The sequence below is a fragment of the Solanum lycopersicum genome, chromosome 3, assembly GCF_036512215.1.
Source record: "Solanum lycopersicum chromosome 3, SLM_r2.1".
Classification (NCBI taxonomy): domain Eukaryota; kingdom Viridiplantae; phylum Streptophyta; class Magnoliopsida; order Solanales; family Solanaceae; genus Solanum; species Solanum lycopersicum.
In genome coordinates this window covers 2,931,602-3,043,262 of record NC_090802.1, presented here as the reverse complement: position 1 = coordinate 3,043,262, position 111,661 = coordinate 2,931,602, and the positions used below count along the sequence as shown (strand labels likewise).

General features: G+C 33.2%; 13 protein-coding genes and 1 non-coding gene across 27 annotated transcripts; 6 read left to right on the top strand and 8 right to left on the bottom strand.

The window, feature by feature from the left end:
- Nucleotides 1–9,293: 9,293 nt before the first annotated feature.
- LOC101258037 (uncharacterized) lies at nucleotides 9,294–18,119 on the bottom strand. 2 transcript variants are annotated; one of them, XM_010319192.4, is made up of 9 exons: nucleotides 17,774–18,119; nucleotides 15,844–15,938; nucleotides 15,356–15,435; nucleotides 13,633–13,674; nucleotides 13,424–13,551; nucleotides 10,994–11,174; nucleotides 10,451–10,629; nucleotides 9,972–10,199; nucleotides 9,294–9,858 (listed from the first exon to the last, which is right to left on the bottom strand). In XM_010319192.4, the coding sequence occupies exons 1-9, from the start codon at nucleotides 17,944–17,946 to the stop codon at nucleotides 9,585–9,587; spliced, it is 1,380 nt and encodes a 459-aa protein (XP_010317494.1). In that variant the 5' UTR covers nucleotides 17,947–18,119; the 3' UTR covers nucleotides 9,294–9,584. The 2 variants fall into 2 exon arrangements, with proteins under 2 accessions (XP_010317494.1, XP_004234197.1); XM_004234149.5 differs by having other exon boundaries at nucleotides 9,294–9,867; nucleotides 17,774–18,110.
- Nucleotides 18,120–23,002: 4,883 nt separating this feature from the next.
- LOC101257737 (dnaJ protein ERDJ2A) lies at nucleotides 23,003–31,270 on the top strand. The gene is made up of 11 exons (XM_004234148.5): nucleotides 23,003–23,283; nucleotides 23,949–24,171; nucleotides 24,289–24,384; nucleotides 24,853–24,973; nucleotides 25,184–25,290; nucleotides 25,410–25,627; nucleotides 27,142–27,319; nucleotides 27,420–27,539; nucleotides 28,416–28,502; nucleotides 29,729–29,839; nucleotides 30,051–31,270. Exons 2-11 carry the CDS (start codon nucleotides 23,986–23,988, stop codon nucleotides 30,885–30,887), a joined length of 2,061 nt encoding a protein of 686 aa, XP_004234196.1. The 5' UTR covers nucleotides 23,003–23,283; nucleotides 23,949–23,985; the 3' UTR covers nucleotides 30,888–31,270.
- Nucleotides 31,271–31,659: 389 nt separating this feature from the next.
- LOC101257440 (pentatricopeptide repeat-containing protein At4g21190) lies at nucleotides 31,660–35,004 on the bottom strand. Its single transcript, XM_026030377.2, has 5 exons — nucleotides 34,880–35,004; nucleotides 34,380–34,478; nucleotides 33,985–34,128; nucleotides 33,679–33,891; nucleotides 31,660–32,072 (listed from the first exon to the last, which is right to left on the bottom strand). Exons 1-5 carry the CDS (start codon nucleotides 34,967–34,969, stop codon nucleotides 31,701–31,703), a joined length of 918 nt encoding a protein of 305 aa, XP_025886162.1. The 5' UTR covers nucleotides 34,970–35,004; the 3' UTR covers nucleotides 31,660–31,700.
- A 641-nt stretch (nucleotides 35,005–35,645) lies between these two features.
- On the top strand, nucleotides 35,646–44,414 carry LOC101257144 (uncharacterized protein At3g49140-like). Its single transcript, XM_069296167.1, has 10 exons — nucleotides 35,646–35,786; nucleotides 35,920–36,154; nucleotides 36,662–36,764; nucleotides 36,858–36,925; nucleotides 37,559–37,723; nucleotides 37,812–37,937; nucleotides 38,136–38,474; nucleotides 39,116–39,268; nucleotides 39,657–39,752; nucleotides 44,100–44,414. The coding sequence occupies exons 1-10, from the start codon at nucleotides 35,683–35,685 to the stop codon at nucleotides 44,202–44,204; spliced, it is 1,494 nt and encodes a 497-aa protein (XP_069152268.1). The 5' UTR covers nucleotides 35,646–35,682; the 3' UTR covers nucleotides 44,205–44,414.
- Nucleotides 44,415–49,878: 5,464 nt separating this feature from the next.
- Nucleotides 49,879–53,197, top strand: LOC101256559 (DUF21 domain-containing protein At5g52790). Of its 2 annotated transcripts, none has more exons than XM_004234144.4 (13): nucleotides 49,879–50,110; nucleotides 50,287–50,363; nucleotides 50,478–50,561; nucleotides 50,655–50,768; nucleotides 50,967–51,053; nucleotides 51,239–51,378; nucleotides 51,479–51,566; nucleotides 51,682–51,755; nucleotides 52,006–52,196; nucleotides 52,323–52,378; nucleotides 52,487–52,533; nucleotides 52,619–52,889; nucleotides 53,014–53,197. In XM_004234144.4, exons 1-13 carry the CDS (start codon nucleotides 49,930–49,932, stop codon nucleotides 53,056–53,058), a joined length of 1,455 nt encoding a protein of 484 aa, XP_004234192.1. In that variant the 5' UTR covers nucleotides 49,879–49,929; the 3' UTR covers nucleotides 53,059–53,197. The 2 variants fall into 2 exon arrangements, with proteins under 2 accessions (XP_004234192.1, XP_069152267.1); XM_069296166.1 differs by having other exon boundaries at nucleotides 50,967–51,057; nucleotides 51,243–51,378.
- A 481-nt stretch (nucleotides 53,198–53,678) lies between these two features.
- LOC101257538 (uncharacterized) lies at nucleotides 53,679–56,436 on the bottom strand. The gene is given in 4 exon segments (XM_010319191.4): nucleotides 53,679–53,791; nucleotides 54,110–54,152; nucleotides 54,155–55,052; nucleotides 55,126–56,436. Coding segments are annotated over 4 exon segments (2,028 nt in total). The 5' UTR covers nucleotides 56,100–56,436.
- A 1,422-nt stretch (nucleotides 56,437–57,858) lies between these two features.
- LOC101257240 (uncharacterized) lies at nucleotides 57,859–62,127 on the bottom strand. The gene is made up of 3 exons (XM_004234231.5): nucleotides 59,746–62,127; nucleotides 59,434–59,625; nucleotides 57,859–58,654 (listed from the first exon to the last, which is right to left on the bottom strand). Exons 1-3 carry the CDS (start codon nucleotides 61,812–61,814, stop codon nucleotides 58,111–58,113), a joined length of 2,805 nt encoding a protein of 934 aa, XP_004234279.1. The 5' UTR covers nucleotides 61,815–62,127; the 3' UTR covers nucleotides 57,859–58,110.
- A 768-nt stretch (nucleotides 62,128–62,895) lies between these two features.
- LOC101256845 (uncharacterized) lies at nucleotides 62,896–66,130 on the top strand. Its single transcript, NM_001366416.1, has 2 exons — nucleotides 62,896–63,329; nucleotides 65,807–66,130. The coding sequence occupies exons 1-2, from the start codon at nucleotides 62,944–62,946 to the stop codon at nucleotides 65,910–65,912; spliced, it is 492 nt and encodes a 163-aa protein (NP_001353345.1). The 5' UTR covers nucleotides 62,896–62,943; the 3' UTR covers nucleotides 65,913–66,130.
- Nucleotides 66,131–66,791: 661 nt separating this feature from the next.
- ABCC2 (ABC transporter C family member 2) lies at nucleotides 66,792–72,952 on the bottom strand. 2 transcript variants are annotated; one of them, XM_069296165.1, is made up of 11 exons: nucleotides 72,825–72,952; nucleotides 70,397–72,430; nucleotides 69,913–70,233; nucleotides 69,745–69,831; nucleotides 68,986–69,573; nucleotides 68,729–68,893; nucleotides 68,336–68,630; nucleotides 68,039–68,253; nucleotides 67,592–67,961; nucleotides 67,278–67,517; nucleotides 66,792–67,187 (listed from the first exon to the last, which is right to left on the bottom strand). In XM_069296165.1, the coding sequence occupies exons 2-11, from the start codon at nucleotides 72,404–72,406 to the stop codon at nucleotides 67,075–67,077; spliced, it is 4,404 nt and encodes a 1,467-aa protein (XP_069152266.1). In that variant the 5' UTR covers nucleotides 72,407–72,430; nucleotides 72,825–72,952; the 3' UTR covers nucleotides 66,792–67,074. The 2 variants fall into 2 exon arrangements, with proteins under 2 accessions (XP_069152266.1, XP_004234191.1); XM_004234143.4 differs by having other exon boundaries at nucleotides 72,585–72,841.
- A 9,585-nt stretch (nucleotides 72,953–82,537) lies between these two features.
- Nucleotides 82,538–88,343, top strand: LOC101255960 (uncharacterized). Its single transcript, XM_004234142.5, has 5 exons — nucleotides 82,538–82,995; nucleotides 83,110–83,162; nucleotides 83,337–83,498; nucleotides 87,479–87,580; nucleotides 88,063–88,343. Exons 1-5 carry the CDS (start codon nucleotides 82,803–82,805, stop codon nucleotides 88,195–88,197), a joined length of 645 nt encoding a protein of 214 aa, XP_004234190.1. The 5' UTR covers nucleotides 82,538–82,802; the 3' UTR covers nucleotides 88,198–88,343.
- Nucleotides 88,344–88,467: 124 nt separating this feature from the next.
- On the bottom strand, nucleotides 88,468–93,800 carry LOC101256946 (uncharacterized). Of its 9 annotated transcripts, XR_011220326.1 has the most exons (6): nucleotides 93,598–93,731; nucleotides 93,390–93,476; nucleotides 93,260–93,310; nucleotides 90,699–92,318; nucleotides 90,427–90,605; nucleotides 88,468–89,033 (listed from the first exon to the last, which is right to left on the bottom strand). XR_011220326.1 is itself a non-coding variant. In XM_010319188.4 (5 exons), coding segments are annotated over exons 2-4 (1,659 nt in total). In that variant the 5' UTR covers nucleotides 93,261–93,310; nucleotides 93,598–93,734; the 3' UTR covers nucleotides 88,468–89,033; nucleotides 90,427–90,429. The 9 variants fall into 9 exon arrangements, 7 of the variants coding, with proteins under 7 accessions (XP_010317490.1, XP_019068334.1, XP_019068333.1 ...); XR_011220325.1 differs by lacking the exon at nucleotides 93,390–93,476 and having other exon boundaries at nucleotides 93,598–93,734; XM_010319188.4 differs by lacking the exon at nucleotides 93,390–93,476 and having other exon boundaries at nucleotides 90,427–90,467; nucleotides 93,598–93,734.
- Nucleotides 93,801–97,210: 3,410 nt separating this feature from the next.
- On the top strand, nucleotides 97,211–104,907 carry LOC101255663 (plastid division protein PDV1-like). Its single transcript, XM_004234141.5, has 2 exons — nucleotides 97,211–97,715; nucleotides 104,007–104,907. Exons 1-2 carry the CDS (start codon nucleotides 97,392–97,394, stop codon nucleotides 104,520–104,522), a joined length of 840 nt encoding a protein of 279 aa, XP_004234189.1. The 5' UTR covers nucleotides 97,211–97,391; the 3' UTR covers nucleotides 104,523–104,907.
- A 115-nt stretch (nucleotides 104,908–105,022) lies between these two features.
- Nucleotides 105,023–109,598, bottom strand: LOC101255366 (uncharacterized). 3 transcript variants are annotated; one of them, XM_004234140.5, is made up of 5 exons: nucleotides 109,439–109,598; nucleotides 109,100–109,150; nucleotides 106,873–107,097; nucleotides 105,687–105,813; nucleotides 105,023–105,607 (listed from the first exon to the last, which is right to left on the bottom strand). In XM_004234140.5, exons 3-5 carry the CDS (start codon nucleotides 107,067–107,069, stop codon nucleotides 105,536–105,538), a joined length of 396 nt encoding a protein of 131 aa, XP_004234188.1. In that variant the 5' UTR covers nucleotides 107,070–107,097; nucleotides 109,100–109,150; nucleotides 109,439–109,598; the 3' UTR covers nucleotides 105,023–105,535. The 3 variants fall into 3 exon arrangements, with proteins under 3 accessions (XP_004234188.1, XP_069152262.1, XP_069152261.1); XM_069296161.1 differs by having other exon boundaries at nucleotides 106,873–107,054; nucleotides 109,439–109,577; XM_069296160.1 differs by lacking the exon at nucleotides 109,439–109,598 and adding an exon at nucleotides 109,249–109,327.
- Nucleotides 109,599–109,656: 58 nt separating this feature from the next.
- TRNAM-CAU (transfer RNA methionine (anticodon CAU)) lies at nucleotides 109,657–109,728 on the bottom strand. Its single transcript has one exon. It is a non-coding gene; the product is annotated as a tRNA-Met (tRNA).
- Nucleotides 109,729–111,661: the final 1,933 nt, after the last annotated feature.

Here is a 111,661-nt window from a genome sequence, read left to right as displayed (position 1 = left end):
GCTGTAATGGATGAGACGGGGATGAATTTATAATATTTTTGAAAATTTTCAAGACGAGCACACCGTTTCAAAAAGTGTCGCTGCAGCGACGCTACTACAGCGGGATGAGTGCCACTATAGCAGGATGACATGATTTAATTCGTAAATAAAAACCCTTAAACGATATTATTTGACACTTTGCGACTTTTAGAGCTAAAGAACAGCCACTGGGAGATTTCAATTCGCTTTCAACCATTCTTAAGGCTAAAGTAACCTTTTCAGTCCCTGTTATTTTCTTTTCGATGCGTAAAACGTTTTAGAAATGGATCATAGTCGATGAGGAAGTGTTTCTTGATAGAATTCATGGTTGGAACAACTTTAATTTGTCTATTCAGGGTCATGAGTTTGACCTAAGGTTCATGCATTTGTTAGGGTTTCAGTAAATTAATGATTAATTATTAATTCTCATATATTATTGATTGTTTGTAGACCAAGAACAAGTGGAACGAATCCAAAAAGGGAAGGATCAAGTTTCTTAGGGTTCCAAGCTTGTTTCAAGGTAGGTGATGGTTGTGATTTTATGACCGTGTTATATATACTTGTGCTTGTTTCATTGTGATACTCATATATGTGTGCATGTTGCAATATTGATCATAGATGTTGAAAAATAAAATCATGACTTAAATGTGTGATCTTGACGTGTTCTTGTGATGTGTGATTGGGATGGAATTTTCACGTTCCGGCATGCTAACAGTTGGATCGGATTGTCATGTTTCGCATGCTAACAGTTGCATTGTCAAATGCTGGCATGCTAAATTTTGGATTGATTGCCACATTTCGGCATGTTAATAGTTAGAATTTAGGTTTCGTGAGAGGACCAACTGTGTGATTATCATGTGAAGAATTTTGTTGACTTTTTATGATGATATTGAATATGTTGGTATATATTCATGTTATTATAATGTTGTTTGACTTGTTTATGTTATGCTAGTGGGATAGTCACGTGATCCTACTAGTACACTATGGTTGTGTACGGATTCTGTAATTGCTATTATTTGTTGAGTACAGGACATCTTCAAGCAACAATTAATAGACCTCGCTTAGAAATCAGTGATCACTTCGAGTTCAAGGGTAAGCCACTTTGTTCGGGCTGCCACGTAATTCTCCTTGTCTATGTCCAAACTTTCTGGATATAGACTATTGTGTTAGTTAGTTCAATATAATTCTTGTTAGACTTGATTATCGTTTCTAGTTTCGGTGCATTGACTTTCAGATTTTAGGTTTATCTTCTGCATTGTTAGTTAGTCATTAGATCTTGATTTAGAAATGGAACTTAACTTAGTTATTTAACTTGCTTTCGTAACTTAAATGTCTTAGTTTTAAATTTCTTGCTTTGGTTAGATGGTATAACGGATCTCCCACTGAGTAGTTAGTATGAGTGTCAATCAAGACAGTTTAGGTCGTGATACATAATTAGAAACAATGTCACTGTCTAAAAGGTGTGATGTAAAGAGTCTATTTTGATACAAGCATTAATGGTTGCTTGCATCTTAGATAGACTAGATTCTCATAATTAGAATAAAATAAAATTACTGACATTGTATAAGGTGATATTCAAATTTGGCACGCGGACTGATTGAAAATTGATCGAGGTGCATGAAAATTGATTTATCTCTCGGTCCCAATATAATATACATAAGTTGCTTTGACATTTGATCACAATTATAAACTTGAGTACCTAAGTTACACAATTATATATAATTTAACAAAGTCATACAGTATCTAATGCACCCTTACTTTGGTCATAATTGCAAAATTAAGAGTTCATGAATTACATAGTTCCATAGTTTAACGCAAAACACTAAATTATCGTCTGAAATCTCCACTCCATATAAATTGAAAAGAGATGGATCGAATTGAAGCAGTTACCAGAATATCATTGTTATGCCACTCCTCCAACACTTTGGTCATCTTGAATTTCACCAAGCGCATTATTTTTTCTTTATGCTATGCCTTGTCAAAATCATCAAGAACAAAAGATCCCAACCAATAAGCTCGGATTTACGTGAAGTTCCAGTAAAAAGAACGTTATTTGTTCTCCTAAGCAATAAAAAATGAGATTAAATGTGATCTAAAGAAGCTACTTCTTGCCTAAGAATACCTTAAGTTTCTCCTTTTGATGAGAACATATTAAATACACAAGAATTGACAAAATTGTTTACTACCAAATTAAATATTTCAAATATAGTGTAGAAGCTGAATGTAGAAATACATACGACAGACCTCTTACAACTAATAATTTCACTGCCTTTTCATTTGCTGCACTCACAAACTTCATTCATGGTCTCTCCAATATAATCCAAGCCTACAATTATAATTAGAATTACTTATACTAAGTTGAAAGGAAATTTTATAGCATTATTAATATTTGAAAGTACATAAATGAAGTTGTAAGCAAATATTCGTTTATAGTAATCTTAGAGGAATAAACAAATAAAATGCATTCACAAAAGAAGAATGTTTTTTTTACTTGCTAAGACCAACATAAGGTTAAGTAACCTCTGAAAATTGAAAAATATAAAGAACTGGTAAAAGCATATCGTGTCATCCCAAAATCCTATATATTATAGAAGAAATATAAATTTTAAAGGCCATAAATATTAGCGTAATTATTCAGAAATGATAATGTTGTCAACAAAGTTGAACTGTAATATGAAATTCAAAGGCCATAAATATTAGCACACTTAATGAGAAATGACAATGTTGTCAACAAAGCTGAATTGTGAAGTAAAGAACTTAGAATGTACAACTCTCATAGACTCGATAGACAAAATTTCTTCAAGGGAAAAGAACGATTACAAATCAAAAGAGGAGATTTAATTGAATTGTAAGGAATAACATAGAGAAATTTGATACCACGAGGACAAGGAGAATTGTTATGGAAACAACTAGAATCATATCTAGGAAATATCACTAAGCAGACTTGCAGCTTTCACATATGCGCATTAGATTAACCAAGGAAATTTCACTTTACTGCATTGTATTTAAAATTAAGAATTTTATTTTTGATTACTAATTCTAAACACGTTTAATCATAGAAAAGTAATTATGTATCCATCCAACCATTCTTCAAATGCTTGATCTTCAAAATATTAAAACTAAATTTTTAAGATTTTTAACTATGAAAATGAAAGCTAGTCTCTGTCCAAATACAATAATAGCCTTAGAGAAGTTTATTAACTTCCTTGAGCTATAATTTAAGAATCTAAAAACTAAATGTACTTCAAAATCCAAATCCAACATAATGACATGTTCATTCATTCGATAACATCACTTAGTACAATTTTTGAAACGTTGTTCGATAACCTAAGAGGTAACTTTGAGCTTATTCATATTCAAATGGTATCATTAGAGGCGATGGTTTTTTGGAAATAACCTCCTGACCTTCACAAGGTAGGGATCAAATCTTCCTACACTCAACCCTCCTTATACCCCGCATGTAAGATTGTACTGGTATGTTATTGATATTGAACTATCTAACTTTTGTTTCATGTGTCGTTGAATTATCTGACTTTTGTTCCATTTATCTTGTTACAAGATTAGTGTATACTCTAAAATACTATGTGTATTTTGTATAACAACATCCACAGTAAGACTTAAAGATGAAGAAATACCTAAAATGAGATGTCGATCTTGTTACCTATAAAAGGAGATCACATGAAAACAAAAGGATAAATAAGAACACACTAAGAATGTCTTATAACAAAAGTCGTCAAAAGCATGATCATAAAATTCATAAAGAATGTTCTGAAACAAAAAGTCCTCTGATTTCTCATTTGCACACGTCCTTCATTTTGTCTTTAAAAGTGCTACATTTTTTTCTAGAACATAAATAACAAATCTACTAAGTTGATGGCATAACAGGAATATATGTCAAATACATATTATTGCAACTAGTGACTACATAAAGAGAAAGTCATTTGATGAAGAAAGAGGTCTTTTTCTACATTATTGACTTTGAACATAATTTTTTTTTCACCATAAATATGAGAAAATGTGTTGAAAAATAAAATGAAAACTAACAATTGCAATGACTTGTTAACTGATTAAGTCATTCCCCTAAAGTAGAAATATAGAAACTTTTGACAAATTTCAAATACAATTCTTGAGATTCACACAGTGAAGAGTGGAAAATAACAATTAAGAGAACTTACCAATGAATATGTAATATTCAAAATTACATAGTTGACCTAAAGAAAGCTAAAAAAGGATATCAATAAGAAAATAATTAATACTAATACCTTGCGCGATTTGTGAAAGACGATAATTGATAACATAGTAACCTATATCTTGAACGGTAAAAACAAAAACCATCAAGATATCTCCCAAATGTGCCTTCAATCCTAATACAAATAATTTTGGTGCAGCCTAAAAATGAAAATGGCAACAAAAAACTTTAATCAAATAAATTAAGGCACATCACCAAACAATTTGGATGCACAATTCACTTAAAATTAAGGAATTCTTGATACCTTTAGATTTTTGTAAGACTATTCAAGTTTTTGCACTAATAAATGGCTATAAACATTAAATTCATCAAAGAAACATAATGCATGGACAAATCAAGTAGTCAATAACATGCATGTAGAAATCTTAGGAAGAAACTATATCCAAAAGAGTAGGAAACTAAGGTACAAATATAAAATTGTGCTTACTTTTAATTATTGAATCTCAAAGAGTTGAAAATAACTCTTTGTTATGGAACAATTGATCACTAAATTATCCTCTGGTGATACATTGAGGGTGCACATTAGTACAAATTATTCAATGTTAATAATACTTTTGAATGACATTTCTCCCTCTGCACTTAAAATCCTAAATTGTATGATATATACATAAGCTCTAATATCTACCTGGAGTTTGAACACGCAGCTACATGAACACAAACACCTTTAACACTCAAGAGCAAGAATAAAAGCTTGGATAAATTCATTGAAAGTACAAAGAAAGAAAAGGAAAGAGCACAATCACTCTTGATAGCTTAAATTTTGCCACAACGAATTAATCATGCACTAATTTTACGATAACAAAGAGAATTAATCAAAGAAATCTAATGAATATGTAAATCAGGTAAAATTACTAACATGTTACTTAAAATTTAACCAAAGAATTATAATCATAAGAAAAGGCTTCACCGACTGCTTTATCCACAAGAATATCATAAAGGTTCTCTCCGGTCTTCCTCAAAAAGACAGTTTTAGAGTGCAAGTCAAACTCATGATAAGCGAGCAAAATCACGCGCACCAAGATCTCGTCGCTTCGGTGAATCACTTGAGCACTGATACATTTATTGATAGTACAACTCACGTTACTTGTTTACTATATTGAATAATAATTTTACTCTTCTTATAAATCAAAATGATATAAAATATCTACTTAAATATTAAACATAGATATTTAAAATAATATTCAAATAACACATAGTTATACTTCCAATAATGTAATAGAAAACTTTTTATATACCACCGTAAATATTACAATAATAATCATGAAGATCATTTCTGAGTAATAATTAGGGCATATATGAAAAAGATAGAATTAATATCAATATGTAATTGGGGAGCATAATTAGAAGGTAGAGTTCACATAAAACACATTAATTGATACAATATTTATCGTATTTAAAAATAATATTCAACATGAGATTAAACCTATGTAGGGGAAAATACACTCTTCGCTCAAAAAAAAAAAACTATTTAGATTTTATATAATAATAGGGGAAAATGCATAAGTATTTTCTCAACCTATGTTCGAAATCTCAGAGACACATTTATACTATACTATACTAAGGTCTTATTACCCCTGAACTTATTTTATAAGTAATTTTTTATCACTTTTCGGCCTACGTGGCACTAGCTTGAAAACAAAATCAACCAATGTTGAGCCCACAAAATAGTGTCACATAGGCCGAAAAGGGGTAGTAAATTATTAATAAAATAAGTTCAGGGGAATAATAGGACCTTCGTATAGTATAAGTGTGTCTCTGAGATTTCGGACATAGATTGAGAGGATACTTGTACATTATCCCTAATAATAGAGGTCGAACATGCAACTACAATACACGTTCTCAAAACTAATATTATTTAAAATACTCAAATATCCTTTTATCTCCACTTCATATTTTTTCTAACTAGAACTAGAATACTGAAACTTACAAGTTATATCTTCTTGATCATGTGTTAGGAGAGTTTTGTATTTTGTAAAAAAACAAATTTTTATCTTTTTCCAACCATAGATTGAAGTCCTATGTATACTAAAGACAGAAACAAGGAAAATAAGTAACAATATAAGATCTCTATCAGATTGAAAAAGTAATGTTCTTGAATTGATTTTTATAATTTTTCAGTCGTTAAATTTAGAATTATAATAAGATTATGCCAGAATTTGTTAGTGGACATTTCATAAATAGTTAACAACAGAGAAATGATCAAGCTCCTTAGTTAATGTTCTTCTAATTACAAATTGTAGCTATAGTTTATACGAATATGTGAAACAAATCCGATTTTACAATATCAATACTTATATATAATATAAATAGATAAGTCTTGCTAAATACTATTACATATGATAAGACACGATAATTGAAATTACAAGAAACAACGACTTAGGGAAATAGACTTGAAATTTAAAATTAAAAGTTTGGAAGGGGTTCAGAAGACAGAAAAAGGAGATGAGGTTATTCAGAATCACAAATAACTTTCTTTTTCCTTCGTATCTGACATATGTTGATAGTGAAATATAACACATATATGATGAAATTGATCGATGTGCATAAAAATTGATCTCTCTCTTTATATATTTGTTAGAATTGAATTACAATTTTTTACTTGTGGTAAATCAAAAAGAAACAAAATATCTACTTAATTAATAAACATTGAACGGATATACATATTTAAGCAACATTCATATAACATATGGTTAAACTTCCAAAAATGTAACAGATTTCTATATACTTACACGTAAATATTACAATAACAATCACGACGATCATTACTGAGTAATAATTTCCTTATTATCATGATCTAGGTTCTAATTTTTTTTCTTAATTGAAAAATTAAGAACACTTTGCAAATTGCATTAGTTAGCTCTTCAAATGCAAAGAATTTAGAGCATGCGAAGAGAAAGACATAATATCAATATTTATTGGAGTTCGGAGCGGGTATAAAATATTAATAAAAATTTCAAAACGATATATAAAATTTTATATTAATCAAAACGATAAAATTGCTGAAACAACAACAATTTCCTCCGCCGGAAAAAGTAAAATCACTACTACCGCAGCGATTTTGCAAAATATAAATTTTTTTACAAATTGCAGCTATAATTTCATTAGCATCGAGATTAGTAATTGTGTATTTCATATTTTTTTGTAGTTTACGTGAATATGCCTTACAATTAATTACTTGACTAACATGATATAATAATTTTTTAAATGAACAATATCCCACAAATTATACTAATATAATTTCCTTAGAATATCTTATCCAAATAGACTCTTCCGTGAGAGTTTTTCTTTTTTATTTTACATGAAATTTAACTCCCTAAAAATATGACAATTAATTTCTTCATTGGTGCAATAAAATAAATTTTAAAACGGAAAATATTTTATAAATCATGCTTAGTATATTTTACCGAAATGCACTCTTTCTTGTGAGTTTCTTTGACATGAAATTTAGCTCCCTTACGAAAAAAATTTACATAAATATACTATAATTAAAAAATATTTATCATTATAGCAATAATATTTTTTTTCAATTGATCACTTTTAATTCATTCATAACACAAATTTAATACATTTTACAAAGAACAATTTATTATTCACATATAATACAAGTTTTAATGATGGATAATACATATACATTTTAGTACACTTATAATACAATGTGTCAAATTTTTACCAAACAAACATAATATATTTCAAAAAATAATTATAATACATATATATATGTTATATACATAATTCACTTTTGATATTTATTGTAGATTTAACATAGTATTGTTATAAATGATAATAAATAAAAAATATCTCTAAAATCCGTAATTATTTATTAAAATGTATCAATCACGTAATTTTTTCAAAATGAATTATATGCTTATCTAATGAATAATTTTTGCAACGCTTGTTAGGAAAAATTAGTTGAAAAGACAAACATTTATACTATAAATATATTACGCGCCACAGTTACGGTTTCAAATATTTATGATTAGTGGTTATAGTTTCTTAAAATTTTTGCTATTCAAATTTCTAATTTTGTATAATTGGAATTATTATCGTAAAATTCAGATTTTGTATATACCTACCTTATTTATTCGTATGGAATTTGTTGATACATTTTATTTGTGTAAGTTATGAAAAAATCATAATAAATTACCATGTTTGTATATTGGCAAATGAAATATACAACTGGAGTTCTGAAAAATTCTTATAACAACCGAAATATACAAACAAAGTTCTGAAAAATTCTATATAAGTATAGAATTTGTATATATTTACCTTGTTTGTATATTTAAAGCTAAATATACAAACAAAAACACTTTTGACAAGCGAAATTATTGCTATAAAGCGTAATTAAGCAAATCGTAGCTATAGAGCGTGGTTAAGTTTAATCTATATGATATTTATGCACCATATTTCGAATTGAACAAAATAGTTGACAACTTAATGACTTTATTACCCTTGGTTTAGAAAATATTCAAAGCAGCCACCTAATTTTAGAAAAATATAATAAGAAGAAAACCATATGCAAATATAAATTTTGTTTTGGTCTCTAATAACGGACGAGATTCTGGATGAGGATTTTATTTACTTTGAAGAAAAGGTGTTATACAAGCCTTGGAGCCTATTTTAAAATAGACAAATGAAAGTTATTTATTTCACTTGCTAAATAAAGATAGTTAAAAAATAATAATTAAAAAAAAAAGAGTGGCTAAAACAATTGGTAGTTGAAAATATACAAGGTATATTTGTAAAGTACATATAAAGAGGGGGCAGAATATGTACATGGAATAGAAGTGTGTGTGATTAAAAATGATTTATTAGTATTTACAAGTAAAATATAGTACGTAGCATGTTAATATGTTAAACTAATATATGTTTGGGAAACTAGTACATAGTAAAATAAGGTATAACATAATAGTATATCAAGTATATTGTAATGTATAACTCATACTTGAGCCTAATTGGACTGATTTTCCACACATTATTCAGATACATGTATCTATGGTATATGATAGATCAAAGTATCACTAGTATCTTTACATCTTTGAGGCTTGAAGGATCATAAAGAAACTCAGTAGTTTACAAGATGCAACTGCTAAATCTCAAAAGTATACATTGTTACAATAATCTATATGCTACAACAGATGCTGATATTGATCTATTCTAACCAAATTTTGCCTCATCCAATCAGCTAAAACCTGAGAAAACTATCTCCCAGCTACAATATAAAGCCAGCAACAGCAGACTAATATACATTTAATTATTTCCTAGAATTACATTGTAAGCAGCTAATTTGACAAGGAACAAAAACCTGGTCAGAGGTTGTTTAAAAGGTTCCTCCTCGAACCCATCGAGTTGAACCTCCCTTTGCTGCACTAGAATGATAGTCACCAACGTTAGCTACGAATAAAGGATCCCTCTCCTCAAATGTTATTTCATCAACATTATTCCCAGATGAGCTTTTCTGATCTGTATATTCCAGTTCTTTCGTCAAATCCTCCATTGTCTTCTTCAAAGTGGTTTTGCTCACCTGTCCACCCTCACCCATTGAGATACCAACCATAGTAATCTTCGGAAGAAGAGGTGATGGATGTACCTCTCTGTATTCCCTGACAGTATTAAATCCATTAAAAATCTTAGATTTTTTTCCAAAAACAGAATTAATTTTTTAATGGCCCACGTTATTTTCATGGAAAAGTAAACTGAATAGGACCTTTTATCTTCCATCATCTGCTGCTTCTGTCCTTTACTCCATGCAGGACTCAACCAGCCCCCAAAAGGGAGTCGGATATCCAGCCCTAATCGTTTCTTATTGGAGACATTATCAGCTCCCTCGACTGCTGAGGTGCCAATGCACTGTAGTTGGTTATTATTAGCCTCCAACGGAGAATTGTTAACAAACCCCGAAATCCTACATGCTCTCTGGAAAGACGCTGCGCTCCTGCAAAATCAAACAATTTTGGGGATTGAGTTATTGCAATCAAATGTTTATACCATCCAAATCTTTGCTCAGAGTTTGGAGAATTCTGAGACACCCAAATCTAGCCACTGACAATGTGACATAGTATGATAAAATAACGTCACTATTAAAAGATTTCAAAAATAACGTCACTATTAAAAGATTTCAAGGCATGAACCATGTGAAAAGATCACTTCTCCCTACGAAGGAACTCTTGAAAATGAATGAGCTACCTCTTTTCAAACGAGTCAACCATGTAAGGGAACTTGGGTTGAATTCCTGTTGCTTTCCGCAACCACCTGTTCCCTAGAAGAACCTTATCGACAGCATGTAAAAGCTGAATTTCAGCAGCCTTTGATATGACACTCAAAGGTATCGCTGGTGGACCCACTTCATCGAGTGCATCTTGCACCTGTCAATCATTAAACCAATGGGTTGGTGATATTTTTATTTTACACAGCACAACAAAATAAACAGATTGCTAAAACAAATAAAATATTAAAAAGAACCAAGGTAATTGCTGATGGGTACACTTCGATCAAGATTATAGCCACTCATAAGATCACCACATTTGTGGTTGGTGAACTTTCCCTGCCCTTCAAATCCATGTAAAAAATTCAACAGATTCTACAGTGCATCCGTCTCTACCCCACCCCCAAAGCAAACTACAGGGGAAACCACCTAAGAAAATTTATCACCATCCTCCTTTTTAAAGTAAAATTCATCACTATTTGTGTTCCTCCTCACACATTTTCAATCTCTGACCAGTTTAGTACCTCAGGAGGCTCCCACATACTATCTCCCATCTCTTCAATTACATCGGCAGCCAAGTTGTCATCAAAAACATCCCTTCGACGTTGCATGTGTCTTGTTTGAATCAGTGAATGGAAATGTTGGTCAACAGATTCTTCAAGAATGTTATCTAACATGTTTTTGTTAAAGAAATAAGGAGTATACCTGATAAGAAGATGAAGAAATTCATATAAGATGACAAGGAAAAAAAAGAAAGAAAACTAGAGATTGAAGCTGCCAAAGAAAACAGTTAATAGGAAATCCTTATTTAGGATTCTTCTTTAACAATTCAGTTTTTCAGAAGAGTTGGTTGATAAAGTGGTTTCGACAAAAGGTGAACTGGACACTCCACCATTAAAATTAAAAAACAAATAAAATAAAATAATATAAGTGGACTGGACAGTCTAAATTTCATCCACAGATTATGTTGTATACTTCAAAAGTTTGTATTCTTAAAACTGCTTCACCCACATTTCAATCAGTCTCACAAATTTACAGAATAATTGATGAAGCAGGTGGTTAATTTGAGAGCCTTTGCACCAAAAGATCATTCAATCACCTCATCCTTGAGAGTGATCCGAATTGATATTTTGTCCACTATTTTTATAGAACACCTTAGATAAAACATGGTTACAAGAGGATAGTCATTATAGGTAATTGTTCAATGTTAATTTGGGCTATAACTCATGATCCTCTGTTTCTCAACATTGATCATTTCCCGATGGATCACGAAAGGCTATACATTTGGATCCCCCTGTTTTACTGTACCCAGAATTTTTCTTCCATTTCAAACCTCTCCTCACTGAAGGGACAAGGAAAGCACTACCAAAATGAACACATTTACTGACTTGTTCATGAATTTTATGATGAACAAATTACAAATTACGAGACTGAGTTCGTAGACACACTACATCAGCTTTCCATAATTCCATGTATGTAGAATGTTTCTGATTAGCCTCCTCCTTCTGCCAAAATTTAGCCCCCTAAAATTCCAAGGCATTCTTTCCAACTTCATTGATCTTTTATTGCTAGGTATCCCCCCACCCCCTCCTTCTTGAGCCACAACTCCAGAATTGGCATCAAGCTCTAACCCTTTCAGTTCATTCACCCCCCTTCTTTTTTACAATAGCTTGCTCCCTCTTGTTCATCCGGTTGTTGCTGTCTATCTTCATAAATAATTCTTTGGCCTTCTTATCACACCCTTTAAGATCTACACCCAATTCTGCACTTAGTTTGATGGTATGTTGTTAAATCCATTCTGAAGTGTTGGTGTCTTGAACAACCTCCTCAACTAGTAATTAGATTTTCAAAGGAATTACATCTTCTTCGATGCAACTTGCTACTTCATCCTGTTCCTCTTTGTCTACTTGCCCAGGTGGAGGATTATTCCTACCTTCATTCAGTGGACTATATGGAGAGAGGAATGACAGATGTTCCAAAAACATAAGCAGCAATGTGCAGGAGTTAAACTTAAATGTATTTTGTTATTCTGTTTTTGGTGAACAAATGTTTATTCTAATGAGACTAAGTCGAATTCTAGATGTTTTAGGGTCTATCTAGAGTTGGGAACAGCTTTTTGGAAGTTTTTTTTTTACCTTCCTCCATCGTCAATATGGTTTTTGTCCAGTACCTAAATACTAATATCAATATGAATATTAGGTTAAACATGTTTAGCTAATTGGTCATGTAAAAGATGACCTTGGACCCAACTCAACCCTAAAAGCTAGCTCATGAGATGGATTGTCCAAAAGACCATATAAGGAGGCAAACAATACACCGATGTGGGACTCCAAGAAATGCTTGACTTATATTTTATTCCATTCATTGGCGTCAAGTTCCATACATAAGCTCTTTGGTTCAATCTCACTCATGTAAGTGATACACTCCTTGAAGTGGATCAACATTTGTCTGATCTTGCATTGCACTGTGCTGAGTCAGTCAGTGTTAGGAGGCTATTCAATTAATGTTTATTCATTTGTTGATTAATATACAAACCCAGATACGAAAATCAAAGGTATCACCCTCTTTGCAGATTTTATTGAATGTTGCAGATTCTTTCACTGTTCTGAATTAAATTAGCAAATAACTCTCATCCCCTTGTTAATCGTAATTCTCAAGATCACAACAAATTTCATCCTGTTGACAATTTATTTCAATTTTTTTTTAAAAAAATGATGGGTTCCTTTGGCCAACAAATTTAAAGGGATTAAGGGACCAATCAGCTATCTTACCATGACCATGAATCCAAAGATGTTTGTACCGTGCAGTAAACTAGTATAGACTTATTGAGACACTGTTATATATCAACAACCCAAAGTGGCCTTTAGTTAACAAGGCTAGTCTGATAATATAGTGAAGCTCCGGATGTCACAAATCAGAAATACAAGTGATCGAGCATAAGAAGATAAAAATACCATTTTATACCATCTGTAGTTGCTATAGCAATATCTAAGTTCTGAGCACTGAAAACAGGAACACCGTCCACCTTTTTCCTTCCATCAGACTGCTGCATAGCCTTAAGCAGTTTGTTGGCTTCCTTGACCTGAACGTGCAGTAAATATTTGCAGAAATTTTAAGCTGATGAATAAGTAGCTTTAACAGTTGATTCAAAACAGCATCAAACCTGTTTCTCATTCGGAACAAATTGGAACAGGTGTGGTTTTTCCTGCACAAGAAAATAATAAGGTGGTAAAATTGTTTATGGAAGATGATAGCATCCTGAAGTTCAGTAAATAGTGGCAATGACAGAACATAGTACATGTACAAATAGTTTTCAGGTGGAAGGGTATCTTTAGACTCCAGCAGGTATCTCTTAGACTATTCAGAACTAGCAAATTTACATCTCTTATTAATCAACCACAAACTAGAGAGTCATGCTGAAAGTTTCATATCTAGATAGCACACAAGGTAAGTTGGTCTTATTTCTGTGACAATGCAGTCCACTAGTAATATTATTTATTATACGATTTAGGCCTAGCACTGCACGTCTTTAAAGTATGTAACCCAGGTCTAAGATTTGCTTCCATATATACCTAGAAGAGATACTAGAAGGCATATGGCAAACTAGCTTGCACACACCTCGAGTAATTCCACGAGGTACCTGCTACCTCACACTAGCGCAGGTAACATGTCAAGCATAATTGATATCTTATAGCTTAACATGCATGTTTTGACCTATAGTAAGCAAATTCAAATTCCTCATCTTTAACCACTTGCGTTTTTAAATGATGTGGTTCACACTGTTCAACTTGGTATTAGAACGGCAAATATCCAACATTTTTGTTCGCGTATCAACAAAATATTTCTACATGCCAGTATTGCTTGCCCAAGAAGAATCAACCCACACACGAGGGGACATCTTACAAATTAGAAGAGTTATATGTGCCCCTCCACTATTGCAAAAGGTTTAATATTGTCTTCCATTATACTGTCGTCCCGATATACTCTTACTTACTTTTGTAAAATTACAGGCATATATGGACCGATAGTATAACGTAGAGCAATACCAAACCTGTTTCAATAGAAGAGGGGCAAATATGACCCCTTTTTTCACACAAACAAATTGTTCCCTTCTTAATAGTTTAACAGGGAAAAAACAATTCAAGGTAAAAGTAAAACCAAAAGATATATGTTTACCTACGCATAAATCACTACAATGTGTTTGATATTTCAAGCCTATATAATATGTTGTCATGCAATTATTTATTTTTTGCTTCTTTTTTTTTTTTTTTTTTTTGGGGGGGGGGGGGGGGGGATTAGTACAAAGAGATGAGTATGTCCTAAACAACATTCAATTAGTTTGTGTTTGTCAGTCTGAAACTAGACCGTAAAGCAGTACTAGATTCAATATGATTCTAATCCCAGATCTCCCACGCAAATTGTGGTGCTTCTCTCCAATTGCTTGATGTTCAAGATTAGTTTATTTGTTTTTTCTACAAGTTCTTGTTGTTGGATCTTAACCTCTTCACCTAACAATGAACTTGTCTTAAGAACTCCCGAGTCCTTAATTCCTACATTGACCCCCCACCCCAAACAAACCAAAAACTCCTTTCTCTTTGTTTTTGTTCTTTTCATTTTTCTTTACGTTTCCATTTAAATGCACTATGGTGATAATGATCTGCTTTTGACATTTGCTTGACTATACTGTAAATTATTCACCAGCAGATATTCTGATCAGAAATATAAAAATTGAAATATTCCTATTAGAATACGATAGTGAAGTAAGCATACTATCTGTTGAACCAATCAGTACCCTTTTAGTACAAATGGAGGTGATTAAGCTCCACAAAATAACTGCTCCAATTTCAAAACAAAATGCATATTCACAATTTTGACCAAGAACGTACCTTAAAATGTTCATATGCTAAATCAAGACGGCATGCACCCACCACTCCACTAGGAATATTCAGCTTTTTAACATAAGAAACTGAAAAAACAAAAAGGCAGCATGTAAGAGACCTCAACAGACAAACCACTATTAAACAGGATATGAGGGACTTCCCCATCATGGAATTATTCAGTAAGCAAAAGAAAGAGTTTTGAGTTGCACGATTTTTTAAATAAAAAAAGATAAAAAGAGTTTGAATTACATGACCTAAGATTTAAAGGGATATTTTCAAGCAATCTAACCAACAACCAGAAAAGGGAAAGGGAGGAAGAGAGATGGAGGGTGTAAGCTAAGGACCTAAAGAGCTCATTGGTTATACAGTTACGGGCATCTTATCACTTTATAAAAAAAAAATGAGTATCCATCCATGAGATTAATATGTTCCCTGGGAGAGTGGTGGCAGCATATAGAAAACAGAAATAAATATCTAACTGGTTCAGATAAGACCTGCATCACCGAGATCCATAAAAAAACGAAATACTGGACCATTTCTTTCGCTCTTAGTAACTGCTGCAAACATTTTCTTCAGCCATTCTGGAGTCCTGGAAATCACAAAATTAATCTTATGAGTGACACTATATACTCAACATACAATCTTTTCGAAACTACAATCTAGTATGAGAAGATATGGTGAAGATAAGATACTGATATAAAAGATCACTATACTCTGTGCAAATATTATATACACACTGGCCAACTAAGAATTTACTTGTTAACGACAAACAATTCCATCAAAACTTCAGCAGATATCACAAAAGATATGATTTCCAGCTGCATGCTCAGGTCATGAATCATATTAAGCACAAGTAGTTTACTCGACCCAAAAATAAAAGACCCAAAACAAAGATAAGACACCTCTTGCTTCATGGACCCACCGAAAAGGTTTTTAATATGCAGCTGCAGATCAAATGGAATTCACATACAAGATTATCAACAAAATGTCGTTACATAATACTAAAGACCCCATCTATCACTATGACTCATATTTTTATGCAAGATACTTGCAGAAGTGAAAGAGACGACTGTTTCACATTTTTTGTGACAAGGCTATTTAACATGTGATTTAAGAAAAACTACTACATGTAATTTTTATTCACCATAGTTGTATTTCATTGCAATACTTGTCCACGAAACAGGTCTTGAATTAAGATGGTAAACATTTCTCCTCACTCGATGGTGAATCTTGATAATCAGATATTAGGAATCTATTAGGAGAAAAGCTAGTTGGAGGATGGTAAGAGTTTTTCGAGTCGCAAAGCAACAACCAACAATGGCTTCTCGTTTTTACCCATAATCAACAATAGCTTTTCAGCAGTATAAATTTTTCTCATAACTTCTATTTTAATTGAGTAAGGATCAGTTGTTACCCTCTTCACAACCACTATTAAATGCAATAATTGTGTTGCCTTTTAGTGCTAGGAAAGATGCCCCATTCATTCCTCTATATTCGATTATGATAGGAGTAGTTTCAAGTTTATTGAGCAAGCAAACTAAACTTTGCTCTAAGCACAAAATCTGACTAGCTTTCTTAAGACATTAGGAGTCTTAATGAATTAATGACTAGCAACAACTAATGCCCCCATTCTCCAGTCACTACCTCAATAAAAAGTCAGAAAGTTGAAACTTATTTAAGCAATCTTCCAAGCCATTGAAGAAGTCAGAACAACCTTATGACTTCTTATGCAAGAAGTGATTATTGACACTTCCAAAGGGTACAACTTTGAAGTCATGAACTCATATTAGAGCTTCTTAAAGCTTCATTCTTATTTCAATGCTTTATGACCTTAACTTCAAAAAAAAATCAATTCATTTTTTGTAACTGTGGTGTTTGGACAGCTTGGGCACACCTAGATTAATTTTACGGGATACCTATCACCTCCCACAAGCAACAAGTACCCGATAACTCAATCCACCAAAGCTAGAACAAATGGAAAGAAACCACCTAGAACACACCATGGAGTGCACCATAACTTAGATAATTGTTTATTGAATCCAGAGTAATTAGAACATCTTCTTCATTTGCTTTCCCTGTGTCTCTCTTTCTGATTGCTAGCATTCAAGAAGTCACATTTATGATTTTTTTACTACACATTTTTTTTTCTAAATATCCATTTAGCTGCTTCTCATTCTGGCCATCCCAGAGTACAATAAAAAACTGTGTTCATTCTTCAAGTGTTTGTACTCCCGTGAATATAGACAACTAATCACTCCCCCTTACACTAATGTTCTATCTCTCAATTCCTACTGATGCCAAAAACATTGCAAAGGAAGAAAAAAGATAACAACTTGACTGTATCTATATCAATTTCAAACATAATCTGACATGACAGTACGAGAGAAACTCAAAGGTAATAGGAAAAACACATACAAGGATTACCTTTTGGAGAGAAAGGGTATGTCAAAATGGGTAGATACAGCCATAAGACCGGTTCCGGAAAGGTCACACATGCTAAAAACCTGACCAACAAACGCTGGTCCACCTTTTCCGGTGGTGTTGAGCCCAGAAATCCTTACCGACGATGGAAAACCCGACCCGGAATCCGAACGCATGTTTACGATGAGCTTATCAGGGCAATTGAAGAGAAGAATCAGAGAAGGGCAAAGAGGAGAAGATTCTTGAAATTGGGCAGCAGATAAAAGGGAATAGGAAGGAAAAAAATTGGATGAAGATTGAAGGGGGGTAGGGATGAGGTTTTTAATTTTGGTTCACTCTCACTAGTAGCCATGGAGGGTCCAAGGATAAACTGGACTTTTTGAGGAATCTTAGGGATACTTTTGTCATTTTGATAATTAATCTTCATAGTATTATTTTATTGTTTGGTACCGATAACTTATCGGTTATCACACTACTAATTACTAATCCCGATATAACATAATTCATATTACATTTTATTTAGATGGTTATTACTAGGGGCGTACACTATTCGCATTAAATTGAATAATCAAATTAAATTTTTATTCGGACTGATTTTTTGTTTTCTCGAATTAATTTGGAGTAATAAATTGTTTTGTTTAATAGATATACTTATCAGTATTGTGTTTTAAGTATCACTTATGATTTGGTTTAGAAAATATATTTAAGAGATTCAATGTTGTTACTTTAGTTATGTTACTAATTATTGACATAACCAAATCAAAAAAATTGAATCAAATAGAGGAAAATCAAACCAAATCAAATTTATTTTGGATCGGATTGGATTGCACTTTTACAAAATTGAATAGTGAAAAATCAAATGCACACCCCTTGTTATTACGTATTATTTCATAATGTATTATATTGTATTATACCATATTTTATTGTTTGGTAAAGCTAATATGAATGAGTAGGGTAAGAGATTAAACATAATTATTAAATTAATAAATAAAGATAAAATGAGTAGAAAATATTAAGTATCGATGTGCTCTGGGGTGGGTTTATGGGTACCAGTGAGGTGTCACGGCACCCAATGATCTCAAAAAAAATTTATGTGTGTGTGTGGAGGGGTGTGGGTGTGCGTGTGCGTATGTGTGTGCGCGTGCGCGTGCGCATGCGTGTGTGAAGAGAATATATACTTTCTTTTTCACCTATAAAATTATATGGTGAACAGTTCAATTGGCAAACCAGACAATTTGTTCACCAGTAGCACAGGATCGAACCGTTTATGCAACATTTATTTTTGAAAGTTTTTTCAATCTTTCTTTCTTTTGGTCATTCTTATTAATGTGCAAAAGTTTTGTTTTTTTCCCTTCCATAGTTCCATCTATTCTTATTTATTTAAGTAGTATTCTTTATTAATTAAAATGGAATCTTATTCACTATAATTAATTCTTAAGTTTTTTTATTTTATTTTTCATTAATTAATCTCTTCATATGTTCATTTTTGGAAGCTTTTTCTTTCTTTCTTTCTTTCTTTTATCATTTTATTAATGAGCGAAATGGTGTGGTAAATCCTTGTACTTTTATCTTTATCTGTTTGTATTCTAGACCCTTCTATTTATCTTTTTGTCATTTGGGCCCCTAAACCCATCCAAATACAACATTTAAAACACAATTTTTGATATGACATCACATGTAAAAAAACTTCACATGAAGCGTGTAATACACACAAAACAAGAGCGTGAGACGCCTTAAAAAGTCAGATTTTTACCTTTAAAGACAATCTCTTCTTCTTTATTTTCACTCATCACCATGGTAGGACAAGTTTGAGCTTTTCTCTTGTATTTTTCTCGATCTTGTCTCTTCTAATTTCTTCTCTTTTATTTTTTCCTTCGATCTACTCATATCTTTTTTTGAATTGATTGTATTGTATCTTTGTTGGTTTAATTTTGTTGGTCTTCACAATGACGTTCAACGTAGTCAATCTAATCTCAACAAAAGTATTTAGCTAACAATTTCAGTTTGTATATCTCAATTCCAATAATTTCCTTCGCAAAATCCTTAAGCCCACAACTCTGAAGATTCTCTTACTCAAGTTCCTTCATTGCCAACTCCCTCAAATCAATCGTATTCGACACTCTAATTCCTCAATTATTCAACAATTTCTTCATATCATTCTCGATCCCAACAAATCTGTAACCGTCGTCATTCAAAAAGTGATAAGTTTCCTAGGGATATTGGGGGCGTGAATGACTTGGTAAATCAAACAGGATTTTCGACCCAGAGTTGGTGTGTTGCATCTGAGTTTTGATCTGCTCCCGGATTGAAAATAGGGCATTATTCAATATCGATACCGACGATTAAACGAAGTCGTTTTGATATAAGATTTTATCTTGTTTCCATTTTATTTATTATTCCTGATCCGGAAGTAACCTTTTCTTTTGTCGATCCATGAACATACCATGCCTGGATCACACCATTTCGCCTTGTTAATGTGTAAAGTTTTTTTTTTCCTTTTATTCCTTCTTATTTATAATATTCTTTATTAATTCAAATTGAATTCTATTCACTATAATTAATTCTTTTTTTTTACTTTCTCTTTCACTAATTACTAATCTCTTGATATGAGTATTACAGACAATTAGTGAGCGATAAATTATGACATGGCATAAATATTATTAAGAATATATTTAAATAGTATTTTAAAAAAAATATATAAGTTTTAAAATAGAAAAGGGCCTAAAATACCCTTGAAGTATTGAAAATAGTACAAAATTACCCTTCATCCACCTATTAGCTCCAAAATGCCCTTCTCATCTATCTATTGACTCCAAAATAGCGTTGTCATCTACCTTTGGGTTCAAAATTGACCACTTATTTAATTATTTTAAAATTAAACTCTTTAAATATTTTTTAAAATACTTGGCATTCAACTATGGTTATAATTTAATTTATTAATATAATTCAACCAATTCACTACCCACTCATTACTAACTAAACCCCATCCAAATATTAATTTGAAGGGGTTTAATTTGACGAGTTTAGTAATTTGAAGGGGTTTTATTAGTAATTGGGGGGAGGGGGTAGTGGATTGATTTATAAATTATACTAATAAGTTAAATTATAACATATAGTTTAGCGCCACGTATTTAAAAAAAAATATTTAAATAGCTTAAATTTAAAATCGTTAAATCAGTGGTCAGTTTTGAACCAAAAGGTGGATGACAAGGGTATTTGGAGCCAATAGGTGGATGAATGATAATTTTGTACCATTTCCAATACTTTGAGGGCATTTGAATTACTTGTTTAATTCATTAATATTATAAGTTTAATTTACTCTGTAGATCATTGTATGTAATACATTTTTTATTCAACTTTGATATGTGTATAATACATTTTTAATTCAAGTTTGATTTATTTTACAATTTGTTGTGTCTCTTCATTTGTTGTGATTAAATTATTTAATTAATTAATTAACTATTGATAAAAAATTTATTCGAAAGAAAGTAGAGAGAGAAACAAAACAAGAAAAAGAAAACAAAAAGAAAGAGAGAGCGCACAAAAAAAGAAAGCAAAAAATAAAAAACAAAGCAAAAAAAGGTAATAGAGAAAAAGCAACAAAAACAAAGGAGCGATAGAAAGAGAAAAATTTAAAAGCTGAGAAGAAAAAAAAGAGAGAAAGAGGCGGAAAAATTTAATAAAATATTTAGTGTTGCTGTATATTGCTATAAATGGTTATAATTAAAGAGTATATTTAAAATAAGTAAATATCTTTTAAAAGAGATCCACTCAAGTATTTAATTCATTAAATAGTGAGAAACTACATAATTAGACATACTTCACTATCATATATACTATCATTTCTATGCTACAAAATACTATGTATCTTACCACTAACTAAGAATTTTCTGTAATATATTTAGAAAAATACACTTTTATATATGTATTTTTGCGACCAGATACATCAGAAAAGAGAGAGAAGCGAATGAGATATGTTATACATCCTATACATGTGAATCACACTAAATATGCGTGTATGTATTTGGTGTGATTCACATCATGTATTTGAGATACAAAATACATAGGAGAGTGGCGTACGATATGGGAGAGAGGCAAGGAAGGCGGGTTATATTTGGTATGTATCCTAAATATATACGAATTCACTTGGATTCAAATGTATCTAGAATAAAATACGCCTAAATTCGATTCCATGTATCCCAAGTTACATGTATTTAAATTTATATAATCGAACAAAAATCTGATAAGATACGTAATATTGTATACTTAAGTGCATTTAAGTAATTATCTTATAAACTAGTGAAATTTAAATTAATTTTCATAAAATAATATAACTAATATCTTCAATTAACTGCAAACCTGGAAAAAAGAAAAAGAGGAACTAAACAAATATCCCCATGAAGCAAAATAATGACTAACACACACTCCTTTACATTTATATGCAACTAAACAATTACACTATATATTCTTTTAATTAATTTTGCTTAACTGATACTAAATAAGTATCATATATTATATTGATATCATATCATATATTGTATTAATATCATTAATGTCAATAATTTCTCTTAATTGATACTGTATTAGTATCATTGAAGTTTCTTGTTCAGAAATTACTTATTTGTCAGTGATACTATAATCGTATATATATACACACACACACACACACTCATTATGATATATTCTTATAGTATAATTGACTAATGAATAATTTTTGATCAAGAAATATTAATGATATGATATATGCATATACATACAGTCTTATAGTATCATCGACTAATAAATAATTTTTAAAGAAGAAACCTTAATGATACCACAACAATATACATATCCTCTTATAGTATCATTAACTAATGAGTAATTTATAATAAAAACCTCCATGATACCACAGTAACTAAGCTCCCTCCATTTCATAAAGAGTAATCTGATTTGACTTCACACAGAGTTTAAGAGTACAAAGAAGACTGTTGTATCTCGTGGTTCTAAATTAAAGTTTAAGTTAAATGTACAATACTGTCCTTTGATCTTGTGACCTTAAACATGTCACGTGGAAAATTGATTTTAAAATGTAACTAAAAAATAAAAAGATCATTATTTTTGAAAAAGACTAAAAAATAAAGGATTCATTTTTTTGAAACGGAGAGAATAGAAAAAAAAAAAGGAGCTTGGGCCCGAAAATCTAGAAAATCACGCATGTTCCTTATGTTAAAATAGACGAAAAATATAAGTTTTTGGGTACAATTTTGCCCTCAACTTCATGGCTCAGTCCCAATGAAAAAGATTATAAAAATCTGTTAAGTAGTACTCTATATATTACTTTATATTTTCCCCAATGTCAAATCCTTACAAAACTCACAATTTTCAATTGCAAGCTACACAAAGTAAACGGCTGCGAGAAAAATAAAATCTTTGGGGGCTTACGTTTCGGGTTACCAGTCGTAGTCCCTCAATCCAATTTCAACATTCTTCATAGCTGATTTTGCTAAGTTGAAGAATCCATCACTTATACAGAGGCAAGTTTTCCCCTCATTATCCTGTTTCGTTTTTATGCAAATCTTGGAATTTCTTGATTTTTACTTTAAGAGGGGAAGATTTTGTTTGAATTCAAATGGGGTTTCATCTTTTGACCTAATCCTGCTATTTGATTTCTTGGGGGTCCGCCAAATGAGAGTCTTTCTATGGGTTTTGCTGTTGTCTGAGAAAATGAATCACTTTGATTTGTCCTTTTTTGTTTATCGGACTTAGGCTTGCCAATCTGAAGCTCCCATTTTTGATGATTTGCCCTAATGTTTTTGAGTTTACTCATTTCAGAGATTATTGTTAGGAATTAGTTTACTTATGTTTCTGTGATATTGAGGTTCATACATTGGTTTCACAGGTTATATGTATTAAGGGATCAGTTGATCGAGCGGAATTTTGCTGATAAATTTCAGTTGTTTTCCTTAGAATTTGCCTGTTTGTGGTTAGGAGCTGGTACACTGTAGAATCAATCACATGTTCAATATGAAACTATCCATGTCCATTCCGCTTTCGTTCCAATACTAAATGACTTGTCTTTAGAAGCCCATTAGGTTCTTTAAATAGTGCAGTATAGTTAGCTGTCATTATTGGAATTAAGGCTGCTATCCCCGTTTGGTGCAGTCCTAATCAACTTGCTTACTATCACTTCTGTTTGCAGGCTATAGCATCTGCGGAATATCTGTGGAGAAGTTCTCATGGCTGACACTGGAGAGAATAGTGCCTTGTTCCCAATTTTTATATTGTCAATAATTGCCCTGCCTTTAGTACCCTATACAATACTTAAATTACTCCGTGTTGCTTCAAAGAAGGAAAAGAGTATTCACTGTGCGTGTTCAGTTTGCTCTCGATCAGGAAAATATCGCAAATCCATTTTTGGAAGGGTGAGATATCAACCAAGCATCTGTATACAATTTTATGTTGGGGTGTATGCATGGAGTTACATTATTGGTCTTGCGACCCAATATCCTGTTTTCTAATCTTTGAATTTCCTCGTGCAGATCTCTAAGTTTTCAACATGTAGCAACTTTACCTTGCTGTTGCTTTGGGTCATTGTGATTTTCCTTGTTTATAGCATCAAGCAAAGTAGTCGTGAGGTGAGATTCAACCATGCTACAATTACTTCAGTTCTCTAAAGACATTGATAGGTTGTCCTAGATTTTTCTCCTTGCATATCGATGTTAGGAACGGTTGCAGAACATGGAACTTAGATAAGGAGATACAATAAAATGCTAGATTCCCACTCATGGGGTTTGAATTTGTGACTAAAAAGTAAATTTTAAACCTCCTTTTCCACTATACTAGAAGCCTCCTTTTATTTCAAGGTGATTCGAAAACATATATATATATATATACAAAAAAAACAATTTTAACTCTATTTGCACAGTATAATGTGTTGCCGAAAGGAATTAAAGTGAACCCCCTTCACTATGCCTTGGTTAGGAAAACATGTTTTGCAATTCCCCCTCCCCTCACCCAGCCAAAAGAATTGGGAAAAAAAAAGGAGCCAATATATGTTGCAAGTGAAAGTCTGGCTGACATTGAATATTTTTCTTTCAAATCAGATTGAAGCTTTTGATCCGTTCAGTATTCTTGGGCTAGCACCAGGAGTTACCGAATCTGCAATAAAGAAAGCATATAGGAGACTTTCAATACAATACCACCCAGACAAAAACCCTGACCCAGGTGAGAGGTGTTATTGAGATGCAGTTTATGTGTCACTTTACCTCTAAATGATGAAAATCTCTCGTTCTCTCTCTCAAAAAGAGACAAACACAGAGAGATTAAAAAAGAAGAAAGAAAGGGGAAAAAGAAACTGAAATTGATGAAGAATCGGGCATTCTGTATTTTGATGTCTGCTTACCAGTTATATTAATCTTTCTTCTTGATTTTCAGCTGCTCATAAGTATTTTGTGGAGTATATTTCCAAAGCTTACCAGGCCCTGACAGATCCGGTCTCAAGGGAGAATTTTGAGAAATATGGACATCCAGATGGCAGACAGGTGCTGATTGTTATCCAGTAATAAAATTATACAAGTCACCTTATCTATGGAATGAGAGAAATATGTTCAGTGCGTTGAAATCCATACACACATACTAACAATATTACGTCCTGCTGTAGGGTTTTCAAATGGGGATAGCACTTCCTCAGTTTTTGCTTGATTTTAATGGCTCGTCTGGTGGTATATTATTACTTTGGATTCTTGGAGGTTTTATACTATTGCCAATGGCTTTTGGTGTTGTTTATCTATCAAGAGCATCAAAGTATGGGGGAAATAATGTCAGGCGTGAAACTCTTGTCACTTATTTTGAATTAGTGAAGCCCTCCTTGGCTCCAAGGTAAAAATATTTTGCTACACATATACACTGTAATTGTTCAGTACATAAATATACATTTGACACGTTTTGTTGTGAAGTCTCCTGTAAAAATATGATGGTGCATTAGCGAAGAATTAATACTAACTTGATCAAATTAACTCTCTTAGAATTTGTCTTAAACAAAAACTTCCTTTTGAATTTATACATCCTCAGCCGAAAAAAAAATAGTAACTCTTTGTTGGAGAAAACCATTGGTTGAGAGCTCCTAGTTATCCCTTGGCAAATTAAACACCAGAATAGAACTAATCCTATGGTGGGAGGACTGCTCTTTTTCAGTTCTGTAAGTATTAGATGTCATCTGGTTTCATTTTTCCTCTCTAGCTTCTGGTGAATCCAGAAATCAGTATAAATCCTTAACTAACTGCCTGGTGTTTAGATTTTGTCCATGAATTAAATATCTATTTCTTTACTTCCCTCCATGCTACATATGCTTAATCAGATCAGCTATTTGTAATTGCTATATAGCTTCTATGGTTCCTCTAGATAAGATTATGTGAGCATCCAGTCAGAAATTTAATTATTTATTTTGTAAATTGTGTCAAAATTGTATATAGTTACCAAGTACATGTATTGGTGGGAGGTAGCAGGTACTCTGTGAAATTAGTTGAAGTACATGGAAGGCCCCAACACCATATAAAAAGGGATAAATAAACTAATAATTACAACATTGAGTTCTGGAGGTATATCTTTTGGTATCTTGAAGGGCATGTTTGGGCTGCTATAGTTCCTTTCAGAAAAATGTTAATATTATCTCCTATGTACACAAGCAATTGTCTGTTAGCCTAACAACATTGTTCAAGGCAAATGTCTATGCAATTCATATTCATTTGTTCTTTGATTGATGTATCTGTCCATAGGACTTCCTAGGATTGAATTTTCGTCTTGTGAAGCAATGCTATAGTCATGTTACTTGAAAGCAAAGAATTTTGTTAGTGTGCAACTCCCATCTTCCTAATCAATCTAAACAGCACTGTGTTATGATCCCTGCCCCATGTGTGACTTTATTAGTAAAGGGCTCTTTTTTCTTTACTTAAAGATCAAGTATAGGTCCTGACGTTTGGTTTAATTTTCATTTAAATATTTCCTTTATTGTTTTTCTTGGGAATGACACATTGTCAAATTATATTATATAGAAGTCACCATCATCATCAGATAAAAAGTTATTTTCATTCACAATGACAACTAGTTGTGTCCAAAGAAAATATTTCCTTATTGTTCTTGATCAAAATATTTTCTTGGTTGTCCTTAATCTTGTTCCAATTATCTTGTTTCCTTTTTGTTAAACAATCTTGATCTTTACACATTAAAATCACATCCTACAGAAAGGTGTGGAAGGTGAGAGGCTGTTTGACATGTTTTAATTATGTACTCCTTCCTCAATATTTGAAAATTAAGCATTTTGCCTTGGTTGATATTGAGTGTGTTCAGTATGTATGTGATTGTTTTTAAATGACTCGTGATGTTTGAAATGACAGCAAAGTTATGGATGTATTCGTTAAGGCAGCTGAGTTCATGGATATTCCAGTTCGAAGAGCTGATGATGAACCTCTTCAGGAACTCTTCAAACTTGTGAAAAGTGAACTGAACCTGGATGGTAAGAATGCCAGACAGGAACAAGCAAAATTTTGGAAACAACATCCTGCTATTGTCAAGGTGAAGTTCAAAAGAGATATAGCCATGAGTCATGATACTTGAAGCATTTTGTATTTACCATAAATCTCTTGTAGTAAGCTTGTTTTCCTTTCTTTTTCAGGCCGAATTGTTGATTCAAGCCCATTTACTTCGTAAAGCAGACACTTTCTCTAGTAACTTGCAGCAGGATTACAAACATGTGCTGCAGTTTACACCTCGCCTTCTCGAAGGGCTAATCAAGGTAAATTTGTGTGTTACTTTTAGTATCTTGCAGTTTTACATCTGAGAGTTTGTTTCATGCTATTATTATTCATCAGATGGTACATATGCTGACTTTTGGTACTTTGAGTTGAATTTGATAGATTGAATTTGTTACGGTCTTACGGAAGTACTAGGTTACTGGTGGGAAAGCTAATAGGCGGTCCAAATGGAAGTAATTCTCTTGTTTTTCTTGCTAAAAAACACACCACCGTTTATTTTCCAAATAGAACAACCACAACAAACACTCCAAAGTAAATAAAAAGATAACTATAAAATTGCCTGGAAAGAGAGTAAGACATTAAAAGGCAAGCTCAAACTGTAACATTCTTGGGAAACTGACCTGGGTTTGACATACATAAGCCAGTCTAGGTTGACAAGCTTTTTAGCAATTAAGTTTTGAAGAATTGTCTTAACCAAGTTTCCATTCTTTAAATTCTCCTTTCTGATCTTCAGCAATCCAGACTCCTACTTCTCGTTTGCATCATAGTAAAATGTAAATTTTGAGGGCAGAACGAAGATATTAGAACAGTATTTCACATTAATTGGCATATTTATGGCGGTTAGGTGGAAACTTTGGAAGATTTTTTTTATCAGTATTATGTGTTTAAGATAGTTTAGTTGATATCTTATAGATGTAGTTTTGAACTTATTTTGTCAAACAACTTTTCTTTTAGGTTGAGATGGTCTGATGTTATGCAGCCAGCCATCCATTTTTTTTTTGTACATGAATATGTTTTGCTGCTGTTCAGTATGTGTTGGCTAATTTAAGTTGACTTTAAACTTTAACTTTTGGTTTCTTATCTACCCTCTTTTTCAACTGACTTGGAGTTGGTCATCTTGTTTATTGTTCATGCAGATGGCAACTGTGCCACGCACTGCTAAGGGACATGGTTGGCTAAGGCCTGCAATTGGAATCGTCGAGCTCTCCCAGTGCATTATTCAGGTCTTTCATCTAGTGCTGTTTAAGCAATACTTCTGTGATCGTGTCAAATGACTTATTTACTACTACTAAAGTGTCTGTAAGCATAGTTTTGTCATTCAACTGCTAAAGTTTAGGTTGATTTAGCAAAGTCTTTACATCCATGAGGAGGTACTTTGATTATGTTTTGGTTAAAGGGAGGTAACCTACTATCTCTACATATACATGAGAGCAAATTAGATTTTACATGTTGACTAGACCTGGAAACTGAGTCTGGTTGGCCCAGGAGACCGACCTAACAGGCACAGAAAATGGGTTCCAAAACTGTCCCAGACAGGCTGGGCTGGTCCCAATTGTCTCCCAAAATCAATGCAGACCGGGCTAGGCTAGCTATTGGAATGGACCAGGACCGGGTGGGCTTGTAATAAAAAGTAACTTACCTTTTGATAATATTTGAGGTTTCAATTTGAAGACTTCTTTGAATAATCATCAGCTTCTCTGAAATCTTCTGCCGTTAATCCGAGTTGGCAAATGGGCGGAATGGGCTGAATTTTGGCAGGTCAAGACGGGTTGAGTTATTAAATGGGTGGGTTATTGATCCATTCAAAAGTTACTTTGGCTGAAATAGGTTGAAATGCGAGTCAAAACCCAACCTGCCTTTACTAATTTTTAATGCTTTTTTTGTTCTTTCATAAATTTCTTAGTGCCTAATAAAATTATTATTTTACTTTACGAGTATATATGACAAACCAAATAAAAAAAATGTCTTTTTAAAAAATATTTTGACAAAATTCTCATGGATTAATGTGGGTTACATATCAGCCCCAACTTTGATGGCCTGAAATTGACGGGTCAATAATCCGCCCAAACTTGGTCGGGTTGGTCGGTTTATGATTTCATGGGCTGATTTTGCCACATCTACCTTTAGTATTTTTTGAAGTTTCAATTTAAGATTTGTAAATAATTACATTTTACAATGTAAAGTCTTAAATTCTTCAAAATTATGAACAATAAGTTACAAACAAACAAACCCGGGGCTCTCCTAGTAAAAGCTAGTAATTTTGGGCTTTGAACCGGTTCCATCCTCCCTGGAGTTTTAACTGGACCAAACTATCCTAGTTGGTAGGTCACTGTCAACATGCCTCCTTTTCATTGTACCTTAAGGTGTGTGCGACCTCTTATTATCCGCATTAAGGTAAAAGCTTCAGATTTTCAGAATATTGAATCTTGTTCGTTTGTTGTGGATGCAGGCCGTTCCCCTTAGTGCTAGGAAGGCAGGTTCAGGATCCTCTGATGGTGTTGCTTCGCTTTTACAGCTTCCAAATTTTAATGATGCAGTCATCACAAAGATAGGGAAGAAGGTAAGCATCTTTTCCTATTCAGACATATCAGAGACGTTCCTTGAGAAGTTGGCTATAGACAGTTATTAGAAAAGTGTGGTTGTTTGCTTGCGAGTACATGCAGCATTCTTTCTTCTGTTCATATTTACCACACTATAATTGTTTAATCATTATTCAAGACATGGTTCTTGTCATAGTCATAATAACCTTTACTCTTTTTGGTCCATGGAAGGTGCGTACACTACAGAACCTCCTGGACATGACCCTTCAAGAACGTGCTGAGCTGCTTTCTGATGTTGCTGGCCTATCCGCTGCTGAAGTGCAAGACGTAGAGAAGGTGCTAGAATTGATGCCTCGTGCAACAATTGAAGTTACATGCGAGACTGAGGGTGAGGAAGGCATCCAAGAGGGGGACATTGTCACTGTGCAGGCATGGGTGACAGTCAGACGTGCTAATGGTTTGATCGCTGCTCTTCCACATGCTCCATACTATCCATTCCCCAAGGGAGAGAATTTCTGGTTTTTACTTGCAGATGCCAATTCAAATGATGTCTGGTTTTCTGAAAGTATCAACTTTATGGATGAAGCAGCAGCCATAACAACTGCTTCAACAATAACCGAAGCGAAAATGGAAGCATCGGGGGCAAATATGGAGGAGATTGCTGCTGCTGTTAAAGATGCTGTTGCGAAAGTTAAGAGAGGGTGCCGACTGATCTTGGGCAAGATCCAAGCTCCACAGGCAGGAAGTTACAGTCTAAACAGTCATTTGATGTGTGACACATGGATTGGCTGCGACACAAAGACAAACTTAAAACTAAAAGTATTGAAAAGGAGCAGAGCTGGAAGTCGAGGTGGTCATGTGGCTGGGGGAGTGCAGGATGAGAATGACGTTGAAGATGAAGACGAAGATGACATTGAAGAGGACGAAGAAGGTGATCAGAGCGAGTATAGCGAGGATGAGGATGAGGACAAGAATGAAGACGAGGATGATGAGGTTGACAAACCAAACAATAATTCTAATAGAAAGGGCTTTGCTAATGGCTCCGCTCGAAGAAAGGGTAGAAAGTAAGTTCCAAAGGCAAATCCGATTTGCATAATGGGGTCTGTATTTTAGTATATCTGTTGAAATAACGCTATTCATTTTCTAGAGTTGGCTTCTTGGCACTGAATGGATCACAATTTGTGAAGCTAGTTTAAGAGTTTTACCTAACATTTAACATGGTTTGGGCCAATTTTTATTCCCATTCTCATTTCTTGGATAATCTTCTTCTTGGCATAGGGATGAGGTTATAGATTCAAAGCTATTTGCTCCTTTACGGCCATACACCCATTTCTGCTGCAAAGGGTGTCTACTGGGCACGTTGGGTTGAATTGGGCGATTAGATTGGTCTGAACTCATAAATGTTGGATTACAGTTACTTGGGTTAAATTGAGTTAACAAATTATTTCTTACTGTTGATCTCTTTTTGTTTTCTTATAATTTGTTTAAGTACCTAATAATTTCATCTGTTTATTGTTGTACTCATCAAACTAAAACTGTTCTTTTACAAAATATTTTGGCAAGGTTAATATAGATCAATTTTGACAATATACCAACTCAAGCTTTTAAATGGGCAGATCAAAAGTTAATAAATGAACAAACCAGGGACCAGCCTGAACTTGGGGCAGGTTTTATCATCCTTGCTTACGACACTCATCTCTTGATATATTTGTAGGATAAAAATCCTTTCACTTGGTTCTTGCTCTCCTATTTCACTTGAATACGTTGCAGTTATGGGTTTTCCTCTTGGTTCATTTGACAATGAGCAGTTAAATTCATCACACGAGAAGAATCACAACAATAAATGTCGAACGAATGATAACTTTATAGGAATTCAAATCATTAAGTTGACATAGAGGATTCCCTTGTTTCACTAGATACAACTGATACTTCAGCAGGTTCACACTCTTCAGCGTCTTCGATTTGCTCTACATAATCTTCATTTTCTTGATCTTGTGAGTTCTCGTCGAACTCAGACTCATCTACCTCTTCAGAGTTACTTTCAACATCATGATCGTGAGATTTATCAAGATCTTTTGTTCTTATTTTAACCCTCTTCCCTTTTATGTATCGATATTCCCACTTTGGAGGTGGATATTTCTTATTTAATTTCTGGTACTTGTCCAACATTCCCAGTTTCTGAAAAACATTTCCCACCATTTTGACAACTGGCACAGTTGGCCTAATACCAAGCTCTTCCATGTCTGCGAATATCTGCAGATGAATAAAAATCTACATATCAGCAATGAAACAGACATGGAACACTAATTCAATTAAGAATACTATACATTGATGGTTCATGTAGAGGAAAAAGCTTCCTACCAATATGTAGTGTCAAATTGAAAGAAGAGTAAGAGAATCCCAAACAATTCCAACTGCTGTCAATACCTTCTGAAACCAACACAGTCGAAGCAAAAGTATGTAAAAACATTCAGTGGTATGGTGGTTTTCTCCACCTACACTCGCACTCTCACAAAGAAGCTTGCCCACAAGTCTTACTTATGGTTGTTGAGGCCCGTGAGCATGCCCTGCGCTAGTTTTGGCATTGACCTAATGCCAGAGCTCACTCTAGGAGAATAATTTCCCCGTGATGGAAGGTACCAAGCCTATTTTGTTGTTGGTGCAACACTCGTACCAATAACCCCATACTAGCTTGGTGTTGCCATAGAATAGCACTTACTTTCGCAAGCCAAATCTTAACTTATTTTGAAGGCACCAACCCACTTATCCAACATGGTTGTGAAGTATTCACTTTCCATCCATAGCAACCTCAAGATGGCTAGGCATACAGGGAATTCCCTCATGATATACAGTTATCGTCTGGAAGTGATAGGTAATCCACAATTGAAGAGTACAATAATTGTGAACACCATCACTATGTGAACACAAACATCAAAAGCTTAATCTATTTTACACATACAGGTTCTACTGAAATCATTCACTGAAGCCGTATTTATTATATGAAATACTCTTTTCGGCTTAGTTCTATTTTCCTTCCTGTATTTCTGTGCTTAGTCTGTAACTTCAATATATCAGATTTGAGCTAGTCTAGTTGTTGCAATATAAACAGTTCTTTTGGCAGTTACCATCCTCAAATTGCTTTCTTCAGTCTTAACTACCCATTCCCTAAGCACCCTAAACTCCCTCACATATAGCAAACTTGCTGCTATCTCTTATATATGTCATAGCAACCTCAAGGTATTTGTATGTGAAGAAGGCTGTGACGGTATTGAGAAATTAGGTTAAAAGAAGGGATAACACGAGGCACATTTAAGTTTCTATATGATATTGTTGACTCCTCTATCAAAAAACTAAACCAGGGTTTCATTCAAATGGAAAAACAAGTGTTTCTCGTTGTGGGAAGACAGACCAAGACCAAAATAAGAATACACAATGGTTCAAGTGATGAAATGTGAACTTCCTTTCATTTATTTGTTTTCTGAGAGCCACTTCTCTGAAATTTTATGTTTGCAATGCTTCCTTTGTACATTAGGTTTTACCACAATCCTTCTTAGACTACTATATTAATTTATTGCTAGCTTCTTAAGTTTTTTTTTAAAAAAAAAAAAAAGAGAAGAGGAAAAGCACACACACAATGCTTCTTAGTTGCCAAAGTCCTGTAGCATATAGTTTGAACAGTGCTGTAGCATATAGTTTGACTGTTCCATTACCATTGAACAAAATCACTTATCAAAAGGCACTATTCCAGGGAAATAAAAGAGAAGTACCAAGGTATAATTTTCACTGGAAAGAAACCAATTAATTGAAGAGAATGAGTACAGAAGCAAGAAAAAGGGAAGGGATAAAAAGTATAGGATACCTCAAACATCTTCTCATTCATCTCCTTGTGATAATATATGGCTATCATTTTCTGAAAGAAAATACGAGGCATGCTTTCCAGATTCTGAGAGAATAGTTTCAGCCAAAGCTCTTCAGCTTCCTCAAGTCTTCCATCCTCAGCCAAGGCGTTTAACAATGCAAAATAGCTTCCCATTGTTCTCCCTTGACCTTTACTCAACATCCACTTTGTCACCTATAATTAGATACCCTCGATTGATACAATTTAAACTAGAACCTAATAAGCCTTTTGAGGGATGAAAACTTAGGGCACCAGATAGGATGATACCTGAATTATCCTTTTCCACTCTTTTTCATTCTCAAGAATTTTTAATGCTTTCTTCACTGTAATCAAAGGGAACTCCAGTTCCCATGCAATGAATGAATCAAGCGCTCCGTAGACTTCTTCCTTGACATTTGATAATCCCTTTATCTACAAAGAGAAAATCCAAAAGTAAGCTAAAATTCTGTTAAACCAGACTTATATATTATATCATTATTCAGGATGCAGGTGCCTGTTCATGTTGGGGGTGATCAATAGTACAATTTCTTGATTATGTATGTACAGAAGGGAAACAAAGACAAGAACCTGAGGCAAACACTCATGTTAATGCAGAAGAAATTGAAACCTTTTTATCTTGAAATCATACCAAAAAAAAGAATTAATGTTAAAGAGAATCTTACACACTCAACAAGCTTCAGTGACTTGGAAATGGTCCCTATTTTCTTTTTTGTTTTCCACACTCGAGGATACCTTGGTCGTGGACCTTTAGCTTCGCACACCTGAGAAACATCAGAATATGACAGAGAGGTGACTTCAAGAGCAAGAAGAGAGGAAATAGAAAAGAGCAGTGTGTACCTAAAAGAGAAAAAGGAAGACAAGCAAACAACATTGAAACATAGAAACCCAAATTGAGCATATTTCTTTTAAACGTCTAAGTCAGGCAACCTCTGATTCCTCCTGAAGGAAAATTGAAGTCCTTTACAATAACAATAGAGTTTCTCTAAACTTCTACAAGTTTTTTCATTTCCAAAATATTAAATCCTTTTCTCTTATTACTTTCTAATAACTTTCAAACGTATTGACATTAGCACTGCAGCTAGCAGCTTAGCCTTTATAGAACTTACATAGCAGTGGGGAACAACGAATTTGTTAGGCTTCAAAAATATCTGCAGAATCTTACCACAACGTTACGATTATAGTTCTTGGGGAGCTGAACTGTTTCCTGTCTTCTAGTAGGAAAAATTACCGGAGAATACCTCAGACAAAGCATTCTCGGTGGGAAAGAAAAAGCATCAGTTGAAACTCCTGCAACACACCATTCAAGAATTAGATAAAATAACACTCTTTCCTCATTTTAAAACCTTATCCATACACTCCACACAGAAAAGAAAAATTATATTTTGACGAAAGGGTTGCTCGAATGGTAAGCATCCTCCATCTCCACCTCCACCTCCAACCCCGTGGCCGTGGTTTCGAATCACCGAAAGCAAAAAGGGTGGGAGGTTAAAAAGACAAATCTTTTTTTCTCTTTTTGGTCAATAACTGTAACCAACATGGTCCAAAAATCAAGAAGACTGTAAGATTTACCAGAAAATGCTCACAACTAATTGAGAGCTGAAAGTGAAACTGTATTTTAATGGCTTCCCAAGAACCAAGTCCGTTCGCACACATGGAGAACTGAGATATTTTCTCAGTTGGAGGGTTTATCCTAAGTGAACCATCAAATGAACCCCAAGGGCATTACAGTAATTACACACCGTTATTTTGGAAGGTGGACTCAGCTGTAGGGACGGTATGGGAGCAGACATGGAATCTTTTATCGCATATTGCTAATGAATAAAGAAGAAGAAACAAGCGAGCGCTTTCAAATGGATAAAAGATTGATGGACGAAGAAGATCTTTGAAAATCCCCTCTACTTTTTGCTTCTATTTCATTGATCTCTCCCCGTTAATTCAATTCCTCAGTTACTGAAAACTTGAAAAATGCTTATGGTAGAACCTGCCGCCGTCGCCGTTCGTTTCCCCGCCGGTAACTTCAACCGCACCTCCCGCCGGTTTTCTCACGCCGCCAGTTTCTTCATCCCTCGGTACTAGTTTTCCTTTTACTGTCTCTATTACTGATCCAGCTGATTATTATTATATACTAACAGTAAAAAGCACACAGTGCAAGCTCAAATGATGTTGTAAACTCGTTGCGGTATATGTACTGTTTGCTTGTAGGAATAAGATAAGGAGGTTGACAACGGAGTATTGTGGTGGTAGAATAAGAACGGGTAAGGGAAAATGTGGAATTAAAGCAAGTGCGAGAGATCAGCCTAATGCGAGTTCTGGACCAGTGAAACAGAATGCGAAGCCATCCAGGTATCATCCGTTTGAAGACATTTCGGATTCGGAAAATGGGGAGAATGAGGAAGCTCAACTGTCGCCAGCTGAAACTGCTAGAACAATCATTGAGGTACCTGTAAATACTATTGTATCATGCTTGCTTTATTTGATCGTATGTTGGAAGCATATGCTGTTTTTGAATGCAAATGTATAGAGATTTAGTCATTAGCTGTTGGAAATATTATAAAGAAAGAAGAAGAGAAAGTTTTGGATGACTTGAAGATTTTATTTCCTTACTGAATTATTGTTTCACAGTGGCCCTTGGAAAGCTGGATAGCATCCAGGGTCATCCATGATGGTGAGTGAGTAGTCATACAAACATCCAGTGTCAGGACATTACTCCCAGGCTCTCAATATCTTTCTGCTTCCCTCTACCCTGTCATGAGCAAATATAATACTATTTCCGTTACCACATGATCTTTAGTTATACACCAGAGCAACACTAACGGTTTCAGGTTTGGTAAATCGTGCATGAGAACTTCTCCTGGCCAGATAACTGATGAACTCGGATAGCTATTTATCACTGTAGCTAGTTGTCTTCAGAAAGCTAATATTTGTTTTCCTACTTGATCTGTAGGTAAACAGCAAAGCAACACTCATGTTTTCAGGTGTGGTCAACAATGAAGTGCAGGAGAACATTTTCTGGCCAGACTTGCCTTATATAACTGATGAACTTGGAAGTAAGCTGCTCAATTCTTGTCATTTAGCATGTTTTCCTACCACTAGTACATTTTGGTAGTTATGAAGGTTTATGTGCTTTGCCTTTTGGTCAGACATCTACTTTCAAGTGAAGAATGATGAAGACATCCTGCAAACTCTGACAGCTGAAGAAAACGTTGTGGTATGGACATTGAAGTTAAAAAGTTCTGTTTGTTTCATGTTTGCAGAATGGTCAATTGATGCATTGTTCATTTACATATTTTTGTGATTGGATCAGACCGAGCATACTGCCTTCTGTGAGTACTTCCAAATGATTCTGCCATGTTGCATACATGTTTCTTGATTAGTCAATGGTCTTCCAGGATGATATATACTAACCTTTAGCAGAAGCTCATGTCATCAATGTATAATGGTGCAAGTTGTATTATTCTAGTTTATCTACCATGCAGGATAACTTTGTCTGAGTAAAGAAACTTCTTGATTGTTGTTTCTATAATCATCTTCCCATGGAAAGACTGTTCTATCATGTAATTACTTGCCTGTCTTCAAATATCAGTTATTTTTAGACAAACTGGAAGTTTGCTTTTAAACATGTTTGATGGTTCCAACCATCTTGGAGCTCTTTTAGCATTTCAGGAAAGGAAAAAAAGAAGCTATGTGTATGCATAATGTTAGTACCTATAATTAAGCTGACATAAGTCAGTTTTATTAAATTTATCAAAAAAGATCTTTTTTGTTACCTTGCTAGGTTGTAAATGACCAAAAGTTGATAAGAAAAGAGTTCTGAATGCTTGCTTAAATTTCAAATACGCAGCAAGTAATTATTGGCCTAGATACTGCTGAAATGCTAAGTGAACTAGAGTCATTTGGTCAATCTGAAGTTGATTATGGCATAGATGATTTTGACGATGAGGACAGTGATATTGATGACGAAGATGACCTCGATGAAGATGACAATGATGATGGTGACAGTGACGAGGTATTTATTTATTTCAAATGCTGTACTTTTTAGAATGCGAGTACCTGCACTTTCCATTTAATAAATCAGTTTAAATGCTTGTTGACAGGATTGGGTTGCCATTGTTGATGATGAAGATCAGGATGGGGATTCTGATGGGTCATTGGGGGATTGGGCTAAATTAGAAACCATGCGCTCTTCTCATCCAATGTATTTTGCCAAAAAGATTGCTGAGGTGATCCTCTACATCATTGATTTCACGCCATGAAAAGTCAAAGTTAAATTTAAGAGAAACATTAAATTGATTTCCTATTGAGGGAAATCAGCACTGTTAAACATTTATTTTTCTGCACATGCTGGCATTAAACCTTCTGCATCTGCTATCTAATTGGTAATTTAACCCACTTCATTTGTCGTCTTTTTTGCTTCTCAGGTTGTGACTGATGACCCCATAGATTTCATGGACCAGCCTCCTGCAGGTCTTGCTATACAAGGCCTTCTAAGGCCATCCTTCCTGGAAGAGCATACTACGATTCAAAAGCAGATATCTGAAGATACATTGAGTGACGCGGACTTAAACCGGATAGAAAAAGATGATGAACACAAAGAAAATGGTGGTGTTCAAATAAATGGCCACAAACATGAGAGTGGATCATCACTAGAGAACCCAAGTTGGGAAGAATTGGAAAAGGATGAGATCTTAGGAAATGGAACTTCATTTTACAAGCTAGAGATGATCAGAATTCAGTTAATTTCTTCCAATGGGAATCAGGTAACTGTGTGTAGGTTTTATGTGGTTCAACCCTTGATTGTTGTTGGTTAGCATTCCCTTCTTCCCTCTCCACGTGTCTCAGTTTAGGTAGTGCAATTTCTGTATTTACATTAATTATTTTGGTCATCTCGAAACTTATTGTCATATGGAGAATCATTGTGGACTTCAATAAGTTCTGATGGCACAGAGAGCAACAATAAATGAATATTTAATTTAACAAGTCAGGAATATGAAGGAATAACTATCATTAGAACAGAAAAAGGAAAAGAGGGTACTCTTTTTCATTCGATTTCTGAACAGAAAAAATGTCTATCCTGAATTATACAAGTTTGTATGCCAAGTTGATATCTAGTTTCAGAAAATTGACTCCATAAGCAGGATTCTGAAACTGTTTTGTGTCATGGAGGATGATAAATGATGTGATAATTTCACTGTGGATTTTCCCTACCAAGTGAATCTCGTACACAAGATCCATGGGATGTTCTTTTTTTTTTTTTCTCTTTCAATTGTTTTAAATGAAATTTGACCAGTTCTATATCGGCATTCTTTGACCATTTTCTGCTTGTGGGAGATTCATGTTTACATAATCACCATTATTCAGGGATTACCAAGTTGATGTTTTCTTATTTTGGTGCTTACAGATCTTTGTTGAGTTAGATGATTTTAGGAGAGCTAGGTCTGATGCAATTGTACATTCAGCTGCCAAAATAATATCTCGGCTTAAAGCTGCTGGAGAGAAGACTATGCAGGCGCTTAGATCTCTCTGTTGGAGATGCAAGGGAATTCAAGTGGAGGTAATGGTCCTTCAGCCTGTATTTCAGATTCAAATATTGTTCTGAGATCAGTAGATTTACTTCTTTTTCTATCCTCAGAAGTTCATTGCTGTACAATCCGGGGATTGGTCTACAGGGAATTTTTTTAAAAGAAAACCATGCAACTCAACCTCCCTTTGCTCATGCGCTGGAGAATATTTTAAAAATATAAGATAAGAAGAGAAACCTGAACATGTGATTGGAAGATAAAATGTCCGAAACCTAAAACAAACTTTTTTCCTGATAACAATGTCTGGTATTTTAGTCTTTGTTTACGATGGAAATGTGTCTTATACTGAACTAGATCTTCTATTAAGTATGATGCTAGCCGGCGTATTCATCTAGAGTTTCTTCTTGCAATTTATGGCAGGAGGTGTCTCTGATTGGTGTGGACAGCCTTGGTTTTGACTTGAGAGTTTGCTCTGGAACACAAGTCCAAACACTTCGGTTTTCATTTAGAAAGCGGGTAAGATATTGTAATACTTTATCTTCTTAGGAGTTTTGGGACTCCATAATTTCTATTCTTGTTGAATATCTATTGTATCGTAAATGAGTTCCTTCTTTGTGGATCAAAGTCCTTGACATAAACTGAAAAACAGACCCATTGAAGTGTGTGGTCACGACACCTAAAAGATTACTCTGATAAAGAGGCATATTTATGGCTTGCATACCTTCAGATGCATGCCTGATTCATTGTTATTGGCAAAACATGTGTGTTTTTTCAATAAAGAGTGGTTGTGAGAAATATGGCCATTAAGGATTAATATCTCTGACCCCAAATTGTTTGGGACTGAGGCGTTGTTGATGTTAGAAGATTGACAGTGAAACATGAAAGGAAGACTTTTACATGCTGTGATGTGAACATGAAGTATGTGACCACTTTATTTAAACCCCAAGCAATTAGAGAGGGCACATATATACTTACTCAATTATGTCTTCAATAGCCAAAAATTGAAATTTAATGTAAAACCACTTAGGGGGTATCTTATGTGAAATTTTTTGAAAAGCCAAATTGAATAAGGAAAAGGGGAAGGCAACCTACACATACATTTTCTTAATACTAGTTTCTACACACGTGCCTCGTACGTGTGTTTCATGTGAATTTTTATAGATACATTAGAATGACTAAAATTTCATGGAAATATATATGTAAATTGTAATGAATAATAAAATGTAACAATTACCAAATAAGAATAAAGACTTACGGCAATAAAACATTCATAGAAAACTAAATTAAGAAGTCTAATAGAGAAAAAAAAAAAGACAAAAAAACAGATTTAAGAAAAAATACAACGTAGACATTATTCTTATAAGACTGATGTATATATAGATGAAAAAATAAGTACAAAATTAGTACATAACTCTCTGAATTCGTATGAATTCCTTCAATATCTATCAAAATCCAAGAGTCTTCTTCATTTACTTTAACTATAGAATAAAAATAATAACCTATTAATCTTGGTAGGGGTTTCATGAGATAAAGAAGTTGAATTTATATAGATAGAGTATAAGGAATATCAAAAGATATTTTAAAGTTTTAGTTTAAATATTTGGAGGTTATGAATATGAAAAGACAAGAGTTATGAACATTAAGAGTATAAAAGTTGAATAAGTAGTTAGAAAATAATAATAAATAAATGAAGAATATGAAAAAAAAAAAAAAAAAGAGTTAGCGAACCATATAGAAAGAACAACTTAAGTTCTTATCATGTAATTAAGCATCAATGAATTTAAATTTGTGAAGCTAGATTCATTCTTTAATAATAATCAAGAGGACATTATCAATGTGTGTCTCCATTTTGTACATTTGCATCCTTTAAATTATTAAATTTCGTTATTTATCATAAAGGATAATACTTTATCCACATAAATTATATTATTCATGAGAGGGGTTAAGGAAAAAGTTATAAGAAGAGGAAAAGTATAACAATTTAGGTAAAAACTTTTTTTTTAAAAAAAATTTATAATTATTATATACATATAGATTATAGATGATAAATATTAATAAATTAGATATTTAATTAGCAATTAATCTTAGGAAGTCTAAAAGTCATTGACATTTAATTAAATTTATATAATCAAATATTTAAATATTTTATAACAATTTAATTTATAGAAGGGGTAAAATCGTAATTCAACTTTCAACTTTTTTTATTCATGCTTTTTGTAATATATGATATGAGGATATGATTTATTCATCTTACCTTCTAGGTTATTGGGATTATGTGTTCTACTACCGAAGGTAGTCCATTTTTGTTCATATTTCTTCTCAGCAAGAGAAAAGTTGAAACCTTGAAGACATATGATGTCCTATACAACAACATACCCAGTTTGGTTCCACCCAGGGGGATCTGGTAGAGAGACTGTTTCTGATAGACCCCCGGCTCAAGACAAAGACAGTCTGGGAAAAGACACAATGAAAATACAATAGACAATTGATAGTAACAAAAACAACAGAGAGTAACAAAATTGTACTATAACAAAATACTATTACAAACAAACTACACGAAATAATGGATAGTTGCAGAAATCAAAGAACAAGGAACTACAAAAGTAGTCCTACGACTAATAGAAAGGGCAACAAGACAAGACACTTCTGCCAACTAGTAGTAAACACTTACTAACCTTCTACCCTAATTCGTGTCCTCCACACCTTCCCATCTAAAGTCGTGTCCTCAGAGCTACAACTTCCTCGTGTCCTTCTCCTGAATCCATCAATAACAAATCTCTCAAACCTCTACACTGGGGCATCCGTGCATCTCCTCATCGCTGTGGCATCTGTTAATCTTCTGAATATTAGAGATAGTTGGTCTAACTACCACTTTGTAGAACTTTCCTTTTAGGTCTAGGTGACACCTTAGCACACAAAACTCCAAAGCAAGCCTCTATTTCATCCACCCTTTTCCATATCCTCGTCAACCTCTCCATTTCCTTGGCTAATCGACCCAAGGTGAAACTACCTCTCTTCTGGATGATCTGCGTATCAAGCCTCACTTCCACATCAGCCTCATGCATCATATCACTGAACTTGCACTCCAAGTATTCAGTCTTGGTCCTGCTCAATTTGAACCCTTGAGACTCCAGGTTTTGTCTCCAAACATCCAACTTAGCGTTAACTCCATTGTGAGTCTCGTCAATCAAAACTACATCCGCAAATAACACACACCATGACACCTCACCCTGAATATATCATGTCAATACGTGCAACCCCATCTACACAGGGAAGTGCTCCGAGTCTCCTCTCACTGTCGATACTCGGGTCTTCATGGGAAAATGAGTGATTTTCTCACATATTTTTTGGTATTTGGTAAGTAAGCATTAATATTTTTCAAAGAAGATACCATGGCATAACTAACTTTTAGGGGATGGGGCCAAGGAGTTTGGGCAGTGGCAGGGCCTATATTATGTATTAGGGGTGTTTAAGCACTCACCGCCTTCTGTCACTAACATTATTATTCAAGTACAAAATTTAGTAATTTATTGGAATATGTTAACCGAGCAGCCATAATATAATTTTTTTGGATCCACCACTGAATTTGGGAGGGCGATGTGAGGGAGTGGGGGGTTGGTGGAGGGGTGGGTTTGGGTTTGGGTGGGCTGGGTGGGTTGAAACGATCAGTTGGAAATGACGTGGTAGAGTAAACGGAAAATGACTTGTCTCCTTGATATTGTGCACGTCCTAGTAACTCACGTGAGTTGTGCCTAATTTTCGCTTAAGCTATGATCCCTGTTACTTTACAGGTTTCTTCTAGCTATTTATTAGTCTAATAATTGCAGTGAAGTAAAGACAGTGTCTTTACATCGTTACCTTCTCAAAAAAAAAAAAAGACGCTGTTTTTACATGAAAACACCCAACTCATAAAGGCGAAAAACCACAACCTGCACCTTTGTAATTTGACCCAAATCCACTAAATCAATGACCTTAACATAATTTAAATTACAAGAGTTGCAGCTAGGAAGTAATTCTGATCCCCAAAGCAATAATATTCGCAGATAGTTGCTTTGTTTTTCAAGTTATCCCAACTTGAAATCCAACTTCTAATTCTGTTTATTCCTAAACAATTGCTTCTAGCAAAGCTGAAAAGGTACAACTCGATAATCACCCTAATTCGAGAATTTTTAGACCTGACAGTTGCATAGACTTCTAATTCTGAGACAAGTTCTTCAATCCTTTAGACCTGACAGTTGCATAGACTCCCAAGCCTGAGCAAGTTCTTCAGTCCGGTTCTTTCTATCAGAGGCTGCTTTGAAAAATAAGTCAAAACTTGATTCTCAATAGCTCTTGCTTATTTGGTTCAGTTCTGTCTTTGCTTCTTGTGTGAGTGCCTTATCTTCTTCTGCGTAAGAGTTCTTTATTTATAACTTCAGATCATTGAGGTATAGTTGTTAAGAACCACCTTGTGAAGTCAAACTCTTCCACACGCCGTATTTGAGTGGAAGACTTCTGCTTCACTTCAACATTTCTTTATCCACTTGTTTTGATGGAGTTCACCTCTGATCTTTTACCAACTTCCTTGGTCTTCTGATTCTTCTATTCTTCTAGCTTTCATTGGACTTCTATTCCTTCCAGTAGTCCTGCTTCAGCAAATGGAACAGATCAGCATTGCACCTGGTCCATTACCTGTTCCAAGTCCAGTCTTGATCCAGCCCAGCTAGGCAGGCCAACACATTTCCGAAATGTTAAAACTAATCAAACATGGTATTTTCGAGAAAATAATTTCCTCCCTGCCAAACACACCCATTGTATTCTTGTTGCCTGCATTTTTCTTTTACCCAGTGTACGTGAAAAGGTGATAGAATATTTTTTTTGCAGGCCTCATCGGAGTATAGTGCTGAAAGACAACTTAATGATCTACTGTTTCCCAGGATCCACCACAAGTCGCGCCAAAAGAAAGAAAGTCAGCAAGCTGAATCATGAAAAACTGAAGACACAAGTCTATTTATTCTCTAGATCTTGTTGTACGACTTCTGACTCAGAATTGTACATAGCATGTAGTGAGTGTGTGATCGATTACATCATATTTATTTCAGTAAAGAGTCATAATTACTCAATTTTAATATGAACTCGACTTTGTACAGCTTAATTCCCATGCTGAAGCAATTTTGGTAATATGAGTATTCTTTTTAACCTTACTGTGTGAAACTACTTTCGGAACATTTTACTTATTTCATTGGAACAAAAGGTGTGATCGGTTGTACATTTATTTCAATTTGTATGTAAGAATCGGATAACTGTTTGCACGCCTTTGCAATCAACCTATATGTTAAATTAGGTCTTGTGTCTAATTCATACTCAAAAATTAGCTCAAAGGGAGGAGGATTGGAAGTCTATCTATCTCATTATCCACCAATACGAGACTTTTATCATTCTTTTAACACTATATCTACTCCATCCGTTTTACAAGCACAAGTATAGTTTTGAGTTAAAAATTGCATGCACACACACATGGAAATAGGAGGTGTAAAGACTCGAAGAAACATCTGTTGAGATATTAGCAACAAAAAGCTGCATTACTGTTGCACTCCTAGAAAACGAAACCATTACGTTTATCATCACTATTTTTGCAGTCATAACTGAAATAAGTAGTATAGTAACTATTAATTAGATTAACTAAGAATTTTTTATGTAGGTTGTGTTTGGTACGACATGAAAAATGTTAAAAGTTTTTAACTTATTTTCTTGTATTCAGTAGGTAAGCAAAAACTATTATCCTAAAAGCATTTGTATAAATACTATGAAGGTGGGGATAGGGAGGTAGGGATGTCGAATGGTGGGGATGAGGGCTATGGCGTTAAGGTAAAGATGAGGTGTCTTGGAGGGCGGAGAGGACACAATCAACATGAAATGTCACGAGTGAAACTTATTTTTTCCTATTTTTATTAGGAAATTCACTTTCCTCATTTCTTAAGGAACTTATTTTCCTAGAGATCGAACACTAAGTATAACATAACTCTATATATGAAGCTAATTGAGTGTTTTTTTTTTAATACAAATCAATTAAAACATATGTTGAAATGAACTTGGAGAAAGTTTCTTACACCATTACTTTCGGTGTTTGAGACTTATTTATTATTTATATGATCTAAGCAAATAGGAATATTTTTACAAAAATACTGTCATTTTCGTAAACTCCAAATTAATGTTGTCGAAACTAAGTACTAGTACAACGTACAATAAGTACTACAATGACTCTATTAATTTAAGCTAATTAATGCCTAGGTACGTAATGCACATACTCTCTTGATTGTCGGTATAATAATATGCTGTTTTGTTTAGAATTTAGATCGTATATACTGTCTTTCAATTTACTATCGTTGTGTGTTGAGTGTCAAATTACAAATAAGGTCTACAACATATTTATATTTTTTCAAATCTCACTCGTAGAATTATATGAGATATGTTATTATTATTGTTATTTGTCGTTTTCTTTCAGCTTACTTCATAATTAATCGTAATTACTTGAATGTCATGGCCAAGTTATCGAAAGTAGACCAACAGAGATATGAGTGGTGATGAAGGGTGTGTTTGGTACGGAGGAAAATGCTTTTCATGGAAAATGTTTTTTTAGAAAATGTTTTCTTGGAAAACAAGTAGATTTTGAACTTATTTCTCATGTTTGGTAAGTGAGTAGAAATTTTTTTTCTGAAAATGGTTTTTAATGTTTGATTTATGAATGAAAAATGTTTTTGAGAGACATCTTTTATTTTTTTACTAGAGTAAAAAATGATTTATGAAATTGAAAATATTTTTTAAAAACAATTTTTTTTTTGGATGATGGTGAGGGTGGGGAAAGGGGAAGAGGTAGGAGTGAAAAAATAAAAATTTGAACTTGATAGTATTTTAAAAAAATAAAATTAATTTTTTTGGGGGGTGGGGGGTTGGTAGGGAGGTAGGAGTGCCGATGGTGGTGGGGGAGAGTTCAGGGATCCGTTAAAAAATTAAAATTTTGAAATTGAAAATACTTTTTGAAAATTGATGTTTTTTTCCAAAAAAATTGTAATTTGAAATTAGAGGAGAGTTTTGGAAAATATTTTCCTTAATTTTTGAAGGAAAGTGATTTTTCTTAATTTTGAGGAAAATGAATTAATTTGGAAAACATTTTTCAAACTTTTGTCCCAACCAAACATAACTTTTTAATTTTGTGATTCTAAATTAAAATTATGTCAAATATATCAAAATATTTTTTAATTTTATAATTTTTAATATGTCAAGTAAATAATTAAAGTTAAAATATTATCAAAAAATGAAAGGAGCCATTCAAACTTACTAATTAAATGCATGCATACCAAGTACCAATAACATATTTATTTGCATCAACCATACTATGATTGTATGCTAAATTTTTTTAATTTATTTTTCAACTGCTCCAACATACATATCAAAAGTTTTTTTAAAGTTTAGATTATATTATAATAGTGTTATAAATATTTGTTCTTTAGAGCAATATTTGTTAAGAGGATGATGATCTCACATAATTGTCCACTTTTGTTCATCTTCACATAGGAAAATACCACGAAATTACCAAAGATGACATGGAAATTGTTTTGTTTAAAAGAAATGACACGATAGAATAATGGTAACTGAGAAAGACGTCTACCAAGAAAACTTAATCAGGAGGCGATTGAATAAAATTAGTGATCTAAAATTAAATTTTAATTAGAGATTTCAAAATTACTCTATAAAATTCATATATTTTTATTTGCAGAGTATTCTTCTAAAATTTTAAGATGCAAAACGAAATCACGGTGGGTCATGTGTATTTTTTATTTACAATTCATTCTTATAGCTTTATTTAGACAACAGTGCTAAAACTGAAAAACGAATCCATCACAAAAAGAAAGAAAAAATGAATCTATGTGGAGGTGGAAAAATCATAAACAATGGAGATATATATAGAAATTTGAAATAATAATTGTATAAATAACGCACAATTATATGTATACTTAATAGAATTGGACATTTAAAACTATTTGCTTATTATACACAAAAATAATTTTAATATTTTATTTTTTATTACAAAATTGCTTACATTTAAAATCTCAGAAAATATTCATTTCCCAATAATAAAAAATTAAAGCATGCTAATACATCATTTATAAACTTTGATCCTTATAAGTATGAGTGCTCATGGTTCAGTTTGGATCGTCTATCCACGAAAGTCAAAATCAAATTAAAATTAATTTTGTCAGTTATTAAAATTTTTAAATCAAATCAAATTAAACGAAAAAAACAATATCACCGGTTTGGTTAGTGTTAATATGGTTCAATTTTTATTTATTTTTTAATTTGAAAATAATAAATTTGTTGAGGGCATACACATCTTGATAGACATAGACACCTATTATATGAACGGAAAACCACTGTGAATTCAATTACACAATAGTACTAGAGTTATTATTACACGAACAAAGTGATTTAATTCAGTAAAATTGTGTAATAACCTGATGTGAGGTAAGGTAGGTAAAAACTAAAGTAATGAATTTTGATGGACATGAAATTAGATTTTAATAGTTGGACTAAGAAAATGATAAAGTTAAATATTTAAGTTAATTAAAATTTAATAAAATACTTATATTTTACTTATGAATAATATATAAATGATTATAAAATTTATATAGTATAATTTCTCGGTTCGGTTTGATTATTTTTGCGGACTTTTTTTTGGTAAAATCAAAGTCAAATCAAATAATATCGATTTTCAAAATTTAGAACCTAATTGAACCACACCAACAATCAATTTTTTAAATCGGTTTGATCCGAATTGCGATTTGATTTGATTTTTTTAACCATAACCATGAACCGCCCTACTTATAAGATCGAGAACTTTTGCTGAATGAAATATAAATGTGAGGAAATCTTTCAACAATTTTTTAGAGTAAATTTTAGGTTTACCAAACATAAAAGTTACATTTGTACGATATAACTATAGTTTGCATAATTGTGCTTCATAACAAACTTTATGTTTGCTATGGAGCATCTACAACATCTCCATTTGTATAAATCGCAAGCAATATCTCGTTTTGTATAAAAGTATAGCTATTGTATATGTATATCGGTTAGATAATTGTATGTATGTAATTATTGTATATTTATCAATGATTGTGTTTGCATCTCTGCATAAAATTTGAATTAGTATACAATTAAATCAAAATAAAACATTTGCATATTAAATCTCTCTCTCGCTCGCATTATACAACAAATAATACATTGTAATTTGTATAATTGTGTTTTTATAAAATGAGAAAGAGATAAAAACAAAATATAATTAGTAGGGGAAATATGTATTTGTATAATTATAAGTGTATAAAACGAAAATATATGTATTTGTATAGACAATTTTCTTTCGCTTTATATAAATAGAAACACAATTTATACATATGCATTTGTATAAAGTGAGAGAGGCGAGGGAGAGCGGAGAGAGAGAGATATGGGAGAGTGGTGATCGATATTTTTGGGGAGAAAGATGAACGAAATATGTATATATACAGTTTTCTTTCGTTTTATACAAACACAAACATAATTTATACATTCGTATTTGTATAAAGTGAGAGAGGCGAGAGACTAGCTAGCGAGAAATCAAGAAGTAGCAAGAGAGGCAAATAGCAAAGTGTTTGCTAAGGATTAGAATTAAATAAAATTGTGGTTATAATATTTAATTTTAATTAATAATTTGCTATATTTTCTATTATTATTTTTTTACTAAAGTATGTATTGATATAATATTCTTTATGTACTGATGTAATATTCTTCGTCAAAAATGGCATAGCATATTAAATTTTCAAAATATTTGGTCAAAAATACTAGGCCTATTATTAGTTAACTTACATAGTCTATTTCCATGTATGACATTATGACAACAAAGCATCAATTAGTAGTGTTTCTTCATTAAGAAAGTAAATGTTTAGTAACAAAAATGGAAAATAGTAAACTAAAATCAACTAAACTAGAGTAAGGATGGGGGGTGATTTTTTACAATAAATAAATAAAAAATATATTGCTATAAAAATGAATGTTGTCGATATAGGTAATATGCTGTTATAAATTGGTATATTATAACATAAGAAATCATTTTCTATTATTATAATGAAATATTATTATAAATAATAATTATTATAAAGTAATTTAAATTTATTAACTTTATTCTTAAGTCGTTCCAGTAATATAGCGTTTTGTGTCAGAGAATTAATAAAGTTGATATATGTAGTAAATTTTGAAGTGTTTTCCGTGTCAATATGCACTAGCAAGTTCTTTGATTCGATGTGACCTGGGGTCGATATCTTATGTTATGTTAATTAAGTTTTAAGGCACTTAATGGTACATAACAAAGAGCACAAATAGTCATTAAGAAATCTTAAGTGGGGTTGTTTAACCAAATTTGTTCAATTAACAAATGTTAGTAGATCATTAAATAATCATTTTACATGGTAAGGGTGAATGCCACGTATATAAATCTCAGATGATTAGATTTTATAATTGCACAACTATTATATTAAATTAATCCATCTCAACATTTTTTTATAAAAAAAAAAATTAACTTATCCATCTTTTCCTCATTATATAAATTGTAGTAGTTCTGTTCCATTTTCCAGTCTTTTGTACGTTAAAAACATTGAAAAGAAAAGTTGTCAAATTAACACAAAAAATGGCTGCAAATGATGTGCCATGTTGTGAATCTATGTTTTGGGTATACTTAATTATTTGTGTATCACTTGTGTGTTTTGCTGGACTTATGTCTGGATTAACGTTAGGACTCATGTCTCTTAGCCTTATGGATCTTGAGGTTCTTATTAAGGCTGGTCAGCCAAATGATCGAAAAAACGCGGGTAGTCCTTGTTTCGATTTAATAATTATATTTTACTTGCTAGTTCTTACTTAAAAAAGACGCGATTGTCCAATTAAAAGTTAGTCAGAAACGTTTCTAATAAGTCAATTTAGTGAGTGAGTGAGTGATGTGATGCCACTTTTGAGTTCTAATTACTCTGTTTCTAACTGATCACAGAGAAAATTTTGCCCATTGTTAAGAATCAGCACTTGCTCTTGTGCACCCTTCTAATATGTAACGCCATGGCTATGGAGGTACGCCAACTATGGATTCAGACCCTACAACGTCTAAATTTTGGATTCGTGACTGATTTTTAGAGTACCATTTTTTCGAGCTGATTAATGTTTTATATTATTTTCATGAAACAGGCTCTTCCAATATTCCTTGATGCTTTACTTCCTGCATGGGGTGCTATATTAATATCAGTCACACTCATACTAGCCTTTGGAGAGGTTATTTCTCATGAATTTATGTTGGTTTAGGTATAAGATTGAGCGTTTGAATACCTACTAACAATTAAACTTCAATATTTTTGCCTCCCACAGATTATTCCTCAGTCCATATGTTCGCGCTATGGACTGAGCATTGGTGCAAGATTGGCACCATTGGTTCGTTTGCTCGTCATAGTTGTCTTCCCTTTATCTTACCCCATCAGTAAGGTATAGAGAAATAAAAAGATTTTACAAGTTAATTTAACCTGTTGTAGCATGTAACATGCCTTATTTTCTAAGTTATTTGATTCCATTTACTCCAATAGACAGTTGCTTGTAGTTTCTATTTCATATGACTATGTAAAACTTCCATTATACAGTCAATGTATGTAAAAAGTTGTTTATTTGTTCACTTGGTCTGATCAGTTGTTGGATTTACTCTTGGGGAAAGGGCACTCTGCACTTCTACGCCGTGCGGAGCTGAAAACTTTGGTGAATATGCATGGTAATGAGGTTAGTATTTTGTACCTTAAATTCTCTTGATTTTAGGTTCCAAGACCAGACCAGCTCTGAATCACAAATTGGTTAGCAGTCTGAGGCTTATCTAAGAAAAGTTATTTATTCAATGCTTTCGGTTCAATTATGCGCATATAATAAGATCAATACTTCTAAATCCTGGATTCGCCTCTTGATTACAGGCAGGGAAAGGTGGGGAGTTGAGCCACGATGAAACAACCATAATTGCTGGAGCATTGGACCTGGCTCAGAAATCGGTTAAAGATGCAATGACTCCCATGTCCAGAGTCTTTTCCCTTGATCTTCATTCTAAACTTACCGAGTATACTACTAACTCCGCCAAATTTTGCCTAGCTAGCTTCAATTAGCAGATCATGTTTATATGCATAATAATAACCCGAATAATGTTTGATGGTTCTCAGTGAGATGATAAATCTGATAATAAGCAAAGGCCATAGTCGCGTACCTGTATACTCTGGTAGTCCAACAAATATTGTAGGCCTAATCTTGGTAAGTTTTTTTTTCCCCAGAAACTTTACTAGTAGTACTTCAGTTATCACTCTGCAACATTTTCATTGCATATTTAACTATTCTTCAATTTCTTTACCATTCGTACAACCTCTAGGTGAAGAATTTGATAAAATATCGTCCTGAAGATGAGGTGCCAATCAAAGATCTCACTATAAGGAGTATACCAAAGTACGACACTATTTACTTCTTGCATTATTTGATACTCTTTTTCAAGCTGTTCCAATGTCAGGGGTTGATTTTGCTTAGACATGAGTCGTGACTTGTAAGAAAATACTCGAGCTGATTTCTCATATAGTCAATTAACTAATAGTTATTATCTCAGAAAGTCACTTGAGAATTCAACACCAAAATAGTTAAAATAAAAGTCAGTCCACAGTGAAACGGAAAGTTGACTTAATCTTTATTTGATCTCCTGCAGAGTCCCAGATTCGTTACCATTATATGATCTTCTTAATCAGTTTGAGAAAGGGCACAGCCATATGGCTGTAGTGGTAAAGAGTAGAAGGATCACTAAGGAAACTGCGGAAAATGCCACTGCTAAACACGATATAATCAAGATAAATATCCTTCCGGCCAGTCCAATTCAACAGCTTCATGCATTTGAAAAGGGTACGTTATACATATTAGTACAACGAACTTAATTACTTATTTCATGTTACAACATACCCAGTGTAGTCCGACAACTTCTGCAGGTAAAATTAATTAGTGATAAATTGGAATGATCTTTAATTTTAGGAGAAGAAGCAATTGGTATCATTACAATGGAAGATGTCCTTGAACAACTTCTGCAGGTAAAATTAAAAATCCATGTTTGTTACGTAAGTTTATTTTATGTTTTTTCTTAACTGATAGTCAATTACTGATTTGTCTGCAATAACTCTCAATTTTTTCTCCTGAAGGAACCAATATACGACGAGACAGATGACTATGTTGATGTTCATAACAAGTATGTTCGCAATATCTGTTTACATTTGTCTTAATCAATCATGATTACATATTGAACAATACACATTTGCTATTTTTGTGTCCAGAATTAGGATCAACATTCCTCCATCGATGATATTTTCACCTAGACGATCTCCAGGAGCAGTGGCAACAGGGGCTACTAATTATAAACCAAAGTGGCAAAGTCCAATAGCGTCTCCAATACATTCAAGCGCTCATCAAAGTCCTATGTTACGGTCACCTGTTTCACCATACGTGCAGTCACCATATATTGCCCCAAAACTATCCCCTGCACACTTGAATAGTACAAATTCTCCAAGCAGATTTTCACGCAGCTCTCCATCATCTAATGATCAGGTACCTGTAGTAATTATCATCTAAGTGATCTGACGGTGAAAAAGAATCTTTTATATAATGTCACTAAACTTTCTAAAAGATTCATGAGTACCTTAACATTAACCAAAATTTAAATCTGTCTCAGGTTTTTCTGAAATCTTATGAGAAGTTGGACAAACACGGAGTTTAGTACTTGAGGAGGATATTCTGGATGAATATAATTTAGAGATGCATGTAAGAAAGAAGAGGATATTTTATGCAACATCATGGATGATACCTTTTCAATTTCAAGTTTGCAAATATATTTTCTTTTAAACGCCTTTCAAAAACTGCATGCACAACATGATTTTGTTCATCGGTGCAGTTGAATTTGTTAACATGGCTCAAGGAAAGCAGATTGAGATAACCAAACAATAAGTTTGTTTATGCTAAATTGATTATAAGTAGACGTGATTAAGATAATAGGAGATAATTAACAAAGAATTATTCATATGGCAATATGAAAAGTAATGAATTAGATTTAGGGTCGGTCAGCTCGTACGCTTTCAATTAAAGAAAATACTACAAGTATTAATTTGCACATACCGTTTAGACATAATATTTGATAGAATACCAGGTCAGTCATCTTTTATTCTAGAAATTGTAAATTTGCCCTTTCCTCAATTATATTATTCGTTATAAACTGCCAAGAAAAGGTGATGTCGAATTGAGCAAAACTAAATTTTAGACCTCCATCAAAACTAGAGTTGTGGGAGCTATCAGAAGACAGTAAAAAAATCTATATACAAGGTAAGCAAACAGAGAGTCTGGCTAATCCTTGGATGCAACTCGCTGCTTCTTCCATTTATAAGCAGAGTCCAAGAGTTTCATATTATTAGTAATCTGCTCAGGAAAAAGATAGTCTATATACTCCTCGTATGCTGCTGGACCTTATAAGTTATATTTATAACTTGTATCTTGTAAATATTAAATAAATAAAATTTGTAATTTTAAAAAAGTAAATTAAATTACAAAAATTAAAAAATATCAATTTAATTTATTTAAATTTGTAACAAATTACAATTTCAATTTACAACTATTAGTAGAGTACATAGCTTACGCAGCCACCTTCTAGGAAGGGTTCTGTTTCAGCTGCGTGGGCGCTTGATGGCATGCATGGCTTGTCCGTGCTACGCCGTTGGGCGTTTACAAAAACACGTCGGCGACGTCGACGGGTCGAGTGGGCAACGGCAGGCGGACGCCGAGGGCGTCCTGTGGGCTTAGTAGGCGTGCCCGACGTCGCTCGACCGTGTGTGCTGCCCAAAGGCGATGATGGCATCACCAAGCTCACCAAAACTGTTTTCCATATCTATCCATTCTTCGAGAAGTATTACTCTTTCTTCCTTCAGTTCAGGTGCCGAATTTATCAGGTAAGAAACGGCCCTCTCAAACACATCTCTGGTATGTTGCAAGCACTTCTTTTTCTGATTGATATCTGAACTCATAGCTGAAGCCTCAAATTTAGCGTAACTTAACCACACCTTTACATGTTTTGTGCGGTTAAGAAGTCTTTCATATAGTGCTCTTGTTTTTTCAAGTTCACCCTCAGAGATCTCAAAGTCGATGTAAGCCTTCCATAGTAACTCGGGAAAATCCAGTGCAGGTTGGTCAATTGCAAGCTCAAAAACAGCTCTGGCTCTCTCTGTTTCATACAAGGACTTCTCTAACTCAGCGAATTTGCTCCAAGCATAGCAATTTTCAGGTGAACATTCTAAGTACTTCTCATAAAGATTTCTGCAACGGTCTATGTTCCCAAAATGCAGCTCTATCTCAATGTACTTCTTAAATATCTTGTCTTTAGGAGCCCTTCCAATTGCTTCTCCAAGTAATAGCCGCGCCTCCTTGAGTCTTAACTGACGAATCTCAAACTGGGCAGCCAACAACCAAATCTTTGCAAATGAGAACTTGTGATGCGGAATCAGCTTAAGACACTCTCTGTAGACATGTCTGGTCCTTTCCATGTCTTGTGCATCAAGCTCTTCATATAATGCATAATTAATCCATAAGTAAATGTATCGCTGCCAATACCGCTTCTCTTCAGCAGGAGGAACATTAGCAATGGCTCTCTCATAAACCTCTCTAATCCTCTCTTTATTTCCAACGCTCTCTTCTAGACGAATATAATCAAACCACGTATCATAGTGCCTTGGATGATCCACATCTCAGGGTCAGGCGCCGATGAGCACATTGAACTATCCATGTGGCTGAGAGCCCTCACCGGTTACGTGGATTCTTCTTCACTTGATCCTCATATTGAAACCTCCTTTTTCCAACTATAGCATCCTCAATACCTTCCCTATCACCATACTGCTTTTCAAATGCCAGAAACTTGCTGTACAAATCCTCAGCTCGCCCTTTTGGTATGTGATCAAGTGCAAATTTATATATGCACCTTGCCCTGTCCGTCTCCCTACACTTGTCCTCGAACTCTGCAAATGCCACAAACAACTGTTCAGCTTCCTCATCGTCATCTGCAAACTTATCCACAGCCCTCTCATAACAATTCCTTGCCCTCCCAATCTCCCCATTCTTCATCTCAAATTTTGCAAACCTAATCCAAGCACTAACTTTGGGATGACACTGCACGAATCTCTCGAAAATTTCTCTTGCCCTCTCTATTTCATTATACCTCAACTCAAACTTAATGTAAGAGAACCACCCTTGCTGGTCCGGCATCCACTCCATCCACCTCTCAAAAATACCTCTTGCACCAGCTACATTGCCGAGCATCTCTTCCATATGAATATACTTGTACCACAACTGATCAACCCTAGGCAAACGGATAACAGCTCGATCCCATAGATTACGAGCATGATTAACAAACTTATTCTTCATCTCCATATGGACATACTTCAACCAGATGGTATGGTCACGGCTAAGTGCATCAATTCCAAGCGCACGTTCCCAGATAGAACGAGCACGCTTCAAGTCCTTGTGTGATTCTTCCCATTCAGCATATTTCACCCACACACTCTTGTTCCAGCCTACACGGCTGATTAAGGATTCAAATTCCTTTCGCCTGCGAAGGCGGTAATCAGCTAATTCAGTTTGGTCAGTGATTTTCTGTTTGGGCGGTCTGATTTCTGCCTCTTGACGTTCTCTAGCTTCCCGGAGGATCTGCTCAGCCGTGATTTGGATTGGGGCTGGGGTTTTGTTCTTCACCTGTGTAGCTCTAGGAAGCTTTGAAGCCATTGAATAGAATGGAATCGAATCTCAGTTAATTATGATTATATTGAAGAAATCTCTAAAGAAGCTGCACATGAAAATACGTTGAAGGAGAACTCTACTTATAAGCATACACTAAAAAAAAAACAAATAACCTATTCCAATATAAACTAGGAAAATCATATCAAATAATAAATTCTAATTGAGTTAGGATTACTATATTTTCTCAACTTTCCTTAATCATTCTTTAAATTTATTTAAATTAAATATAATTTAATATATAAACATCATCATGATGCCTTATTTAACTGCTATATTAAAATAAAATATTAAAGAAAACCCACATTACTACTTCTTTTTACCAAAAAAATCTGCATCTGTTTTTTCAGCCGCTCTTTTATTTTTTAAACGTTTTTATGCTCTTTAATTGCTGCCTTTCCCTTTTTATTGAAAAAACAATAGAATACAATCTTATAATCTTTTTGTTTTTCACTCAATATGATGGAGGTAAAAATTTCACGGGTGTCTTATTTTAGTTTTTCCACTTAAGTAATCTTTTTTTTAGATTCTTATAATAATAAAAATAATAAAAATAAAAATAAAAATAAAAGTAATAATAATAATAATAATTATAATTATAATTATAATAATAATAATTATTATTATTATTATTATTAATAAAATAATAAATAATAATAATAAAAATAACAATAATAATAAAAGTGATAATATAATAATAATAAAAGAATTAAGGGCAAAAATGTAATATACTTAGTCAACATAAAATGAATTTTAACTTTAAACTTACATAGCTTTTAGCTTTTGACTTAAAATAAGTCATTTTTTATTTAAAATAAATAACTTTGATATTTGTCAAACACTCTAATAAGTTAAAAACTAACTTTTAAGTCAGTTTGGCCACCTTTTAAGCCCTTCCAAACAGGCTTTTAGTCAATCAAGACAAGGTTAAGAATAAAGTTACTTCCTATTTGCGAAAAAGGGGGAAGATATGATTTCTTGGAACTGAGGTTTGAGAAAAGGTAAAAGTGACGTCTTTGGCCGACAAGATACGGAAGCGAGACTGAAATGTTTGGCTAATTCGTTTGAAAATGATTTTTATAAGCAAATTCTATTTTGCTAATCTTTTTTAAAAGTACGTTCGAGAGTCAAAAATTACAATTAAGGCAAATATTAATGTATTTTTAATATAAAAATATTTTACAAAGAAAAACTAGTTTAAACATCTATTACAATAAATTGAAATGTTGATATTCAAATTTTTAATCAATATGATACCTTTTTCGAAGGGTGAAATCTTTAATTATTTTTTTTTTCTTTTTTGTTCTAATCTTACAAAAACATCGTTGTTACCTTTTTATTTTTTTTCTAATTCTGCAAAATAATAAATAAAATAATAATACATAAACATAAATAATATATATAATTTATTAAATAAAAATAAAAATTATCAAATGAAACTTAATCAAATTTCTGAGATATGTTAATTAATTAATAAGATAAAAATAAAAATTTTAATTTAGTCTTGAAAAAATTGTTTACAAAACAAATTTTTTAAATTTCTTCACAACAACAGAAAAATTGATTCTGCTTTCATTTAAAACAGTTTTACAGATTTGCCAAACACCTAATTTACCAAAAAAAGTACCTTTTTTTCTCAAAACAAATGTTTATAGGCTCCCAACAACAATGTACAGGCTCTAAGTTTAGTAAATCAAATAGAAGAGTATTTTTAAGATTGTTAATAATTTGAGGATGAAATTAATAATTTACGTTAAGTTTTTAATGTTTTCAACTAACAATTATTTTTTTAGTTTATTAATTTTAAAAATGCAGTATTTATTAAACGTTGATGACATCTTCGGAAAGCCATATTCTCTTCACATACATCATTTTGTACTTGATCTAAGAAGTAACTCATTAAAGTGAAATAGCATGCTTTGCTCTTCATTCTAATTAGAGATAGCATGCTTCAATTGCTACAACAGTATTCTTTCAGTGAGTATGGTGCAACTTGTCATCACCAATCCTGAAAGAGAGCCTTGGAAACAGAAGTAGAACTCCGTTCTAGCTTTTCATCACTTTGAGAGGATGACCATTTCTTTCCACTCATTGGTGTTTCATACACCACGCTGTGTCTACCTTTTTTCCGCTCTTTTCTTTTCAGTTCCTTCTGATCTTCACACTTTATTTTAACAGACTTAAGCTGCTTTGGGGCCCAAACTCTTTGCAGGTCTGGCATCCTTGTGAATGATCCAAATCGTCGAGCCTTCTCTCTCCGATCACGAGCTTCACTTAACTTGCGGGCATGTTCCTCTCCTGTTATAGCTTGGGAGCTCCCATCGATGTTTTCTGGTGGTTGGCACAACTCATCCTCTGCTGAGACTGATAATCGCATGTTGTTGACTTCAGCCGTTTCATACCTCTCTTGCTTCTCCCTCCAGGACTGATTACTGTCCTCACTATTGAACAGAAGAGCCTGCTTTTCATCTTCAACACCAAATGGAAGTAGATCCATTTCTGCGTAAATTCTATTGACAACATCTTCGATAATGTTATGGTACCTGAATCATGTTGGATTTCCAGATTAGGTCCCAGATAACAGTACTATGCTATGGTAGAGCATGAATTTTCTCATCTATGAGGAGCAAACCAGAGCTAATTCTACTTAAAATAACAGAGTGATTGCTTTCAACTTTGATGACACAGAGATTGAAACCTCTATGCTTGTAATTCATTAACAGAAGTAGTGAAGGTAATGGAGTTCTCTGAGAAATTCAACATAACAGAACTTAGTTTTATAGTAAATGAAATGATTATCTAGTAGAAAAATGACAATTATATGGCCTCAAAACCATACATGTCAAAAATCCCTAAGCCGGTGCATGAAGTTTCTTTAAGAACCAAAGTTTTAAAAGAAGAAAAATGTCATGAAACAGAAAACTAATGAAGTGGATTCTATGATGATGAAATCCAAATAATCCTTGATGGTCTATAGAGATATGGTAGGTCTAATCTTAGATAATTATCCTATTCTTGTCTATGTCAGTAAGAATATAATTAGTGTATCTTGACAAGGAAAGAAGATGAGGAAACTTGTGCAAGGAGGATACGCTAGAGGCAGCAATATATAGTGAAGTAGGACGGATAAAACATGGAAACAAAATAATTGTTGTTGGTGAAATAGAAGGATTGGAAGACAGAAGACCTATTTGTCATGCTGAATACTATCTTTATCAACAAAAAAAAAAAAAAGGGATTTAAAACTTGTTGTAAGGCATGAATCAGATTATCACAGGTATAGGGCAAGAATGAGCTCTTTAGTTTCAAGCAAAACATTAACCTTAATCGAATAGTACGTTCAACGTAATCATATAGGCTAAGATCACCATGAATCCCTCCTTCAACAAGATATTGAATAATCTCTAGAAAGGAACAGATCTCTTTAACCAGCTTCTGCTTGGAGGACTCTTTAATACTCTCAGAAAAGGTTGATCCAAGGATTTCCATCCGAAGCAATATCTGCATTTCAAATCTTGTGAAAGTTAAGGATAAATGCACTTTAAGTACAACATCAATTCATTTACTTCATAAAGCTGAATTCAATTTGTAATAATTTATAAACAAAAGCAGGATGAAACTAAAGGAAGGATACTCTCGAACAGTATTTTCTGAGGTTGGACTGAAATCGGATACTTCAGAGGGATCATCGTGCTTCAGCTTCTCTTTCATTTCTTTGGGCTTTCTTAGTAGGATCTTCATAAGTTCAGGTAGGATAGTCTTGCAACATGAATCATTTGTTTTTGGAATTTGGGATTCACCTCCTACATTATCATCTATCTCATACTTTTGGGATAATGCGCGTATCGATGACTTCAATAGTCGTGCTGCTAAAGTTTGCAAGTCTCTTCCAGATTGTAGACCATGCTGGATTTTCTTTGGTAGATTACTGAAGAAGGCTTCTGCAGTTTCTGAGCATACAAGATGTGCATCTCCCTCCAGCATGAGGTTTGAATCTGAGGGAAACTGTGTAGAGAATGGCTGTTGCGTCTGTCTTTTATGTGAATCTGCAGCCTTTAGCAAGCAGGTGCTGGACTTCTTGATTTGTTTCATCCAGCACTTCAAGAACTTCAGCTTCTTTGATTTCTCAATTTTTCTGGCAAAACAAATATCTACCAGCTCAAAATCATTACACTCAAATGCTTCCTTGAGGAATGAACTCCAAGTCAGATTCTTTGTTGAACACTTCTTGTCCTTTTTTCTTTTTCCATTCCCTAGTGAGACATTGATTTCATTAGAACTGCCACAGGTCATGTCATTCATCTGCTTTAAAATTGAGCCGTAATTATGACCACCTTCTATTCTTGAAAGAAGAGCCAATTGTGCTGTCAAAGGCCTGAGAACACCTGTGATTGTACTTCCATTGCTATTTGATACAGTTACTGAAACCCAATAGCTTTCTTCATATAAGAAACTGAGAAGAATTTGCCACAGGACTGTAGAATTTCCTTGGGAATGCTGACCCTTTACTCCAGATAGTACATCAAGGACTCCATCAACACAAGTATCATTACGATAGTTATTTTTGCATCTGGCAGACTGCTGCACTAGAACATAACTAGATGAGCATCCTTCAATCCTTTCTCCTACATTGCACTTCTGTACAGCCTTGAGATGCATATTAAACGAGCTTTTACCAAGACAAGACCAAAATGTTTCTTCTCGATCACACCCTTCATTTTGCTTGTCTCCAAGTCCTAGTGTATTCAGAATATCTTCAGATCTAAGCTTAGGCAATGTTGTGATATTGAGCAATTCAAGATCACATAACTTGCATTCCAAAGGCTTTCCATTGACATCAAGGATCTCAAGATTGAGCTGTGCAGAACCTCTGTCAAATGCATTGCTTTTCAGAAAATCAAAAGACATCCCAATTTCAGGATATATCAAGCCAAAGGGAATCAGAGCAGAACCTAAAACAATGGAATCAGTTGAACTAATCCCCCAACCAAAATGTCTAATTCCATTCTCCAACATGGATGACCATTCACCTTTATCAACAAATTCAACCTTTCCATCATTATTTTCATCTCTCACGTCGATCCAACTAAAATGAATATTTCTATTATCAAAAGCACTCCTCACAGTACCAAAAATCTCACTGAATTTGAAATTAAAACCTTCAAAATCCTTTAAAATCTCAGAATTCACATCCACATGTACATACTGAGCTAGATCAATCATCGATCTGGAAATAGGCGAAAATAAAACAATCAAATTCTGAGATGCCTTTGGAATCTCACCAGTCATCTTACCTGGAGTACTCTCCATTTCAGACTCCCAAACGTAATCATGTACTAGCTGAAGCAAATAACATGCAGTGTGACAAGCCTTAGAACAATTCACTTCCAATTCAACTGGCAGCGCAAAGGAACTTAGGGTTTCGGTAATTGATTCTAGGGTTTGAGACTGGTGGTTGAAACCGGAAGAGAGGTTCGGAATGAGGCTGTGTATTGCGGAGGAGGAGCGGAGAGGGGAAAGCGAAGAAAAGAAAAAATTAAAAGCAAAAAGCGAGTTGCAGAGAGATGGGAAATTGAGGAGGCGCGTGGAGGTAGCGAGTATGGAGTTGAGGTAGTGTGTAGGGTTTGTAAGAATGAGAAGTGGATTTAGATCTATGAGGAGCACAATCCTTTGAGTTCTCGAGTAGTCTATAGTTTCCGCCATAGCTTGCAGATACGAGCAGAGCACTAACCTGCGCCGTGTGTGCGTATGACTGGTTGCGACAGTTCTAATTATCTGGTGAATTTTTAATACATGCCGGAAAGTTGTTCTGACTCCACCGCCGGTGCCTCTCCGCCGGATCTTTGATAGCAGAGAGAGTAATCCAACATGCGCTGACGGATCTTTGATTGCATAGAGAGGTATTGCAACATGCGCGGTAAGTGATTGAGTGAAGTTTCGGAATTTGGTAGAGACTGTTTGTGGCGGGAAACGGAAACAGCGGGAAATATTTTGATTTCAAAATGAAAAAGAAAAAGATGATTGCTAAAATGAACCGGAAGAATCTTAAGCACGTGATGGGTGCTGATAGGCATGTGATACGACGGCCACGCCATCTCTTCTTATGAGTAATTCTATCCGTTAAAATTGGATATGGATAATGATTGAATAGCTTAAAGTCGAATTTATTTATTTAATGTGCACTTAAATTATTAAAGTGATTAAAGGAAAAAGAATATAAATGTACTCTATAATCAAATTTATTTATGTCATTCGAGCTTGGCTTACTTATTGAATTGGTTATTTGAAAAAAGATTCGTTCATATTATTTTTTGTTAGTTTGATTTTCATAAAATTATATTTATATTAACAAGAAATAACTTTTAGCATTTTTCGATTAAAATTTTGATTAAATATATTCAATTTGTTGTTTCTTCTTCTTTAATTTGATACGAAATTATTTTAAATTTCAAAAATAAATTTTTTTCAAGCTAAATAGTAAAATTTAGAATAATAAAATAAAATAATTTAAATGAAGAATTAACTTATTTTATAATATTATTAAAATCGAATTACTATTAATTCAAAATAATAAAAATCACACAAAAATTATAAGGAAGAGTTTCGAACTCGAGATGTCAGTATTAAAGAGCCATTGGAATTTTGTTAGGCAAGTTCTTAATTGTTTTTTTGTATCGAAATGTTACTTATAAAATATTAGATGGTCAAGCTCAGGGTGAAAAGCAAATATACGACGTCGTTGATATCCTATCTTCTTCTTCGGGATCGTTGTTGGGGGCTCTGAAAGGAAAACACCAAATCCGAAGCAGAGCACTGGAACACCAGAATACAAATGTCGACGATTTCGGCCACATTTTTTAGATCATTATACTGTATAGCTTCTCCGCCACCTTCTACTATTTCAAGATTCTTTCTTCCAACTCCTTTACTTTTACCCAAATTCCGTTCATGCCCCAAGCCTCTTACTTCTTCGTCAAGGAAACCGGTGGCATGTACCAATTCTTCCGAAGAAGCAGAAGTTTCTCAGACGATGGATGAATGGCTTCAGAAACTACCCGATAAGACAAAGCCTTTGTACTCTCATAGTTTGCCCTGTATAGAAGCCTGGTTGAGGAGTTTGGGGTTTTATCAGAGTAGAGATGATAGAGCTCTTTGGTTTGTCGAAAACCCAGATTGGCAGGCTCAATTGTCACTGGATATCACTGAACTTCATATAAGGTTAGTCTTTAATTTTTCGCTACTCCCATTTTCATGAGCGATAAAGATCATGTTTTTAGTATGTCTGTTTGGTTATATTTAGCTGCTCTTCGCATGTGCTTGTTCACGGGTATGCGGGGTAACCGGTGCATAGCCAGACTTTAATGCACCGGTATGCCTGTGTGTGTTGTGGAATGAGATGGGTATAATGTGAGTAGTGGCAGAACCCAATTTTCACTGGGAATTCAAAATATAAAAAAGTAAACGTACCAAGCAGCTAACTGTTCAATATCTATTATATATACATGCAAAATAATTGTAACCCTGTGTAGTTCGGATGAACCCCTTCTGGTTCCCTAGCTCTGCCCTGAATTGGAGATGAATGCTAATGGAGGTTCATTAAGGTTTAGTTAATTCAGTAATTGATACTGATGTTTTATGATTTTTGGACTACTGTGACAAGAAATAGATTATGGTGAAATTCAGGAGTGAGGTTAACTTGAAAAGGCACCACTTATTGATAGGTTTTGGGTCTTATCCGATGGGGTCAGTTTATATGATTATAATTGGAGATCGAAGTGGTTAAGCCTGCATAGATTTGGTTTAACCAAGAAGCGTTTGTTTGATTGATTAGTGTCAAGAAAAATCTGTACACGGGTTATACTGTTTGAATTGCATTTTTGTAGTTAAAAGGATAATTTACAGAGAATAAGGTTACATTTGGCAGTAACATTAAGTTTTCATAACTTTGTTGGACCAAGTAGGTGGGGAGTTCTTTTACTGGCTATAACAATCATATACGGAGTTCTTATTGTAACAATGTTTAGCTTTGTGAAGTTAAGATCCTATGTAGTTAGCATGTTCCATGCCCCTTTTTCTTGATTTTGTGTTTTCATGATGTTCATGATAAGAAGTTTGGCACCCAAAGGTGTGGAGTAACAACCAACAGAGTGGGTGAAAACCATGGGAGACTAGGGTTCAGTTCCAAGTAAATATTTATGCCCACTAACTTACTCGGTACCTGAGCTGATGGATGATGGCAGCTACCCATTAAATTGTGGAGGTGCACAACCTAAACGTACACCACTGTTATCGAAGAAAATGACAGAGCAGTTTAGAGAGGTTGATTGGTTATTGTCTATGTTTCTGGGTTTAGAAACATAAATTTAAGTTTTAATTTGTATCTATTGTTGTGTGTTGTGCCTTTCTTCTGGTAATAGGAATTAATATATTATTTTGATGCTATATTGATTAAAAGTGTGATTGTAACTTAGAAAGGAAACATCATGATTGCAGCCTTAAGTCATGTCTGGTGGATATCTTATTACATGAAAAAAAAAATTGTCTGGTGTATATCTCTTTGGTGGCTGATGAACAGAATCGTGAAGTCTGATTTTTAGGTTTTGGGTCTATTTTCCAGTGTCTCTACCTTTAAGTAAGTTAAACTTCTAACAGCGACCTAGTAGTCAATTAAGTGGGTTGAGAACCTTGAGGTGACGGGTTCACATTCTACCAATGGCAAAAACACTAGGTGATTTCTTCCCATGTACCAAGCCAAGAGTTACCCGGTATTTGTATTGGTGGGAGGTAACAGGTATCCTTGGAATTAATTGAGGTGCGTGCAAGCTAAGCCTAGACTCCACAATTATTAGAAAAGAAAGACTTGCATTATACCCAAATTGGTACTTGATTCACAAGTTCTGAAATTGAGGTCTCAAGGTTCAATGGAACAATTTGCACACTATTCTCTTAATTTTGTACTTTGATATCTTTTTTATTTTGTAGGTTTGGATTCTAATTCTCCTTCTAAGCAATTTATTTATTAAAATCATCAGCATTCAAATTGATGCATAGCGAAATTTTGATACATGATCATGCTTGATATGAAAAACCTGCTTAAAGTATAGTAGACATATCTTTTGAATTATTATATCTTGCTTTTTCCTATTGGTTTTATTGTAGGATTTGTTCAATTTACTGAAAACTTCTTAGCACTTAATGATATTATATTTTCCATTGTGGGTATGATGCAAAAGAAGCCACCAGAAGTCCATGTGTTTTCTTTTTTAAAAGTAAAACTGAATAAGTTAGCAGCTTAATGACTAGCGTTGTCAAGGCTTGAGAAAGCAATGGTTATTAGGAAACCCTTTGTCGGGGCTTGAAAATGCATGGATCATGGGTAATTATAGATATTATTGGATGTATGTGTTTACCTGTAGAAGAATTTGGGCCTTCAAAATGTTTCATCCTTTAGAGAGGGAAAGCTCTCTTTTGATGCAGACCATAGTTCTCGAGAAATTTTGAAGAATTGTATTACTTCTAGTTCTCCTGACAATGTCATACTACAATCAATAATTACTAGATCACAGTCATACTAAGCTCTTTGATAAATAATTTGTGATTGCTCTGTAGTGGTAATTTAATTGCAATATTCAAATAATATTGCACTGCCAGTTTGAACTTTGATCTAATACAAGCTAATGTTTCTTGAAATGCAGGTATCTGAAGAGAGGACCTGGAAATCTTGAAAAAGATGTAGATAGAAGATTTAGCTATGCACTGAGCAGGGAAGATATTGAAAATGCCATACTTGGAGGTCCATAAGGACAAACCTTTTATGCGTGTACGTTAGGTAGCCATAACACTGTTCCATCTCAATTCCAAGCAACTCTAATGAGTTAAGTTTCCCAAAAACTCATATAGATACACATACAGTGGGATCCAAATTCTTTTTAGGAAGGGGTTATGTAGGGATATATTGTGGGTTGGATCAAGTTTATGTTTCATATTGATTTATGGGAAACATTGTTTACTTTCATAAATTACCTGGCTGATTGATGCTCATCCATTTCTATTGCTGTTTTTCGTTCAGTATAAAAATTGATAAGAACGGGTTTTAGACTAGTTTTCATACTATTGTTAGAAAACTATTCATATTATCAGAATTCTGTGGTTCTTTTCTTCTTGTTATAGTTTGTTATTACTTGGGTAGCTGGCCACTAAATCCTGTAGGAATATCCAGAGAAGTCAGGCAGTGATCCTGCTTGTGTCTGCGGTGAACAGCATGGTCACAGAAAACCAAAGAACATTTTCTTTTGGGAAATTCTTTGAGATCTTCCATTGTCGTTGATGTAATGCAGCACATATGTTTTCTGATGCTGCCCTGAAGTTCTACCACCATGTTTAGACAATCATATGCAGAATCTTGTTCAATCTTCCATTTTTGGCACTCATTTAAATTTGTTGACAAATAACTGAATCTATATTGGGTGTAGTACAGATCAGGTTGTAATCCAAGATGTTGGATTTGTCTCCAGTTGAGGAGAAAGAGCCTTTACAGCACAGAACTTGAAACTATCTCATCACCTATTATTGCTAGTTCCATCGCGATGAATTTACTTCTTTCATTATTTGTTAAACTGCAACTCTGGACTATGGAGTTTGCTTGTTTCATCCTTAATGGCGATGGAGAAATGCTACAGCTTATCAGTTGACAATATAACCACAAGTGTGGTTTGAGTAAGAACTTAATTTATACTGTTGGAAGATATACATCTGTAAGCATACATCCAATGAAAAATGGTACAAAGTCAAGCAGACCGACACATAAGGTACAGTTCACACAAGCTAACTCTAGTTCTTTAACAGTCAATATCGCGCTCAGCTCTGCCCTAATGGTTGCCTTGTTTAGGCATCCAAAGCAGTTGCAGTTACACAGGGCAATGTGTGTTAGGCCAAAAAAGATGTTGCAAATCCACAGTTAGCTTCAATGAGATTCAGCTGAGTCATAGTGAGACCAATACTCCTTTACAAGCTGCCCAAATAGTGAATTTTCTTGCTTCATCAGTTTCATTGGTTCATCATACTCAACTAGTTTCCCTGCAGTATTCACAACCAAAGTTGAAGTCATTACAGTTAAAACAAAACTCTTAATATATGCACGTTTAAAACTGAATAAACAGCTCTTACCATCACTAATGGCCAGAACCATTGTACAATCCATTACTGTGGGTATCCTATGAGCTACTGTAATAACAGTACTGTTAGCAAATTCTGTCCTGATAGTTTTCTGCAATATCATATCAGTAGCATTGTCAATTGAAGCAGTTGCTTCGTCAAGCACCAAAATCTTAGCTTTCCTCAAAAGAGCACGTCCCAAGCAGAACAATTGCCGTTGTCCCATGCTCCAGTTAGATCCATCTTCCACAACTGAAATGACACTAACATCGTTAACAGAACACCAACTGGATAAAACAATCAGACGCGTTCTTAGAAAAACTTACCCAATGAGTCAAGCCCCTTCTCTTTTTCCTCAACTGGCTCTTTTAGCTGACACTTTCCAAGTACCTCCCATATATCCTTATCAGTATGTTGACATAAGGGATCCAAGTTGTATCTTACTGTACCATTGAAGAGTGTAGGATCTTGAGGTATAATCCCAAAACGGGACCTTAAATCATGAAGACCAATTTTAGAAATGTCAACTCCATCTACCAAAATCCTTCCACTTGTTGGCTCCACTAATCGAAATAATGCACCAATGAGTGTAGTCTTGCCACTGCCAGTCCGGCCAACAACACCAATTTTATGGCCTCCTTCAAATGTACAACTGATCCCCCTAAGAACAAGCGGGGAATCTTCCCTATATCTGATCTGTTTTTGGATAAACACTGATCAGTACGATGAACGTTGCGAATACAAGAAAATTAGGGTGGTGAGACCAAGTTTACCTGCAAATCTTGAATTTCAACTTTACCCCTTGTTGGCCAATTAACTGGTGGACGGTTCTCTTTAACAATCACAGGAGCTTCACTTGGGATGTGCATATACTGGTTAAGCCTTTCTACAGAAATTATGTAATTTGCGAGTGTGCACTGGTTTTGAATGGAAAAAACAAGAGACATGTTTAAGGAAAGACCATAGGACAAAGCCATCCCAATAAATCCTGCAAAAGTATAATACACATTTAGGCGAAAATTTAAGAAACAATCATCTAGTCTCAATAGAAATATTGGTTGATGGCATACCTGGACTGAAAGTTCCAGGAGGAAGCAAAACCATGCAGAGTGCCGAAGATGCGAGAACAGTTGCACTGATAGTTTCCAGTCGTTGAATCAACCACTCGTTTGCTGCAAAATTGTGGAAGAAAGGACTGGCATTTATATCAATAAGCTCAAAAGTCTTTGCAAAAAATCTATCTTCCTCTTTGAATGCCCTTATAGTGACAGCTCCAGCAATAGATTCAGCAAGATGGTTAGCCACAAATGATTTGGTGGTACCATTTATCCGCATCAACTCTTTGGCTGATGCATAGTAGTATTTCTGGCAAGGGTAAGAGAAAAAGTTTTTGAAGTCCCGTTTATCAGTTACTGCTGTCACATAAGAAACTAGTGCTGCAAAATAAAATAGCCAACTCTAACCTGCAACCGAATGGCTAGATAAACCATTGGGATGGAGATAGCCAGAACTTGCCAAGTCACAACAGCTAGCACCATAAGATTTGAATAGAAGTTTGTGGTAGCTCCAAAAGTGAAAACCAAGTTAAATGGAATATCAAGATCAACTATACTCAAATCTGATGAGACCTGCATCCACATGTTTGGGGTAGCAAAAATGGTTAGGTCCATAATATCACTATGATTTCTTGTTTTTAGAGGTTCATGTTTGAGATACTTACCCGGCTTATTATCCTCCCCAAAGGTGTAGAGTCATAAAATGACATAGGAGCACGAAAAAGAGAATTTAATAGCTCTGAGAACAAGGACTTTGATGATTGCAAACCTAAGAAAACCGTTGATAGGGATCTAGAGAGCAAAAACAGCGTTGAAACAACTCCAATTACCAAGTAAACTGTAATCAGTCTCAGAGTGCTAACGTGGGGGTTATCAACATTTGCAGCCATCCAGGAGTTCTGGGTTATCTGACCAATCACAAATGTTACGTGCGAGAGAATAGCAATGGAAAAGAACAAGTATCCTTTGTTCTGATTTAGATATTGAACATAAGGCGTAAATCCAGTGTCTCCGACTTCTCTCTCCTCTTGCTTAATCAACTGATCACCTCCAGGGGCTACAGAAGTTTTGCTAGTATCAGTCTTACGAATTTCTCTTGTATTTGATTCCCGCCTTGATGAAGAATTAACCTCTGCAACCCTCTCTGAACCAGCAGTCTCTTTGTGTGCATCAACCAAGTCATGGAATTCTTTGCTTGAGGCCAATAACTGATGATAAGGAGCTGCATTTAAAATTTCTCCATCTGACATTAACTGTGAATAAAAGTAGACACATGTAAGGCCAACCATTCAGCTTCAAAGAATTATGCAACATTTACAGAAAATATGTCAAGAGTTCAAGAGTTTACTTCCTTTTTCTTCTTTGAAAAATAAAAGATCGATAAGAAATCATATTGGCAACAGAGTTTGTCAAGAAAAACTAACCAGAACCATATCAAAAGCAGGAAGAAAATCAACTTGGTGGGTCACAAGTAAGACAGTCTTCCCTGAGAGAGCTTCCATGACGTATTCCTGCAGAAGATCATTTCAGATTTGAGCTAGCAAACAATAAGAAATGACATGAAAAACAATAATATGAATAACATTTCTCACATTAAATAGGCTACTAGCAGTATGGGCATCTACAGCACTGAACGGATCATCCAACAGATATATATCAGCATTCTGATAGAGTGCCCGAGCAAGTTGAATGCGCTGCTTTTGACCACCACTAAGATTAACTCCTCTTTCACCTATTTCAGTGAGATCACCATATGGTAGCAACTCAAGGTCTTTTAGTAGTGAACATTTTTCCAAAGTTTGCTGGTATCTCTGGCCATCATGTGGAGAACCAAACAAAATATTTTCTCGTATTGACCCCGTCTGAATCCATGCTGACTGAGAGACATAGGCAACTGTTCCAAAAACTTTAACCTGCAGAACACAGAATCTGTACTCAGTTAGGAATATGGATGTATTTCCACACCTATGCATATAGTGAAGTAAAATTATGAATGCGCCTATGATAAAAACTTGAAAAACCTACTTGTCATTTCCTATGTAGCAAAGAAAACAGTAAGTAATGAATACAACTTACAGTTCCTTCGATACTTGGAACCTCTCCAAGAATTGCTGCCAGAAGAGTTGACTTTCCTGAGCCCACCTCCCCACATATAGCAATCTTCTCACCGGGTCTAACCTCCAAACTAATGTTTCTAAGAGTAGGTCGAGGTGGATTCTCTTCCCATGAGAGATTAGCTGATTTCAAAAGTATGGCATGATCTGTACATCCAAAGTTGTGGTTCTGCCTAACATTTGCATTTTCCAGCTCGGGGGCCTCAAGGAACTTGACAATCCTTTCAAAGGAAACCTTGGCTTGAATCACCACACCAATAACGTCAGGAATGGTTCTTATTGGATCCTGAACCAGACGTAAAGTTGCTACAAAAGTGAAAACGTTACTTGCGTATAGTGGAACACCTAGAAAATAACAAGCCCCAAATGTTGCAGCAGAGACCAAAACAGGTGATGACCAGAAAAGGAAGCTATTATATGCCTTCCGCAACTGAACAGCTGATAACCATTTCTCTTCTACTTTCCTCAAATTCTGAATGACACTCTTAAAATGAGTTTCCCATGCATATAGTTTCAGTACTTTCATATTAACAAGAGCCTCTGAGATAGCTTTCAGCCGATCATCTTGTGCAACCATTAGCTTGGACTGGAACCTATGTTGCAACTTTGCAAGCGGAGTATTGCACAGCACAGTGAATACAATCACTACCAAGGATGCAATAGTTGCGAGTCCAACTGCACGAAAGAGAATGATAAGTGCAAAGCTGAGCTGGACACTCGTTGTCCACATCTGATGCAACCAAAAAGGAAACTCTCCAATTCGATATGCATCCACAGTTACATAGTTCATGATCTCACCACTAGAATGCATCAGCTTAGCAGCATTGGATAATCTTATTTGCTTCTTATAAATGGCTGCTGTAAGTAAAGACCTTACTTTCAGACCGATAAGTCTGCACCTGAAATACCATTGCCTTTGTGACAAGGATTCCAAGTTCTTTGATATAAAAAGCAGAATAACCAATAAAAACCCTTCATTTTTAAAAGCAGTATCTCCTTCAGCAACCTTAATGAATGCATTAAGTAGCAGAGGACCAGCAGACAGAGTAGTTACTTTCAGTAGCGCAAAGAGTCCTGACACAATTAGCTCCTTCCGGTGGCACAACACAATTGCCTTCAAAATGGAAGGTTGGGAAGAGGGATCAACTTGTTTCTGTTTGTTCAGTAGCTCCAAAAACATTAAATAACATGATTCAGCACGATCAGCCTCACGCAATTCAGGTATGTCTTCATCCTCAAGTGTTTTCTGTTTCCCCTTCTTCATCAGTGGATTCATCCACCAAAACGACATTACATTAAGAAACCCAGCCTTAGCAAAAGGAGTGACTAAGCCAACAGAATCAGTGCTTTTACTAATTCCATTGACACCACCATCTAACGGAGCATAAAGACCATTTTCATCTATCTCCTCATCATGCTGCAGCCCCTTATAGGTGCACAATAACACTAAACATGCTCCTACAAAGCACAAAACATCTAAACCTATCTTTATCGTTACCTCTTTATCAAGAACAACCGCAACAAGTGACATACCAGCATAAATTCCAGCAAAGACAAAAACAAGAATTGATAGAAGCCTTAAAGGGGTTCTTGAAATATGTTTTCCCCTAAGACTTACAGTTAAACTTACTGATAACCATGTAACTCCATGAAACAAGGTCACTAACCACCTATGAAGTGGTAATGCACTATGCGTATTCTTGAATTGTTCTTCAAACATCCAAATGAACATGGACACATACAGTATCCCCAAGAAACCATTAAAAATAGCACAAGTCAACTGCAAACGTGAGAACCTAGAAAAGCTAGGAACACTGGTGTATTTTAATGATATTGTAAATATCAATAACAACAAAAGTGCAACATCAGAACAAATTATGAATGCATGATTAATACAGGATGATGGTTGTGTCATGGATAACCAATCAAAACTGCACGGTTTTCCACAAAATACAGCCCAAATGTCCTCCATCTCCTTCTACCAATCTCTTAAGCCCTGGAAATAAAATTATAATACCAAAGATTCAAACTTTAATTTGTAAAATATTTCAAAAAATATATATATATAATCAAGATTTATTATAAGCCACAACTTTAGAATCAATAATTAAAAAGAGTAGCCAAAAAGGTGAAAAAGGAACTGAATGTACCTTTATTACAACATAAAAGTGATCAAATTCACAAATAAAGATGAACCAGTTTTACAAAGATGAAAGAAGACAAAAAAAAAAGTTAAAACTGGAAACTTGAACGGTTCCAAGAGAACAGGGAGCGGTTTTCTGTATATACTATACTATATATTATATGATATTATAGTCTGAGAAACACAATCTGACATGGTGTGAGATCCAAATAAAGGCATTTATTATGATTTAAGAAAGATTAAGTACCTAATGGAGTTGACAGTAGAGGTGATGATGTTAAAGTCTTTAAATATATACAATATGTGATGTTTTACAATTGTGTTGCTAGCGTCAGTGCTCACGTCTCTCTCTTTAACAAAGTTTTCTTGACCTTTATCGTTTATAGAGCCGTATAACATTCATATGCCTTTTCATTAGGTTCTGTGTTCAGATCAAATTAGGATTCTAAAATTTTATTGTTATTGACTTTAATTACTTTTATTGTAATTTTAGTATATTTTGTGATAAAAGTTATGAATTCAATAAAACTTCATAATATATAAAGATGAATGAATAGATTCGCACTTTTAACACCATACTCAAAAATAAGATTTCTATTTTAATTTAACTATATCATAACTAAAAGTTGTTTTCTTATTTAATTAATATTAATTACATTCTAACCAATATATTTGAATTAAGAAACACCTCCCATGATATAATATTTAGCACGATTTCAAAAAATATCGATAACAATAACAAAAGTCTATTATAAAATAAAATATTTTCCTAAAAGATATTATTACTAATCTATATAAACTATTCTACATTGCATTATATAGAATTTTCAAAGTTTTTGATAGCAAAAAAAACAGTCATATTAATAATGTAACTTGATGTTAAATTTTTCAAAAGTTAAATTATATAACCTTGTTACGATAAAAATGTTTAAAATATTATTTTCTATAAAAAAAATCTATTTTACTATAATAAATATTTTTATAATATTTTATAATCTTCTTTAAAAAAGTTTACTTTATATCAAACACAGTCCTTTGTAATATGTAATTATGAGTTTTTACATATTTGTCCAATTATATAAGGATTTTAACTTATTTTCCAGCTTCAGAATTACTGTTGGTTATAATGAAATATCCATATATGTCAAATCATATAGATAACAATTTCTTTTAAAATCCAAATTATATATGTAATAATAACACTTTTGAAATTTGTAAGTTTAAAATTATCTTAACATTTATGTAACTACGAAACCTTTTTATCATAGAATACAATGAAAAAACAAAATAAAATTATCTTTTTAAATATAAAGAACGCCCTATTTCTTTGACGAATCAATAAATAAATAATTTTAAATAAAGTGGAAAAAAGGAAATGCGAAGGAAATCTAAAATCTTAATAATTTATTTGACTGACTACAAATTTATCATAGATGTATTATGTTGCTCGACAAGTCAAGATGGTATATATTTTACGTACGTAAGTGGTTGAGCGGCATAGCTCACATTAATTTTAGATCCACATATATATTTCTGTGATAGAGATTGATCACATATGATTAAATATACAGAGTTCAAATATTTTTAAGATTTTTTATTTCGATCTTGTTATATTTAAATTGGAAGTTTTTTAAAATAGTTTTTATTTTATTTTTATAAAATAGTGATATTTAGTACATTTTACTTGTATATTTTATAAGATATGTTATGGTGTTATTTTTATTCGTAAGTTTTTAATCATGATAATTATTAAGATGTATGTAGATATTGAAATTTGATGGGACTCTACAAGATACGGTTAAATTCGAGTTGGACTCTACAAATTGTGTTCATTTCAAATTAGAATTCTTGGGGGCTACTCAACCCTAAACCCTAGTTTATGCTTATATAAATTCTCTTAAATATCATCTCAAAAATTTTAGAGATCGAATACTCTACAAATTAATGAATTATTCATAGAGTGAAGTCAAATCTAAATTATCCTAATTTTAAAAATACGCCACTAACAACCCTCAAACATGAATAAATCTTAAAATCATGAATAAATCTTAAAATTTCAAGAGAGTAGAATTAAGAGATCAATAAAATTGTATTCGCTATGTCACATTAAAATTAAAATTTGTTACAAACACGTGCGTGATTTAAAAAGACACAGAGTATTTAATGACAGATATTATTGTGATCTTACGAATAAGGTAGATAAAATGTTTTGAAAAGATTCCTCGACATAATTAATGCAATTCAAAAGATTTTTTTTAAAAAAAAATTAAAATATAGAAATAAAGCATACATAGCAAATAGTAGAGGAATCACTAAAATGGAATTAATTGAGATGCAGGTGGCCTAATATTTTAATTTAGGTTTAAAATTAGTATTCTTAATATATATGTTTATTATTTTTTCTGCATATAATAATAGCATGTGGTTAGCTTATTTTATCTTTTCTGGTTAGGAAAAACGTACCATCAAGTTCTATATTTTCCTTGCAACAACATTTCTTTTAAGTATTTATAAATTCCAATTTACTAGTCAAACTTATTGATGGCCGTGATTGAAAAATATATTTACTTGAAAAAAATATATTACGATAAAAAAATACTTAATTTTTATAATATCGAAATAAGAGAAGTTACTATAAGGTATACATAATTTTTTTCAGAAATATTTGAAAATTAAAAGCAAAAATAAATTCAAGTAATTACATAACTTTTTGTACATTATACTTTCAAAGAACAATATATTATAAAATCAACATTCATTTTTTATATAGAAAAGAAACAATTTATCAAGTCTCATATCCGTCTAGAAAAAATTAGAGTTAACATATGGATAATAAATTTGAACAATCGTTAAAATTATATATATATATATATATAAAATATTTTTCAATAAACGGTACTCTTCGAATAAGTGCAGCTCTGGAATTTCAAAACAATACTAATTTAATGAAATATTTGGTATCTTTCATCAATAAAAAATATTAGAAAATCCTATCTACTTCGCTTCATTGATCACTAGACCCACACTTTTACGGTACACATGCATAATTATAGTACTCATATAAACATCTTGTTTGAACGGTTATTATATATTGTTTCATAACATATCATATTGTATTATATTGTGTTGTATTGTAATGTATTATTTTGATGAATACATCAATAACGTCATGAATGATAAACCTAAAGAATTTTTAAGGTATGAGATAGAACTATTATGAAAAAATGAGGCAGATGATAACATATAATTATTAAATGAAAAGTAAAGACAAAAAAAAAACATTAAGGTAATGATGCAATCACACAAATTCAGAAATGAGTATTTTTTTCTATCGTTACCTAACGATGGACTTAAAAAGCAACACAATAGAATTTAAATAACAATCGAAATAAATATTATGTTTAAACTAACAATACAATGCAATACAATAACGCGATAATAATTTACCATCCAAACATGGTGTAACAATTCTAATTTCATGATCAACACAGATTGTAATAAAGTGATAAATATTACTCTATCCTTAAGTAAAAGGTCTCGACTTTAAACCTTATTAATTACAAAATCGCCTTAATTAAAAAATATTTTATCTCTAATACGAGACGTTTCAATCCAAAATTCCAAATCCAATCAAATATCAACGTAAATATCGAACCATCAGTGGGAAAACCAAACAGTACAAAATCCAAGGAAGTGATGCCAATTTGCAAAAAGGCAAAAGTCTCTGTATTTGCTGATTGCAACTCACCACAGCAGTAGCACAAAATAATTGGATCTTACTCAATTTACAATATTATCCTAAATTAATGATTTTTTGTTTACAAACTAGACTACGTCACTTGTTGCGTCATCTATAATTCATAGTTAGAAATTTTAGTAAAAGAAAAAAAAACTGTTAGATTAGAATTGGTTTATTTTGATAAATATTAAATTATCGTATCAAAATTAAAATTTGCTCGTATCAAAATTAAAATTTGCTCAACTTTGATTTTCTTATTTAGAATGATATTTACGATGACTGATTCAAAATTTTAAAGTTATAGAAATATTTAATTGCCACTAGATATATTATTTAGCTGTTATTGATAGTAAATTACAAGTGCATATTTATTTACGATGATCGATTCAAAATTTTAAAGTTATAGAAATACTTAATTGCCACCAGATATATTATTTAGTTGTTATTGATAGTAAACTACAAGAGCATATTTATCTAAAACTTGACGATAAGAAATAAATTTACTAGCGAACTATGCTTAACTATTTAACAATTCAAGAAAATATTATCCTTATATTTAGAATTATTCTTGTAGAATTTTCATAATATATTTTAAACCGTAACTATTTATAGATTCCTCACATATAATTGTGTGTTTATATATATCAATTCGTGACATAACTTTAACTTGTAAAAAATATGATTAAAGATCGAAGGATATTTTGTTAAATCTAGTCAAATATAAACCCTATTAAATATAGCAAAAACTCCTTAATAGAAGCACTGCTAGTACTAAATTTCAAAAAAAAAACCCTCAAATTCAACCAAAAAAAAAAACTTATGTTTTAATTTGCAAGTTACCTCGAAATAAATTGTTTGGGTTGAAAACTAAAATTGGTTGTTCATCTTGAATGGTATACTTTTTTGTTTATACTTTGCCACTATGATTAAAGAAAGAAAAAATGAAAAGTGAAAGAATAAAATGTACGTTACCAGAGGATGAAAAAAAAAAGTCAGTAGGATAAGCATTTTTCTTTAAAAAAAAGAATCCATTATTTTTGGAAACATGATTTTTCACTTTATGTAAATCAAAAGTGGAATAAATCATTCATCAATCTATCATACCGCACAAAATTAAAAGAAATCTTTCAAAGTATTTGAGTCATACCGGGCTAATATAATATGATAATGATAAAGTATTTTAAAAAATTAAAAATTAAAATTATCGAATTAAAATATTTATAACAGTATTATATTGTAGTCATTTAAAATTTATTAAATATAAATTTATAAAATGATTATATTAATTTCATAAATATATTAGTCTAAATAAATTGTGAATTGATATAATTGAGTTAAATATTTAAGTTCAATAAATATGGATTTTATAAAAATCTAAATTAATTGATTTGGGATACGCCCAATTTGTTAAGTTTGATTTCATCTCATTCTAGAGGTCCATCTTTGCGCGACGTTTGCAAATAATGTGCATGCCAAGTCAAATGAGAAACCAATGGAATCATGACACGTGTCAAAAATGACAAGCTCACTTCATAAAGTCATATGTTATGTCATTTAAATCTGATTACCTAAAAGAAATTCTGTTCCAATCACAACTTTTTTATTTTATAACTATAAATAAGGTCTACATAATTCAGAAAGGAGACAGAAAATTCTAAACAAGAAGCTAGAGAAAATATGTGGTACAAACGTTATTTAATTCTCACGATCAAGATCAAGATCCCTTAAATTATAGGCAAATTCAGAGGGCGAATTTAAAGTAATCAGAGATTGTGACACTCACACTTAAAATAATAAAATAATCATTACTTAATTATTATTTTTCTTGACACGAATTTCATTATCTAAACATATATATATATATAGTAAGCCGTGAACGTCCCTAACATGAGCTTGTGCCTGCATGCCATCACTGCTGATCTTATTTAATTGTGGTTTGATGAAGACCAACGTTTAAAAACAAAACGTGGGCGGTTGGGGCCGGCCAATATTATAGCACATGATTTAGAAGATAGTCACTGAAATGGACAATTTTTCTACTTTCCACTTTTCTAGGTAGGTAGTTCTTAACTTGTTGTATGACGCATATATAGTGCGATTTATAATTTTTATGTGGGTTTTGAGTTATAGTAAATATTAGGGATAATGTTCAAGTACCCCCTCAATCTATGTCCGAAATGAGACACACTTATACCCCTTTTTCGACCTACGTGGCACTATCTTGTGGGCCCAAAGATGGTTGACTTTTTTTTCAAACTAGTGCCACGTAGGCTAAAAAAAGGTAGAAAATTACTTGTAAAATAAGTTCAGGGGTAATAGGACCTTAGTATAGTATAAGTGTGTCTGGAATTTCGGGCATAGGTTCAGGGTACTTGTGCATTATCCCTAAATATTATTATAAAGTGGTTATCTCGAAAATAGAGATAGTGATAAAGATTGGAAAAATTACTTCAATGAATATATTTTGATAAATAATTATTAATTTTAATGATATTTTTTTATTTATTATCATTTATAGCAACAAATAATAATACTAAGATAAATTTATAATCCGTACTAAAAGTGAATTATGTATGCAGTATATATGTATTAAACTTGTATTATATGTGTTTAATGAACTGTTTTGTTTAATATGAATTAAAGTTGCATTACATATGTATTAAAAGTGATTAAGTGAAAAAATTTTATTATTACTATAAAATGATAAATATTTTCTTAATATTGTATATTTATGTAAGTTTCCCGACAAAAATTGTGGGTTGCCATGGGCGTAAAAATAAATCTTTTCGATTCGTCTAAATAATTTTTTTTTGTTTGAAATGCTATTTAGAATAGGTTTTTCTTTTTTTAGTTTTTCTTTTCCTTTTTTTTTAAACGAGAAGGTGATTATAAGGTGAAAATTGAACCCTCATCGGCAAAGTATTTGAAAGTCAATTAAACTATTAAAATCTTATATTAGCTATTTTCAATTGTTGAAATTATCTGACTTTATATATAATATTTTTCTTTCATTTGTTAAATAAAATGAAAAATATATGTCAAGCAATCATGGGGCATGGACAAAAGGAGACGACCAAATTGTGGCCCTATGAATAACACTCAGAGAAAGTGAATGGCACTAGCTCTCATCTTTGACACCTATGCAAACACTAGACATTATTGGTACGGACTCAATATATGTTTACTAGTACGGATTCAATATATGTTCGTTATATGTTATTTTTTATTTTGAGAATTTAATCATATTGTAAAAGATATTTTAAATTTTCAATTATATATTTTTTATGTCATTTCAAATAATATATGTTACTCTCTCAATCTCACATTATATGAAACAATGAAATGCAGAGTCAAATGCTTTATGTGGTTTTTAAACTCAATCTATATGATACAATGAAATGCAGAGTCAATCAGATGCTTACGTGGTTTTTAAATATTTTATACTATCAATTATTGTGATTTATAGTATTTTACTCAAAAATTTTATTCAAATAATATTTGTCAAGAATATTTGAAAATTTATGACAAACACTAGCTAGATAAGGATATCTGGATATGTTATATTTATTTTTATTTATGTGATATAGATAAAATTTGGAGAGTCGAATAAACTTTTTGTTAGTGTTATTTAAAAAGATATTTAAGTTGTTAAGTTATCGTAATTTATAGTACTTTTTATGTCATTATCAAATAATGTATGATACGAAAAATGACTTGGATTGATATCTTTTCATAAATAATGTCGATCTTAGTGATATTTTTCAAGATGTACTAAAAGTGAATTATGTATGCAATATATGTATTATAATTATTTTTTAAAATATATTATGTTTGTTTAGTAAGAAATTAACATATTGTATTATAAATGTATTAAAAAAATGTTATAAATATATTATCCATTAATAAAAAAATTGTATTATATGTGAATAATTAATTATTTTTTATACTATGTATTAAAATTGTATTATAAAAATATATTTAAAATAATTAAGTAAAAAAAGTTATTATTATTGCTATAAATAAAATAATTTTTAATATGGTATATTGGTGTAAGTTTCCTATGCATAGCCCACATGTATAAAATGTTCACGCAAAAGAAGGTACAATTGAAAAAACAATCTAAGTACAATTCTTTTTCAAGCTTGAAAAATTAAAAATACTATAAATGCCCCTGACTGGAAGCAGTATATTATTAAGGTTACATATAATTAGTACTAAAATAATGTAAATTGACCTTATATTATATTGTATACAGTTATTAATTAAATATGCTATTAATAAATTGGTGGATTAATTGTTTTCTTCTTCTTTACTTTGGAAGAATAGATTGAAGTAATCTTAGTACTAAAATAATGTAAATTGGCCTTATATTATATTATATATACAATTATACAAGTTAAATATGCTATAAATAGATTGGTAGAGTAATTGTTTTTTAGGAAAAGGGTTTAATATGCACTCAATTTTGTCATTTAGAGCTGATATAGCCATTGTTATGAAAGTAATTCATATATACCCTTATGTATAAACTAATGGTTCAGATATATTCTTTTTCCTCTTGTGGAAATGAAAAAACAATAATTTTAATCTAACTTTTTATTATTCTTTTTAAAAAAAATATAATCCTATATGAGTAAATTTAATCCTCATCAAACATGTTTTCTTTGACTTTTTTTTTGTTTCAATGACTAAAATTAAAATTATTATTTTGAAAATCAAATTTATAATGTTTCACTAGTATTCTTGTAAATTGTAGATGACCAATTTTTTTCTTCGAATTCAAAAATCAAATTACAATATAGACAAAAATTAATAATTTAACTTTTTTTTTCTTTAAACTAAGAAATGAAAAAATAAAAATAAAATAAGAATAAGAAACTCAAATAATTATAATAAAAGAAGTCAAAAAATAATATATGTATGAAAAAAATAAAATATACCTTGAACTTTGATAGAAGAATCATATATACCCTTAAATATTTTTTTATAAAAATTAAATAAAAATAAATAGAAGTTTAAAACTTTTTTTTTTAACTTTCATTAAAATTTTATATATAAACCGCTTATATATGTAAACCATTTTATAATTGTAGGGATATATATAAACCGCTTATATAACAATAAAGACGTATATAAACCATTTTCACGAGAATATATCAGCAAATGATAAAGTTAGAGAAATATATCTGATCGTTTTTCCTAATTTTTTTCACCTTTACTTTGGAAGAATAGATTGAAGTAATGCGTACCACGTGGATAGGCCCCACATTGTAATATGGACAGATTAATATCCTCGTGGCTGTTTTGTCAAATTAAAAAATAGTACACATTTAGCATCACAAAATAATATGGTCACGAACAAGTTAATTGAAATACCAATATTACCCCTTGCCAAGCAGGCACGTTGACGGAGAGGAGTTTGCTTTGTGCAGACTCCTCTTCTTTTTTTTTATATATATATAATATATGATCACAATCTTAAATAATATACATTATTACTGATGTTGGACAACAACTTAATAATTTATATGTAACGTTGAAAAGTATACAAATATTATACTGTATGTGATATTATTAAAAGATAATTGCTAAAGGATATATATATATATATAAAAAAATAAAAAGAGAATAAATCAAAATGATCTCCTACAAAACTATTAAGGAAAAATTATGCAAAATGTCAACCTAAAAACTTTATTTATATTCCATGCGCATAAAATATTCATACGAAGAAAATAAGCTATGATGTTATAACAACTATGAATTATCGCGAGGTTTCAAAAAACTTATAGTTATCATTTTCTTAGCCTATTTTATATATAAAAAAATAACTTAAAATGACCATTTGTACGCTTATTCTTTCTTCTTTTTCTTCTTCCTCTTCGTCCTCCTCTTCATCTTCCATTTCCCTGTTTCTTCTTCAAATTCCAAGATACCGCAAACCTAAATTGTTTTGAACACAAAATAGTGAAAATATTGAGATTGTTTCATATATAAAATTCGAAACTATTTGAAGGAGATTTTGAGTTTATTATAATTGAATGATTAGTGTATATTTTATTTATACAAGTGTAAATTTCATGTATAATTAAATTATTTTTGATTTTTTAAGTGTATCATAATATATAATCAAGCTATAATTATGTATAAGCGAAGTAATTTGTATTTAGCATTTTAAATGTACCAGAATATATAGACAATATATATTTTCTTTCACTTTTGACTTTTTTTAAAAAATGTATAAATGAAAACATGACTATAGTCTATATTTATTGTAAACGTACTTTTATTATATATTTATTATGAAAGTTGAAACTATCCTTTCCTAAATTTAAATATAATTAAATTAAGATAGATTAGCAAGCCCACCTTTAGAGACAGGCTTGGAAATCAAACCTCCGGGTTCAACTAGATTCCTCTGGCACCGGTTTCGTTTTCCTTCTCTTCCGAATTCTGCTGTTGTTCTGATCGGAATCAGTGAACGCCATGGAATACGACTTCAGAAACCGAACAGGACCTCCTTACGATACACAATCGCCGATGTACGGCAGGCCAGCTACCGGAGCTCCACAGCCACATCCTATGTACGGACAAGCTCCCGGACTCTATCCTAGACCTGGTCAACACTCCGGCGGCCGGAACCCTCCTTTCCATCACACGCCTCCTCCGTCTTCAAACAGTATGTATTTTCCCCGTCTCTTATTTACGTAAGAGTTGTAGGTTATAAGTTCGGATCTCAAATTTTGAACTAGTGGAATTTTGATCTCTTACCTGTTGAATTTCACTTTTGCAGCTGGAATCGGCATCAGAGTTGCTATTAAACCCGAATATCGGATTACACCTCCGGTACGAAACCGATAACTCTGCTGATCAAATCAATTAGATTTAAATTAGGAGTTCTGTCTCCAATTCTATTTTTGATTTCATCGAATATTTCTTTTGTGTATTGATTTAGTATTGTATCAGTTGCATAGCTTAAATCTTTCGTGTGAACAATATGTTCTTTTTGGTTTATTGCAGCCTCAATTGTCAACACAAGTGGGAGAAATTCCCCGAAGCACATTCAACTTTGATTTTGACCTTGAGAAAAAGATTTTGGCTGAAGCAGAAAAGGAAAGCCAGAACTGGAGCAAGCTAGGGCTGGAAAATCTTCCACCTATAATGCCAGAACAACCTAGCATGGTACTTACATTTTTTATTTGTATCTTGTTAATTTCCCTACTAAAATCTACTTGCATGAGTTTCTCAAAGCGTAGCAAGTCCAGTATCTGAATAAATATGGAGGGTTAGTGTAGGTTGATTGACAGTGTAAAATAGAAATATCTAAATATAATGAATCTTCTGAATACTGAATTTGTTGAAATATACCCACCTAGGACCTCTCTTGTTTGACCCCTGAATAGAGTGAAATGGCTTAAGAAAGATTCATATTGGCCCCCACTCGCAATTTAGATTTGAGGTGTACTCGATTGTTAGCTAAAGTGCTCCCTCCATTTCAATTTATATGATGGTATTTGACTGAGCATGGCGTTTAAGATAATTCATTTTGACTTATGTATATAAATAGTGGTTGTGGAAGAAATAATGAGAAACAATAGGAAAAGTTCATTTGAGGGAGAAACATCACATCAAAGTTTAAAATCTGTATAGTTTAATGGATTTGCATTGTTGGAAGTTGGATAGACATGGAACGATAATCATTTTGGAGCTTGCAAAAATGAAAGTGAGTTGTGTAAAATTGAAAATCAGAGAGTGCTAGTTTGATTTCCACGCATGAACTTTCTTTTACCTGCTAAGATGGTGATTGGGTCATGAAAACTAAGATGTTAATTGGACGATCACTATGCTATGTATTTTCTTCAATTCAGTGAATCATGTAGATGTAGCTCATCAACAAGCGAAAGAAATAGACGAGCTGCAGAGTTGGGACTCCTGTATTCTGGCATATGGTAGGGGTGGTCAAATCTGTAAAATAGTTTGAGCATTGAGATGGAAATCACTTAATTTTGTGTAATGTGTAGGATATAACTTCCAATACTTGTCTTTAAAGATTCCTAGTATGCAGTCGAACCGAAGAATTTAGGGTTTCCTTATCAAAAAAATTAAGTGAAACTGAAGAATTTGAGATGCAGCTCACTGCCAGACAATTCAGTTCAATTACATTTTCTCTATAGTCAATAACAAATGTGGCGTGAGTTTAATATCTGTTCAGGCTCTTTCTCTGGATTGAACTTCTGGATATTTGAAGCGATATTAATAAGCAACCCTACCGGTAAAGGATCATTTCCTTAACATCATGTTCCTGTTTACCACAATTATGCTTGGGGATAATGTCAAAGAAGCTGCTAATATGATACATGTAGACAAAATTTCATCCTCACGTTGAATTTCTCCAACCAAATATGCCGTACCGGTGAGAGGTTTTAAAAACAATATTCCTTTTTGTGATAAGGTCAAGTTTTATCAATTAACACCAAGAATAGCAACAACATAGCCTATGAAATCCCACAGGTGGGGTTTGGGGAGGGTAGAAAAGTGTGCTAACCTTACCCCCGGCTGAAGTACAACAAATCCTAGTAAAAAAGAGAAGAAGAGAGCAGTAAGAGAACATTTGCTATTAATTAGGATGGTACCAATAAACTACTAAGATATTACAAAAAAATACAAAAACCAACCCCAAAAAGGTCAACGCATCAATTAATCTCTCAAGATATCCATATATCGGGGTTATCCTACATACTGCAATTACACCAAAAATATAAGTTATGCAGACAAGAAATCTTTATTCTAAAATATCTGTTCCTTTTTCCTTTAGAGCAAGCCTTATTTTTTCAAGCCATATAATCCAAAATACATAGGGAATGGTTCTTTAGATTTATTTTGGCTTTCATGCATTGTCTTTGCCAGCAATCCATCAAACTCTTAGGGATCGTTTGTTGTGATGTACAAGGTATTTTTGGGGGAAAAAAATTCCTTCTTTAGATTTTGAAAAACAATTTTTGCTACTCCCAAAAGCTTGACCAATCATTTATTAAAAATAACCTCTTTTAGCTTCCCAAAAGGTTGGTCAAACAGGCTATAAGTTATACGTGATTCAAATTACAACCAAACATCGGATTCAAATAATCATGTATATCATTTGTTATAAGTTAGTTTCACAAAAATATATAATTTGGCATAACTTTATCTGATGTTTGGTTGTATACATAACTTATAGCCTGTTTGACCAAGCTTTTGGGAGGTTACCCATGCTTATTTTTAAAAACCAAGGTGTTTCGTCAAGCTTGTGGGGTAACAAAACTTAATTTTCAAAAGCTATAGAAGTAATTTTTTTCCCAAAGGTACTTTTTAAATCTTTTTTTGACAAGTACTTTTGAGAAAATACACTTAGAAGAACTTAAAAAAGCTTGGCTAAACACTAGTTGCTGCTCAAAAGTGCTTTTTAAATTGATTAGCCAGACGCGAATTCACAAAATTATTCTTTGAAAATCACTTTTTAAAATAAGTTGATTTTAGAAGTTCGGCCACACAGTTTTCTAATTCTTGTATAACGTAAAACACCAATCTGGTTATTATTCATACCACCAGCAATATGGAATAACTAGTCCATGACATGGATAAAGTAGCAAAAGGACAAAACTACCTTTATCAACTCATTACTTTTTAATTTATAAGTAAGTATTTCAAGTGAGATCTTGTATATCCAATTTTAGTGCAATGAACCAAACACCCGACAAGAAATAATTTTGTATTGCTAATCCCCACATTATAATGGTATAACTCAAGAAACACCACTTACATTAAAAACAACTTCCATAATTCTCTAGAAACTCGGCAATACAAAAACCGATGTTATATATTTCTCTTTTTCACACATATAGCATCTACTACTTAAAGCAGAACTCCTCTATTGTAAATTATTACTATGAGCATAAGAGGCCTCCCAAGTGACAGTCCATCCAAAGGAGGCAGCTTTGACAGGAGCTTTAGACTTCCTCATGATCCTCCAGGCTAATTAGATGTGCTCTGACCATTTTGCTTTAATAACAGTTCGTAACAATTACTGTCAGAGAACATTTTATGCTTGCTGTTCATCCAAATCAGTCTATCCTCATTATTTTGATCAGTTAAAATAGAATCTAACTGTTGAGTCGGAGTAAGTTGATAAAAAAGCTTCTGATACCCAATCATTTAGGTTCCTTCTTCTAGATTCCAGCCGAAGATTGGATCAAAATCAGAATCATAGCCACCCTTGAGCACAAAACATCTGAATAAGTCTGCATGACTGCTTCTCAAATTTGTATTCCCAGTCCAAGTATCTTCCCAAAATTTAATACTGACTACATACCTCTAATTTAGTGTACAGTAAAAACTCATCCCTCATCCCAACAATGGCTTTCCATAAAAACCCTGATGTTCTCAATTGTGGATGATATTGTTTCCAACCATTCTTCCTTCCATGAATAACATTATTGAGTTTTTCGCGGATTTAATTGCCACCCCTATTTTTTATACATAGCCATTTCAATAATAAACTCTTGTAATGTAATTTCAGATTCTTCACTCCCAAACCTCTCTCTTTCTTTTCATTTCTAACCACTTTCCACTTTACTAAATGAAATCTTCCCTTATTAGCATTACCATCCCATAAGAACTAATTCCTAATGGAATCCATCTTCTTCTGTACTGCTGAAGGCATAGGAAACAGGAACTTTGTATAAGTTGGCTTCCATCCAGCACACTACTGACTAGGATAACTCCTCCCCCCCCAAAGGATAGATATCGGTTTTTTCATGGGGTCAACTTATTAATACATCTATCAGTTACTACTTGCCAAATATATGTATCTTTCCCTTTCACCCCTAGTGGTAATCTCAAATAGACTGTACGGAACTTGTCAACTTCACACTGTATATCAAGTCCATGGACAAAGGTAGTTAGCTTCCTTAAATGTTTGGTATATATAAATAATTAAGCATTGGACCCCAAGAGTGCATCATGTGCTTTTTTTAAAGAATCTTTTTCCCGGAAGTTTTGGAATGTGTATTACATTGAATGTTTTGCAGTTAAGGAACTCAACGTGATTCTGATCTGTGGTCTTTTGGTTGAAATTTGAATGAATTGTTTTCTTACTTGGATATATATTTCTTTCTTGAATATAGGGATACACTGGAGATCTTATGATGAACAAATACGCAACAGCTGGTTTCAATAGAGAGGCTGTGGCCATAGCAGTTGCAAATTATGGTGATAATCCGATCAAGGTATATATCTTTTTCATGCTTCTCTTACATTTCTGTTTGGATGTGGCACTATGAGAATTGTCAAATTAGTTATCTACCAGAATTACTTAAAATTAATTTTTATGAATATATTTCTCCACAAGAATTTCCATTTCTTATGATCCCCGTCCTTGGTTGAATTTTTCAATTTTTTTTCATTGAGGAGTCAATTTAACTAATTTTTGTAGTGAAATCGGCAAATGATTAGATTCTTTTTTGAAAATAAGGTTTACAAATTTCGAAAGTGCATGAAAGTACGACATGATGCAACAATCTGCAGTAATGTTTACAATTTTTGAATTTTAGTTACTGAAAAGCAAATCATGACATTCTAAATTGCCGCAGGGATAGCAGCATGGTCAAGTGGAGAAGTGTTATATAATAATTTGTTCAATAGCATTAAGGAGTACTTGTCTCTATAGTAAATGTAACCATTCATCATTTCTTCAACAAATTTCTTTCAGGTGAAGGAATTTGTGGAGGGATATACTCTCTTGAAAGAGATGGGATTCTCATCAAACAGTGTTGCAGATGCCTTACTGATGAATGACAACGATAAAGATAAGGCAGCAGCTCAATTGCTAGGCAATTCATCATAATAATTTTAATGAATATGTAACGTAATGAATGTGTCACTACATTATAATTCAAACCTTATACTTCCATTGTAAATGTATGTTTTACCCATTTACGTGTGTGCTGATGAGATATTTTCTGGTGACTCCTATTATTAGCTTTTATATAACTGATGTCTGGCTGGTAGCGATTATTATTCATCCATGTCAATTTTGTGGCCCGGGTGTCGGGTTCTATTTCATTGTCATTGCTGGGCATTGCCCAACACGATACGAGCCACTGCACCACCCGTGTAAATGCAATGGAATGTTGGATTGCTGATTAAGTTCGGTAAGAACATCAAACTAGGTATTTACATGAAGAAGAAGAAGAAAAACACACTACTTGAAAGAAGAACACTATTATGTTGACTAAATGTGTATGTGCACTTAAGGGGTGAGCAGTCAACGTGATCACAAACCAAATATGTTGTCACCAGGACCAAATATTGCAGCAGTAAATTGTCGTGTGTTCAAGTCATTACCATCCAGACCTGAACCAAATCTATCAAGCCACTGAGTTGGACTAGGATTTTCTGCCTCTTCCACCCACTCAGATGTCATATCTATGTCATCAAGTTGGAGAGGATCTTCCTCAGGAGGTTTAGAAACCAAATACCGTGCTAGCTTCAGATTATAATTTATGTAAACAAGGTCTAAAAGTGTTTCCTTATCAATCTTGTTGCGCTTCTCAGAATGGATTTGCTGAAATGTGCTCCAATGTCGCTCACAAGTGAACGTACTGCACACCTGGCTAAGTATTTTAATAGCGACTCTTTGCAATGTAGGAGCAGCATCACCATACTGTTCCCACCAGATACCTACAGTGCATTTCTGTTGCGTTAGTCCATTGAAAATTAGTTATGCTATGAATAAAACTGTGTGAAAAGCATGACGTGTACTCAGCAGTCATTTTTCTTTAATCTATCAGAAAGCAAACGAGAGGATAGAAAACTATAACAGAACAATTCAAAGTTATTTATGACATGCTGGAGAATGTCCATGCAATTGATGCAGTTCACAGGGGACCCATAGTTACAGATCAACTTGATCTATGTTTTAAGCCAGAACCAAAGTCTTACTACAAGTTAATGCATACCAATCATTAGTGTTGTCTTCCAACTTTCAGGGGCAATACGTTTTTCATATATTTGAGAAGTTCTACCAACTTGAATGCTTCCCCGAATATTCAATCTTTCAGGAAGTGATATGTATGTATTCCGAGGCAGAATTGCCATGCAAGTACAAACTGCTTTTATCAACTTATGGTTTTACTTAACTTAAGGGGTAGCAACCACAACAAAAACTGGTAGCAATCCTTGAGGACCAAGGTTTGAAATTCGGCAGATAATGGGCCCACTCATCAACCTTTTTCAACTTAAATACCAGGCTTTCGTCTGTAGCAAGGTTTGAATACTCAATTCCTATAGTACTCTAAAGCCTAGAACCGTCAGCCAATGTTGAGAAAACTGAGAGCAGAACATTTTCCCAAGATTTCAAGGATTCCAGAGCTCCTAAGAGGGATGTTGGGGCAGAAATCATAGATATATACCGGCATGCTCAACTGAGGACATAGGCTAACTTCAACCGAGTTTTCTCATAACTCTGAGAGGCACATAAGGCTGGACAACTCGAAGCCCCATTAAGATGATAAATAGACAGAAAGAAGACATGTATATCATTGGTCCCCACTCCCCTCAAAAGAGGTGATATACATTTCTCTTCGTCTATTTCTAATCTTATGGGGTTTCAACGTGTCCAGCCTTATGTGCCTCTCAGGATTGTGAGATAACTCGGTCAACGCCAGTCTGTACCCCCAGACGAGGAGATGCGGGTATTTATGTAAGAGTTTTTCGCTGACATACCTCTTAGGAGCTCCGAAAACCCTTAAAAGTTTGGGCCAAATGTTTGCTTTCAGGTTTTCACAATATGGTGGCCTGCCGTGACTGAGGTGAAGGTGGACCGCTGGTACTTAACATGATTTCATAATCAAGCTCCCCTAGAATCAACGCCTGAAGGATTCGTGAAGGGGGGGCATAGACCAGAAAGCCGGGTGGAGATGACAAATAAGCAAGCATGGCTAAATGTGGAGAGAGACACCATTCAGACCCTGAGATAGACCTGGAGCATGCTAGGGCACCAATAGAAGAACAACAAGCAGAATTTGCAGAGGAAAGAACTCATATAGAAGCTACGATCCAAGGACAACTTAACTCGTCAACAGTTCAGGTCTCGCCTCATCTCGTCAGCAAAAACTGCGATAAAATGACCTTACTTTCAGGCAGGTCTTGACAAGGAGACGAACCAATGGATGTGTAAGAGGGGTGTGACACCAGGAACATAAACATGACCTATGATATCTTTAATGTAGAAGATGCTGGTCAGCCTTCCTACTATCTCAAGGAGAAGAAAGAAGAATAAACCGATTGCTTTAAGTTTGTAGAATTATGTGAATGGAATGCAAAAATGTAAAGCTTCAAGTATACCTGGAGGAACAGTATCAATTGCTTCCTTCGCCAGATTACAACCAAACATCCCAGATGCCCGTGTATATAAAAGGATTTGAGTAGTGATATCTCGCCTCAGTTCGGGAGTTGGTAGCAGCTTCTCCAGCACTCTGAAAAAATCTTCTTTTATTGACCCAAGAAACTTGACTTCTGGGTTATATTGGATGCCAGGATTCAAAAAGGCAGCTGCCGAATGAAGAGGAGAGTGGAGGTTGTTCTTCCAGTTCTTATCCACTATATCTAAAAATGTCTTGCACTTTATTTCATCCATAATATAGTATGTCCTTATAGATTCCTTTGCTCTGGTCAGTAGTTCATATATAGTGCCCACAGCTGGCTTTCCTCCAGAAACTTCTCTCATAACTTTGAGAAAGGGTTCAGAAACAGCAACACACTCTTCAGCTGTCCTCCAAAAGTCATTGTCATCCAGAATTGTGATACAATTAACACTTTGCGATTTGTTTGTATAAGCAGAATTGGCAGCAAGCTCTGGACTGTTAAAAATAACTTTCAATCTTGACCTATGCTTCAATAGACATTGCAAGGAGAGAAAGTTTGATACAGACTTTGTGATACCAGTCTTAATGATCTCTTGTCCTCCAGTGAACTTTTTCATGAGATCAAGCAATGGGGAATTGTTGTATATAAATTTTGAGAGTGATTGTGCCTGTAAAATGCATCTATTTACCCAATCTAATTTTGAAAACTCGTCTAAGATTGCATTTATACACTGTGAAGCACAAGGGGACACAAAAACATTCCCATAGTTCTGCAAAATATGGTTCACTATACCAGTGCAGTGAAGTGTATTATCCACAATTACCTGTACAACATTCTCTGGTCCAAAATCTTGTATGATTGAATCAAACAATTCGGAGAGGCATTTCAGATTCTTAAAATATGAAGATGCGTCTACTGATTTGTAGAAAAAAGTCCTGGAGGGCGATGAAACCAAGAAGTTGATCAACGCTTTCATTTTGTTGTCCGTCCATGTTTCTGCAATCAAAGTGCAACCTGTCATAGCCCACTCTTTCTCAACATCTTTTGACTGTAAACTTACTTCAGACTTGATCCTCTCCAACCATGTCGCTTTCAGGGTTTCAGGAGAAGGACCTATAAACCCACTGCCACACTTCCCTACTGCCTCAATCATTTGATGGTAAGAGGAAGATCTTGCTACACCAAAGTCAATTTTGTTCTCAAAAAAGAACAATGCAATACTCCTCTCAGCATTTTCTTGGTTATTTCCAGATGAAGAAATAGCCTGCCCAATTGGTGGAAAAATTCTTGCAATTGGAGTTATTGGCTCCACCGATAAAAGCGGTTTTTCCGGAGAGATATTTGCAAGAGCTTTTGTCTCAATGAGCTTATGTTTTTTAGTACTAGGAGGTTCCTTTGATCCTATTATATCCCTTACCCTGTCAGTAACATCATCCCTGACCTTAGTACATGGATTCACACCTTTACTGGGAAGTCTGGATAAGTGGTGTTTTAACCTACTAATGCCACCATTAAGAATTCTAAGACAGAATTTACACCTCACTTTATTCCCTTCTAACTTCTCAGCATATTCCCAACAGACATCTTTTTCTCGAACCACTGTCGGTAAAAAATCTGTTAGAAAATTGTCTGACTATCTGCTCAAAAAATAAATTTCTGAATCAGCCAAGATGGGCTTTTCTTTATTCTTTTTGTTTTCTTTCCCCTCTTAGGATAAAGAAGATTCTATATCACAGTGCACAATAATGAAACATAACAGTCATTCAGGAAATCTCTTTAATGATTTAAAATTAATACAATGATATGATCAAGTGTCAATATGCGACTAAGGTAGGTATATATTATCTTAGGTTTCAATGATAAGCCCCAAACAAATGCTACCTAATATGCCGATCATCTTCAACTCATGCAACAATAGTGTATCTCGATTAACTAGCAAAGCTAAAAGTGATGTGTACGGATAGGCTTCTTCAATCATATACCAAGATACTTTTGAAAACCTCAACTATAAATGATCGTCATTGTATCAAAACTGCCAGCATTTAAATTGGAAAAACAGCACGAGCAAATTAAAACTCCATAAATCAATTTGAATCCTTGTAAAAAGAAAGAAGGAAGCTAAAGTGTTGTCCATTCAAAATACTAAAATTAAAACCAGGTTCTATTTAGACTTAACTACCATTAGAAGATCAATGAATAGAGCTAAAAACTTGATGCAAGCAACATATTTATCCAAACAGCAATCTAGAGTTAATGATTATGCTTTTTGCAGATTTCATCATACTAATCAATTTTATTACTGAGCTTATCTGAAGTTTGTAATCATGCTTCATTCCCTTCCCAAGTCGGGACAAACAAAAGAGAATACAGACCTATAAAATAAGTCAGGTACAACATTGTAACAAAAAGAATAATCAGGAACCGTGAAAGCCATAAAATAAGTCCCAAATGAACTGGAGTAATAACTCACGAAGCTCACTCCAAATTAACTAAAGAGTTTTTTTCAAATCGAAATAACAAAAGGAAGTTCAGTGACTTACTAGTTATGTTATGGAGGGATTCTCTTCGCAGTGGACTGATACTACACAAACCTAAGCAATAACAGCTTTTCGGTTAAAAATTACAGCATAAATTAGTAAACTGAATCAATTTTAATTTCTGAACAATCACCATTAAAACTTCATCCGGTAGTAGTTCAATTTCCAGGTAAAAGATGAAACAATAATTTGTAGTCACCATTGATGATGAACTCGCAAGCTGAAATGTGGAAGTGCTATAGTGTACAGTGTCGATTTCTACCATTTTTTGAACAGCGAAACAGAAATCTAAAGAGAGGGAAAACAGAAATAGAGAGAGAGAAATAAGAGGGAAAACTTACATGGAGAAACGAATTATCAACGGTAAGACGGAAGTTGCAGAAAGAGAGAGAGAGAGATCTGTTTGATTTATCGCGAGATTTTGTGGAATTTTGAAGTTTCTGAGGCTAGGGTTTAGTTTCCATCTTCTCGTTATAGTAATATCTCATCTGTTTTTTTTCGGCAACTACTAAACGACATCGTAAAAGGATACGAATTTGGATCCAAAAAAAATTGCAACGCCGGAAGCCTTCTCATTTATCAGAGCCAGGTTTAGATCCTGGGACCTGTGGGTTATGGGCCCACCACGCTTCCGCTGCGCCACTCTGATTCGTTGGTAGAAAAATCAAATATAATTAAGTGGTACTGAAAAAAGTATTAGTCACGCATCTAGGTGAATTTTTTTTTTTTTGAAAAAATTACTCAAATATACGTCTTATATTTCTTTTATTTTCAATATTTCTTATATTTCTAAATCTCTTATTTCTCTCATAATGTATGTAATGTATCCGAGCTACATATATATTAATGTATCCAAACTATTATTTAATGTATCGAGCTACATTTTATGTATACGATTTATTTTATAATGTATCCGAATTATATATTATATTTCTGATTTATGTTATAATATATTTGAGATACTTTCTAATGCACCCAAATTGTACATATTTTAAGAAAAACTATTATTTTGAACTTTCTGAAAATTAAATTACTTTGGCTACTATTGAAAAATATTTATTCTCGCCTCATTAACCTAATTAAAAATCTCAACTCTCTAAGATAAACACACATAATTAACTTTCTAAAAATTTAATCATACACGCAGAAGATAAAAATAATTGCATGTAGGTGGGCGCTATGAGCATAAAGCATCATTTTATAATCATATCAATGCAAATTCAATTTGAATTTTGCTCGATTCTACAAAAGTTAAGTACGTTATAATTTATTATTACGTCTCTGTATATCTAAGCTGATCATAACATATATATATAAACACATTAGATATAAAAGTTTGTGTTCATTCGAATTCAATATATGTTATTTTTTATATTTCAGTTTATGTGATACAAATAAAATTTGAGAAGTTAGACAAATTTTTAGAATAGATTGCATATTATGCATATTGATTATTTGAAATCACCAGTAGTTTTCTCAAAGATTCGAGAAGCTATATTGTTGGTTTTGTGTACTGAAAAATTAAGAAGGAATCGAGGTGAACTTACAAAAAAATTAAGGTTGCACAAGATGTTAATCAGCACATTCTTCTTAATTTGGAGGGGATATACTGAAATTTTTCAATTTTTTTTTATCTATAACGCATTGAATTAGTATGCTAAATAATTTTTATGATCGAACCACACCTTAATTGATTGATGAAATCACAGAACACACTAATTTAGTGTGCTATAAAAATCCTTAAAATCACTTAGATACTTGGTGTTCATTAATAAATGATAATTGTTTGTTATTAGTTTATTATTTATCTAATTATGAAATTGTTGTTTAGCTAATTTCATAATGTTAATGTGTTAAAATAGTTTTTTTCGTAATGTTAACTTAGTTTAAAAAATTAAGTAGCTAAAAAGATTGTTATAATAGGTTTTAGGATGAAAAATTAATTGTTAGTAGTATTAGTTAAGGGTTGTTAATCATTAACTAACAATAAATTTCAAACTTAACAAACTGTGCCTAAAGCATAACCATAAACTTTAAACCAATACCATATTAACAGAATTGGCTTGAAATGCCCTTTTAAAAAGATTAGGTAATTTTATGTCTTGTAATTTTAAGATCTACTTATATATAATAACTAATAAAATAGATTTGGAAAGTCCCTTCTAAAATAGTAAAATTTAAATTTTGTAATTTCAAGATCTAAACTACTAAATACTAATAGAAAAGACTTGGAATATATAATAAATTATGTTCAAGACCTAAACTACAAACAAACCTATAATACTATAAAAAATATAGATTTGAAACATGTACCTTCTAATAAATTAGGCTCAAGACCTAAACTACTAACAAAATAGATTTAATAGATTTAAAAAATGTACCTTCTAATAAATTATGTTCAAGACCTAAACTACAAACAAAATAGATTTGAAAAATATACCTTCTAAAAAATTAAGATTTAAGTTCTCTAATTTCAAGACTTATCACGCTAACAAATTGGACATGAAAAAAGGCAACTTCTAAAAAATAGGATCAATATTTAAATAAATATTTATTAAAGATAAATATAATTCCTTTTTCATTTTTATACAAATTGCAGATATCCTAGATATTAAAAGTAAATATCTTTACATATTCAAAATAAAATTACATATATTAACTTGAGATGTTTGACAATTTCATGGTTATATTGTTTAAAACAAATAAAAAATATTTATTTTTGTTAAATAATCAATATAAAATAGATTGGACGAATAAACTATCGAGTAACTAAACTTTAACTCTATAAAATAACACATTTAGAAATTAGATCTTATCCCTAGAAAAAAAAAAAGAATCGAGCCTAACATTTTGTTAGTTATATATATTTATAAAAAGTCTTCAAGTATTGAAGCGATATTTAAGGACTTATATAACACACTTAATTAATGCATTATGTGACTTTATTGATTATTATAGTATTTCTGAAAAGAAAACTCGAGTAAATATTATACCTAGAAAAGCCTTAAGTGAACTTTCACCTACAATTTAAAATATACCTAATTTTATCTCAAGTCTCATTGATGTCTGAATCTTAACTACTACTAATTACATCTTTCTTTTAATGAATTCGTGTTTTAGATGATTAAACTATGTAAGATGGCTATTGAAAAACATTATCTTTATAAAAAAGGAAATTTATCTAATCACAACTATCTTTATTGTTCACCGATAGCAAGTACCATTATTGTGGTTCATTGTTATCAACTATGTACTATTACCCATCATCACTAACTATAATATAATCATCATTATCATTAATTTATTATTATTATCACTAACCACCAATTTATTTGATTTACAATTATTATCACCCATTATAAACCCTCACTATCAATTACCGCATTATATATCATCCACATTATTCATCGTTATTATAAATAATCACCAATCGCCATTACTATTAACTACTATCTACACCACAATATCATCCTTAAACAATATTCACAACCACCATCATCACAACTAGTCTATATATAAACATCCCCTAAATAACTCTCTAATTTTTTTTTGTTGATATAAATACGACATATCAATTGTAATTTCATCAGAGAAATTGATATATAATACATTATAGTATCTTAACATTTTATTAAAATTTATTATTTTTAAATAAAAACAATTTTTATATATTTAAATGCCCAAAAGATAAATAATTTTAATTAATTAATTATTAAATGTTATCATGATATCTGAATTCATACTTATACATCTGATCCTAACATAGTATCGTATTCAAATTTGCACGTCTTGGATCGAATTGTAAATGTATTTTCTTAATTATAAGTAACATATTTAAATAGACCCGTCTTAAAATGTGACGTAAATAAAAAAAAATTTAAAATTAAACTGTTCCTTGTGGGGACCACCACCCAGAACTGTACAGAAATAATGATGATGAAAATACACCTGACTAGTGAGCCTCACGTTTCCACGCTGTAAAATATGCGTTGGTAGTAGTGCGAAAGAAGCGCTAAATAAATCCAAATAAAGAAGAAGAGGGAAAATATATATACACAAATGTAGAAACCCTAGCTAGAATACTCTCTTTCTCTCTCTTTCAATATACTTTTCCCTCCAGACTGTGGTTTCCTCCATGAAATGGGAAATGGAGGTGTATGAAATCGAAGCTGTTCTCGAGAAAATATGGGATTTACATGATAAACTTAGCGATGCTATTCACTCTGTTTCTCGAGCTCAATTCCTCAATTCCGTCAAATCTCGCTCTAAGTCCGATGACTTTTACGGTCACCGTTCTAACAAGAGAAATGATAACAATGGAAATCAGGTAAAGCATGGTTACGTTTTCGTTAAGGAGTTTCCTGTTGATGAGGATGAATCCGCTGTTCATGAGGCTAAGAGTCTCAATGCTATCCGGACCGCACTTGAACACCTTGAGGACCAGCTCGAGTTCTTCCATGTAACTTCTCATTTCTATCCTTTTTTGTTTGTTTGTTTTATTCGTCTATCCATATTATCTATTCGTTTTCATTTTCTGACTGAATGAATTTAGCTGGCGATGTTTGAAATTGTCTATTGCTGTGTCACGTGTTAGATTTGATGTTTTGTGATGCTATGCTGCAATTAATCTGGCTTGTGAAGTTCGATCAAAATGAAACGTAATCATATAATCTGAGTAGCTGCTTAGCTGCTTAGCATTTTTATTGCTTACATGTTAGTACATCTTATATAGGATCCTCAAGCAAAACCAACTAATTGCAAGAGGAAAAGGAGGAATTGATTTGAAAAGAAAGAGAACACTAAACCTGTGTATTTGTTTTGTTTTCATGCTTCGAATTTTAAGCAATGTATTTTATTTTATTTTTGAAATAGGTAACTCTAGTTTTAAGCAACATATTTTGCTCGTGCTAATATTGGTGTTATTAAATTAGTGCTGAAATTCCATCTTGTCCACGTCCAATGTAGAGCAATTACTGCAAAAACCTTGTGGTTATTTGATACTGTAACATGCAATTTTAGCATGGGTATGATTGTATACTACACTATCCCTTGCCAAAATTTTCATAGAAACAGGACTTGACAGCTTATTTTATTTGGTGTTCATAGAGAAAAGTTTGATACAAGTTGCGGTGGAGACTAGGTAGTATTTTTGTTGAGAAAATGGTAAAAGGCCCTCCCATAATTTGTCGTTTTACTAAACTATACACTTGTTGTATATCGGGTTCTATTACCCCCTTGAACCTTTTATTTTTGGAATTTTGTAACCCTTAAATGCAGACCAATCCAAGAAGTTGAATAAACCTCTTGTAAGCGTGTAAGGATTGAATGAATGAAGCTATGATTGCTAAAATTGAATTAAATAGTTCATCTGTCAGTTTCCAATTGGAGATTATATATTTAATTCAACTTAACCTTTAAGATATTTTTTTTAAGGTTTGTTTTCTTTCTCTTCGTTCCTTCTTATCACAGTAATCACACCAAGACCACAACTACTGCTATATCATTTCTGTTTACTATCAGAACCCCAAATTTCAAAGAGTAGGCAGCTGTAATATCAGAATTTGAACTCATTAACTCATCCACATACCACTGCCCTGTTTTCCATCTTCCTCAAATTTGATAGACTCACCATTATCAAAGTTCAAGCATTGGAAACAGTAACCTATAAACACACAATTTACTCTTATCTTCAGATTCCTGACTACCCAACAGTCCAACTAATGTTGGAACTTTTATCTAATTAGGAAGGTAATATGAGATAAGTTGTTAAGTTACCGAGGAATTAAAAACACAGCGGTTCTCGTGTCGAAATCCAATTGATCTACGTGTTGTTAAGGTAGGATGAGATCTGTTTTAATGACAATCTGATTTTGACATTAAATTTTATTTCACCTCTTTTCATTACTTAATTACGAATCACTCTTGTTCCTTTTCCTCTGCGCAAGCTTGTATCTTCATGGCTTTTAACTGAAAAGTGTAATGACAAGAACAATGTCGTTCGATTCAAATGAACTATGATGTGCATGACTTTTCTAGATTCACTGTATGCATCTCTGATGGCGTACGTTCATTGAGGTTGGTGTCATTTGTGTTCTTTGAGGTCGGTATCAATTATTCTTTTGATGTCCAGTGAAAAAAATATTAAGGCGTACATGTGCATTAAAAAGTTATACCCAACATTAATGGCTGTGTGAACTGCTTATAAAGATAGTATAGTTAGCTATAAAATAGAAGAACAACTAGGAGTGGAAAGGATGGACCGATGGACAATGATTTGGTAACTGGCTGGGACTGATCTCGTTTAGTTTACCGAGTAGACAAGCTTAGTTCTTTGTTCAACATGAAGCATTCTGTCTGCAACTATGTCCACAGGAATAGATCAGTAGATGCTAAAGTAAATTTTAACACTAGTAGACAGCTTGAAACAAAGCAGGTTCTAGAGATGCAGCAATAAGGAAAAACCACCACCAAAGGCTGCAACACTTCTAACTTTGGCCTCTGCAAGTTTATGGACACCCAACATGAGACGGCGAGTGACCTTTGGAGTCGTAATCTTCCATGGACCAAGAGGTGAAGCTAAGAATATTTGATAGAACTAAGAAAGAGAGTTGGTCTTTGACATCAAAAAAGAAGGTTGGAATGACGAATGGGACATGTGAGAGCTCTAGTGTCTTAGCTTCCACAACTTGCATGAAGTAATTTTAGGATATGTTTTGCATATATTTCTGTAGTATAACTTTTTGGTACTAAGATTTATTGGTTCTTTTTTGGGATGAAGATTGTCCGAGCGAGCTTGTACACACCTCAACTATTCCACCGGATACCTGCAGACTCCTATCAATATTGGATAAATTTTCTTGCCAAAGATTAGGCAGAAATCATCTGGTGATGCTTTTGTCTCTGATTTGAACCTCCTCATGGTTTTCTTCCCACTTCATTTGACTGCTAGGTCACACCCTTGCACTACTGAGACCTCAACAAAAGGTTGAAGCAATTGACGTGCCAAGCCAAGTTTTGCCCCAAAGTATCCAAATGAAAAGTACTAGGAAAAATTGGATTTATTGATATTTCGGTTGGCGGTTGGCTGTAATTACATACATATGCCGAACAGCCGAAGTGTTAGAAGTTTATTCATTAGTCAAGCATGATCCAAACATGATTAACGACCCAAGTAAGGGAAAAACACACACAAAAACAATTGAGGAGGCTTCGAGGAAACAAAATATAGCATACTGCAACACCTAAGAATGTGGCCAACGTCAAATGAAGTGGGTGCAAACCTTTGAAAGAAGGGTTCAAATTCCAGCACAGTTACTTGGTACCTGTGCTGGTGGGCACCTGTAGAATAGTTGAGATGTGCTTAAGCTGGTTCGGACATCATCATTATCCACAAAAAAGACTGAAAAAGATCAAAGTATAATAATGGACACCACAGTCATAAAAAAAAAGGATAATGGTTATACCTTTTTTTTAAGGTTAAAAAAAAGGTATAATGGTTATACCTTTTTTTTTAGGTTAAAAAAAAAGGTATAATGGTATCCTTCGGGGTGGCTCAGTAGTTTATGTTGGAGGTCTCAAGTTCGAAACCCCTTGCCAGCGAAAGCAAGGGGCACAAGGCTTGCCTAGTGCGGTTACCTCTCCTATGTGATTTGCGAGCTATTGCATTGGAGCAGGGGTTTTACCTTGTGCGCACCCAAAAGGTAGCGATTGCGGGTTTCCCTTGTCATTAAAAAGAAAAAAAAAGGTATAATGTTAAAAAGAGCCAACCAATTCTAATACTGAATCTGTAATCAACTTATCAAACAAAACATTAAATCAAGAATAGTACCCTTGTATTAGTTGTCACTTAAGAAACATGTTCACTTCCAGTGGAAGTTTTTTGCTGTCTCAAATTTTTCTGGTATGGAATAATGATTCATGACAACTCTACCATTTATACACTCATAGATTTATTTAACTGGCTGCTGCAAAATGTTCATAAATATCACCATCTATCGGTTTCCTATTGGAGATTATATATTTAATTCAACTTAACATTTAAGATTTCCTTTTTCAGGTTTGTTTTCTTTCTCTTTGTTCCTTATCACAGTAGTCACAGCAAGACTACAACTACTGCTATATCATTTCTGTTTACTATCAGCCAACAGTCCAACTAATTTTTGAACTTTTTATCTAATTAGGAAGGTAATATGAGATAAGTTGTTAGGTTACCGAGGAATTAAAAACATAATGTCTCTCGTGTTTGAAACCCAATTGATCTGTGTGTTGTTAAGGTAGGAAGAGATCTCTGTTTTAATGACAATCTGAGTTTGACATTAAATTTTGTTTCGCCTCTTTTTATTACTTAATTACGAATTACTCTTGTTCCTTTCCCTCTGCGCAAGCTTGTATCTTCATGGCTTTTAACTGAAAAGTGTAATGACAAGAACAATGTCGTTCGATTCAAATGAACTATGATGTGCATGACTTTTCTAGATTTACTGTATGCATCTCTGATGGCGTACGTTCATTGAGGTTGGTATCAATTGTGTTCTTTGAGGTCGGTATCAATTATTCTTTTGATGTCCACTGAAAAAAATATTAAGGCGTACATGTGCATTAAAAAGTTGTATCCAACATTAATGGCTGTGTGAACTGCTTATAAATTTTTATATAAAGATAGTATAGTTAGCAATAAAATGGAAGAACAACTAGGAGTGGAAAGGATGTACAATCATTTGGTAACTGGCTTGGACTGATCTTGTTTGGTTTACTGAATAGACAAACCTAGTTCTTTGTTCAGCTAGAAGCATTCTGTCTGCAACTGTGTCCACAGGAATAGATCAGTAGATGCTAAAGTAAATTTTAACACTAGTAGACAGCTTGAAACAAAGCAGGTTCTAGAGATGCAGCAATAGGGAAAAACCACCACCAAAGGCTGCAATACTTCTAGCTGTGGCCTCTGCAAGTTTATGGAAACCAATATGAGAGGGCGAGTGACCTTTGGAGTCGCAATCTTCCATGGACCAAGAGGTGAAGCTAGCATTTCATAGAATTAAGAAAGAGAGTGTGAGAGCTCTAGTTTCTTATCCTCCACAACTTGCAAGAAGTACCCTTTTTAGGATATGTTTTGCATATATTTCTGTAGTTTAACTTTTTGATACTTAGAGTTATTGGTTCTTTTTTTGGGATAAAGGTTGTTCGGGCGAGCTTGTGCACACCTCTACTATTCCACCCGATACCTACCGACTCCCATCAATATTGGATAAATTTCTTGCCAAAGATTAGGCAGATATTATCCAATGATGCTTTTGTCTCTTATTTGAACCTAAGTCCTCATGGTTTTCTTCCCACTTCATTTGAAACTAGGGTTCATATTCCAGCATAGTTACTTGGTACTTGTGCTGGTTGGTACCTACAGAATAGTCGAGGTGTGCATAAGCTGGTCCCGACATCACCATTATCCACAAAAAAAGAGTGAAAAAGATTAAAGTATAATAATGGACACCATAGTCATAAAAAAAAGGGTATAACTGTGAGAAAAGACAACCAATTCTAATACTAAATCACCCTTCGGGGTGGCCTAATGGTTTGAATTGGGACTTCCATGTTGAAGGTCTCAAGTTCAAAACCCCTTGCTTGCAAAACCCTTCTGGGTCAAACTTGTTGCACCAGGCTTGCCTAGGGCGGGTTACCTCTTGTATGTGGTTTGCGAGCTATTGCATAGGAGCGGGGGTTTACCCTGTGCGCACCCAAAGGGTAGCTGCTGTTGGTTCCCCTTCTCATAAAAAAAATAAAATAAATTCTAATGCTAAATCTGTGATCAACTTATCCAAACAAAACATTAAATACATTATCAATGATTTATTCTAGGATTTCAACAAAATCAAGAATATTAGCCTTGTATTAGTTGTCACTTTAAGAAATATGTTCACTTTCGGTGCAAGTTTTTTCGCTGTCACGATTTTTTGGGTATGGAATAATGATTCATGACAACTTTACCATTTATAAACTCATAGATTTATTTTAATTGGCTGCTCTAAAATGTTCATAAATTTCACTATGAGAAAATAATCCCGCTTACCCACTATCGATATGCTAAATATACATATGAACCTAGAGACGACGCCAATATTCGGGGTTGAATCTCTCAGCCGTTTCTGTTAAACACTGGTAGACTTGGGGAGTTTTACCATTGACAACTGCGCTGGTTCGTGTATTTCATTGGTCCATCTGGGGGGTCATGGTACCCTATGCATAAGACCAACTTTTCTTGCTAGTCAGCTTTGAAGGCATTGGAGTAATTGTAGTAAATGCAATCTATATCTTGTTCTTCAATTGCATTACTTGAAGTGGTTCATGATGTTTTAGAGCATTTTCTTTCTTTTCTCTTGAGTTGAGGGGTCTTTGGGCAGGTGCTGCTAATGCGTAACAGAATCAGTTAAAAAGCATTTAGGATGGTATACAGATGTGGTTGATGAAGACAAGTAGTTGGTTTGAGCTGTTTACATTGATCAGAGTATGTTTAAAGTAGAAGTACTTCAAGTTCGATTTATGAAGATTTAAATGGAAAGATCCTGAACTCTTTCTAAGATCCTCTTCTTTATTGCTGAATATGTACTAGAAGCATTCACATAGTGATTATCTTAGTTGGCACTGCTTTTTGTTTAAGAAGTATGACTGCGCAGTTTGATTGACTTCTAATATTATATTATGTGTACAATAGATATTAACTTCCTACTTTTCTTCTTTTTGGGTGCACTTGTACCAGACCGTGCAGAATCAGCAACGTGCAGAAAGGGATGCTGCACTTGCTCGCTTAGAGCAAAGCCGAATTGTACTTGCTATGCGATTGGCTGAACATCCGGGTAAGAAGTATAAATTCATTGAAGAAGCTCAATCTTTGGTGGGAGATGTTCGTAATGCCAGTCAATTTGTTTCTCCTGAAAATCAGTATGGTCCTGCTACAAGCGCCACAGGTGAAAATTTAACGACGCAGATAAAGAAGAGATCAAATGCTCTACTCAATATATTCTTTTCTAGTTTTGATTTCTTTAGGAAGTCTTTTAGAGTGGATGAAGTTGGTGGAATTTTGGGGAATGCAGCGTTGGTTGCAATCAGCATGCTTGCAGTGATGCATCTGCAGCAAGTTGGTAGCAAGGAAAAATACCTTTTGGACCTCCCGTTAGGACAAGACGTTGACTACAGCAGAAATATTAGAAAAATCTCTCAGCCCGAGGGGTCATCATCCAGCCTAAATTTGGATGTGTTGTCAGCCAGGGGCTAACACATAAAATGGTGAGGATTGGGGAGAAAGAGGATATTATGTTGTGTCCAGCCAAATTTTACTGAGGTGGGAGAACCAAGTTTCTTATAGTAGACGGTAGTAAAGAAGGGAACCATATTTTTGCTATCTATAAATGTTGTAAAGAGCTACATCTCCCTTTCTTTGGAACATGTGACAGATTTTATACTATAGTCTATGTGCATGTGTCAGTGTGAAGTTCAAAAAAATTTGATTACCTGTTGCCGATGACCAAGTCATTCTTCATCTAAAGGTAATATGCAGAATGTTTTGTATTAGCATTTAGAAGATTATTTAATATGAACGGCAAGCGAACGCTGATTGTCAATCTGAAGAATAATATGATGTATATTTATTTGCCAACGAATCAAACCAGTGAGTAAACAAAGTAAGAGAAACCATAGCGTGCAGTTCATGCACATGTAAAATGCAATCTAATAGATAGTTCTGCCCAATCTGCAATATAAGTTCATAATGAGAAATGAATCGAATATTTTACTGCATCATATTAGAAAAAATAACCTGCTTTAGTTACACGTACTGATAAAGACTTAATAAAAAAGAAAATTAAAATAGAAAATGGACCCTTTTTTGACAAGTATTACATGCTAATCTTAACTAGAAGGGGGAATTAGTAGTATAGTTGACAAACTTCAAGGGAGAACAAGTCACAAGAGCTAACCAGAAATAATCTCTTATGTAGAAGTTAATTAGTGAGGTCTAAGGAAGTTGTAGCCATAACAACTGCAAGTTTTGGTGTTACAACTTCTATTCTTCCCGGAGGGCAAACAACCATAGAAGGATATCTAGGCAAATCAACTGTTAAACATAGGACTTAAATGATACGATAGTCCCACGTTATTTCAAACATGGAATGCAGCACGTAAATCGTGGATGGAAGAGCTGCCTGGCAGATAAATCAGACAAATGACTCTCCAAAAGAGAAGCCAACGAGCTGCAAAATTATTGCACAAGAGAGTCCCAGTAACATTATTTTATTCGCTTTCCTTGGGCTTGGGGATTTTCTTATATTCATAATCATTAATATCAACCTTCTCTTGCAATGCCTGCACAGGAATTAAATAGACATCAACATAAGCTTTAGAAAGGAATTCAACACACGCATACATACAAATATATTTGTACCTTTAGTTCTTCCTCCAAGTTTATTTTTTTGGGGTTATATGCATTGACAGGTCCATACCGGGAGAGAGCTTTTCTTGTTTCTATGATTTCCCACTCTTGATCATCCTTTACTTTAGCTATATCCTTGCTGAACTACAAAATTTTGCACCACTTAGTCTTAAGCTGCGTTAAAAGATAGGACAATGTCTGAACACCGCACACAATCTATGACAGCAGAAAACTATCCCAAAAAAACAGGAAGATCACCAAAATGCCAAAATTTTGTCTATCTAGAAGCTACACTCCTTTGGAGTGGGCGTGAACCACATAAATACACACATAGGGTGTAAGAGATGACATATTTTAATGCCTAGCCGTCATATTGATAGTAGACTCAGGCCGACTGAAATAGCCTATAAATGGCTTTCACTTCAGCTACCAAAATTCAACTCTAGCAGGATGCCAATAGTTAGTAGCATTACCAATACACGTATAAGTATCACTTTACCTATAGTGATCCGAAAAGATATGAGTCAATATAAAATCAGGGTAAGAGAAGTCAAAAACACAATGGTCTAAAACAAGAGATAATGACAATTAGGTACAACAAGGTAAATGAAAATCTCCTCCTGAATTATTCTTACTTTTCTTGTGCAATTATTATCTTTAGCCTTGAATACACTTCATTTTGGCTTTTATCATTATTTTTTTTGCCAAACAGAAGCAATGTTATAAATATCAAAAAAACAAAGGTTGTGCCATATTTACAGTTGAGAAAAACAAAAAACAGTATCTTGACAACTTACAAGGACTTGACTGCTATATAGAAAACTGAGGTATCCAAAAATCATTATCAATTAACATGTAAATGTCTTCCCTCGCTGGCTTCCTTAACACATGGAGTCAGATGTCTAAAACTTACTATTAACTATTCAAAATAAAAGAAAATACTACGTATTAGTTAAAACTGAGGAAGCAACAACTATGAAAATTTTGAAAAGCCCAGAAAAATGCATCAAAAGGAACATTAAAGAATAACTTGACTAATGTGCACAATGACAAGTAAATCAGAACCAAACTAAGATCGAGTTATGAGCTCACAATACCAGATAGTTACATAAGGACTAACTGTAAACAAGGACAATTCGTCAGTTTGTTAGTGTTAAACGAACATCAGTTGAGTAATTTGACATTAAGTATAACTAACCTGCCTTGCAGAAGTTGGCTAAGACCAATAGATCCAAGCACTGTTAGTGAGATCATAGGAAGTCCATATCTCATAAATGGTGATTTCCTGCCCAATCTTTTGAATGAGGAAGCTGAGTTTTGAACGCTGGCAGTAGAGGAGGCTGCTCGTTCATTAGCTTTATTAGGCTGACTCGTTGTAGTCTGGGTAGTTGTCATGGAGTCAGTAGGTCACTTGCTTCACAATCTAAAACGAATCAAGAAGTGGGTTGACAACATTAAGCAGTCGATCAAATAATTACACTAATTCCTTATCAAAAAATGAACCTTCTCCGTTCACAAAATTAAAAGTCCAATCTTTGAAGACATCCTTTTCTACTCATAATTAAGAATTTAAAAAGTCCAACTATTTAATAAAGCTCAACAGAAAAATACATATTTCAAACATATAACTATTAATTTTTATTTCCAAACATATTGTGACGAGTGTTTCATGTGTTTTTTCATTTTAAACAAATGATAATGAGCTTTATAAATTTCTAGTCTTCGATAACTCTTTAATACTAATATTCAATCTGACATGTTTAAATTATCAAGTTATATATTTTGATACATATTTAATATGTTTATCCTAAAATCACAAAAGTTAAAAATCATTATATATTTTTTAGAATTTTATGTCAAATTAAAAAAGACAAGTAAAATAAAGCATAAGGAGTACCAAGAAAAAAAAATCTTCTGTCTCGATTTATGATTTGAATAGATATAATTGTCAAATAAATAAAAATTTGAAATAAGTTATTATAGATGTGTTATAATATTTACATAGTTATATAAGATATGAAACTCGCGACCTTAGATATGTTACAAAATTTTTGTGCTTACTAATTAGAGGCGGAGCAAACATTTAAATCTTAGCGTAAATTCTAAAAAAAATGACATCGGGTATTAGTAATTAAATTTGAACTGCGTATAAAATTTGATAAAGATAGTATAGTCAGCAATAAAATGAAAGAAAAACTAGGAGCGGAAAGGGTGGACAATCATTTGGTAACTGGCTTGGACTGATCTCGTTTGGTTTAGGAATAGATAAACCTAGTTCTTTGTTCAACAAGAAGCTTTTTTTACTGTGTCCACATGAATATATCAGAAGATGCTAAAGTAAATTTTAACACTAGTAGACAACTTGAAACATAGCAGGTTCTAAAGATGCAACAATAAGGCAAAATCACCACTGAAGGCTGAAATACTTCAAACTTTGGCCTCTGAAAGTTTATGGACACACAAAATGAGAGGGCGAGTAACCTTTTCGAGTCGCAAATCGCAATCTTCCATGGACCAAGAGGTGAAGCTAGCATATTTGATAGAACTGCCTTAAGCTAAAACAACTAGACATTTAACTCATGACAAGTGCAAGAACACAACAAAATATATCATCTCAAACAAGCAAATGACTCATAAATGATGAACGTAGACCCATGGCTCCAATACGACTTTAAGCTTGAGAGAACACGAATTCAAATCATGTTAATATGCTGAAACTAACATTAAATAAGCCCAAACACTAGAGCACAACCTTAAGAAAGAATCGAATAAGAAAAGATAGCAAATAAGTGGTTTAATCAAGACTCAAAACAGAGCTACAATCTAGAAACAACATAGTGAGACTAAATAGTGGTAGCATTTTAAGGCACTTAACAGAGAGAAATCACAAAAGTATTGACTAACACAACATTTGCCACACATAGAAATACTTTTGAACTCTAATTGAAAAGGAAAATTAATGACAAAAAAGTTCTTACATCAAAGAAATTTAGACTTAACTACCATTAGAAGATCAATGGATAGAGCTAAAAACTTGATGCAAGCAACATATTTACTCAAACAGCAATCTAGAGTTAATGATTATGCTTTTTGCAGATTTCATCATACAAATCAATTTTATTACTGAGCTTATCTGAAGTTTGTAATCATGCTTCATTCCCTTCCCAAGTCAGGACAAACAAAAGAGAAGACAGACCTATATAAAGCTCTAGCTTCATTAAGGCTAGAGATGTACATACTTCTGATTCTACTTTATCCCAGGTACAACATTGTAACAAAAAGTATAATCAGGAATCATGAAAGCCATAAAATAAGTCCCAAGTGAACTGGAGTAATAACTCACGAAGCTCACTCCAAATTAACTAAACGATAATTCTAGAGTTTTTTTTCAAATCGAAATAACAAAAGGAAGTTCAGTGACTTACTAGTTATGTTATGGAGGGATTCGCTTCGCAGTAGACTGATGCTACACAAACCTAAACAATAACAGCGTTTCGGTTAAAAATCAAAGAGAAGATACAGCATAAACTAGTAAACTGAATCAATTTCAAACTGTTAATTTCTGAACAATCACCATTAAAACTTCATCCGATAGTAGTTCTATTTCCAGGTAAAATATAAAACAATAATTTGTAGTCACCATTGATGATGAACTCGCAAGCTGAAATGAGGAAGTGCTATAGTGCACAGTGTCGATTTCTACCATTTTTGAACAGCGAAAGAGAAATCGAAAGAGAGAGAGAGAAATAAGAGGGAAAACTTACATGGAGAAACGAATAATCAACGGTAAGACGGAAGTTGCAGAAAAGAGAGAGAGAGAGAGATCTGTTTGATTTATCGCGAAATTTTGTGGAATTTTGAGGCTAGGGTTAAGTTTTATCATCTGGGTTTTTTCACATTTTTTTTCGGGAAGAATGAAACGACGTCGTCAAAAGGATATAAATTTGGATTAAAAAAATTGCAACGCTGGAAGCCTTCTCATTATCAGAGCCAGGTTTCGATCCTGGGACCTGTGGGTTATGGGCCCACCACGCTTCCGCTGCGCCACTCTGATTTGTTGATTGATATGTCAAGTATAATATACTTAAAGAAGTATTAGTCGGGCATCTAGGTTAAATTGGTTTTGAAAAAATTATTAAAATACACATCTTATGTTTTTTTATATTTCCAAAATATCTTATTTCTCTCATAATATATTTAATGTATCAAGATACATATATATTAATCTATCCATTTATTTTATCATGTATCTAAGCTACATATTATGTATTCGACTTATGTTATAATATATCCGAGAAACTCTTTAATATATGCATAAAGTATAATTTTTAAGGATTTATTATAATTAGAAAACAAATAGATATAAAATATAATTTACTCTTTACACTATACATTATGTGATTTATTTAAATTATAGTACCTCTTTTTTCCTTACATAATATGTAGAAATTATGATTGAGCTAAAGTCAACGGTTTATTATGTTTACACTTTATTTGGATCATTGTTACTCATTGTTTCATAATGTATTGTAGTGTATTATACTTTATTGTACTGTATTTGTATGGTAGATACAATGTTTGGTTAGATTGTATTGTTTATTGTTGTTTAGTAACATTTGAATTGTTTGGTTTGATCGTATCGTGTTGTATTGTAATTTATAAATTTACTTAAATATCCTTAATTATTCTAAGGTAGGAGGTTTGATTAGGTTCAAATAATTAAGGTAAAAGGTAAAATAGTATTTTGAAATATTATGTAAAGATATAATTTGAAAAATAAATTAAGTAACAGTAGGAACGCACCAAATTGGTTGCTCCATAAAATAAGGATTTCCATTGTTACGTAACAACAAAATTTAACAATACAATACAATACAATACATTTTAAGTAACAATCAAAACAAACATTGTAGGTATAGTAACAATACAATACAATACAATAAATAACGATAATCCAAACGCAGTGTTACTAGTTACAAAAACCAGGTGGACTGTTGTGTACAGGTTCAATATTTGTTCATAAAATTATTTTTAAAATATTAATTTATCTCATTAAAAGTTAAATAAATATTTGACAAATATTATTAATCTTGATAAATTTCAAGAGGTAATAAAATATACTATATAATTGTGTGGTCGTAAATGTCTCTTCTTCTTTGTTTTGCACAAATAAAATGTGAAGAGGTTCATAACTAAATTATCTTTCATTATCGATTATTATTTTCTTAAAGTGTATTTACAAAATATATACAAATATTACTGAAATTCAAAACAATAAATTTATGATTAATATGAATTTAAAAGGTAAAATCATTTTTAAAACAGATCTCATAATTTTTAAAATATTATATACTGATTAAATTGAAGTAGAACAAAAGAAGCAATACACTTTAAAAAAATAAAATAAAAATGTCTTTATTGAAGCAGGCATGTCAACGGAGACGTGCCTGCTCCAGCTTGAAACTCTCTCTTATTATAGCAAAAATATCCTAAGAATTATATAAAGAGAAGAGTACAACGTTTTTAAAGAAAAAAAATTGATGATCATCGTATATACAAGAAATCATTTAATATACGAGATGAAGGATAATAATTTGAATATACTAGTTAGTTCGAAAATTATGTAACCTATTATTTTTAGGGAAACTTTCATATATAGCCACTTAAAAATAACTAATTAATCTCCATAGCTATAGTTTGATAATTAAAATTTGTAGCTACATGTTATATGGAGTAGAGAGGCAATCGAGACTGGGAGAGAGAGGAGAGAGGCAAGAGAGAGGGGGAAAAGAGTGGGAGAAAGATGAATTGTATATGTATATTGGTTAGATAATTGTATATTATACATATGTATTTGTATATATAGCAAGAGATATTGGGAAAGGGAGGAGATAGGCGAGCGAGACTGGGAGAGAGGAGAGAGGAAAGCGAGATCAAGAGAGGAGGGAGAGATACGGTGAGAGAGGGCAGAGAGTGGGAGAGAGGTG

Excerpts from the sequence above, each read along its gene's own strand:
- LOC101257240 (XM_004234231.5), bottom strand. The coding sequence starts at position 61,814 with ATGGCGGAAACTATAGACTACTCGAGAACTCAAAGGATTGTGCTCCTC. Across the intron at positions 59,626-59,745 it reads TCAGAAAATACTGTTCGAGA|ATTTGAAATGCAGATATTGC; the intron begins GTATCCTTCCTT and ends AACTTTCACAAG. Across the intron at positions 58,655-59,433 it reads GAACGTACTATTCGATTAAG|GTACCATAACATTATCGAAG; the intron begins GTTAATGTTTTG and ends AACATGATTCAG.
- LOC101256845 (NM_001366416.1), top strand. The coding sequence starts at position 62,944 with ATGTCGACGATTTCGGCCACATTTTTTAGATCATTATACTGTATAGCT. Across the intron at positions 63,330-65,806 it reads ATCACTGAACTTCATATAAG|GTATCTGAAGAGAGGACCTG; the intron begins GTTAGTCTTTAA and ends CTTGAAATGCAG.
- LOC101256946 (XM_010319182.4), bottom strand. Across the intron at positions 89,034-90,698 it reads AATTGATACTGTTCCTCCAG|GTATCTGGTGGGAACAGTAT; the intron begins GTATACTTGAAG and ends AATGCACTGTAG.
- LOC101255366 (XM_004234140.5), bottom strand. The coding sequence starts at position 107,069 with ATGACAACTACCCAGACTACAACGAGTCAGCCTAATAAAGCTAATGAA. Across the intron at positions 105,814-106,872 it reads AGCCAACTTCTGCAAGGCAG|CAAGGATATAGCTAAAGTAA; the intron begins GTTAGTTATACT and ends TTTGTAGTTCAG. Across the intron at positions 105,608-105,686 it reads ACTTGGAGGAAGAACTAAAG|GCATTGCAAGAGAAGGTTGA; the intron begins GTACAAATATAT and ends ATTCCTGTGCAG.
- ABCC2 (XM_069296165.1), bottom strand. The coding sequence starts at position 72,406 with ATGGAGGACATTTGGGCTGTATTTTGTGGAAAACCGTGCAGTTTTGAT. Across the intron at positions 69,574-69,744 it reads CTGCTTTTGATATGGTTCTG|TTAATGTCAGATGGAGAAAT; the intron begins GTTAGTTTTTCT and ends TTTTATTCACAG. Across the intron at positions 68,254-68,335 it reads TCCTGGAACTTTCAGTCCAG|GATTTATTGGGATGGCTTTG; the intron begins GTATGCCATCAA and ends ATACTTTTGCAG.
- LOC101255960 (XM_004234142.5), top strand. The coding sequence starts at position 82,803 with ATGGAATACGACTTCAGAAACCGAACAGGACCTCCTTACGATACACAA. Across the intron at positions 82,996-83,109 it reads GCCTCCTCCGTCTTCAAACA|CTGGAATCGGCATCAGAGTT; the intron begins GTATGTATTTTC and ends TCACTTTTGCAG. Across the intron at positions 83,499-87,478 it reads TGCCAGAACAACCTAGCATG|GGATACACTGGAGATCTTAT; the intron begins GTACTTACATTT and ends TCTTGAATATAG.
- LOC101258037 (XM_004234149.5), bottom strand. The coding sequence starts at position 17,946 with ATGCGTTCGGATTCCGGGTCGGGTTTTCCATCGTCGGTAAGGATTTCT. Across the intron at positions 15,939-17,773 it reads ATACCCTTTCTCTCCAAAAG|GACTCCAGAATGGCTGAAGA; the intron begins GTAATCCTTGTA and ends TGTGATTTCCAG. Across the intron at positions 15,436-15,843 it reads TATGGATCTCGGTGATGCAG|TTTCTTATGTTAAAAAGCTG; the intron begins GTCTTATCTGAA and ends TTGTTTTTTCAG.
- LOC101256559 (XM_004234144.4), top strand. The coding sequence starts at position 49,930 with ATGGCTGCAAATGATGTGCCATGTTGTGAATCTATGTTTTGGGTATAC. Across the intron at positions 50,364-50,477 it reads GTAACGCCATGGCTATGGAG|GCTCTTCCAATATTCCTTGA; the intron begins GTACGCCAACTA and ends TTCATGAAACAG. Across the intron at positions 51,756-52,005 it reads ACTATAAGGAGTATACCAAA|AGTCCCAGATTCGTTACCAT; the intron begins GTACGACACTAT and ends GATCTCCTGCAG.
- LOC101257440 (XM_026030377.2), bottom strand. The coding sequence starts at position 34,969 with ATGCTTTGTCTGAGGTATTCTCCGGTAATTTTTCCTACTAGAAGACAG. Across the intron at positions 34,479-34,879 it reads ACTATAATCGTAACGTTGTG|GTGTGCGAAGCTAAAGGTCC; the intron begins GTAAGATTCTGC and ends GATGTTTCTCAG. Across the intron at positions 33,892-33,984 it reads AGTGGAAAAGGATAATTCAG|GTGACAAAGTGGATGTTGAG; the intron begins GTATCATCCTAT and ends ATCTAATTATAG.
- LOC101257737 (XM_004234148.5), top strand. The coding sequence starts at position 23,986 with ATGGCTGACACTGGAGAGAATAGTGCCTTGTTCCCAATTTTTATATTG. Across the intron at positions 24,385-24,852 it reads TCAAGCAAAGTAGTCGTGAG|ATTGAAGCTTTTGATCCGTT; the intron begins GTGAGATTCAAC and ends CTTTCAAATCAG. Across the intron at positions 25,628-27,141 it reads AAGCCCTCCTTGGCTCCAAG|CAAAGTTATGGATGTATTCG; the intron begins GTAAAAATATTT and ends TTGAAATGACAG.
- LOC101257144 (XM_069296167.1), top strand. The coding sequence starts at position 35,683 with ATGCTTATGGTAGAACCTGCCGCCGTCGCCGTTCGTTTCCCCGCCGGT. Across the intron at positions 36,926-37,558 it reads CAGCTGAAGAAAACGTTGTG|CAAGTAATTATTGGCCTAGA; the intron begins GTATGGACATTG and ends TCAAATACGCAG. Across the intron at positions 39,753-44,099 it reads GGTTTTCATTTAGAAAGCGG|GCCTCATCGGAGTATAGTGC; the intron begins GTAAGATATTGT and ends TTTTTTTTGCAG.
- LOC101255663 (XM_004234141.5), top strand. The coding sequence starts at position 97,392 with ATGAAATGGGAAATGGAGGTGTATGAAATCGAAGCTGTTCTCGAGAAA. Across the intron at positions 97,716-104,006 it reads ACCAGCTCGAGTTCTTCCAT|ACCGTGCAGAATCAGCAACG; the intron begins GTAACTTCTCAT and ends CACTTGTACCAG.